The sequence below is a fragment of the Eumetopias jubatus genome, unplaced genomic scaffold (genome assembly GCF_037043125.1).
Source record: "Eumetopias jubatus isolate StellerSeaLion01/CBP00866 unplaced genomic scaffold, mEumJub1_p1.0 scaffold_6, whole genome shotgun sequence".
Classification (NCBI taxonomy): domain Eukaryota; kingdom Metazoa; phylum Chordata; class Mammalia; order Carnivora; family Otariidae; genus Eumetopias; species Eumetopias jubatus.
In genome coordinates, this window is record NW_028274812.1 from 28,088,348 (window position 1) to 28,210,243 (window position 121,896).

At 39.9% G+C, this 121,896-nt stretch overlaps 2 protein-coding genes across 2 annotated transcripts; both read right to left on the bottom strand.

Annotated features, from left to right (window-relative positions):
* Positions 1-27,948: 27,948 nt before the first annotated feature.
* Positions 27,949-30,635, bottom strand: SLC35D3 (solute carrier family 35 member D3). Its single transcript, XM_028121453.2, has 2 exons — positions 30,197-30,635; positions 27,949-29,187 (listed from the first exon to the last, which is right to left on the bottom strand). Exons 1-2 carry the CDS (start codon positions 30,633-30,635, stop codon positions 28,373-28,375), a joined length of 1,254 nt encoding a protein of 417 aa, XP_027977254.2. The 3' UTR covers positions 27,949-28,372.
* Positions 30,636-38,443: 7,808 nt separating this feature from the next.
* On the bottom strand, positions 38,444-121,672 carry PEX7 (peroxisomal biogenesis factor 7). Its single transcript, XM_028121461.2, has 10 exons — positions 121,447-121,672; positions 119,877-119,934; positions 118,326-118,476; positions 104,459-104,536; positions 103,767-103,875; positions 90,606-90,712; positions 89,049-89,162; positions 87,251-87,306; positions 61,048-61,147; positions 38,444-38,930 (listed from the first exon to the last, which is right to left on the bottom strand). The coding sequence occupies exons 1-10, from the start codon at positions 121,574-121,576 to the stop codon at positions 38,862-38,864; spliced, it is 972 nt and encodes a 323-aa protein (XP_027977262.1). The 5' UTR covers positions 121,577-121,672; the 3' UTR covers positions 38,444-38,861.
* Between the last annotated feature and the right edge of the window lie 224 nt (positions 121,673-121,896).

The window sequence follows — 121,896 nt, forward strand, 5'->3', positions numbered from 1 at the left end:
GACTGAGCCACCCAGGCGCCCCTGTTTTCCTCAGTTTTAAAGAACTTATATTTTCACTTATATTTTCTTTTGGTCTTTTCAGGAAGAGGATTTTAAAAATTAAGATTTTCATGCAACAATTTAGGTGTGGCTAAGAAGAGCTGATACCGATTAAGGAAAGAAGGCATTCCTTAACCAAACCAGATAAAAATACTAAGTTGAAGGCCCAGAATGTTTTTTTTTTTTTTAAGATTTATTTATTTATTTCAGAGAGAGAGAGCACCAGCAGGGGTAGGAACAGAGGGAGAGGGAGAGAAATCCTCAAGCAGACTCCCTGCTCAGCCAGGAGCTGGAGCTGGGGTTCCACCCCAGGACCCTGAGATCATGACCTGAGCAGAAAGCAAGAGTCAGATGCTCAACTGACTGAGTCACCCAGGTGCCCCCAAAGACCCACTTTTTTGTGTGTTTTTGTTTTGTTTTGTTTTAAGATTCTATTTATTTGACAGAGACAACACAAGCAGGGGGAGTGGGAGAGGGAGAAGCAGGCCTCCCGCGGAGCCTGGGAGCCGATGTGGGCTCGATCCCAGGATCCTGGGATCATGACCCCAGCCGAAGGCAGACGCTTAACGACCGAGCCACCCAGGTGCCCCAAGACCCATGTTTTATAATAATTTTTAAGGTAGGGAGAAAGCAAAAATCAGCTTGATAGAGGAACAATTTCCCCAGACAAGGCACTGGAGGCTCAGAGTAACTAAGTGACCTGGCTAGAGTAACAGTATAATTAGTTGAGGAAACCAAACGGAACCGGGACCACCTGGCTTCAGAGTCTAAGCTCTACATCGCCCAACTTCTCTGAAAAACCAAGGCCACGTCTTCGGTCCCCGCACCTCCATGGTGCTTGTCCTCACTGTTTGCCGCTTTGGCTAAGATCTAGACGATTTCCTCATTGCCTCTCACGCTGGCTACGGAAACCGAATTCACCCGTAGAGGCCGGCCTCCTGGCAGTGTTTTGGTTGCTGGTTAGGTTATTTTACTTTGGGCTTTGCGAGGAGCAGTCGGCTGTGAGGTTGTCTCCATGCCCTGGCTCAGGGCCAGCCGTCTAAGTTTCGGGACCCAGTGCAAAATGAAAATGCGGGCCCCTTACTGAAGAAGGGGGTGAAAACCACAGGGGAAAAAGAAAGGCTTTTTCCCTTTTCCTCACAGGTTCTCTGGTGCCCCTTCGTGGTATTTTGTTTTGTTTTTTAAGTTTCTATTTAATGCCCCCCTCCCAGAGCACAGGGATACTCGCGGGGCGACTGAAGACTCGGGGACCCTGCGGTGGACTCCACACACGCACGGAGCATGCGCGCGCCCCCGCCTTCGCGGCTCCCAGGCCCGGCGCCGCGGGCCAGGGGGGCGCCCGGACTGGGGGCGCCGGGCCCAGGCAGCTGGCAGGCGGCAGCTCCGGAGGAGGCCGGGAGGAGGCGAGAGTCTCCCCGGGCTCCCAGGCTATGACCCACTGTCCCATTGGAGTGCCCTTAAAAGACACAAATTCAAAGATAAATCAGAATTGCACGAACGGCCCAGCTCGTCGTTCTGTAGGAGCGCCTCCTTCCTCCCTGAGCACGGGTCTGCGTGCACTGTGCCACATTTATCTTTTTTCCTCCTCCCCTCAGCGCCCCAGCCCGTTACCACCAAGCTGCTAGAGATAAGCCCAGGCAGCCCCAAGGAAAGACATGCCTTTTGTGTGAGGTCGGCGAGAGGGCCGCAAGTGCATTCCACTTAATTACCAGGAGAAATTCTCTAGAACTGCTTTTCATACTATTCCTAGAACCGATTAGCCAGAACCTTTCATTTAGATGCAACTTAAAGACGCAAAAAACAAATGACTACGGTACTGTATTTTAGCCGCTTAAAGGGCTCCATTTGTTAAGCTTAAGCAGATGAATAGCTTGCCAGAAATACACCGAACAGCACTTGGGCCTGGTGAATGCATAACAATGACAGCTGCAAAGTCACAAAGGAAGTACCATTTAGGTGGCATTTGCTAATGAGTTGTATTTGGGGAGAGAAAGAAAAAAGTTGTTAAAGTAATGACAGCCAAAGCCAAAATAGAAACCTTCTCCCCATCTACTTTATGAATTAACAGCTGGATTATCGGTTTGGAATCTGATGTAGGTGGTCGTAGAAACCATATACACAGGATGCTTTTACAATTGCCTGACGGTAACATTTGCTTTTCCTCTCGTAAAGACGTGTTAACGAGGTAAATACATATACTTACGAGAAAACAGAATTTCTGCAGATAAGCAGATGAGTTTCACAATTCCAGTGACCACAGTTTAAAGCAGTGCTAGAAAATATGATACTAATTTTAAAATGTTTTCTCCAGTTTTAAAGTTATGTGTCCGGGCACCTGGGTGGCTCAGATGAAGCTAATTTTTTAAAAACCATGTTTGAGGGCGCCTGGGTGGCTCAGTTGGTTAAGCGTCTGCCTTCAGCTCAGGTCATGATCCCAGGGTCCTGGGATCGAGCCCCGCATCAGGTTCCCTGCTTGGCAGGAAGCCTGCTTCTCCCTCTCCCACTCTCCCTGCTTGTGTTCCTCCTCTTGCTGTGTCTCTCTGTGTCAAATAAATAAAATCTTAAAAAATAATAATAATAAAGTTATGTGTCAGAATATGTTAACGAAAGAGTTTCACGAACTTTGAATTCAAGCAAAGATTTTAAAAATTAATTTTGTCATTTCTTCCTTTTCATCTGTTCATTCAAAGATGGTTTTTATTTTTTTTAAAGATTTTATTTATTTATTTGACAATGAGAGAGAGCACAGCAGGGGGAGTGGCAGGCAGAGGGAGAAGGAGAAGCAGACTCTCCGCTGAGCAGGGAGCCCGATGTGGGACTCTATCCCAGGACCCCGGGGATCATGACCTGAGCCAAAGGCAGTTGCTTAACCAACTGAGCCACCCAGGCGCCCTCAAAGATGGTTTTTAAAAAATTAGCTTCATTGGGGGCACCTGGGTGGCTCAGCATCTGACTCTTAATCTCAGCTCAGGTCTTGAACTCAATGTCAAGTGGTCAAGCCTAGTGTGGATTCGACTTTTAAAAAAATAAATAAAATAAAATTAGCTTAATTGCTTTTCAAACTAAAGAGCCTAATCTTAACATAGGTGATTTTGAATTGCATTGATAATAACATAAGCTCCATAGCAAACATGTCCCTGAATTCATACAGTCCTGTCAATTTGCCAATGAATAGACTGATCAGAGAAGTGGCCTGTTGCTGAATGACACTTGAAATGTTCCTGTGTGTTATACACAAAATAAAGACACTTAGCCGTTTTTGAAAAGTGTCGAGACATTGTATGCTCTGGTTGAAAGATAACTGAACTGTGTTATTCCAGCTCTAGGGACATTTTAATTTAATTTGAGACGAGTAAGCAACATCTGCTGCGGAAAGCAGGGCAAACAGAAACGAGGGACACAGAAGCAACCTGTCCAGTCTTTATCTTCAGTCCTTTCTCCTTCTTCCAAATTGTAGCCTTTCTATCTTCTAATCTTGACCAATTTTGTAAACCTCTCACTCTAATCTTAATCTTCATTCCTTTCTTGATTGAAACCCTGAATAAATCAACCTGTCCAACACACACAAGACAAAAACACTAGGTTCTAAAAGTTGTGTGGGTGAGGGTGAGTCAATGCCCAATGTATAATACAGTGGGGCTGGCTACTCTCAAAATGTGGATTAATTCTTTTGTGCCCTGTCAGTTCTCCCCTATTCTCCCACTTGACTGGTGCTGCCTTCCTCCCTCCACCCCCGCTGTCCTCCCTACATCCTACTTGAACATCCTACACCCACCCTTGCTCATTTCATCCTTCCAAAGCTTTCTTATGTTCATCATGCCCCATGCCAGTGGTTCTCAAAATGAGCACAGGTAGTATTGTTTGGGAATCAGTTCCCAGCTCTTCAGCATCCATATGGGCTTTTTATTAAAACCTTTCTACTGCAAAAAGAGCCTGTGGTTCACGTGTCCTTCTGGTTCTCTGTTCTCATCTGCCTTTTACAGGTGCCCTTCTCTCACCTAAAAGAATGAAGTCACACCTCTCTTCTGTCGGGACTCAATACAGTTGTGGGCTTAACACTCTCTGAGGCAAGAAAGACAAAATCAATTTGAAATGGTAGTGTTGCTGTTGAGACTCTAATGGCCGGCTAACATCCTTTTTGCAAGTCAAGTGACTTCTGATTCTTTAAAAAAAAGAAAGAAAGAAAGAAAGCTGATAAATCATTAAAAATCATTTTCTCAACAGATCATTCTGTGATTTTGTTAGAATACATCTTTGAGAAGCGAGTTACTTTCCTGCAACAAAACTCTTTCCATTACCGTCTACTTATTCCGTGACCAAAATTTCTCAGCACATCTATAAAAATAATAAATACGATGAGAATTGGAGTTGAACCCTATCTTTGTCTACCATAAGTGATATTCATCTATGAACATGTGAAATAACTTTATAAGCACCCCACCTATCTCATTGAGCTACAGTTCTAATAGCATCTTATCATTATATTTAGTAACTACTAATATAATGTAATTTGTAATATAATGATGTTGAGGACCTATTGAGTACTACTAATAATTACAATAACTCAACTGCAGAAGAAAATCTTTACACTTAGGGTCCTGTGGTCAAAAAATTAATTTCAATTTACATACATATTTTTGTTTCAAAAATATATTTAAAACTTTAAAGCATAGAAATCATTAGGATAAAATTTCTATCAGGGAATAGAATAGAAATATGATTTCATAAGGATTAAGGAAAAAAAAGGACGATATAAAATTTCCCTCACATATGCCCATGTCTTTCTTATCACCATGGAATTTGGGCTCAGCTAAGTACATTGAAAATTACATATCAAGTTTATTTCCAATACAATAAAAGTGGAAATTACCTTCTTTGCAACTATGTAAGCTTAAGTTGAAAGTTTTTAGAGATCAACTTACACGGGTGCAAAGAACACATAGCTTTCGGAAAATTCTCTTTGGGGATATAGAAGCAAAAAGTCCGAAGACCACTGGACTGCCCTATTCCAGTCTATGAATGTTACCATCCAGAATGTTCTGCTTCCAGCTATGGTGCAGTGGTCAAGAGCACACGTTCAGCAGTCAGGAAGACGTAAGCGTAAGTCCTGGGACACCCAGGGTGCAACTCTTGAGATACTCACTCCCAGGTTCAAGTGGGTCAACCTGCACTTGCGCAGACCCGAGAGTTTGCCTCCTTCAATTCTGCTCCCTGTGTGCCTCATCGCCTCACCTTAGTCCTTCCCACTTATTACTGAGTAATCGCAGTAAATTATTTTGTTTCTCTGAGCCTCGGTGTTCCCAGTGACAAACAGTGAAAATAATGCTGTTTTACAGAGGTGCGCAGGGGTCTTAAAGTAGAGAATATGCAGAGTACTTGGCAAAGTGGTCACCGGTTGGATCTCCGGGGCTGTTTGCTGACACAGAGGCGGGCCTCTGAGAAGCCAATCCATAGTAAGGCCATAGTCACCAAAAGGCTTTAAGGATTCTCAGTCCCAGAGGTTTGATGTCAGAAGGCCCTTGGGGAGGTGGTGTTTTCACACACATGCACGCCGTCCAGCATGCGTGCACACACACGAACACACGTGTGCAGGTGCACACAGCTGCGGGGGAGGCTTCACCCCTGTGCTCCCGTCTTCCTCTTGCCCCTGCTTACACTGAGCTGTGCCCTTTCGGTGCTCAGGAATGTCCCTATTTTTCAAAACCAATCTGAAAAGGGAGGGGAGCTTGCCTTCTCATTGCAATGAGCATAGATATAAGCACTCAGTCCACGTAATTCTTCACACATAGTACCATACAACCTAGCAGCATGTTCTCTACAAAGGCATCGTTCATGAAAATATTAAAAGGTACCGGAAGGCTGGCTTCCCCATGAGTGCGATGGATAATTCTATGAGAAACCTAGTGAGGGTTTGCTAAATCTCCTTTCCCTCCCTTGCCTGTCAGTCCACTGAGGCTGCTACAGCAAAAATACCACAGACTGGGGGGCTTAAAAACAATAGAAATGTATTTCTCACAGTTCGGGAGGCTGGGAAGTCCCAGATCAAGGTACCAGTAGGTTTGGTGTCTGCTGAGGACATGCTTCCTGGTTCGTCGATGGCTGTCTTCTTGCTGTCAACTCACACGGTGAAAGGAGACAAGAAAGCAGAAAACTCTCTGTGGTCTCTTTTATGAGATCATTAATCTCGCTCATAAGGGCTCTATCTACCCTTATGACCCAAACACCTCCCCAACCCTCCACCTCCTAATACCACCGCACTGGGCATTAGGTTTCAACATACAAATTTTGGGGGACATAGACATTCAGATCAGAGCACTGCCCCCTGGTCGGACCTGCCTGCAAGATTTGCTTCCACCCCTCAAGCACCCGGCTACTGACACTGAGTGTGGATTACACAGGGCACGATTCTGTACAAGACGCAGACCTGAGTAAGCACAATGCTCACCTTCGGTTAGCTTAAAATTAAGAGAATATAGTTGATTTCTTTTCTTTGCTGCTTATTTTCTCTAGTCTCACAACACCAAAACAGGGATTTTTCACAATAATGTCCTGAGTCATGCCCAGAGTCACAGAGAGGCTAAGTGCTCAGTCAAGCCCGCTATATAAGAGAATTTTATTCACTTAAATATTCATCATTAACAAATGTTTCGGAGTACCTCTCATATGCCAGGCAACTATGTATGTGTAGAGGATAAAGGAGAAGCCAAATAGGAAAAAAAGTCCCTGCTCTCATGATTTTTTTTTTTGATAGGGTGGGGGTGGAGGAGGTATCTTTCTTAATAAAATTAAAACTCAAACCCTCAAAGCTTAGGCAGCCAGGGAGATCCCAGCCTGTCTCATAAGCTCTTGGGTCTGTTACTTCAAGCACCATTTATCCTGACCTCAGGGATCTGGCATACCCCCTTTATCTATCTACAGCATCATAAGGCCAGTGAACAGAAGCCAGCCTGCTGCCTATTTCTGTAAATAAAGTTTTATTGGAACCCAGCCACACTCATTCACTCACGTGTTGTCTGTGGTCGCTTTTGCACTAAAATAGCAGACTTGAGTAGTTGTGACAGAGAACATTTTTTTGACAGAACCACAAACCCTAAAATATTTACTATCTGATCCTTAGGAGAAAAGACCAACTTCTAGCTTAGAGGAGTAGCCCATGCCTGCACCTGCCCTTAGCTCCCCCTGGCATATATGAAAAAGGCTCAGACTTTCAAAAAGATTTTACTAAATATTTTCAGAAAACAAAACGGAAATGAATACAGAGAATAGAATAATCATACAAATATTCTGACCCTGGACTTTGGTATCTGACCCTGTCATAGTTGACTTAACAGAGCATGTTCCTCATTTCCTTAGTCTCTATAGTCTGACTGAGCCCCAGAGGCAAACCCAGAGCTACAAACTCATGATTTCCCCTCCTCCCAGCCTGGTTCTATGTGGACACCACGATCTTGCAATCCAACATTTGGGAGCTACTTCCTGGACATCTGCCGGTCAAAACCCCAACAAACTCCCATTCCACAGTTTTTCTGGGAGTATTTTCTCTCCACTTTCCATAAGCATTCACATGCTGCAGGTTTTCCTCTAATGACTGACCCAGTCAACGATCCCAATCCCTCAGAAACGGTGTTGTCTAGACTTCAAAACCAATAGTATAAAAACTCAGGATAAATAAAATATCCCAATGCAAGGGCCATTTAAACTGGTAGAGAATGATGGTCAATCGAAGGATGATTTTATCCATTTCTCAACTCCCAACTTAAGAAACCCAATCCCCCAAAGAATATACAAATTACGTGAGTAAGTCAAATCTATAGATGGGCAATAATCTGAGAACTCCATGAATAAAGTCCATAAGTAAGTGGAAGTATAAATGAAGTTGCTGAGAGCGTAGCACTAAAGCATGGTCAGGGGAATTGGAGGGAGAGGTGAAGAATGCTTCTTTGAAGGATTGGAACTCGGGCAAATGCAAAAGAACCGACAGGGAAGATCTGTTATTACCCATCCCCAATTCTCCTCTACATTATCTCCTCCCTGCTAAATTCTCTCCACAGCAACAGCCACAGCGGCAGGTGACAGAGGGCCTGGTCACAGCAGCTGAGGCATTAATGGCCGTGTTTTACTGCAAACGAAAGAGAGAATTTGAAGAGATCTTAACTCTCTAGAGAAAAGTGGTCTTTTAGCAATCTGCAGTAAAACACATCTTGCTCAAATAATCACCCTCTCATTCCCTTTTTATTAGTAAAACATTCACTAAAAACGGAGGAATTCTGGAACTCAGTAGTAACTCCCAGAGGCCTTCTCTCATCTGGGGAAAATGAATTTTATACTGGTAAGGAAGCTGCTTACAGATACCGACTGCCACAAAAGGCACAGAATCTCCTCAGCCCTGCATGCTCCTCCTCCGTTAGCTGTGTTTTCATTCAGTGAGTTCCTTTAGCACTGGCTCATGAGAAAAAAATCATTTCCCTTGTAACTTAAATTGATCTAGACTTTGATGTAAAACAACAATAAATAGACATGAATAAAGATAAGATTAAGTTTAGTCATTTGCCTTTGGATTTTTATCTTCCATTCTATTTAGTATTTTGAAGGCAAAACAGATAAGGTCAACAATATATTAAAACTAGTATTCAGTTTACTTCAAAGGAACAAAACTCTGTTTCTATGGGATTGTTGGGTCCCTGTTCAGCATCATTTTGTTCTAATGGACGCTGTCTTCTGTTTTACAATTTACATTTAAATTCCAAATATTTTACTTTGATGCATTTCCAAAGGAAGATTCAGACGAGTTGTCTGTTTTATCTTTTAAGAGTAATATTAAATTCTTATTCTATGTCACTCCTTGAGGTGCCTCATTAAAATTTTTTTAAAAAGTCATCACCTTTGTTCTATCCGTGGAGGTTTATTGAGGAGAGGGAGGTTGGAACAAGATGAAGGGGATGTTTTCACCAGAGGAGAATTGTTCCAGGATGAAAGAGCTCGCAGGAATATATAACATGTTTCAGAAAAAATCTAGGAGGAAAAAGCAAAGGTAGGAGGAATCTGATCCTGTGGGTGTCAGACCCACCAGAGAGACTGCTCACACATGACATGTTTCAGATCATTTGACACGGTCATGCAAGCAACAGAAAGTTATATGGTTTTTAGTCTTCAGGTAGCAGGGAAATGATAATGTGGGTGGATAAGGGGAAAAAATGAACTTCTCATTTTTTATTTAAATTACTTTTGAGCTAGTTCTAGACTGCAGAGGAGTTGATAAGCCACCCAGTTCACACACGCTCACACCTCCCTACTTCTCCACGGCTACACCGAAGTTTTCCACAGACTTGCTGGAACCGCTCATCACTCACTCAGACTGCAATTCGAGGAGGGGTGGGTCTGTGTGGGCGTCATGCTATATGCCCTGGGAAAACAGATGAAAGAACACATTTCCTGCCTCAGATGAAAAATTCAGACATGTAGACAGACAATCACAACACAGGGCAGAATGCCTACAGATGCTATGAGCCGGGCACCCATCCCACCTGGGGCTGGGGCGTGGAGGGGGAAGGAGACCTCCCCAGAGGAGGGGACAGCGTTGTACAGGAAAGGGGAAGGACACTTCTGGCAATCCCAGCTGTCCTACCTCAGGACGGAAGACACGGAACGGAAAAGGTAAGTTCGGAAATGAAAACGGTCTTGGAGGCTATACTAAGAGTTTGAATTTCATTCTGAAGGAGATGGGAATCGAATACTAGGATAGTTAAGAAGGGAATAATCATCAGATTTGCACTCACGGCATCAGTGTTTTGCATAGGCTGCCACCTCCTCTCTAAATGACTCGAATCAGGAAAGCCAACTAGGATAAAAGGTACAGCTAGAGTGGTGAGTGTGAGAACAGAGAAACAGGTAGGATTCAAAAGTATTTATAAGAAAGGAGGATACCAAACATTTTGATGGATTGGATCCTGGAAGCAAGGGAGAGCTAAGGCAGGAGCAGAGATGCTGGTGCAACTCAGGGCTTAAGAGTGGGGGGCTTCCTGGAGGAGGAGGAGGAGGGAGTGGAAGGAGCCACAATGGCGGGCACAGGTGAAATGTGGTGAGCTTAATCAGAGGAAACGTCCCATGGGCAACCGATCTAGAGCTAGAGCTCAAGAGACAGGGCAAGGTAGAAAGACACATTTGGCTGCCATTCAGCAGGTAGGAAAAATCAGGCGGAGGGGAGATGGTTGGGGAGAGAAAGGGAGCCCCAGAGAACACCTTCCTGAGGAGGAGACTGAGAAGAAGTGGGCAGATGGGCGGAAGGGAAACCAGGAGAGCCATATAAAAGCCAAGGGAAGGAGAATGTTTTAGAGAGAGAGTGACCAATAGGAACAAAAGGAGGGACTTGGCTTTTGTAAGCCTGCCATCTCTGAGGATCCTGGCAGAGCAGTCTCAGCGGAATGGTCTGGGTAGAACCTGGATCTCAACGACTGAACACTCAGTGGGGGAAGGGAAAGCAGAAACTGCAGTGCAGACTTGAATCTCAAGAGGCTTGACACCGAAACCATGTAGGAGGGAGGGACAGAAAATAGAAGGAGAGTTCAAAGGAGGAGTGTGTGTGTGTGTGTGTGTGTGTGAGAGAGAGAGAGAGAGAGAGAGAAGAGACTTGAACTTTCCTTCAAGAATGTGCCATCTCCTACTTCCTGCCTGATGAGAACTCTGGGAATAACCTAATCCAATTCTCAGGTTTTAAATAAAAAGAATGGTGTGTGTGGTATAGGAATTTATGGAATGCTTACTACACGTCAGAAATTTTGTGTTTTTTCTTGTATCACCTCAGAAGTTCCACAACATGGACACTAGTATATTTTCTCCCTTAGAACAACTGAGGAAACTGAGGCAAAAAGTTCACTGGTTTGCCCACAACACACAGTACATAAATGGTAGAGCTGGAATTTGGTTCCAGGTCTATCTGATCTGAAGCACCAAGCCTCTGGGAGTGAGAGAGTCAGCAACTCTCCAGTAATTTCACTTCTGGAGCCTGTTTCCTTCTCAGCAAAATGAAGGCTTTGGTTTGGGAGGTCACAGTGATGGCTTGCTTATTTTCTCTGGAGCGCCATGCAGTCAGGACCCAATGGTTCCATTGAAGAAGCAAACCACTTGGTAAATAAGCCATATTAAAATCCAGCTATTTATCTTCCTGCCACTTTAACTCTCATCTACACACCTAAGCACACAATTCTATTATTTTCAAACTCTAATTTAGGGATAGGAGGAATTGAGTTAGTTTTAGTACCTTTAGTGGCTGGCTCAGCATGCCGAAGGCCCATTACACAAACGCCCTTCCTGGGTGGTTTCAGAAGAGCTAGTCTGGTAAGGAGATTTTTCTTCATTGCCTTTATACCAGGTTTCTTCATATATTTTTTTAATTTTAACTTTATTGATATGCAACCATACATTCACAATAGTGCATACACCTTAAATATTTAGCTTGGTGAATTTCATAAGATGAACCCATCCATAAAACCGGCACCTAAATGGTTGACTCCTTTTGAAAATTATTTGTTCTTTGTTTCCACAGTTAATAAAGCTTACTTGGAAATTCAACTCTCTACCTCACAGTGAATATAGAAAGGCTAGCTAATTATAGCTTTAACTGTAAAACACTTTGACAAACTTGAAGTAGTTAAAGAGCTACTTAAATTGATTATAATGTGACATGGTTTCTACTTAAATTATTTCACCTGAGAGAATGTCAGATCACGAAAGAGATGTGTTTGAAATTCAATTTAACGGAGACTTCTGAATTTTAAAACTGTTGGTGGCTTGTAACCTGAAATATTCCTGTTTAAGTTCTCTGAGTCAGCCTCATTCTCTTCCCTAAACTCTTTCTGCATTTCTTTTCCTGTAACAATGGGAAATTTTGTGTTTGAAAGTCATGGTGGTCCCCCAAAACTCCACGTGTTATATGTTGGTCATATGGTAGGCTACCACTGGACCTCAGCCTCAGTTCTTGGTTTTCAGACATCCTTAATGATGTTTTATACAAAGCCACATTCAGATCCTAACTTTTTCCAGGCCTAGACCCACTTTCAGAGAGTGATCTTGTTCTAGGTCATCTCTAATCTGAAGGGGCATGGTTTAAAACAGCTCAGGTGATCTCATCTTAGGGTGGGAATGAGTGGGAAAGCAACTGGCCTCTTTTGAGGGCTATGAGTCTACCTCCTCAAGAGGAATAGGGGAGGGAGAACACCATGTGACTAGGACTAGGTGAAATCTAGAGAATCTCTGCATGAACAGTAAGAAGAAAGTCTGACTAAACTGTGCAAGATTTCGGTCCCAGAATGTCTATAGCACATCAGCCATTGTGGTTATTCCACAACGAGATGAACCAATAATAATGTTTCTGGAAGCATGTGGAAAGGGGTCTCATTTATATTATTTATATTGACTCACACTTTGTAGCCAATCATTCCAGCATGACTGGGAATTGCTGCAATGGTTTGTTCTCTTTCCAAGAGTTATTTTGATAAATCTGGTCATTATAAGTAATCTCTGGGAAATTAGTTTTTCTTCTACTTGCTACCTGCCTAAAAGATCTGGCTCAGAATCTAGATTTGTACTATCTGTAGACAGATAGTTCTCATTCCCAAATTATATGCCTCCAATCTTTTGAACTTAGAGACTTACTGAGGGAGTGAAATTAGCCCAGCTTTGGTAGTTACTAACTTTATCCTGCCTTGGAGCAAACATCCGTAGTTAGCAAATTAAGGGTCTGTACTGTTTTGTTTTGCTTTTGCTACTGGCTTATGTACCATTTTGGATTGTTAGTTCACTTGCCATGTACAGATGTCTTACCTTCCCAAGGAGGATGTTAGCTCCTTGAGAGCAGGAGCTAAGTCTTACACTTCTTTATATGTCTGAAGCATCTTAACACAACATACTGCAGAAGAAATATTTATTAGTTGAAAGTTTGGTCCAAGAAACGGGAAAAGCCTAGTAGACTATATTAATATTTTTTAAATTTAGGAATGTACTACTTAATGTTGATCTGTCACAGTAGTTATATGAATCCAAAGAGACTTTTTTTTATCTTGTATATCGCTTAACAAATCACTGTATTTTCACCTATTTTTACTACTTTTGTATTTTAACCTTTATATTAGCTTTGTAAGTGATTAACTCACCACCTTTACAACAGTAGATCATTCTGAATTTTACTATACATGTACCTAAATTTAAATCGTCTTTTGTGAATATAAACCACTATTGTGGACAATGAATGAATCAACCATTCAGTAGGGTTGAATTTCTCAGAGAGATCAACACCTTTCCCCTAATAATTCTACTAATAGCTTCAGATGAGGACCAGTCATAATCCATCTTTGAAAAGGTAAGACTTTTCCTCTTTGGGCAGCTAACAAAACCATCACAAACAAGCTAAATGCTTCTCTACAAAATATTTTAGATTATATTCTAATTCTCAGCTTTACCAACTTGTAATGTCTCAGAAAGACATCATTTTATATGACAATGAAAATCATTCTCTCAGCAAAGTGCAACACCCCTCTCAAGCAAACCCATAAGCATGACATGAATAGAAGTAATAAGAAATGTACTTTGGGTTGCATGCAAATGAACAATGTAGGGATTTCATTGACCTTCTCAGAGAAGAAAGTCTTTCTACATCTTGAATAGTGGTATTATTAGGCATTTCAGATGCAAAATATGGATATATCCGTTTTGCTAATTAAGGTGTCTGTTCAACACAAGTATTGGCAACTCATTTAAATAATTATCTGGTAGGGGATACTGCAATTCCATGTTGTATATTCAGAGTGTTCAATCAGGAGAAATTCTAGCCTGCTTAGGAATGTTTGTTAATTAAAAGATTTGGAGATTTAAGTGGAGTACCTCCAGCTTTGGGAAAATCTTCAAAATTAAGCTAATAAAAATTACAGCTCTTATTGTTCATCCAGAACTAATAGCATGCTTTGGCAGGCATCTGAATGCATCCTTAGCCACATAGAAGTAGTTCCATCAAATAGGCCGTTTTTAGAAAGCCACCTTTACTATCCTTCCATAGCTGGATTATCGGTACTTGTCCAGCTTGGCTAGTCTCCCCAAGGATCTTTTTCCATTACTGAACCTAAAAACAAAAGAAAGTTTTTTGTCCCTAAATGTCCAGCTTACATAACAGTGACTTGCCCAGGTATGAGGACAACATAACTTGTGAATACATAAATGGCCAACTTGGGATGTCTGTGGTATAATTTGGCTTTGATATTTTGACAACAATATAATAGCAGGAAGTTCAGGAAGGATTTTCAGTGCATTACCTTTTTCAAGGCCTGCTATTAAAGGGTCTGTGAATTTCTTCATTACAGGTATTTCTCTGATTTTCATGATAAATGTGTTGTTGAAATTTAGTTTGGTTTAAACAAATAGTTGCAGGGCGCCTGGGTGGCTCAGTTGGTTATGCGTCTGCCTTTGGTTCAGGTCATGATCCCAGAGTCCTGGTATTAAGCCCCCGCATCAGGTTCCTTGCTCAGTGGAGAGCCTGTTTCTCCCTCTCCCTCTGCAGCTCCCCCTGCTTTTTATCTCTCTCTCTCTCTCTCTCTGATAAATAAATAAAATCTTTTCATTGCACCAGAGGGGATTCATGCATTAAGCAAGCACTTACTAAATGCCCACTAGGTACTAGAAGTCATAGTCCCTAGAAATACAAAGACAGACAAACCCAAGCCTTGCTCTATGGCAGCTCAGTGTAGTGGGGACACAAACATAGATAAAAATACAACAAAGGGTGAAAGTCCCATAACAGGTGTGGAAGTAGACCCTTCTAGGACAGGTTTGAGGCAGTTGGACAGGCTTTTCAGATAGGGTAACTTTCTACCTAAAGAGACCATGTTCAGAACACTCCTATAAAACAAATCATTTATTTGTTTTGTTAGTCACATTTTCATATATTAAGCTTTAAAAATTAACAGGGGTGTACTGATTATTCTTAAAACAAACAAAACAACCTTATTCTGAAGCTCTTTGGGCATCCCACTTTTCAAAGAGGAAACTGAGGCCAACTTGGGTAATAACATGAACCTGCTGCAGGTATAGGCTCATGGTTTGCAGTTCTTCACACAACTCCTTAAATTCCTGCTAACACAACTGGAGGACTTGGTAACTAGATCTGGTTCCTATTTTAGCAATTAGTCAACTGTCTTCTAAAGGAAAAGATCTCCTTAATTTTTCTTATTGAAACATTAAACTTAAGAATCCTCCTGCACCGGGGCGACTGGGTGGCTCAGTTAGTTAAGTATCTGCCTTTGGCTCGGGTCATGATCCCAGCGTCCTGGGATCGAGCCCCACGTTGGGCTCCCTGCTCAGTGGAGAGCCTGCTTCTCCCTCTCTCTCTGCAACTCACCCTGCTTGTGCTCTCTCTCTCTCTCTCTGATAAACAAATAAAATCTTTTAAAAAATAAAATAAAAATAAACAAATAGTTTCAATAAGCCGGAACATATTTTCACTGCACCAGAAGGGATTCATGCATTAAGCAAGCACTTACTAAATGCCCACTAGGTGCTAGAAGTCATAGTCCCTAGAAATACAAAGACAAACAAACTCAAACCTTGCTCTATGGCAGCTCAGTCTAGTCAGGACACAAACATAGATAAAAATACAACAAAGGGTGAAAGTCCCATAACAGGTGTGGAAGTAGACCCTTCTAGGATAGGCTTGAGGCAGTTGGACAGGTTTTTCAGAAACAGTAACTTTCTACCTAAAGAAACCATGTTAAGAACACTCCTATAAAGCAAATTATTTATTTGTTTTGTTAGTCATGTTTTCATACATTAAGCTTTAAAAAAATTAACAGGAGTGTACTCATTATTCTTAAAACACACAAAACAACCTTATTCTGAAGCTCTTTGGTCATCCCAATTTTCAAAAAGGAAACTGAGGCCAACTCTCCCTACACTCCCCCCATCTCATGCTCTCTCTCTCTCAAATAAACAAAATCTTAAAAAAAAAAAAAAGAATCTTCCTGCACCCAGAACTTCTAATGGATTCTTAAATAACATCCTTAGCCATATGCACCTTTTCCCCTTGCATTTGAGTTAGTGACTACATATTTTTCTCTTTGTCATTGTATTTCAATCAGAGGTTCACTTGGGTGTGACTTAGATTGTGTTAGCTCTGGAGACATGCCACATAACACTGATACTCCTACTATGTATGTATCTTAGACATCTCTGGGGGTCCCTGGTTCACTCCCAACCCAACAAAGTCTTCTTTGGTCCTTAAAAAAAAAAGTCCTCCTTCTCAACAATAAGAAAACAACCCCATTAAAAAATAGACTAAAGACCTTGACAGACATCAAAGAAGATATGCAGATGGAAAATAAGCATATGAAAAGATACTCCTCAAAATATGTCATCAGGGAAATGCATATTAAAATGAGATGCCACTACACACCTATTAGAATGGCCAAAATCTAGGATGCTGACAACACCAAATGCTGGCAAGGATGTGGAGGACAGAAACACTCAAACATTGCTAGCGGAAATCCAAAATGCTACAGCCCCTTTGGAAGGTAATTCAGCAGTTTCTTATAAAAATAAACATACTCTTACCACACAGTCCAGCAATTGCACTGCTTGGTATTTACCCAAAGAAGTTGAAAACCTGTGTCCACACAAAAACCTACGCAAAGATGTTTATAACTGCTTTATTCATACTGCCAAAATTTAGAAACAACCAAGATGTCCTTCAGTAGGTGATGGATAAACTGGTACATCCAGACAATGGAATATTATTCAGCACTAAAAAGAAATGAGCTATCAAGCCATGAAAAGACATGGAAACTTAAATGTGTATTACTAAGTGAAAGAAGCCAATCTGCAGGGACTACGTACTGTATGATCCCGATAATATGACATTCTGGAAAAGGTAAAACTAGGAGACAATTAAAAAGATCAGTGGTTGCCAGAGATTGTGGGTTGGGAGGGAGAGGGATGGATAGTGAGAGCACAGAGGATTTTTAGGGCCATGAAAATACTCTGTATGATACCGTAATTATGGACACCTGTCATTATACATTTGTACAAACCCACAGAATGTAGAACGACTAAGAGTGAACCCCAATGTAAACTATGGACTTTGGGTGATAATGACATGTCAGTGTAGGTTCATCAATTGTAACATCTGGTGGGGGTGTTGATAATGGGGAAGGCTGTGCCTGTGGGGGTTCCAGGGGGTACTTAAGAAATCTCCATAACTTCCTCTTGCTTTCACTGTGAACCTAAAACTGTTCTAAAAAATAGTCTGAAAAGCGTTTTCTGCTCATTCACCCTCTTCTATGGCTCCTTCTTCCTTGATTCACTTGGTTCACTTTCTTGCTGTCTCTTTTCCTTAGTGTTACCCTCATTTGTTGCCTAGTTTCACTAAGAGAACTCAGTGCTAACTTAGTAGCTGATAACTGTTCTATTAAGACCCACATTTCTCCAAACTCAGCGTGACTAATATCCCAGGGTGTTTTCTATTATAAGACCCCATCAGGGAGACGGCTGGCCTCCAGTGGGCTTCATCTAGTCATTTGCTATTTATTAGTTATATTGATCACCACCCCCAGAGGGATGACAGAAATCCTGGCACAGATATTAACTCCACAATACAGAACAAATTTGTTCATCTGCCAAGAGCTCTTTCAAACACTGTTCAAAGGATTAAAGAAAGGGCAGGACAACTTCACCCTCCATTTTTTGTCTGACCTATTTCTACTTTCCCTGTCTGAATTGTTAACAATGTTCTATATTATTTTTCAAGGCAAGCATCCTAGCGAAAAAAAAAAAAAACCCACACAGAAGAAAGTTTCTTTATGAACATTTTTATTGGATTGAGCAGAGCAAGTCTCCTAAAACCTGACTGCATGAGCCCCAGGGGCACCAAGAGTGCCGTGTAAGAGCTCTTGTCCTAGGCCAGTAGACTTCCGAACAGTCTGCACCCAGCCATCCGGCCTCTCTGCCTTTTATTCCTTATCTGGCAGATTCAATTTGCAGCATTTTATTTTCCAAGAAGGGCACTATAGGGAAATGAGGCTTACCTATCAGGCCATCTTAAAAGGAGCTTATAATCCACTGTAGTTTCCAATTGAATGAGAAAACTGAAGTTATACTTTGATTTCATGACTGATTTCTTCTGTCAGTCAGTCAAAAAGTACTTACTGAGTGCTAGTCCATGTTGCAGGCACCATGTTGGGCAGAGGGAAGGAGGAGGACAGATAAAGCAGCAGAATGCCTGCCTTTGTGCAGTGAGCCATCTGGTCTACCGTCTCCCTTTTGGCAATCATCTCTCCCTATGGCTATGGAATTGAAGGGGATGGTACTTGCCCACAAAGTCAATTCAGCCAGTGAAAGAGGTGGTGCCATCCTATGATTAAAGCAGCATTCAGGAAGGCTTAGGTAATATTAGGCAATGTGAATTTCCCTTTATATCATTGCAGTGACAGTAAATGCCTATGGAAATGGCCACTCACCAAGTTGGTAATAACACTTATAAAAGATATTACAGATTTTGGAAGATAGCCACTAGGTGAATTGCAAAATATAAAACTTTTCCCTATTTGCCTACCCAATTCATTTGAAAATTGAATGTTATTCCTTGAAGAAAAATAGGGAACCAGCAATTTGAATTGGGTTGCATATTATGGGCTGTTTAAGGGTAACTGGACCCAGAAATTATTGGTGAGAGAGAATGGTAGCCCTCCAGAGAACTGGGCAGTCAGTCTGAAAGCACGCTACAGACACCCAGGACTTCTGACTTGCAGTATGAACTCCCACTAACCCAAGACAGGGGTGCTATACAGCAGAGATTTATAACTGGTGACATCTTATTATATCACACGATAGATTAGCACTCTAGACTCATCATCATTGCATGGAAAGCCAGCCCCAAAACCAATAGTGCCTCTTATTCATTAAGAGATCTTTGATACAAGAAAACTCTCTCTCTCTCTCTGTATATATATATATATATATATATATATATATATATATATGTATACATATATATATATACACATATACATATATATACACATATATATACAAAGCCAAGTAGCCAAACAAAAAGAAAAAAAAATGGTCCACTGTCCAGATAACTCTAATTAGGTGCTCTACATCAAGCACAGAAACATCAAGATGATTGGGTTTTTCAATTTTTTAACTGGGTGCCTTGGCATCAAATGATTAAAGTCAAGCTTTCTCTCTCCTATCATACCAAAGAGAAGGTTGATCCAGGGGCAGGAATGGATCAAACACATTTGGAATTATATCATGTGGTGGGACAAAATCAACCACGTGCCCTTTGCTAGTAAGTAATTATTCTTTCTGTTGCATCAAGTTTATTTCATGAACTATTTCCAGAACATATCACTAAGGTTAATCCGTTGTTAAATTTTGCAAGCCTCAAAGATCTACTGAATTAGTTTACTATATAAAGGAGGGATTTCATGAAAATGATGGCTTCTTTCCTTTTCCTTTCATGTTCTAAAATCTTTTCTCTAGTGCAATAAAAGAAACAAATGACAAATAGGCATTCCTCAGATAGCTAGGGAAAAATTGTTTTTGCCCTTTTGAACATAGCTGATATTATAAATTGACTGTTGGCATAAACCACAAACAAGCCATTTTTATTTGAGATCTACTATAGAATATTGTCCTCATGGAAATGCTCTCAGCTCTTAATGAAATCAATTAAAAAAAGAACTGAGTAGTGTAGTTTATTCTTATATACACTACTGTGCCTCCAGCAGTTCTGTAAACTAAAGCGAAGTTACACAGCAGGTATAGGACAAGTGGAATCCTGGGGCATCACTGGTTATAAGCTGAGTGTCGGTCAGGACGAGGGAGGAAGAAGTGGAAGAAAGAGAGTGGGAAGACGCCTTCAATCCTTGTCCCTTGTTTTTCAAAATCATTGTCTTTCTCCACGTGTGAAGTGAGGGGGCAATGTTTTGGTCAGAATACTGGCTAAGCTGCTAAACTACAAAGAACTCCGAGTACAAAGCTCAACAAACAAGGGTAGTCTCTTGCACTTATTCTGAAAGTAAGGGTAGGGCTGTGGTGGCAGAAAGCCTCACTCACAGTACGAGTCAGCGCCCTCGTTCTCGTCTGCATGTGTTCTGACACCCCTCAGTTTTGCCAGAGCTGGGTTTAGTGCCACATCCACAGTGGAGTCGTGAGGTTGGAACGAGAGGAAGGAAAGGACAAACAGGTTTCTTTTTACTTTTTTAAAACAGGTTTTTACGGTATAATTCACATTCCATAAAATTCACCCATTTAGTGCGCATTTCAATGGATTTTGGTAGAATTCATTATTCATTATTAATGTTCAAAATCATGATAAAATATATTGCTATGAACTGAAATTGTCTTCCCAGAATTTGTATGTTGAGATCTTAATCCCCGATGTAGTAATGTTTGGAGGGGGGATTTTTGGGAGGTGACTGGATTTGTCATGGGTGGATCCGTACAAGGGGGATCAGTACCCATATACGGGGATGAAGAGCCCCTCTCTCCCTCGGCCTTGTAAGGACACAGTGAGAAGGTGACTGTCTACAAGCCAGCAAGTGGGTTTCATCTTGCTGGCACCCTGATCTGGGACTTGCAGCCTCCAAGACTAAGAAATAGAGGCTTGCCATTTAAGCCACTGCTATGGTATTTTGTTACAGCAGCCTGAGCAGACTAAGACATGTATATACAACATAAAATTTGCCATTTTAACAATTTTTAAGTAAAGTTCAATGGCACTAATCGCATTCACAATTTTGTGCAACCATCACTACAATCTACTCCAAAACTTTTTCATCAACAAACAAGTTTCTTGTGACCGAGTGATATGAGCATTGTCCACATCCGTTCCCTTTACTTTCCATTGGCTGCAGCTGACTGCAGAGAGATAGGAGAGTAGTCCAAGGTCAGCAACAGGTGTGCAGCTAAAGCACAGGGCACTCCAGTACTGAGAGGAAGACGGGAGAAGGGATGCCTGGGGAAAACTGCAGTTCCCACTGAAGATATTTATCTAAAACTTCGTCTTCGTCTGCTTGGGCTATCATAATGAAATACCACAGATTGGGTTGCTTACAAACAACAGAAAACTTTCACAATTCTGGAGGCTGGAAGTCCAAGATCAAGGTCGGTTGGCAGATCCAATTGCTGGCATGAGCTCGATTCCTGGTTTGCAAACGGCCATCACATTTTTGTATCCTCACACCGCAGTGAGCAGAGAGAGGAGGCTAGCTCACTTGCCTCTTCTTAGAAAGGCACGAATCCCACTTATGAGGGCCTCACCCTCATGACCTAATTATTTCCCAAAAGTCCCTATTTCCCAACAACATCACATTGGGGTTTAGGATTTCATATAAAGAGGGGCAGCGGGGACCCATACACATTTAGTCCATAGCAAGTGCTCTGTTTACTACAGAGGTCATAGCGACATGCGCATTCATGAGCCACCTGACAATGTGTCAGTTTCCCTACACCCTCATGACAACTGTATTTCCATTGCTGTTTAGTTTGTTTTTCTCCTATTTAAATGAAATTCAGGATCTTCTCATGCATATAAGAGCCATTTGATCTCCTTTGCTAAAAACTTTCTTTTGATATCTTTTAACCATTTGTATGGGGTTTCTGGTTCATTTTTAAATTTTGGTGACTATGGGAAGCAATGCCCGGTTTGGTCTATCAGGTAAACTTCAGAAGATAATCTTTAGGGTTTGTACTGCCCTTCCAAGGAATGTTCGATGAGTCTTTATCACCAAACGAGCCCTTTTGGATGTAATTCTTCATGTATATAAAACCACTAATTATATTTATTATACAGAAATATTAAAAAGAGGAAATAGACTGTGGAGAGCTTGGTGTGTAATATATCCTTAACACGTGTTTGTTGAGTCAATGCACAGATAATGGATAGATGAAGGGATGAAAATGGGAACAAAGAAGTCTATTTTCTTTTTGAAGAAAATTATTATCAAATTGATATTATATCAGTTGGGAAGCTTTTGTTTGAAAGAAAAAGAATGTCTGACTAAAAGTGACTTTAAAATAGGAATTTTTTCTCTCCTGTAACAAGAAGTGTGGACATGAGCAGTTCCAGTGTTGTTAATTCAGCAGTAAAATGAAGGCATCAGTGAACGGGCTCTTTCCTCATTCTTTTTTTTTTTTCCCTTAAGATTTATTTATTTATTTTGGAGAGAGAGAGAGCACGTGGAGGAGTTAGGGATAGAAGGAGAGAATCTTCAAGCAGACTCCCCATTGAGTGTGGAGCCCAACGCAGGACTTGATCCCAGGACTCTGAGATCATGACCTGAGCAGAAATCGAGAGTCGGGCGCTTAACCAACTGAGCCACCCAAGTGCCCTTCTTTCCCTCATCTTGTTGGTTCCTCAGCATATTGCCCTTCATCCTTAAGATTGTGTCCACTCTGGTTGCAAAATGACTACCTTTCAGACATCACATCTTCACCAACTGCATGAAAGGCAGGATAAAGGGAGTTTCATCTTACGGAGAACTTGCCCAGAACCCTTCGCTAGCACACTTACTTATTCATCTCATTCGCTAGCTGGGTCACAGGCCCACCCCTGAACCAGTGATTGGCAGAGATGTGAATCCACCATGATAGCTTTAAAAAAATGATGATTAATCTGCTAGGGGGCTGGCCCACCTTCCCTGAGCACACTGCTGCTTTCATCTGAACAAATTTAGAGTTCTCTGTGAAGGAAGAATGGGGGAAGGCAGGCAACCAACTTTGCATTAGTTATAAAATTTTCCAGAATAACTTTCTCCCTCTCCCTCTCTCCCTGGAGTAGAACAAGAGAGGGAGGATGTTCTAATAACTGGCTTTTCTACGTTCTAGGAAGTAGTGAAGAATCATATGGGAGAGTAATTGCTTTTTTATTTTATAGAACAGTGTTATTGTGCTTCCAGTTACTCCCTGAGAAAAATATTGGGTAAACAAGGAACTGGGGGACTTAAGTCTTTTCTTCTGGGAAAAAGGGCTGTTCTGAGAGGGGAGGGCCCTGCCACAGCACAGCAGGTAGTAGCCCCAGGAGAGAGGAATGCTCAGAGACTCGAAGAGCAGGGACCTCTGATGGTGACTTTCAAATGTTTCTTTTTATACTGAAATGCCCGTATGATAAGTAGCGTCAAGCATTCAGTAAATCTTGTCAACTGAATCTCAATGTCAACTTCATATTAGCCATATCTTGTGTAAAAACAGGAGCATGGGAGCTGGTGAGGAAAAGCAGTCTGAAGAAACACTCTCAGGCTAGCAAGAAGCATCCGTCCAGAACAGGCAAATCCACAGAGGCTGCAAGTAGATTTGGCATTGTCAGGGGCTGGGGGGTACCGGGGAGGAATGGCTAGTGACTTCTAATGGGTACAGGATTTCTTTTTGGAATGATGAAAATATTCTAATGATAACAGTTGTACTATTCTAGAAACATACTAAAGACTATTGTGCACTTAAAATGAGCAAATTTTATGGTATGTAAATTATATTTCAATAAAATTGTTTGCTTGGATTTTTTTAAAGTGATCCACACAGCAGCTGGGAGCAAGAAGTAATCAGCTATACTGAGCATGTTCAACGAATCCTCAGAAACACTATTGAAGGTCTGTACTTCCCACAGTTGTACATAAGGGGAGGAATAAGTGATTTTATTTGAATATTAAGACAGAAATTGATCCAAAAGGCTGGGTAGCCTGGGGATTCTTTGTTATAATAGCAATTGGGGCCCCTTTCTTTACTCTGCTTTTCAGTGGCTCTCTGGGTCCCTTAGTACTCACAAACAGAAAATGATTTATACATACACATATAGGTTGTTCTAGAAATAAAGTTGTATCTTTTTCCTTTGGGGGGACAGCAGGAAAGAATTAGGGATAGAGTCAGGATCCCCACTGAGCTGCAGGGTCAACAAACAATGTAGCTGCTCACCACCAATCCCAGCATGTCCAGCCTCGTGATGTCAGACTGAGCACTTCTCACTGGGGAGAGCATGGCATGAAACTTATGGGCACTGGACCAGACTGCCTGGGTTCACATGTGAACCCAGATCTACAAGTTACCAGCTCTGAGATCAGGGCAAGTTACTCAGTATCTCCACGACTCAGTTCACCCCTTTGTATGATTGGGATAATATTAATGCCAACCTCTAAGCGTATTGTGCAAATTAAATGAATCAGTACTTGTAAACACTTAGAGCCTCACCTAGCAAATAGTAAGTGCTAGAATAAAGGCATCAAGTAGTAGTTTTTATAACAATATGCAGTACACAAATTCTTCCAATATCCAGTGAATTTGTGAAGCATGAATATGGGAATCAACAGAATTGTAAACTGAAGAGAAAGACGGGATCTAACTAAGCATGGGTGGTTTAAGACCACGGGGGATACGAGCATGCTAGAGGATCATTTGCAAGAGATCGGGGAGACATTTCTAATCCTTAGTGGAGTGCAGGGCATCATGGATTGTGTGGTGAAAAATCAAAAACAAAAACAAAACCAATCAACCAGAAACCTCTCTTGGTCCTTACTCTCTCTGTTGGCTGAGAACCGTTAATTTATGTTTGTGTCACTTGGGACTCTTTAGGTTGCAAGTGGCAAAAATCCCAACTTGAAATGACATAAGCAAATAATGACAACAACAAAAGGCTTTATTGCATGGAATTGACGATCTGAGGAATAGTGCTAACCTAAGTGAAAGCTTAATTTCAGGGCCACATGGGGTCACCAAAACTTTCTCTCTATCTCTTTCTACCTCTCCGGTCCACTTGGACTCTCTGTATTGTTTCGTTTCCATTGTATCTTTTCCTTGTGGTGAGATGGTAACGGCCCATCTGGCCCCATTCCACTCCATACTCCTAGGTTCAAGTCCAGTAAGAAAAAAACATACTTAAGTCTTGCCAAAAGTATTCTTGCACTTCATCAACTCTGACCAGGTCCCACGACCATCCTGAACTAATTGTGCTTCCAAGTGGAGGAAATGCTTTGGTTGGATTGGCTGGAGTCACACACTGAGGGTAGAAGGATGGGGTCAACACTATCTGAATTACATGAACCAGAAGTCGGGAGGGGATGGTTCCCCATGGGAGATTTGGGGGTTCATTTTACTAGCTGTGCATCCTGCTATTCTACGTTCTCCTCTGTTCTGCTCACCGGCTTTCTTCCAAACACTGCTATTTTCTCTCGGAAACAGGAGAGAACAGATTCGGAGAGGAATATACCCAGAATCAGAAGTACTTGTTATGTGTGTAAAGGGTGGTGAGGGGTGTGTGGCCAGGGAGAAGGTACCAGATGCTATAATGAAGTCTAGCCTGGCAGACCGACGGTGGTATCTAGCGACGGAGGTAACAAATGAGTCAGGTCAGCAATTATCCCTTGGAGGTTAACATGAACGTTATGGGTTTCATAGTAGGAACACGGGAGAATAAAACCCAGAAGTGGAAGAAATTTCTATTATGCAGAAGTGAAGAACACTAAGATTGTAGAACACTTTCCGTCCCCTACCATTTACCAGCACACCAACAAGTCTCCAGTATAATAAGGGTGAATTACAGCCGAAAGCTCTGAGATGCATCAGACCCTATCTTAGGAGGAAGCCCAAAGACAACAAGAAGATAAAAGCAAGGACACTGGAAGAATTTGAAGCCTCTGACACCCACGGTTTCAGCAAACATTAAACAGAGCCCCTTGTAGACATATGAACATGAAATCTCACACTAGACGCTGATTTACCTCAGGCCTTCTCATCCCATACATCCTCCAGCTTTCAAAAAAAAAAATTATAAGGCAAGTTAAACAGCCAAGGACAAAACATGTCTCACTAGACAAAGCAAGCATCAGAACCAGACTCAGATACGACACAGGCTTTGGAATGATTAGACAGGGAACTTAAAATAACTATGATTAATGTGCTAATGGAGCTAATGGTAAAAGTAGACAACATGTGAGAGTAGATGGGTGAGTTAAGCAGGGAGATGGAAACTCTTAGAATCAAAAGGAAATCCTAGGAGTTTCAAAAAACCAAACACTGACAGAAATGAAGAATGAGGGGCACTTGGGTGGCTCAGGGGGTTAAGCGTCTGCCTTCGGCTCAGGTCATGATCCCAGGGTCCTGGGATCGAGCCCAGCATCACAATAGTTACCATCCGTAGATTTTGAATAAAGGAGAAAACCCTCCAGAATGTGAGTGAGCCTTGTCTAATCAGTGGAAGGCCTTCAGCGCAAAGACTGAGGTTTGCAGAAGCGGCAATTCTGCCTCGAGACTGCAACATAAAAACCCTGAGTTTCCCACCTGCCAACCTGCCCTACAGATTTTAGACTTGCCAACCCCCACAATTGCCAACTCCCTAATCTCTCTCTGAGACAGATGATAGACAGATTTGATAGATATCCACACATCTTTTTGGTCCTGTTTCTCTGGAGAACTCGAACTGATACAGTGTCTACAGAGACAGGAAAGAGTTCATCTTTTTGCAGTAAATGTAAACCCACAGTTTTGGTCCAAAGGGAATTTTTTCAGTGAAAAACAACCATGCTGTCCATTTCTCAGACAATGGCATTAACAAAAATATATAACCTTTATTCACCTTTGCTGCTTTTCATTCTCTGCTTCACAGAGGTACAACAGGATGTGGTCTCCTCACATGTTGACATCAAAATTAATTCTTATTTTTAAGGAAGTCATTCTAACCCTAGCCAACCATTTTTAACTGCAGACACACAAGGGCTCCTACATCTCCAATGGCTTGGAGAGGTACTTGTGGAAACGATGGACTGCCTGTGACCACCAGGAAACCAGCACCAATCCCAAACCACCCCATCGACCCTTGCTCACCAGCCTGTAGAGCCAACCTGATGAAGCTGAAACTTCCATTTTTGACTCTGCTTTTTGTTTTGTTTCGCTTTTTGAAAAATAAGGAAAAATACAGGATACTACCATCTGAGAGTCTCAGGAACATGCTGGCAATAATAATAAAATAATAAAAATAATAAAAGTGCCTTCTCTCAAATTACCTCTCTGGAGGGGGCCGAAAGAAAGACAGCCCTCTGCGTGCACTCTCCTATTACATCTCAGGCTCCATGTTAACTGACGTCAGTGGTGGATGGCTTTCATAGTGCAGCGTGAGGCAGCATTTTATTTTACCTTATAACGGTTTCCTTGACTGGAAAATGGGAATGTTTTTGTGGTTGTTATTGTTGTTGTTTTAAAGTAAACTGCCCTGCTAATTTAAGAACTTCTCTATGGGGTGGCCCCTACATAGCAGATACTCAACATCACACATTGAAGACTAAGGCAAGCTACCCAGCAACAATAGAACACAAATGTGCCTGAAACAAATTTATAACACTGTATCTTTTAGCAGACAGACTCATAACTTTATTTTGACAAATGTAAGATAGAAAAATATCATAGAGTGAATATTGCAGTTACTGTTTTTGTAACAGGGTTTGGGATGTGCAGGGTGACTCGAAAGAGCAAGCTTAACTGGATGGACTCACTTCTGTTTGGGCTTCAGTTAATACCGAATTATTGTTCAGCCTTTGCATTTGCTTGAAAGAATATTGGACACAGTAAAACTGGCTTTTCAAAAGGTTATGGCATTCAGTAATAAATATTATGAGGCAATGAACCCAAACAACCTTTAAAATAGTTTTATAATTACTAAAAGCCAACTTTAAACTTCAGGCTTAAAGCTAAGAACTCATATATTCAAAATAGCTTTAACATTTTCTACCAATATATAACAGAATAATAGAGTACTTATTTTTTTAAAAAGTGAAGAAAGATTAGAGTAAACATGATATTTCAGATGACTATAAACGGTAAACATCAATTCAGGATATATATATATGTATATATATTATTTCAATAATACACTCTCGCTCAGTTGGCTAAAACCTGTAGTTCTAGCTATCACTGAAGACGTGTCCGGGTGTGTCCTCTTTGAGCTCATTCAGTGTGGGCATCCCGTCTATACTCCATCTTTGGAGGGGGTGGGTTGAGGAACTCTAAGTACATGCAGATATTTGGTATGGTTATAAAGACATAAAATTCATGTGCCAGGAGTCTGCAGTCAGAACCGCTGCGTTCCTTCCTTAAGCTTCACGCTCGTTTGTCTCTGTGATGCCTCAGGTAAACTCACACTAAATAATTCACACGGGTGCTCACGCTGTTGCTGTCAGTCCGTTTCAGCTTCCTTCTTTGCTTCCCTTCCCCACTCCTCAAAGGATAAAATTGTGCGGCCCCTCATTAAAATATGGTATCTCTAACATACAAAATAAGTGTATGTACATATATACACACATGCATTTCCTTCTCAAGGACTGGGTAACTCCTCGTTTTCTATCAAATAATCCTTCTTCATATACTTGGTTCCCCTAACTAACCTCCACACTTCCAGGTAAGCATCCTTCAATGACCTCTTGCTCACTTCCGCGGGGCCATCTGTGTTCTGCGAACTCCTAGCCACCTGCGGGTCTCCTCTGGGGCTGCCCCTCGCCTCTTGCCCACTCCTCTGAGTGGGGCCACCTGCTGACCCGCCATTTCCGTCCTCCGCGGGTAGCTCCTCCATGACGAACGGCAGCTGATCTCCACTTGGCTGTGCTTCCTCGCCCCCGGGCTGCGTCTCTAGGTCTTCGTAGTTGCTTTGCTTTCTGGTCTCCACGAATTTGGCCACACAGTAAATGAGGGAGCCCAGAGTGTTCACCACCACGCCGGCAATGAACAGAGAGGTGGGTTCCACATCGCTGAAGGCCACCATGCCCACTGTGATGGTGGCGATGCTCTTCACCACGCCTACGAAGCTGGTGGTCACCGCCGAGTTGATGTAGGTGCAGTGCAGCGTGGTGAAGTTCATGGCGCAGCCGATCAAGATGCAGGCCGCGAAGATGCAGACCATGGCCGGGTCCTTCCAGCCAGGGAAGGTCCAGGCGTGGATAGAGTCGGTGCTGGCGAAGGAGCAGACGACCAGCAGTGGGGTGGCGGACACCGCGATGACGTACTGCGCGGTGAGCGGCCCGTGCTCCGTGTCGGCGCTGGCCTTCTGGATGAGCACCAGGTAGGCGGCGTGCACCAGGACTGCCAGCACGCCCGTTACGTACCCGATGGGGTCGCCGGTCAGGTCGCCGGCTCCTGGAGCGCCCCAGGAGAACCGCGGAGCCAGGGCAAGAAGGAAAAAGAGAAGACACCGGGTTGGCGAGGGTGGGTATTCACTGGGGCAACGCGTAGGGTTGGTGAGTAAACAGGATTCGCGTCCCAGCTCTGCCCAGGGGTATAAAGCGCAAGAGCCAAGTTCAGCCAATTCCCAGTTCGAGGCATAATCGGAGGCGCCTTCCCTGCCATATCCCCGGGGCACCCTGGATAGTTCTGTCCAAGACCAAGGCCCGGGAGAGCGCAGATGCCCTCGGGGTAGGCACGGAGGTCACCCAGGCGCGTTGTACCCTTGCCCTCTCCGTGGGGCTCCGGAAGAAAGAGGGATCCCCAGCTAGTGTCCTCTACCCCGGGCGGGCTGGTCGCCGAGCGAACGCCTCTCTCTCCCGACCCGTTTCCCGTTCCCGTCGGCTCCGTTCGGGCTTAGTCCTTTAAGCTCGGCCCTCACGTGGGGCTCAATCCGGCCCCCTCTGCCTCTCTCCCTCAGCACCTCGCGCGGCGCCAGAGACCCCAAACTAGCCTCCGCGGCTCAAGCTTGGTTTCCATTGTCCCCCGACCCCCACCACTCCAGCCCCGCGTGACCCAGGGAAGTTCAACGCCCCCCTCCTTCCGACTCAGCCTGGGGGCTCCAGTTCCCAGGCTCAGGCGGCTCCCCCACCCCTCCTGGAGGAAGGAAGCGAGGCAGGGCGGAGGAGAGGGGAGGCGGGGGGAGGGGGGGAAGGGAAGGTGGAGAGGGCGATACCGGTTTAGGCAGGGGCGGGGGTCGGAAGCCGGGACTGGGGGGAGGGGTGCGCTCTAAAGGAGGAGGTCGGAGCGCTGGGAAAGGCTCGGCGTGGTCTCAGAAGTCCCGTTTGCGAACCGAGCACCCACATTCAAGCCTCCCTCTGCCTCAGTCTCCCCATCTGGAAGTGAGGGCCTTGCACTAGGTGATCCCCGCAGTCTCTGTCCGGTGGGGTAGGGTGGGCCGGGGGTGGGCGCGGGTCCCGCTCACCTGCCAGGGCGGCGCCGCAGGTGGTGATGAGTACGGCCGCGAGCACCCCGGGCGAGGGCGCGCCGTTCTTGAGCACCAGAACGCCGATGAGCATGGTGACCAGGGGCAGGCAGCGCTTGAAGACCACGTACATGGGCAGGCTGAGGCCGCGCAGGGACCAGAGCGTGAGGCTGGACTGCAGCGTGGAGAGCACTGCGACCCCCGCGAAGGAGCGCGCCAGGCTCAGGCCGAAGGGGGGCACGGCGATGAGCCCCAGGCGCCGCAGCAGCTCCAGGCTCAGCGCCGCGGTGGAGCTGGTCAGGCACTGCACCAGGGTCAGGAAGGAGAACTGGTAGCGGCTGATGAGGAACTTGAGCAGGATGTTGAGGGAGCCAGAGAAGACCCCATGCGCGATAGCCACCGAGATGCCCAGCACGCGGCCCCGGCACAGCTGCCGCATCGCGCCGGCCGCGCCGCACCCGGTGGTGGCGGAGCTCCGGGACCTGCAGAAGGAGAGCCGGGAAGAGAGCCGCGAGCAGCGGAGCGAGGGCGGCGGGGGTGCCCGCCCAACGCCGCGCGGAAGGGCAGGGGGCGCCGGCTCGCTGCAGAGGGCAGCTCCAGCCAGGCGTCCTCGAGGCTCCGCCGCTTCGCGTCCGACTGCCCCGCAGCTCCCGGGAGGCAGTGACGAGGGCGGGGGACTCCGAAAAGTGGCAGGGGTGGGGGGCTGGTCTGAGAGGAGTGGCGGGAAACCTAGCGACAGCGATCTGTAAGTATGTGACGAGCTGCGATGGGTTGTGTCCCGCGCGGTTTCCCAGCCAGGGCGGACGCTCTGCTCCTGGAAGCCCGGGCAGCTGCCGCTAGCGGGACCCGACTCGCACCTCTCCGGCAGCCCAGCGCCCATCCGGGCGGGCTCTCCCGGCGCCGCCCCCTCTCCTCCCGCCAGGCCAGCTACTCCCGCTGGCCTCTTCTTTCCAGCGCCGAGCCCAGGAGCGCGGGTTGCGGGATCCCGGGCACAGCTAAAGATGGTAGAAACAACAGCGCCCCAGGGTCGAGCTTACTAGCCGCAACAAGTGACAGCACCCTCAGCCCCAACCCTTCCCTTCCCTCCCCCGAGCTTCAAGTGGCTTTTCTACCCGCCGTCCCTACAGGCGCAGCCGCGGGACCTTGTCCAGCTGCCGGCCAGGAAAGGGGAAAAAGTCGGTGCCAGCCGGCTGCGGGGCTCCCTGATGCTCCCGCGCCGGCACCCCCACATTGAAGAAACCCACGGCCCCAGGACACCGCCCCAGCGTGCTTTAGGGCGCCAAGCCTGGCCTCTTCCCGTGGCCGGCAGCGCGCTCTCCAGTCTGTGCGCCTTCCAGAGAGGGACTTGGGATGACTCGCGTGGCTCTGGGGGAGTTTGGGGGGGGGCGCTCCTTGGCCTCGCCGGACTGCGGAGCCTGGGGGCGGAGGCAGGGCACACGTTCCAAGTGGGGCAAAGATGTGAAATAAGCATAAAAGCAGAAGCTAAGTCTCTGGAGGGAGAACCCTCCACCGATCTGGGGCATCACAGGGGCGACGGTGCCCCAGGGGTGGGCGGGCAGCGACTGGCTGGGAGATGCGCGCGGGGGGGGGGGGGCGGTCGTTGGCAGGGGAGGGAGGGCGTAGCGGGGGCAGGAACCCGGGGCCAAGACCGCGCCAAGACTAGGTGTAGCTTTCTCTGGAACCTGGGGAACCGACCGCAGCCTGCCGGGCTGTCGTTGGCGGCTTTGGGGAGCGGGACAACCCCTACCTCTTACCTCCCGGGGGGCCCTGCAGGACTTGAGAACTGTTTACTTTCTATCTGGCTAAGAAAAGTAGGAAATTATTTTCTGCGGGCACAAGGCTTCTGTGACCCTTCGATCTGAATTTCGTTCCCTGGAAAGTAACACCCGGACACGGAAACCCAGCAGCAGCAAAGGGGTTCGCTCGGCCGAGGTAACAGCTAAAAGCCAGACAGTTCAGTTTTCGCGCTACTTTAAAATTACGGACTTGGCCAGGGTTTGGGAGCGAGGAAGAGAGCCTGAAATTGCTGCGCACCACCTCTCCCTTTCCTTCACTTTTCCTAGCCACCCATTGCCATCGGGATCCCAACCTCCGAACCCTTAACTGCTGCACAAACTAGTATACACGAACCGTTTCTTTAGTGATTCTTTTGTTTTCTCCTCCATACTTCCCCCTCTGTGCTGAACGCGGCGCTTCCAGCCCGGATATTGAAGCCGCGATTATTTTTACCAGAGCAGAAAAATAATTTCCACCAGGGACTGGCAGCATCACTGCAGTCCTTATTCTGGGCCAGCTTTGCATGTGCTGGGAGCTCACATTGGTGGGAGAGATCTAGGTTTCAACCAGTCCTGCCCAGGGCCTAGTAGGGCCACCTCCCTGCCCCCCTCAGGTCGACACTCAAGAAAATGTTTGCAAATGGCTCAGTGTGTCAACTTTCCAGGAATAACACTGAAAAGCAATTTACTGAAACCCGTGCTTCTGGTTCCCTGGGAAATTCTTTGTTTTTGTTGCTAACGGCTATGGTTACACAATATTGGCCATTTCATGGACTGTTTTTCAAGTGATGTTCTTTCTTTAGGAAAAGGGGTCTGAAGCAGCAGGTCACATTATGTATATGTGTGTAGTAGAAGCATATAAACAAAGTATACTCAGATTAAAAAAAACCCTTGAAGATTAACTTTTTAAAGAAATCAGCAAATAACAGATCTCTGCTTCTGGGGACCATTCCAATAAAAGCCATCTTAAGTGAACACAATAAAGAACTGTCTACATAGACCCAGTTTTGGAATGATTCATTTCTGCCAGCAATTATAATTGCTTCCATTTGTGATACTAACATTAGGTAAAAGATTTGGGGCTGATTCAGCTATCTTACCCTTCTCATTTAGGCAAGAAAATTTAGCTTAATACTTGAAACCTGCATTGGCATGAAACAGTTCATTTTCTCTACTTTATTGCATATAATTCTTTTCCATTAGGACTTTCATTTTAAAAAAATTAATACCATCTCCCACACCAATTACTAGATGAGCTCCTAAAGAAAAATGGGAAAAACAAGAATACTATGTTTAGCAAGGTTAATTGAAGAAGAATGTAGATCTGAAGGTCAAAAAGCTATTGGACCTACTGATATCAAGCTCCATTATCTTTGGAGCTACTTAATACATATTGATGGCATTAAATAAATCCTTTAGGTCATTCGTTTGGCAAACATATATAGAAAGAGAGCGAGTATTTGGGGCCAGGCAGTTGGTTAGCCACAGAGAATTCAAAGATGAGCACTCATCTGAGCTCTTCGGGATTCACAGGTGCAGGTGAGACAACACAATGAGGCTTATGCAACAGTGGGGCCCGTGGCAGAAGCGAGAGCAATAAAGAGGACAATAAAATCAGCTTTCTCCAGAGGTATCAGAAAAGACATCCTGGAGAAGGAAATATGGTCTTATTTCATTATTTTTAATTGTAAAAGTAACCCATTCCCATTATAGTATGTACAAGGAAAGCAGACTTTAGAACAATAATTGAACATGCTATCTTCAATATTCCCCACCCCAACCCCAGACCAACCCCACTACACAGAGCTGGCTACTAGTGCAAACCTTTACGGTTTTCTTACGTATCTATTTATACGTACATAATCCCCTTTTAAAAAAAATGATAAAACTAGGACATCGACCTATTTGTGTGTAATTTACTATTTTAAAAAGTGTATGGTGGGCAGGTTAGCCCCCAAGATCCCTGCTTCCTCGTAGTCACACCTTTGGTCAATCCCTCCTACATTGTACTGGGGCTGGTCTGTGTGACCAGTAAGACACAGAAGTGATGGTGTCACTTGCTGAGATTAGGTTATAAAAGACTGAAGCTTCCATCTTGAACTTTCTTTCTGTCACTCCGCAGGGAGGAAGCCAGATGCTATGTTATGGAGACACTCAGGCAACCTGTGGAGGGGCCTGCATGGTGGGTGCCTGCTAACAACCACGTGAGTGACTTTGGAAGCTGATTCTTGAGCCCCAGTGGAGCTTTCAGATACCTGCAGCCCCAGGTGACAGCTTACCTGCACTGTCATGCCAAAACCTGAGCCAAAACCACTCAGCCAAGCCACCCTTGGATTCCTGACCTATGGAAACTCTAAAATAAATGTCTGTTGTTTTAAGCTGCTAGGTTTTGGGGCGCCTGTTATACAGAAATAGGTAACTAATACACCGATCGATAGCAAGGTATTTTTCATGTCAGGACACATAGTTCTACCTTATTCTTTCTGATGATTGTTCCATAGTATAACCTTTCTTCTGTAGACAGGCATCTAGACGTTACCAAACAATGATATAATGAATACCCTTGGACATTTGTTCTTATATACTCTGTATGTATTTGGGGTGGAGACATACAGACAGGGAATTCTAGAACTGGAACTGCTGAGTCAACCAGTAATTTAAAATCTTTACTGCCAAACTGCCTTCCAAACAGGTGTATAACAGTGCTCTCACTTTTTTTTTTTTTTAAGATTTATTTATTTTAGAGAGAGCAAAAGAGAGCATGAGCATGCGGGGCGGGGGGTGTGAGCAGAGTTGTAGAGAAGGGGCAGAGGGAGAGGGAGAGAGAATCTCAAGCAGACTCCCCTCTAAGTGCAGAGCCTGCCCTGGGGATTCACCCCACCACCCTGAGATCATGACCTGAGCCGAAATCAAGAGTTGGACCCTCAACCGAGCCAGCCAGGCGCCCCAACAGTGCTCTCACTTTAACTTAATATTATCAGTATTTTAGTGTTTGCCAAAATGCTAAGCCAAAAAAAAAAAAACCCAAAAAACAAAAAAAACGGAATCCCATTTTAATTTGCATTTCTTTGTGGTCAATAAAACAAAGTCTGGGCACCGTTTTTGAAGTGCATTAAACATTTGCACTTTTACATCTGTTAATTATCTATTGATATCCTTTGTCCACTTTTATGTTTGGTTGTCTCAGTGATTTTTGAGAGCTCTTTATAAATTATGGCTATTAAACAATTCGTTACATATGTTGCAAATATACCTTCCAATATATCTTATCTTTGCTAATGGTGTGTTTTGCTCCTTTTTGTATATTGTCAGTCTTTTTCTTTAGTCATTTCTCATAACTTTCGAATGAGGGGGAAAGAATTTGTCAAACCAACGCATACCTGAAACTAACGTAACGTTATGTGTCAAACTATACTTCAATCAAAAAGAAGAATTCACTGAGCCAAGAGCAGGGCAAACCAGGCATGTGGACTACGTTGGACAAAAACAGAAATGAAAACCTGCATTATTTATACAGGGAGTCTGTGAGCACACCCGTGTTTGGAGCACAAAGCGGGTGACCACGTGCAGGGAAGCAATGCTGCAGAGAGAGGCAGGGGCTGGTCCCAAAGGACAGCGGCTGTCTGATTCGTGAGCTGGAACTTTTTCCTGTAGGCAATCCTATATGCAGAGAAAGGTTTTACACTCAAATTGATGTAATCAGATCGCATTTTTAGATCTGTCTCCAGCAGCTGTGTTGGGGAGGATGGCTCCGAGGGCACAAAACTAGAAACAGACCCCTCACTTAGGGAGGGATCGTCTGCTCGGACTGTCCAGAAAAAACTTAACAATGGCTTGAACCAGGGCAGTGGTGGTTGGATTGAAGGGAGGAGACAGAATGGAGAAGTATTTAGGGGTTCGGGGAGAGGACTTCTGTGATTTGACTTGGAGTAGAGAGGTGGGCAAAGGGAAGGGACAAGAATGGCATTTAACTCTTCAGCGTGAGCGCCTGGGTGGACAGTACCGGCAACAAATGGGAAAGCACGTGCCAGAGGAGCCCATTAGGGAGCAAGACCAGTGTGGTTAGAAGAAAAGGAGCATAAAGGCTATGGGGGACCTGGATGGGGGAGGCAGGGGCTACAGATTTGGAAGTTTTCAGTAAATACATGGAAGTAAAAAATATTGGAAGTGGATTATCTCACTCAAGAAGAGGCCTGCGAAGGAACTAATGAGTTCCTTTTTGGAAGAGCCACAAGACAGCCAAGTTGGTCAGTTAAAAAGTGCCAGAGGTGGAAGAGACAGTGGGCTCTCAGCCTGGATCTTTCTGGGGGTGACATACCTTGATAGGGTCACTCCAGACCCAGGGTCAGCTTCTTAGCAACTTAGACTTCAGATCTAGCCACAGCAGAGTTCACATTCCAACTCTATACTTGTTGGCTCCTAGACTCCTGAGAGAGCTTCATTTCTTCATTTCTTTGTCTGGAAAACTGGGAGGGCTTCCTTGCAGGGACGTTAGGTCAATCAAAAGGACTAATATGCAGAAATCCTCTCATATTGTGCCCAGATCACAGGAGAAGTTGGAGAGGCAGGCAGGATGACAGCTAAGAGCTCAGGGGCCTAGAGACCAATGCTGTCCAGAGGCTGCTTGGCTTGTGAACCACCAAGAACTTAAAGCTCTTGGAAATTCTCTTCCAGGAGAGAATCCAGCACCTTTCCTTCTAGTTTTCCAATCCTAGCTCCAGGGAACCCACTGGATAAACATTCACCCACACTTGGGGCGCCCGGGTGGCTCAGTCGGTTAGGTGACTGCCTTCGGCTCAGGTCATGATCCCATGATCCTGGGATCACGCCCCCGCATTGGGCTCCCTGCTCAGTGGGGAGGCTGCTTCTCCCTCTCCCTCTGCCTGATGTTCCCCCTTCTTGTGCTCTGTCAAATAAATAGAATCTTAAAAAAAACTAAAATAAAAAAATTAACATTCACCCACACTCTTTCATATTGAGGGACTCCAAGCACCGGAGTTAAGTATTAAGGAGTTATTGTTCCAGACGTCTCTCACATCCTTAAAATCGGGGGGGGGATAATCAAGAGAGATGTTCATTTTTAAATCACAAGTACGTGTTTCAAAAGATACATGATCCACTATTTTAATAAAATCTCTTGCATTCTCAAAGGAAAATAAGTAGGTAATTTTGCTTCATTGTAAATGGGAGCTGGGTGAGGTCTTCTTTAAAGGTCTATGGTAAATCCAGCTGATAGAGACCCCCACTGTGAACCTGCTTTTACTGAACTGTGCTTAGTGTGATGCCTCTCGTTCTGGAAGGAACTGAGAAACAGCTCCATGAGCTTTATCATCATGACAGCCCTAAGGATGTGTCTGACCGCCTGATCCTCACATTATACTCTTGTTATAAAAGTAGTGTCCTCTCTATGGGGCCTCCCAAAAACAGTATGTACTGATTGGTCTAAGAACTAAAAAGAGTTGTACTTTTCCCTGAGTACATTCATTCATGTAACAAATATTTCGTGAGCACCTTCTGTGCACCAGGTATGGTACTAGGGCCACGCCTGCGACAGGACAAAGTCCTTGCCATTAGGTCTTGGGCACTGAATTGTGTACTCAACCAGGCTTCCCAGTTATGCTGCTGGGAGCAACCTTCTAGGACTTTGAGGCATAGATGTTCAAGTTCCACTCACGGCTTCACTTTATGTCCCTTTTGACAAGTCTCTTATGTGGTCTTGTTTTTTTATGTGGTAAGCTGTCAAATTTTTTTTTTCTGGGACAAGTAAACAAATATGTAATGTAAATATATATATTAGACTATATATATATAGTCTAGTTTTTGTTGTGTTACTACAAATATATTTTGCTCTTTAAAATTTTCAAAAACTTGTTAAAAATTTAATGACAATTTTTGCCATTTTTATTTTAATATTATATAAAAATATAAATATTATGCAAAGTTGTTTGTTTTACCAATGTTTCCCTTTCCACTTTTTTTTTTTTTTTTTTTTTTACAGGTCATCTGCACTTAGGGATTTTTCAAGGAGATTTAGGGAGGTACTGACTGAGGAGGGTTTATGGCATTACTTAGGGATAGTTTCAAGGGTAACTGCTTGAAACTTAGTAGGACCTAAGACTTTTTGCCCAGTGGCCAGTTTTGGGTTTTTTTTTTTTTAATTGATAGTAGAGAAGTAGGAAGAGAGAAATATAGGGCTAAGGTTATAACATCTAAAAAGATTTGAATAAATGTAAAAAACATGTAAGCTTTTAACTCACAGCATTCCAGGTTCTTAAAACATGCCACCAGTCCTTGAGACAAATTCATTCAGTCTGTGTGTCAAGAACATAGTAGATGCTCAATAAATGCTGCTGAATAAATCAAATCTATATTAGAGCCCTGTTACTGAACCACAGATATCTCTACACTATATATAGTATTGTATTCATATATATATATATACTGTATTAGAAAAAGCAACCTTGCTAGGATGTCATAAAATCATAAGTACTCAAGAGATGTAGTTTATTTTAATTTTTACCAACAGCAGTGATTATATTTTACATCAAAAATGACAAATTAAAAATGAAATATATCACTATCAATATAATCTACAGATCTCCCATATTTTAACCCATTTTACAATACAGAGATTACATTTCAATAGACACTACAAGAGGTACCATAACTTCAATTATTCCTTGGATCTTAAGAAATATGGCTTATGTACCAGGCTTAAATAGTGAGCCAAAGTCTTTATCAGCTGCCGCAAAATTATTCCAGGGTAAATTAAAATTTGAAATTTTGAATAGCACATAAAAGCACTAGCTAGTACTATAGCGATAGTTAATTTATTTCCTGCTAAGTAGCTCTCAGCCAGTCTCCTTTGCTTCTGACTGGGGGAGTACATCTCAGGCTGGCATAGTGAGGCAAACAGGATCATATATCTTTATTGTTTCGTCCCAAGCACAATCAGCCACCTAGAAAACAAAAAGGAAGTAAAAAGAAACGTAATCTACAAACATTCAAGGTCAGCAGCAAAAGCCGAAGTCACTGAGAATGGAAGCAGATGGCCCGCTGGTAAACATTGTTTTCAATAGGAAGAAGGCCTAATTTCCCTCTTTGGGCTACACCTCCGGGATTGTTCCCAACTGACAGAAATTGCCTATAAGGATCTCCTGCCTCCCCGCAACCTCACCTCGGCCCCACCTCACCCAAGAACTACATCATCCCCTATACATCCCAAGAGAAATGTTGAAAAAACCCACTCCTAAATCGGGAACCAAGGCACCATGCTAGGTATCGTGGGGACAGAAAGGAGATAATGTACAGCTCTTGCCTTTGCAGAACGGTTCATTAAAGACCTGCGTAGTGAGAAGTGCTCAAACAGACTCTCAGAGGAGGGACTATCTGCATCCAAGTGGGGTGGTGTCGGAAGACTTCACAAATGCTGTGGCATTCACCCTGGCCCTCTTTAGCGGCAGACACGGATGCCAAAGACATCCAAGTCTAAGAAGTCATACAAACATGAAGGGGGCAAAGGCCATGGTGCTCAGGAACCGGGTGTTGGTGCTCAGGAACCGGGTGTTAAAAGGCTTGTGAGTATAGCAATGTCTCAGAGTCTAAGATTGATATGTAAAATCGATGTAGGGGCGCCTGGGTGGCTCAGTTGGTCAAGCATCTGCCTTCGGCTCAGATCGTGACCCCGGAGTCCTGGGATCGAGCCTGCTTCTCCCTCTCTCATTCCCCCTGCTTGTGCTCTCTTTCTCTCCCTCTCTGTCAAATAAATAAAATCTTTAAAAAAAATAAAAAATAAAATCAATTGTATCAAATAACAAAGTACTTAGTAACACATTTAATAAAAGACGTGAAAAACAGCCACACTAAAAACAAAAACACTGCTGAGAGAAATTGAAGAGGCCTAAATAAATGAGGAAATATGTTCATGGGTTCAATGTTGTTCCGAATTTAATGCTCCCCCAAATAATTTATAAATAATTCATGATCTCAGCAGGCTTTTTAATGAAAATGGACAAGGTGACTTTTAAAGTTTATGTGGAAATACAGAGGACCTAGAATAGCTGAAAGAATCCTGAAAAAGAAGAGCAAAAATGTACTTCCTATACTACCTGACTCAAGACTTACCATAAAATTATAGTAATCAAAACAGTGTAATATTGGTATAAGGATATACAAGCAGGTCAAGGAACAGAACAGAGTTCAGGAATAGATCCCAACTTGGACAAGAGCTTTTCATCCAATGTACCAAAACAATTCAACAGGGGAAGGGAAGTCTTTACAACTAATGGTGCTAGAAATGGACATCTATATGGAAAAAAAAAATGAACCTCAGCCCCAACTACACACCATAAACAAAGATTAATTTCAGGGGGGATGGGCCATGAACCTAAATATAAAAGCTAAAGGTATAAAGCTTTGAGAAGGAAACATAGAATATATTCTCAATCTGAAGATTAGTAAAGATTTTGTAGACAGGACACAGAAAGCAAGACACAAAAATTTGTTAGGTGCAATTGAAAATAAAATTTTGCTCATCAAAACACACTGTTAAGAAAATAAATAGGTAAGGGCGCCTGGGTGGCTCAGTTGGTTAAGCGACTGCCTTCGGCTCAGGTCATGATCCTGGAGTCCCGGGATCGAGTCCCGCATCGGGCTCCCTGCTCAGCAGGGAGTCTGCTTCTCCCTCTGACCCTCTTCCCTCTCATGCTATCTCTCATTCTCTCTCTCTCTCAAATACATAAATAAAATCTTAAAAAAAAAAAAAAGAAAATAAATAGGTAAGACATAGAGTGAAAGAAAGTGCTCCCAAAACTAATGCATCTGACAATATGTATCCAGAATATATGTAAAGAACTACTATAACTCAATCATGAAAAGACAACCCAATTAAAAACGGGCAAAAGACCTTACTAACAGACAAAAAAAGATATATGACCAATAAACAGATGAAAAATAAAATGTTCACCATCATCAGGCATCAGAGAAATGCAAATAAAAACCACAATGCGATACCACCACAGACTCACGAGAATGGCTAAAATCAAAGGCAGACAATATCAAATGTCAGCAGGGATGCAGTGCAGCTGAAACTTGGACACACGGCTGCTACAACCACTTTGGGAAACTGGCTGTTTCTGATGAAGTTAAACATATACCTATCTTTAAACTCAGTAATTCCACTTCTAGAGGTTTATCCTAGACAAATGAAAATGGCTTTACGAAACAATGCAGAGCAAGAATGTTCACAGCAACGTCATTCACAATAGCACAGAGCCGGAAACAACCAAAATATCCCTGATAAGAGAAGATAATAAATTGTAGTAAATACCTACAATGACGTGCTGCTGAGCAACCCAACGGAGGGAGCTATTGATAGGCTCAACAACCTGGATAAATCTCACAAACATTAAGTTGAGTGAAAGAAGCCAAAAACAAGAGTAACTTACAGGACATTGCATCATATATGTTCTAAAACAGGCAAAACTTTATCTAAGATAAAAAAAAATAGGGCAATGTTTGGTTTTGTTTTTTCAGCTGGGGGTAGAGGGGGGATGGGGGAGACTGGAAAGAGATAGAAGAGAATTTTGGAGGAAGATGCAAATGTTCTATATTGTGATGGGATGTAGATTACATAGTGTACCTGTCTGTCAAAACATAAACCTAAGACTTGTACATTTGGATATATGTAACTGATACCTAGTTATAGTAAGAATAATAATGACAATAATAATAATAACTGAACGGGGGTGGGACATGAGTAGAGGAATAAATAAAACAAGAATGTTGATAATCGTTGAAGGTGAGTAAGGGAAGGAAGTTCATGATCCTATTCCATTAACTTTTTATATGTCTGTATAACTTTTTATATTTTTCACAATAAAAAAAAACAAAAATGTAGACAATGACATGAAGGATGAAGTGGCATAAGAGAGATTTTGACTAAAGGTATTTGCACTCTATTCCCCACTTTTAATGGTCACCAAGGCTCCAAGTTTCATAAAGGAACTCACAGTCTTAGTGGACAGTTGAATTAGCTGGCGGTCACGGAGTACAAGAACCACTCAGATTGATCGGAACATATTAACTCCTTATCACTCCCTAACAGTATTTGGATCACAGTCCAAGCTAGAGAGCAGTAGAGATGTAAGCATTAAACACCAGACTCTTCAAGATCTGGTTGCCACCTACTTGTTCGTTTCTTACTGCACCAGGCCCACACACTCAATCCCGGCCTCTTGTTCATGCCTCTGTGCTCTTGACCTTCCACTGATCCCCTCCCCTGAGTGACCTCTCTATTCCCTCCCTGCCCCTCTCCCCCTCGCCTTGTCCTGCCTGGAGGGAATACCTCTCTTTTGAAGACTTGGGTTAAGTCTCACTCCCTCTATGAAGTCATTCACAGCACCCATGCTATTCGGCTGTACTTACTTACAGACATGTGTGGCTTCAGCTCTTTGAGGGCACAGACAGTGTCTTGCTATAACACGGTAACTACTCAATAAATATTAGCTCAAAAAGTGTATTTTGCAGAGGAAGACTACAGACAATAACGTTTTCTTGTGTTCGTACGGAAGAAGCAGAGCTGGAACCAGAACCAAAATCTGTTGAGTCTGTCCACCAGAAATAAGTACCTCATAAAAGGCAAACTGACACTCGTTATCTGCCTAATGTTTTTATATCATGGGACACAAAGATCATTATATTAATTTACCCCCGTCTCATCTATGTATATTTTTTTCAAGTGCTAGACCTTTCCATACGTTATTTTCTCAGGACTTATTTGCTCAGAACTTCGATAACTAACAAATATCAAGGCCAATGAATCAGCAAATGTTCACAAATCTATAAATTAATCAGTAAAATCAAAAAGACCTCAAACCGCAAATGATATGGAATTATGAATAGTTGATTCAAATTAATGCAAATAATATTTCTCCATTAACTAACTAAACTCCAGCTAGTGCCACAAGTTTAAAAAAGCTTACAATAGAGGCGCCTGGGTGGCTCAGTCGTTAAGCGACTGCCTTCGGCTCAGGTCATGATCCTAGGGTTCTGGGATCGAGCCCCGCATCAGGGTCCCTGCTCAGTGGGAAGCCTGCTTCTCCCTCTCCCACTCCCCCTGCTTTGTGTTCCCTCTCTCGCTGTGTCTCTCTGTCAAATAAATAAAGTCTTTAAAAAATAAAAATAAAAAATAAAAAAAATAAAGCTTACAATAAAAAAAAATAATAAGGCAAGAAGAAAAGCGCTTTACTAAACTAACAAGGAGGTGCCTGACTCTCCGAGGTACAGTGGGCTTCCTGGTAAGGAGAGAGGTGATGTGGTCCCTGGCGGAGGTGGGCGGGGCTCTCACCGATGACCACCACCACCTCATGGCCTCTGGAGGCTCTGCTTCCCACTTAAGAATGGGAGTAAACACAAGGCTCTCTCTTAATGTTCCCTACTACCCATCTGAGACCAGGCTGAAAGACATTAAAAAAAAAAAAAAAGACTTTAAAAATAAGCGTTAACAAAAAGACCGAAAGATAAGTAAAGCGAATGGCATGAAAATAAACAATCTGCTTTACAGGATGAGACTGACTCATTCTTCAGCTGGTCAAACAAAGAGAGGAATCTTCCCTAGCTCCTCTCCTACTTCTTCATGACAAAAGCCATCTTTCCATCCCATCTCCAGGAATACACTCCTGGCTACGAAGATTCCTTCAAGGCCAGACTCGGGATCAAGAACGAGAAGAGATAATAGGTGTCTCCTTTCTCATCTACCGAAGATCCTCTTTCTCAGTTTCAGTCTCCTATACGGGGACTCACTTCTTTGCCCATTACCTTGCTGTCAGGAAAAACTGAAAGACTGCAATCAGCAAAAGGACTGCTGGGTGTTGATTCAGCGAAATGCCAGCATTGTCCAAGGGCCTCACAGGGTTACCTCATTCTGTAGGGGTCTGTGCCTTTCCCTGTCTTTGACTGGGTTATTTTACAACTCCGAAAGTTATAGAAAACTGATAGTAATCAAATGATTCTCATCCATTAAAGTTGCAAATGAATGTCGCCTGTGGAGATGCAACTGATGCCTCCCCTTGTCCCCCAGAAATCATTCCAAACATTACACTTTTTTGCCCTGTGGATATTGACCAGTTCTGCACCTATTAGGTAAATTCATTTCAGCCTTCAGTGATTGCCTGTTTATGTCTGTTCTTTGGTTCCTCTGAGCTAGTTGTAAAATCTTTCATGAGGTACATAAATCTTCAATACATGTTCATGATATATCTGTGTGAGAGTCATGATCGCTATTTTGAAAATCATCCTCTAACATGGTCACATACCGGGAGATAGCTTATTGGCCTCAACAGGGAAATCATTGTTTCTGTGCAACATAATAACCCTTGTTTTCTCATAGGAGATGAGACAGTAACCCAAAAGCCATTTCATTAAAAAAACAAACATGAAATGGAGAGAATGGGCAGATAATTATACTAGGAAAAAAAGCTAAGAATAATTGTTAAAATTAGGCATGAAATTGTCTACATCTCTTGGCAGCAAAGGTAAAAAAGAAAAGCAAACAATAATGCAAGAAACGCAAAAATCAGGATCAATTTACCAGTTCATCAGAAGAAATCAAGTTTTTCCTAGCACTTGCGTGGCTATAAGAGAAATATATAATATGCTTCCATTATAAAAGTCATTCAGTGCCAAAAGAGGGGTTTTACAAGAGATACAAAGTCATTCTTCACATGGCTGTTTTTAAAATAAACATCTCAACCCTCAAATAAGCCAAAAGTATACTATTCAACTGTAGTTTACTGAAGGCATTTCTATAGGGTAGTGGTTCTCAAGAGTTAGTGCACATTAGAATCATCTGGAGGACGTGTGAAAACACAGAGGCCTGTTCCCCATCCTCAAAGTATTCCTTCTCAAAGTGCGGTCCTGAGATCAGCTTCACTGATATCTCCTAGGGCTGATGTACACCCTGGGATCTTCAAATCAAGTCCACAGAAGGGATTCAGAGAGTCTACAGATGCAACATTTTGTGTGTATATACATCTGTGGGGGAGGGGAGAGAGGCTCAATCATTTTCTTCAGTTTCTCAACCCCTGACCCCAAAAGTTTAATCCAGAGCATTCCCCAGCAGAGCATCATAATCACCTAGGGAACATTCTAAAATGCAGCCAAAACTGAGAACCTCTGATACAGAACCTCTGATGTAGATCAATTTTCTTAACTGGGCTTTTGTCATGTGCACGAACCTGGAGTTCTTTGGTAGTATCTTATGTACGGGAATTTTTTTGCTGTTGACTAAACATTAATAAAATAAATGAATGAATAAATGAATGAACAAACTAACGAAACCAAAATTTAGTGGGGATTCAAATATTCTTGAGGGAGAATTTTCTTCCTTTCTTGAGGAGAAAGAAGAGGTTCATTTGCAACTAATATGGAAAACATCTTATGCCATATTTTCACATTTATTTGAAACTGAAGTTTCAAATCTGGCAGGCTGATATGTGGTGGGAAGATGGTGAACTGGGAGGAGGACCAAGGAAAAAAAACATGACTGAAGCCCCACCTGAAGCATCCCTACCCCCAGAGTTGATGTAGCTTCTTGATCCTGTTCTACATGAGGCAGTATCCAGAATTTCTACTTAAAACACAGAAGAAAATTTTATTAATCACGTAAGCTATGGTTAAAACCAATAGGTTGATTTATTTTTTTATTTGATATTTGCACCCTGCTGAGTTCTAAATGGGCTTAAGTGGTTTATAGATTAATGCACAGGGCCAAATAAAATAAATACAGATTCAGGGGAAAATGTCTGTTCTAAAGGGAACAAATGGAGCCAAAGCTTTCAGGCATCAGGGCTGAGCACATTACAACACTTGTAGAATAAATCAGGCTCTGTGCTTCGTGGTAACGCGGGAGAAAATGAGAGCATGCTGGGTAATACGGTTTCTGTTCTCTAACAACACGCACATATGGGTGCAAACATCTTTGTATAATTAAAGCCGAATAGGATTTTCAGCAATTATACATCTTGGTCAAATCTGTATTCCTGTGTTTTGTAGAGTAGACCTTTAGTAAATACTGTTGAATGAATGAATGAATGAAATAGTGAGTGAATCCATGCAGTGGTTTTCCTCCTCCAGAGATTTTCTGGAGTAGAGCCTCACCCATGGTAAGGAGCACCTGGTCAGGTGTGAGGTCAGAGATCTGGGTGAAGGCAATACGTTATATGGGAATGGGGAGTATATGGGATTGTTGAGCGTCATGAATATGATTTGAAGAGATTTCACAGGGAGCCTTCTTTTATGTCCCAGGAGCTCTTAGTCCAATATTCCTCTGCACTACAAGGCTATCTAAAACATAATTCCTATATGTGTGTGTGTGTGTGTGTGTGTGTGTGTGTGTGTGTGTGTACACGCACATTTACATTCATCCATTCATTTAACAAATATTTATCGGGTATGTCCTCTGTCAGATGCATGCTGAGGACACTACAGTAAACAAGATGGTCCTGGTCTCTGACCCCACAGATCTGAAGTCCGGCAAAGAGATGGATAAATAGACATCTACATCTACAATGCAGAGCCATATGGACAACAGACGAATCATAGGATCCAGCAGAGGTAGGGGTCACGATAACCAAATGTGAGGGAAGTGGATGTATTCAGGGAGAAATGTCATCTAAGCTGTGGCTTAAAAGAGAAGGATGCCTCGGCCAGACAGCATTTGGTGTTGCAATTGTTTGCTGGAGATGGGGGACACACTAGAGAGAAGGAAAGTGTTCTAGGCAGTGGAATAAATAAGAATAAATGAAGACCTAAAAGTTCTAGCTTTAAAACAACTAAATTGCACTGTAACTCCTCAGATGAAACTCTTAATCTTTGGAGCCAGGTTTTTTTCCTGACTCCCGTCTGACTCCCGTCTAGGGTTTCTTGAGGGCTGGCTGCCAAGGCCTATCTTGTCTGACCCTCTCCCCCGACAGTGAGTGTGCATGTGGGCACCACAGAGTAGGAGCCTCCAGACTCTACCTCTTCTGCCCATGGGTATTCAAGTGGAAAGTGTACTCCTTAACCTGCACGCCTCCACTGTAGTACATGTCATCCCGATGCTCTCTGAATTTCCTTTAATCTCACATCAAAATGCAAATCTTTTCATTAAAACTCAGAATTAAAGTTACCAACATTATAGGAAAAATGGTTTGTCAAAATGTTATATTTCTTCACTTAATGTAAAACTTGAAGACAAAATCTTCATTATTATTTTAAAAATCTTCTATCTTCTAGGTAGTGAACAATAACTAATAGGATAAAATTCCATATAAGTTCGATTTTTCGTTGTTTTATTTTCAGTTTTAATAGCAAAACAAATATTCCTAAGTTTTAAGAAAAAGCACACTAATTAGAAATATGAATTTCTCACTATGTCAATTCTTTAAAACATAATGAAGGCTTCTTGAAAAACGGAATAGAAATTTCTTATTACTCTCAATTTTGTGGACAATGGCTTTTTGCCCTTGGGAAACGTGTTCAATTTCCTGTAATTATCTGTTCAATTTCCTGTAAATATCCTTTTTAGTAAAAATGAACAAGAGGAACAGGCAGAAGGATGAAGACAGAATGCAAGAAATCCCTAGCAGTCAACTCTAAATTTGGAAAAAGCAGCCCAGTTATTGTGTCACAGTGTATTGAATTATGGGCTAAAGAAGGAACATGTTTTACCTATTCAACCAACTTACAGGAGGAAGTGACTACAGAGAACATGGTTTATTATGTTAATGATTATGGAGTTTAAGTAAAAGTAAGAAAGAGCTGACCTGATATACTAAAAGTCCTTTTCATTCATTCATTCATTCATTTATTCAATATTTATTTAGTACATATCTATCATGTAGTTTGCATTCATCTACTCTGTATTTCCTGGCACCGAGCTGGCACTCAAATATTTACTGAAGCAAAAAACAAAAAGGAGAGAAGGAAGAGAAGAACTTGTACCTGACTCTGAAAGGCAGAAGTGGGGAAGAGTGAGGGGAACAGTGGCAGACACATGGAGATGACAAATTACAAAATATAATTGGTATGTAAAAGAGGGATTATATGGGATGGTGCGAAACAATTAGAAAGCAATACAGATTATAGTGAATCTTAAAAGCAACATTAAAAATTCAGACTCGGGGCACCTAGGTAGCTCAGTTAAGCAACTGACTCTTGATTTCGGCTCAGGTCGTGATCTTGGGGTCCTGGGCTTGAGTCCCACCTCAGGCTCCCTGCCCAGCGGGGAGTCTGCTTGGGAGTCTCTCCTTCTCCCTCTGCCCCTCCTGCTTGTTCTCTCTCTCTCTCAAATAAATTAATTTAAAAAAGTAAAAGTCCCTTATTAAAGATACATAATTTCTTTATTTAGAATCCTGCATATTAAAAATTATTTTTCCTGTGTATCACACACAAATGCACACACAGTGGCTGCCATGCAAATGTAATTTTTTCCATTGTATTTTCTATCTTGATTACTGACATCTACATGGTATTCATTTTTGCACATTTATTTTTACTGATCTTACTGAACTCAAAATTTTTAACAGGCTTAAAGTTGATGTTCTGGATTATAACATTGACAATCATATGGTGTTGATATGAATACCTTTGTCAATATTTCTACCTTTTAAAGACATTATATCCCATTTTGTTTTCTTCTATTACTAATTGGCTATGCCTCTTAGAACCATGTTGATTATCCTAGTGAAGATGGTAATTCTCATCTTGTTCCTACCTTTAATGAAGCCACTGATAGATTTCAGGTCAAGGACTAACAAAATCAGACTTGCATTATGGAAAGCTCTCCCCAGAAGCAGCGCTGAGAATTAGGGGAATGATGAAAAGAGCTCAGAGACCAGTGAGGAGATTACTGCAGCAACCATGGCAGAGATACTAATAAATGCTTATCTAAGGCAATGGAGCTAGAAGGGAATGGTCCAGATTTCAGAGATATTGGTGAGGAGAAATTTATAAACTTGATGCCCACTTGAATTTAGGGTGACCAGCAAACTAGGATGACTTCTCAGGTCTGCCCCATCATGCAATCAATTGAGCAATTAGGAATACCAGAGTAAAAGGAAGACATCTATTGCAAGCACACAGTAAATGCAATTGGATAAATTGGGACAAGCATCACTAGCATCTCATTAAATGAACTGATAGTGAAGGATGTCTATGTCTGTAAGGATGGTAAGAAGAAACTGGAGATGAAGACATTTGGCAAGGTGGTAAAGAAGATGAGGCTAGTACGATTTGCATTAAAGCAAAAGGATGAGAAGATTTTTTCTTTAAACAAATCTAAATCATATAGCTAAAGAAGAAGGAAACTTGGGAAAAGGCTAACTTGGTTTTCGGGGGTTTCCTGGTGACTTCTTGGGCTTAACATCAATTGAATGATGAAAGGGAGGCAGATGCAGGGGCGTAAAAAGAGAATGTTGATTTTGAGAGAGTAAAAGCAGCAGGTAAACCTACTAATTCTTGATGTCTAATAATGGAAGAAAAGCCAAATTTACTGGTAGGGAGACAGGACAATGAAGTCAAGTGAGTTTTGAAAATAGAGAACAGAACTGGCTGAAGATCTAAAAGCACGGTGTACATCTGAGGAAGCAAAGACCTGGATGAGGAAGTCAGTGAGAAAATCAGGAACCCACTGGAAAAGGGAGAAACAGAGACAGAACACAAATATTGTGAGGTGATAGAGAGGGAAGAAGATATTTATTCTTGCTTATTTTTACAATTAAGTAGCAAGTAAGGTCACGTGTCCAGAGTGTTAATGATACTGTGGGAGGCTGAGAAAAGATATTGTGGAGAATGAATGGGCTAGAAAATCAAAATGACTTCTAACGTTAGTTGAGTGGGACCAAGAGCCCAGATGAAATTTTTGTGAAAATGTAGTTTGTGGTGTGCCAAGTCAGCATTTTTGCTTGGTTTCTTAGAAGCGATGACAATGAGCAAGAAAGTGGGTGATTCAGGATTGGGAGCCGAGGCAGCAGGGACTAAGGTGTCAATAATTCTGCAAACTGTCACTGCAAGGGTTGTCCTTGAAGCCCAGCAAGCAGTAGACACAGGTTAACACATCCACCTTAAGGATACACCAAGGTCCTATACCAAGCTGAGCCTCGGAATGTTTTACAGCTGGGGGAAAACAGGCCCTTGTTATATAATTTTCAGCTACAAATCACACAATTATGAAAGCATCAAAAAAGAAACAACAGAGACTAATAATGCCTGAGGACACTGGATGCTTCTGGCACATGTTCTTTTAGGCTCTAAAGCTAGTCTGTGACAGATGCAGCAAATATCACCTCCGATAAAAGGTGAAAAGAATTTAGTTATCTTAACTACCAATAATGCTGGTGGTCTTTTACAACTGAATTTTCCAACTTCATACTGAGAATTGCAAAATATTTTTATCTACTGTCAACTCATAAAGGTGGCATCTGAGACTGTGGGTACAGAGATTTGAATCAAAACATGAGCTGAATTTTTAAATGATGCCTAATTTTTAAAAATTTCTTTATAAATTTGTTCTTTTTAAAAAAAGTTACATAAGTTTTAGGTGTACAACATAATGTTTCAATATACGTATATAGTGCTAAATTTTTTTTTACTAAAATGTCAACAAAGATACTTTTAAAAACACATCTATAGAACTGGTTTAAATCAGAGCCAAAGCATCTTCCACTGAAACAAAATGAAAATACACAAAATTTCTTTTGCCCTAAAAATAATCTTTATAAAGTGCATACATGTTCCTATCATGGATAGTCTAGGATATTCACTCATTAAAGATTATATTTACCAAGAATTTTAGGAGTCCCAGAAGATAGATTTACATATGTAATATAACCACAGCTATGAAAAATATGCATACATATGGAAAACGACTGGAAGAGTAGTTACTTTTGGGAAGGATGGGGGCAAGATGTGGAAGGAAGCATGAGAGAACTTTTTGAGATTCTGGTAGGGTTCTGTATCTTGGCCTGAATGGTGGTTACACAGGTGTGGTCATTTCTTGATAACTTACTGAGCTGCTCAATTAAAATATATGTATTTTCCAACAAGGAGGTTACACTTCAAATAAAAATTTCTTAAAGAAAAGACTGAAAAGAAACATACTAATATGGTATTACAGAGATTCTTTCTAACATGGTAGGACCATGGGTAATCATTTCTCTTTTCTTTTTTTTTAATATTTTTATTTATTTATTTGACAGAGAAAGAAAGAGCAAGAGAGGAACACAGGCAGGGGGAGTGGCAGAAGGAGATGCAGGCTTCCCGCCCAGCAGGGAGCGCGATGCGGGGCGGGGCTTGATCCCAGGACCCTGACCTGAGCTGAAGGCAGACACTTAACGACTGAGTCACCCAGGCGCCCCAATCTTTTCTCTTTCTTCTGAATGTAATTTCCCAATTTCATCACGAGAAAAAAGATCAACTTTATTAAACGTATAAAGATTCTATTTTGGAATGAACTAATAAAGTCTACTTTAAAAGAGATTAAAAAGAGAAATAACTGTCTCCCAAAAGGCATGTGTAACAATATGTAAACCTATACCCAGATTATAAATACTAAACTAAATATCAATTTCAAAGGAGCAGAGTTGATACTACAGAGCACAAAGTCAGGAATTCTAAAAATATATTAATACAGAAAATCCCAATTATACAAACGGGTATATTACAGGTCCAGAATTATACGCCTAAAAACAGAAAACGGGTATCCGATTTAGAAATAATAAGGATAAGAGAGAAAAGAGAAAATGCCAGGGCTGTACAAATCATGATCAGAGGGGAAAAAAAAAAAATCAAAGAAAAACTTTCTGAACTGAAAGGTAACTTCAGCCTGGTTAACAAGAGAGGGGATAGAGCATTTCTCAGCAATTATCCTCAAAGAATGACCCTAGATACTTATTTGTCAAGTTTTAAACCTTTAAAGACAAGATCTTACATCTGTCAAGAAGAAAGGAGGTATAAGAATGCTTTTGGATCTCATTTTTCAGATCTCTAAGAAAGAAGCTAAAAAGAAAAAGGAATTATAAATATAAGAACTCAGATAAATCTCTTTTAAGATAAAGGATATATTAAGATACAAGGACCTAAAGTAAGGTCAGCAAAATCCAACAGCTGTTAAGATCACAAGAGACAACAAGTTTTTGAAAACGGGTGGAAAGGTACTTTCTTAAAGGTGAGAGGAAGATACTTTCTAAGAGAATAAAATATGAACAAAGGGTGAAATTAATATGCAATTAGTAAACTTAACCACATATTGTGAGAATAAAGGATAAATATGTCAAAAATAACTTAAAGTACCAACTATACCAACAAAAGGTTAATGTTACAGGTTTTAAATGGTTACAGATTCTTCGCAGCTTGTCCTATCAAGAAGTGGAGTCTATTTTTCTTACTCTTTGAATCTGAGCTGGCCTTATGACTTGCTTTGCAACAGATGGACTGCTGCATGAACTTCTAAGTCTAGTCCTGGAGATGCCTGGCAGCTTTTACTCTTGCCCTGTTGGAAACCTACAGCTGCTAAGTAAAGAAGCCTGGGCTCATCTGAAAGACACGTGACTCAAGACGACAACCAGCGATGCACCCTAGACACGTGAGTGAGGCCTTCTTAGAACACCCAGCTCTAGTTAAGTCACCAGATGACTGGAGTCACATGAAGGACCCCAGGTGAGACCAACAGAACTGCTTGGCTGAGTCCAGCCCAAATTGCTGACTCACAGAATTGTAAGCAAAGAAAATTGATGTTTAAGCCCTTAAGTTGTGGGAGAGTTTGTTTGCAATAAATAACGGAGATAAAATAAGTGAGAGAAAAATAGGGACATGCATCAAGAACTTGATCTCTTGTATCTCCCTACAAGGGAGTTTAATGCTACTTGGCAAAAACAGAAATACTTCAAACAATACAAATGTTTGTGTGAAAATGTGTTCATGCTAGATATGCAAAGAAAGATACTGGTTGAGGCATCATCTTAGTTTGAGAAAAAGAAGAGGGACGCCTGGGTGGTTTAGTCGGTTAAGCATCTGCCTTCAGCTCAGGTCACGATCCCAGGGTCCTGGGATCAAGCCCTGCATCAGGCTCCCTGCTCAGTGGGGAGCCTGCTTCTCACTTGCCCTCTGCCCCTCCTCCCTGCTTGTGTTCTCTCACTCTCTCCCTCTCTCTCAAATAAATAAAATTTTTTTTAAAAAGGGAAAAAGAAAATTTTAAAGATAAATTTATAGGCAGAAGACTAGACAAACTTGTCACTGAAAATATTATACGGAAAGTAACAAGATCCTAGATCTTGGGAGTTAGAAAAGCCTCTTCTTCGAAACCCAAATCCAAGAGGTTACAAAGTCTGGACCTAGCAAGTTTCTCAAAGTCTCTCACATATCTACCACATTTAATCTGTCTTTTAATTTGGATGTTTAGACCATTTACATTTTTCCTTTCCTTTCCCTTTCATTTCTTTTTTTTTCTTTCTCTTCTCTTCTCTCCTTTTCTTTTCTTTAGCAAGTTCTACACCCAACATGGGGCTTGAATTCATGACCCTAAGACCAAGAGTCACATGCTCTACCGACTGAGCCAGCCAGGCACTCCTAGACCATTTATATTTAATATAGTTGTTGAAATAGTTTGATTTAAAGGCTACTACATATAAGATCATGTCCTTGGCAAAGAGAGATTAACTTTACTTCTTCTTTTCCAATTTAGATGCCTTTCATTTCTTTTTCTTGACTGACTGATCTAACTAAAACTTCCAATACTGTATGTTTAATAAAAATGGTGAAAGGAAGCACCTTGTCTTATTCCTGATCTTGGAGGAAAAGCTTTCAGTTTTTCACCATTGAGTATGATGTAGGCTGTAGGTTTTTCTATATATGGGTTTTATTATGTTGAGGTAGTTATTTTTTATAATTATCTTCATGATTGGCTTAATAGTTATAGCTCTTTTTCTAAAACTTATTAGATGTTAACTTGGGTTTACAATAGACATCTTGACTTTATCACAATCTACCTTCAAAAACTGTATCACTTCACATATAGTAATAACTTCATAGTGTACTTCCAATTCTTCCCTCATTTTATTATTGTCATACATTTTACTTTTGTACATACTATGAGCTCTACAATATACTGTATGCAAATATATCGCATACAATACTATTTTTGCTTTAGGCAAAAATTTTCAGTGATAAAATTAAGTTAAAAAGTGTCTTGTATATTTACTTCATTTTTGCCATTTCTAGTTACTTTATTTTTTTCTTCTTTCCTTCCTTCCCTCCCTTCCTTCCTCCCTTCCCTTACTTTTCCTTCCTTCTTTCCTTCCTTTCTTCCCTACCTCCCTTCCTCCCTCTGTCTGCCTCTTTCTTTTCATTTGGTCTGGGTATATTTCTTCTGACATTTCTTGTAGCACAGATGTGCTCTGAGTTTTTGTCTGAAGTTTCCTTATTTCCCCTTCTTTTTTTTAAATGATTTTATTTATTTGAGAGAAAGAGAGCAGAGCATGTGAGAGACAGCACAAGCAGTGGGAGGGGCAGAGGAAGCAGGAGAAGCAGGCTCCCCACTAAGCAGGGAGCCTGACAGGGGGCTGGGTCCCAGGACCCTGGGATCATGACCTGAGCCAAAGGCAGACGCTTAACCACCTGAGCCATGAAGGAGCCCCCTTTATTTACTCTTTATATTCAAAAGATTCCTCTTTATATTCTTCATTTAGTATTTTAAAAAAGACATTCCTCTGTCTTGTGGCTTGCATAGTTTCTGGTAAGCAGTCTTCTGTAATCTGTAATCTTTATCTAGATGCTTCTGGGTATAATGTTTCTTTTTTCTGTCCGCCTTTAATATTTTCTCTTTATCTTTGGTTTTTAGCAGTTTGAATATGGGTAGGCCTTGATGTGTTGTTTTGTTTGTTTAAATCCTGCTTAGGGCTCTCTAGGATTCTCAAGCCTGTGATTTGACTTTCATTATTTTTGGAAAATTCTCTTTAAATAGTTCATCTTCCCTATTTGCTCTCTCTTCTTTAGGACTCCAATTACATATATGCAAGAACATCTGATATTATCCCACAGATGCTAGATGCTCTGTTCTCTTTTATTTCCCTCATTCTTGTTTTCTCCTGTTCTTTCAGCTTGGGTAGTTTCTAGTGACCTATCCCTAAATTCGCTGATGAGTCTTCTGATGGACATATTGAAGGACTGCATCTCTGACACTGTACTTTTAAAAAAATTACTATTTTCATTTGACGATTTTTATCTCTCAGCTGAAACCCCTCCTCTGTTCGCACATGTTGTCCACCTTTTCCGCTCGACCGCATTTGTAGAGCAGCTGTGTTTTCTGCCCATGCTCTGCCAAAAGTAAAACAGTACTGGGGTCCCGTCTCTCCTTGGAAGGAGGCCTCTTGTCTTCCTTGGATTTGGGGCTACTTGTTTGCCCTGCTGTCTCAGCTTTCTGATGGACTCACAGAAAGTCTGATTTTGTGTTTATTTGAACTTCTCTTATTTTTATAGTGGAAATAATGCTTTTTTCATCTCTTTACATCTTAGGGAAAATTAGAATGTCCATTCCTTTTTTAAAAAACATCTTCACTGAGATGTAATTTAAATACCGTAAAATTCACCCATTTTAAGTGTACAATTCAATGATTTTTCGGCTCTTTACAGGGCTGTCCAGCTATCACCGTAACCCAGTTTTAGGACATCCCCACCACTCCCAGAAGAGATTCTGGATCCCAGAAGATCCTCTGTGTCCATCTGCAAACCGCCCCCACTCTCATCCCCTACCCCAGATAACCACTAATCTCCTTTCTGTCCCTACAGACTTGCCTCTTCTGGACATTTTATATAAATGAAATTATACATTATACAGTCTTTGCATCTAGTTTCTTTCATTAGCATAATGCTCTGGAGCTTCATCCATGTTGTAGCGTGTATCAAACTGTTCCCTTTTATTCCTGAATAGTATTCCATGGTATCGAGATACCACATTTTGCTTATCCACTCAGCAGCTGACTGACGTTTGGATTGCTCCTACTTTCTGGCTATGAACGTTCATGTGCAAGTCCTTGTGTAGATCTATATTTTCATTTCTTTTGGTTAGATATCTAAGAGCGTAAGTGCTGAGCTGTATGGTAAATTTACATTTACCTTTTTAAGAAACTGTCAAACTTTTCCAAAATGACTGCAACATTTTACATTTTTTCCACCAGCAATACATGGGAATGTCCTCTTTCTTGAACTAAGTTCTTCTTTGAACTTCAAAGATACTACACTTTTGTAGTTCTTCTTTTACCTTGCTAACCATTCCTTCTCAATCCACTTTGCTGGATTCTCTTCTTTCAGACTTCTAGAGTCTCTTCTGAGCCTCTTCTTCACTTATATACTCTCTAGATAATTTTAATCTGCCCCCACACTTTTAAATCGTTTTTATGCCAAAAACCTCCAAATCTTGTATCTGTTACCCTAAACTCTTCCCTGAGGTGGACAAGCCTAAGTCTGTTTACCTAGCAGCTCCATTTGAATGTCTAACAGGAGACCTCTCCAACATAACTCTTGACTGTTCCCGATCCCAAATCATCTCCTCTTCCCCTATCTCAGTAAATTAAACCATTGCCCACCCTGTTTTCTAGGTCCAAATCTTAGGCGTAATCATTGAGTTTTCTGTTTCTCTCATAGCCCATTTCTAACCCATCAGCAAATCCTACTATCTCCAAAGTAAACCATGTGAAATTTTCGGTAATTTTATATGGTTCAATCTACTACATTATGAATCTTTTCATCTCAACATCTCTTAGATTTTAAGTCACCATTATCTCTTTTTTTTTAAGATTTTATTTATTTATTTGAGAGAGAGCGAGCACAAGCAGAGGGAGTTGCAGAGGGAGAGGGAGAAGCAGGCTCCCCACTGAGTAGGGAGCTTAATCCCAGGGACCCTGGGATCATGACGTGAGCCAAAGGCAGACGCTTAACCAACTGAGCCACCCAGGTGCCCCTTAAGTCACCATTATCTTTTGCCTGGATTACGTCAAGAGACTCTAAGCTGCCCTCCCGGCTTTCAATCTTACCTGTCCTCTATTCTGCCACAACAGACAGAATGATTTTTTTTTTTCTTTTTAAGGAGGCTCCATGTCCAGCGTGGAGCCCAATGCAGGGCTTGAACTCATAACACTGATATCAAGACCTAAGCAAGAGTTGGATGCTTAACCAACTGAGTTGGTTAACCTACTGAGCCACCCAGATGCCCCCAGAATGATCTTTTAAAAGCACAAATCACTGGGCAGCCTCATGTAAAAGAATGAAACTGGATCACTATCTTATCCCATATACAAAAATTAACTCAACATGGATTAAAGACTTCAATCTAAGACTTGAAACCATAACACTTCAAGAAGAAAACACAGGTCGTAAGCTCCTTGACAAGAGTCTTGGCAACGAGTTTTTGGATCTGACTCCAAAAGCAAAGACAAGGGGAACTATATCAAACTAAAAAGCTTCTGTACAGTAAAGGAAATAATCAACAAAATGAAAAGGCTGAATGGGAGAAAATATTTGCAAATCATACATGATAAGGGGCTAATATCCAAAATATAGAATGAACTCATACAACTCAATAGCAAAAACACACACAATCCAATTAAAAAAGAGGCAGAAGCTCTGAATAGATATTTTTCCGAAGAAGAAATACAGATGGCCAACATGAAAAATGCTCAACATTACTAATCATCAGGGAAATGCAAATCAAAACCACAGTTAGGTATCACCCCACATCTGTTAGAATATGGCAATCATCAAAAAGACAAGAAATAATAAGTGTTGGCAATTATGTAGAGAAAAGGGAACTGTTGTAAACTATTGGTGGGAATGTACCTTGGGGTAGCTGCTACAGAAAACAGTAAGAAGGTTCCTTTAAACATTAAAAATAGAACTACCATATAATCCAGCAATTTTACTTCTTGGTATGTATCCAAAGAAAATGAAAATACTAATTTCAAAAGATATATGTACCCCTATGTTCACTGCAGCATTATTTACAACAGCCACAATATGAAAACAACTAAGTGTCCATCAGTGAATGAATGGATAAAGAAAACATGGTAGGGATAGATAGATAGATAGATAGGTAGGTACACATATACAGACACATACATATATACATGTGATAAAAGTAAGCTATAAAAAAAGAATGAAATCTTGCCGTTTGTGATAATATTAAGAGAAATCAGACAGAGAAAGAAATACTTTGATTTCACTTACCTATGGAATCTTAAAAGACCCCAAAACCAAAAAACAAAGCAACCAAGCTCAAAGATAAAGAGAACAGATTGGTGGTTACCAGAGGCGAGGGTAAGAAGTGGAAGAAACAGATGAAAGGGGTCAAAAGGTACTAACTTCCAGTTATAAAATAAATAAGTCCTGGGGATTATAAAATGGTACAGCATGGTGACTAGAGTTAGTAATACTGTATTACATATTTGAAAGTTTCTATGAGAGATCCTAAAAGTCCTCATCACAAGAAAAACATTTTTTTATAACTTTGTGTGATGAGAGATGTTAACTAGATTTGTTGTGGTGATTATTTTGCAATATATACAAATGTCAGATCATTATGTTATATGCCTGAAGTATCAATTATACCTCAATAAAGAAAATCCACAAATCAATTTCTATCATTCTTCTGCTTTTCAATCTGCAAAGGCAATTACAAAGAAAATCAAACACAGTATGGTCTAAAGGTCCCTCCACAATTTGGCCCCTGCCTAGTTCCCATCAACTTTCCCCCCTCATTCAGTAGGCTCCAGCCACACTGGCCTTCTTTCTGTCCCTTAATAATAACAAACCCTTTCCCATATCAAGGACTTGACTGTTGTTGCCTCTGTGAAAAACACTCTTCCCTTAGACTTTTGGATGGCTGGCTTCATTTCATTATTCAACTATCAGCTCACATTCCACTTTTCTTAGAGTCTTCCCCAGACCATTTAAGCAAAAGTACCCCATCATTCTCTATCAAATTGCTCCAATTCTGAATAGCATTTATTACTATATGAAATCATCTTTTGGTTTATTTGATTTCTCCCATGTATGTAAGGCTCCATGACAGCAGGAACCAAGTCTGCTTTGTTTGCTGGTTTATTCTTAGTGCCTAGAACAATGCCTAGCCTTCAATAGGCACCTGACTGAATCCCCAGTACCTAGTACAAGTCCGACATATGAAAATATCTGTGGAAAGAGTAAATGAATGAGAGGGAATGGTCTTACTTTTAAGGTCCCTCCTAATCCCAAGATTCTGTCCCACTATGAGTTAATTCAGTGGAGATTTCTAGTACAATTGAACTGTGTATTATGCCATTGAATTTGATGCTTCTTTGGAGCTCAAAGACCCCTGCTTCTCCATTCCTATTTGCTCCCAACAGCAACTATTTCCTTAGTACAAATGGAATTTGGTTTTTCAACCGGAAGAGATGATTGGCAGTCACCAGATTATAAAATACAAATACAAACACACACACACACACACACACACACACACACACACACACACACGGCCATGTGATAAAATCTCTTATTACTTAAGAGATTTTAAAATATGACTAATACAAAATGATTAATAAATATGATTAATAAATCCTGTGAAAACAAAGTTCCTTTTAATAGGGTGGTCTATGTGCGGAGGATTTAGAAAACACTTGACACTCTGGGCGAGGAACTGCCATGACCATGTACATTGAGGAGGCCACAGTCTGGGACGCATAAAGTGCAGGTTAACAGAAATATTTGAAAAGGAAAATATTAGGGTCCTTTGTTTGGTAGTGCCACATTTCAATAGGTACACTGCAACTTTTTTTAACTAGGACAGCAAAGAGGTGTGATTATTTTATTAAAAACCACCTATAATAAATGTATTTCTCAGAAAAGGAACTAGTTCATTTGAAACACATTATATTTACATTAAAGATAATGCTATTTTTTCTCCTATCACTATTTCAGTTTCTTCTCAGATGTCATTAAATCATTTAAAAACAATTAATCTAATGTTAATGTGAATATTCTAATGGCTAATAAGAATATTTATGTATTTATTTTTTGAGAATATTTTATAATGAGAATTGTCTTAAGTTCCTAAAATTAAAAAAAAAAAACAAAAAACAAGTATTCATTTAAATTTAAGAATACAGTAATGAGAAACGGGATTTGCTTTTGGTCCAACTTCTAAAATTCATCATAAAAACATAATTTCTTAGTCATACTTTAGAATTTCCACATATTATTTTGTTTCATGATTATGCTGGTGTTTTCACATAGCCTGTGTTATAAAGTGTCTAATCACTCAACATACCATAGTGCTTCTGACTGAGTTTATAATCTCCAAAACTGAAACCGCATTAAAAAAAAAAAAAAAACTCTGAAGAATATTTAAAGTCCAAAATATTGACTCTCAAGTCCTCAAGAGAACAAAAGGGGGAAAATAAGAAGTTTATTAATTTTTTTAAGATTTATTTATTTTACAGAGAGCAAGTGCTTGCATGAATGCGGGGAGGGGCAGAGGGAGAGGGAGAGAAGTGGACTCCCCGCTGAGTGCAGAGCCTCACGCAGGCTCGATCCCACGACCCTGAGATTAAGACCTGAGATGAAATCAAGAGTCCATGCTTAACCGACTGAGCCACCCAGGGCGCCCCTTAAGTTTAAGTAAAACAGTAGCCATTCTACTCTTTCTGGTTGCCCATTGGAAGCTTCTTTTCTGACACGTGGTGTAGAGAGGATGATGATAGTCCTGAGAGGAAAATGACCTACCCATCATCTCAACGGCTCAGCGAGGCAACTGAATCTAGAACCACACTCCTGACTCTCACAAACCTCTGAGGACAAGCCATCCCCATTCTTCTCTTGTCACCCTTTCTATTGGGAGAGGTCTGCTCAAATGCTCAAGTTTATGTAACAAAAGAGATCAAGTTAATTATGTAAATATACTTTGTCCTGCCCTAAAGGCAAAAGTGTCTTCCTGACAACAGCACACGCCTTGCGTAAAGCTAGTTGCAAACTGCATGGGTAAGAAAAACCTCAGGAGATCGCACCCATTACCTGAGTAGGACTCTGAAGACTTAAATCTAAACCACAAGTAAACTCCGTGTGATGCTCCACTGTTTCAAGAAGAGGGTCAGGCTTTGAAAAGTTCCAGAATCTGTGAATATAAACAGAAAGAAATAATTTAAGTGCTAAAACTACCCAAAAATGGATCTAAGAAAAAACAGATATTTACCATAGCAGAGTCTTTATCAAGACAGCTTCAACCGATTCTTAAATACAGAGCCCCACTATTGGTCTACATAAAAAAATCTAATAAAAAATGTACCCCATTCTATTATATAAAAAAAAGAAATTATTAATCAATCTACCCTTGTAGATTATTCCCATTAGTATACCTTGTAGGATAGAAGCTTAACAAGTTTTAGTTAAAAAAATTTTTTTATATTGCACAAGGACATTTAAGATGAGATATACTATGCATCTGCAGCAATTTCTAAAAGCATTCATGACTGTAAAATAAAGATATTGGATTACACGAACTCTAACATTTTGTGATTTTTAAATACTTCATTTCTCAACAACTGATATGAAAAGATCTTAGGCTTAATTTACATTTCAACAGCAATTCAGATTCTTTAAAAAGAATCTGTTCTCTTATAAAAATCTCGGTAATTCTGAAAAAAAATTTTTTTTTGAGGCACAGACTTTCTTATGGATTCTACATCAATGTAATTTCTAGAGTCAAGAAACTGAAATGTGTTTTCCTGGGCCAATATTAAGTATTCCATTTATTCTCTATAGACTGGGAGTGGTACTATTTACCATAATATGTCCCTGATTTCTACCGTACAGATAGGAACTTGGCCCTATTTTCAATATACAAAATAGTACTTTATTTCTAAAGCTTTATTTGCTCATCATCTTTCTTATTTGACTCTAAACACTCCATAAAAATGGCACATTCAGGATCATAGAGTCATACCAATTCAGCCTCCCTAATGATCTGCAACATGGAACACACTGAAGGTTTAGCAGATCTCTCTGAAAGAGAGTAAATACACAAAACCAACAGTCATCGTTTGTTTAACCTGGTGGTATTATTTCCCTAATAAATACAGGGTTGGTCTTATTAAGTTTGAAAAGGATTGTTGCTATGGATAAACCACTGTGTGGGTACCAGAGAGACAATGAATAAATAGCTCATTTATCAGATTACTGAAATCTACAAAATATTTAAGGAGAGTGATTTTACTTTTAAAAATTTCCTGTTCAAACAAATGAGGGAACAGGCTGCAGTCCTCAGAAATCATAAAAGTGGCCTCCACTGTCTTTGCATATTTGTTCCTTTGGGTCTAGAGACAGATACTGTACTGAAATCTAATTTTCTAGATTTTGATAATGTTTGTATAAGCAAAAGTAAATAAGTCATCATGTAATTTCATTTCTAGAACATGGTTATTCACTGATTTGCATTATTTGAAACAGTAATCAAATGATTTTGTATATACCCACTACGTTCCAAAAAATATTCAAGATGGTTTTAAAAATGAGTATTTAATATGGCCCAAAAAAATGAGTCAAAGGAAAAGGACAGGAAAGTAAATCTGAACCTGCAATGAGATCGATAAACAAAAACAAAGAGCATCTTCAACATCTCTGAAGGAAACACAGAGATGTTGCTTCATAGGCTGCTACTCATGAGTCAATGGTATCACCCCAAAGGACAGGGTAGTAGAATCATTCTATAAGAAGGTCAACTTAATCTAGGTATTCAGCTTTCTGATTTCATTTGGGATTTAGATTCTATTATAATAGAATGGATGAGCATTTGTCTTCAGACCAACCACAGAAACTGGCTTGTGAATTTCAGAAGAACTTTTTAAGGATAATAAAAGCAAAAGGATTCATTTGTACCCTCCTGACAAGTTCCTGGAATGCAGTTTTTGTTATTATTTTGCTTTTTTTTGAGCTAGTTAAGGAAAAGGTGGCACTGAGGACAAAACAGGTGGGCCTTATCAAAATTAGGATGCCCAATAAGAACGCATGTGTGAAAACATCCAACATTAGCTTTAAAATATGATGAGGGAAGTCACGCATGCAGGAGGGCAGGCGGAAATTCTACTCAAAAAGTCAAGCTGCAGGCGCCTGGTTGGCTCAGTCCGGAAAGCAAGTGACTCTTGATCTCTGGGTCGTGAGTTCCAGCCCCACGCTGGGTATAGAGATTACGCCAATAAATAAAACTTAAAAAAAAAAAAAAGTAAAGCAGAATTTGCTCTAATACACAGCTTAACAGGCAGTCAAGGTGCCATACAGCTCCAGAGTCACACCCATCCTAACTTTAACCTGATAAAAACTATCAGGTATTTACTTGCAATCTACAAAACACTCGTCAAACAAGATGCACGCTACAACTCTAAGGATACTATTTGGGGAAGGGAGGGTTAGTCTAGCGAATGTCATAAAAGTGCTACCGGCTTAATTACATCAGTTCACAGCTCTGATGGAAATTATGTAATACACAAATTATGCCTATTATGCATATGATAGTACAAAAATTATGAGAGGTTCACTTCCAGCAGAATGGCTGACTAGGTGTCTAGAACATTCTTACTGAAAAAAAAAAATCCTAGATAATAACATAAAACAACCACCACCACAAAAACTTCATAAGAGCATCAGTGAGGACTCAGGTCAAAAATAAGACTGAAGCTCAGAGCAGTACATTGACCACGAGCCAGGTTTTGCCTTGAGAGGGTCTGCTGAACAGGAAGACCGGAGTTTCAATTTTTTTTTCTTTTTTGTTGGAGCTTCAATTTTCTAAACTTCGAGGGGATCAGGAGCCAGAAAAACCAGCAAGATTAATGTTAATATTTATAACTTAAGAAAACTTTCAGTAAACTAAAATATCTTAACAAAAATATCAAGTTAAAGACAGTAAATGGCACAAGCTACATAAGTTGAGAAAACCAAAAGCTAAGCAATGCCTCTATACACTATAATTCATTTTTTCATCACTAAAGGCTTTTTTTAATAACAAAAGAAATATACGTATTTTTTTCCTCATTCCCTCTCCAATGGCAACCACTGTCAACAGTTCGATGTGGACACTTCCAGAACTGTTCCATGTTCCTCCATTCTAATTCCGCCACAAAGGGGCGAGCAGTAAGGAGGGGGTGGGCATTTCTCCACATTTTCTCATGTTTGCAAGTAAGGGGGTGGGCAAGGTCTCTCCTTGCAATCTTCTGAAATCAAAGGTTCCATAAGTTCTATATATCTGAGGGCCTTCATGTGCCTATCACCCAAGTAAAATAGGCTCCTTTTATTGGGAGAAGTCAGGCTCCATATATCACTAAGCGGTCATGTTATTATTATAGGCATGTTATTATTAAGTGCAATGTTTGTTTTGGTCCAGCACATATACGACTTGGTGCCTTTTTGTCTCTTTGCTGATGAAATCACTGACTATTTAAGCTCTCTCATGGGAAGTAAATATACTGGACAGGGTTCCAATTATTAAAAATATTACAGAACCATAGGAACATTTTTCATTTAAATTGGAGATGGAGAGAGAGAGAAAAATTCATCACAGTACCAAGTCTTTTTTGAGTTCCTTTTTTTACCTTCTGATTCCACACTTCTTTAACAAAGCAAGTATGGAGCACTATGTTAAATAATACAGCCAAACTATTTCAAAAATTAAGCTGAAATCATTTTTCACTTTACTAAAATATAATTTGAAATCCCTCTACTAACACTTCTGAAATTTAGCCAACTTATGAGTTCAGAACATTTATATTTTTCAAAATTCTTCTTTTTCCTTTCCTGTTCTCAACTTACGAGTTGGTCCATAATTCTCTGTGAGTCTTTCCTAACTACAATAAAAAAAGATGGGAAAAAACATTGGCTCCCTTTTCATGTCTTAGAAGTTCATTAATTTTAGCCAAGCTGAATTTTAATTAATTTTAGTCACATTAATTTTAGTTGTGTTTTTAAAATTCTAAGCAAATTGCACAATTATAATTCCCTGTTTGCAATGCTTCGGGCTAGTGTTCTCTAGAGTGAAGAGTAAAAAATGTCACAACAGCTGTTTTCTCATCGCTTAATTACTTGTTCATTCAACAATTTGTGAGTCCTCAGATATGCCAGGTACTGTGATGGGCATCAGAAGGAAGAGAGATGTGGCAGGATAGACTGACATTCTTTAAAAAGGCCACAGAAACATAAATGTCACTGCAACTGACAAGTAACCCCAAAGACAATGTGGGATGGTATAAGAATGACATCCTGGGGTGCTTGGGTGGCTCAGTTGGTTGGGTGTCTTGGTTTCAGCTCAGGTCATGATCTCAGGATCCTGAGATCGAGCCCCATGTTGGGCTTTGTGTTCAGTGCAGAGTCTGCTTGAGATTTTCCCTCTGTCCCACTTGCGCTCTCTGTCTCTCTCAAATAAATAAGTAAATCTTTAAAAAAAAAGAAGAAGAAGAATGAAATCCTGAGGAATTGACACTGAACGGAAATCTGAAGGTTGAGGAGTTAGCCGGGTAGAGACCAGTTGGCCCCTTGTCAGCAGGGAACAGAGAGGGTCCGATCACACAGGTCTTTTAGCCCATGTGAGGAATTTGGGATTTTCTCTTAAGTATAAAAAACAAAAGAAAAGGAAAGAAATAAAAAAAAAAAAAAACTGAAGGAGAGAGGTGCCTGGGTGGCTTGGTTGGTTAAGCGTCTGCCTTTGGCTCAGGTCATGATCCTAGAGTCCTGGGATCAAGCTCCATTTTGGGCTCCCTGCTCAGTGAAGAGCCTGCTTCTCCCTCTCCCTCTGCCGTTCCCCCTGCTGTGCTCTCTCTCTCTCTCCCCCTGTGTCAAATAAATAAATAAAATCTTAAAAAAAAAAAACTGAAGGAGATTTATATACTCGGCTTTACATTCTTTGAAAATATTTTCTTAGTAAACTTTTAAATGTTATAATAGTTTTAAATCTGCAGCGAACTTCTGAACAAAGTAGAGTTCCCGTGTAGTATGACCCTATGCAGTACGGGTCCAAAAAGAGAAAATACCAGCCTGGATTTAGGATGGTGACAGTGATGATGAAGAAAGGTTAATGGACTGGAGATATATGCAGGCAGAAGAATTAATAGAACAGAAGAAACAAAATGATTAATGGAATAAGAAAAAAATAAAGAATGATTCCTATGTTTCTGGCTTCTATCATAGTACTTATGATACTTCCATGTATTTAGTTATTTATAGATCTTTTTTCTTCTAAAAGGCACTAAACTCCTTGAATTCAGGGACAGTGTCCTATTCTTCTTTGTATGTCTGGCATATATAAAAGTATCGGACACACGGACACCCAAAGAACGTTTCTTAAATGAATGAAAAAAAAATAAATGTGAATATTAAGGGCAAGATAAATAACAAAGGCTAACCTCACAAATAAAGTAACTTTAAATCACCTACAGACATGGTTCCCAAATGATGGACCAGAGACTCATTCCTCTGCTTTGCTGAGGAATTTTTTCTGAAAATTCCAATTGAGTAGATCTGTATGGAATCCAAAGATCCCTTCCCAGGACATGGTGCTGCTCAACCAGCTAGGTCTGGAAGTTACCAATCTAAGGTAGCACTTCAACAAATAGATGTGATAAATTCCCATCAGAAACAACAGTGATTCTAGGCATCAGGCAGAAGGGGAGGCAAGGAAAAAAGCCAGTGGGGGAGTGGGGGTGGTTCTCAACCTTGACTAAATGCGATCAACTGAGAAACTTTAAAAAAACTGATGTGGGAATGCTATCCCTAGAAATTCTGATTTAATTGGCCTGGGGTGTGTCATGGGCATTGGGAGGTTCAAACATTCTCCAGGTGATTGTAATGTATAGCCAAGGTTGAGCTTCTTGAGGGGGTGGGGGTGGGGTGGCAGATATTATCCATTAATTGAGAATCACTGATCTAGACCAACAGTTCTCAAACTTAACTTTGCATCAGAATCACCTGGAGTGCTTATGAAAAACAGACGTAGAAGGTATGGAGTGAGGCTCAAGAATTTGCTTTAGAGATTAAGCAATCTATCGTGACGCAGTTAATAAATGGCAGCCCCAATGTACAGACTCTACTGGCACCATGTCCAGTACTTCTTCTACTGAAAGATGCTGCCATTCGCTTTTTCTCTGGGTCACGCCAAGGGACCTGGAATATAGGTGGCCTGGGGCTCTTCAGGTAGTTCTGATTAACACCCTGAAAGTTCAAATGGCCCTGGACCAAGTCAGGCTTCCCCTATACTCCTCAAACTACATAGAAAATACCATTAGCCGGGGCGCCTGGGTGGCTCAGTCGTTAAGCGTCTGCCTTCAGCTCAGGTCGTGATCCCGGGGTCCTGGGATCGAGCCCCACATCGGGCTCCCTGCTCCGCGGGAAGCCTGCTTCTCCCTCTCCCACTCCCCCTGCTTGTGTTCCCTCTCTCGCTGTGTGTCTCTCTGTCAAAATAAATAAAATCTTAAAAAAAAAAAAAAAAGAAAATTCCATTAGCCAAAGCCCATGCCAACAGTCCATTAGTCGGCCAGCTTACATTCAAAACCAATACCCTAAGAAAAGTACAAGCTAGAATAAATCTGAACTCCTCTCGGAAGGAGTTCAGAAATTTTCCTTTCTTCTAATATTTTTTACAAGCACTTGCTGGATCTCCCATCTATCTTGCTATCCCTTCCTGACTTTTGCATCATTCAATTGATCAGCTCTTTCTGTAACCTCACAGATCCCCATCTTTTTGAAGTGAGTCCTCCCTGAGCAGAACACATGGAATCATGGGCTTATTATTTTATTGTCTGTATTGCTTTTGGAGGGGATTAAAACATAGAAATTATAGACTAGCAAAACAATCTTGTTAAAGAGCTAAACTTTCATTCATTAAAGAATATTCACTGAATGCTAAGGCTCATTTGTTTGCATGACTAGATTGGAGAGTTGTTTATTTTTGTAACTGGTAATGACAAAAATAAAGCTTACAACTGAAAAATACTGTCTGCTAAGTGAAAAAATATGATTAATTTCAAAGAATTACTGAACAATTTTCAAAGAACTTCCAGAACGACTCATTCACAAAAATCCAGGAACCATATTTACAAACTTTCAAGGTTAAATACAAAATTCTAGAATTAAGATTCTCTACCAAAATAAACGATTTTTAATATTTCAGTTAAAACTTTAATTAGATCAGTATTTTAGAGGGACTTACTCCACTTCATCACAATAAACATTAAGCCGAGGAGCCACATACCACAAAGCCTAGCGTACTTTGACAAATTAAAGAAAACCATTAGCTGATGAAAGGCTTTCTCTGAGAGTATTCATGCTTGCAATCCACAGGGATACAGGATGATTTTCTGAAGAATGCCACATCTCAGCAAGAGGAGACATAAGAAGAAAAAAGTAAAGACTCTTAGAGGCTTTGTTTACTGCTCACTGGTACAAACTGGAGAACCATGAAATAATTTTGTAATCAAGTTTCAAACAACATCTTAAAAAAGAAACAAACTGGGAAGAACTCTATCTGGCATGACGTGAAATAGTATCAGTATCTCAGGGATGAGAATAATCTATGTTCAACTGAACTGTCCCCGGCACCAAAATGTGGCTACGGAGGTTAACTACCTACCAAATGTGTCAAAAGGTTATTTCACAGAAGTACAGACCACAGTGGGATCAGATGAGGCTGCAGGAGAACTTGGCCCCTAAGTGCTGAAGAACTAAACTGGTAGCAAATGTTCACCCGCTCCAGTCCCTTATCAGCTATATCCCTCTGACTCCTAAAGTCCTCATCTCCGCAGCTAAGCATTTGTGAATAAACCCACTCAGGCTGTGGGATGTCTACACAGCTTACAAGGATCTCCTGTACTGAACAACTCTCTTGTCAGTGGAGGGCGGATACAGTGATGGGGAGAGAAGCCGACATCGATACATGTGGGAGAAAGAAAAACACACGGAGCAGACCAAATAATTCTGCTTCTTTTCTGGTTGACTGGGCAGGAAAGCTTAAGGAGAAAAAAAAAAAAGAAAGAAAGAAAAAAGAAAAGAAAAAAAAATCAGCGCAGAAAGAGGAGAAATGAGAGCAGGCACTTGAGTCAAGCAGTTTCAGTACCTTCCCTGGCCCCTGGGGCACTCCTGCCCTGGCGCTCGGAGGGGTCCCAGATCCTGAGCAATGTCTCTCCTTTTCTATATAAGCCAGCTCGAGATGGGTTCTGTTTTACACACGAGTCTGCACACAATGCACACACATGCAGACACACACATGCCCTTCACATGCTGAATTGGATTGCTCATTATTGGTGTTTATTCTCTGTATGGTTCACTCTATTAGGTCAAATCTCTAAGATTCAGTGTTAGAATAAGTTAGTGTTGCCACATTCCAGACTGGAGCTTCAGGGCAGACTTCCAGGGTGAATTTTTTTTTTTTAAAGATTTTATTTATTTGGGGGGCGGATAGCACAGAGGGAACATGAGAGGGAGAAGCAGACTCCCTGCTGAGCAGAGATCCTGACGCGCGGCTCCATCCCAGGACCCTGAGATCATGACCTGAGCTGAAGGCAGACGCTTAACCGACTGAGCCACCCAGGCGCCCCTCAAGGGTGATTTATCCTTGAGTTCTTAGGGGACAGAACAAAGTACTGACAGCTGGTGGGTAGTACCTAGTTGATCTAAATAAACAGGCTCACTATGTGTGCAAACAAAGGGGTGGGGACACTGAGGTTTTCTGCTCAATTACCTTTTTCTTAAAAACGGTAACTGCACAGATTAGTGTCCACTAATTCTACAGGGCTTATAACAAAAAACAGAAGCTGCCTGCACAGACCCCTCCCCCCTTCACCTCAGAGGCCATGGCTTTCCATTCTTTTAACTGTTCCTTCTGATACTCTGTACTTAACTTCCACTATATTTCCAAATAATATGCTCATAGAATTCATTGATTATTTTCACTTTCACATATCTTTTGGCTTCCTACCGTGGAAGATGAGGCAAAGCATTATCTCCATTAGAAAATATACATATACGCAACAAAAGCCACTCAGCTGCCTATTCAAACTGCACAACAGAAGTTCTTAAAAATTATAATGCAAATTAACTAACAAACTCCAGAAATTTTCTGCTAATCAACACAATTCAAAGTTCAAAGCAGTGACTGACACTGCACTAAGCTAAGGCTTAACATTCCTCACTGCTTTTAGATCTATGTATTTCTTCATGTGCTTGCATTAGGTTATGAATTATACACAGATTTGGTTTGGTTCTTAATGAAAACTGTCAGCACTAAATAGTTCTGAAAATGTTCTGCAGTTACAAATCAAGGAATTTAAAATCAAAAGTCTTCCACATTCCTTCCTAATTAATGTACATTGTTTCATTTTATAGGAAATTCCTTTCATTTTTCACCTGGCATTTAACTTGCAAAATTATGCTTCACTTCATCAAAAGCTCTTTCCGATATGACAATAATTAACACAAGACTTTTCTAATTTAAACAAGTCTAATGGAAAAACTCTTTGGGACATATAAAAACATCAATCTATAAACAAACTTGGGATTTATTGCTTCATACATACAAATACCTTAACTATTAGTTATATGAAGCTCAAGGAGATTTATTAGTAAATTGCACATGACGATTGTAAGGAAAAAAAAATCTATCTGTAAATTTAGTTGACTATCAGGATACCAATACGATGGTTCCAAATTTGTTAAAGAGCAAAATTTCGTGATCTAGTCAGTCCTGACTTCAATGCAATACAACAGCAAGTTTTTACCCTGGAAAAATATCACTCTCTTAACCCAACAGGACTTTCCACTTTAAATTCACAGTTTGATTAATGACTACCTCCAACATAAAGGGAAAGCCATATTAAAAATACAATTGTTATAGGTTTTTACACTCAAGAGTGAGCCAAGCGTAATACAACTTTACATGTAATTTAAATTCACTTACATCTAAAACATTTATTTAGAATATACACGTACCAGGTACTAGGGACAAAACAATGAAACAGACACCCATAGCCTGTAATCAGGTCATGTACTTTATTAACATAAAATATATTCAGTATTAAAATATCCTTATCAGAGTTAAGCAAATATGTGAATGTGAATATTCTCATTCTTAAAAAGTAAACCGAAGAAAACTACATTAAGATGCTTTCCTAATATCAGTGGTGAAGTTTAGTGCACCTTTGCCACAAAGCAAATCCTGTGATAGAGTTACAAAGACACATCTGAGATATCTGAGCGGCACACAATATTAAACAACTCTTTTTTTTTTAAAGATTTTATTTATTTATTTGAGAGAGAGATAATGAGAGATAGAGAGCACGAGAGAGGGAAGAGGGTCAGAGGGAGAAGCAGACTCCCCGCTGAGGGGGGAGCCCGATGCGGGACTCGATCCCGGGACTCCAGGATCATGACCTGAGCCGAAGGCAGTTGCTTAACCAACTGAGCCACCCAGGCGCCCTTAAACAACTCTTTGATCATTTTCAGGATTCAATCACAGTTACTCAAATGTTAACGGCTAGTGTCATATCATAGCCACATAATTTTTCTTGTGGTTTGATGAACAAATGCAGAGGAATTAAGAACAACTGTCTGAAAAGATGGGGTAAAATCATCATTTGAAACTGCATCTGAGCTCACATTCAGCCACATTTCTTACCTATTTACTTTGACTGACCTTTTTTGTGGGTAAGGGGCACTAGGTAAAGTTGAAAGGAAAGGTTTGCGAGACAGAATACATATTCAGCTATACTATCTGTTTACTTTGGCTGACCTTTTTTTATGGGGAAGGGGAAGAAAGAGAAGTATCTGCCTGTGGAAATCTCTGTGCTAATAAACATAAGGATCAAAAAAGCCCATCAACCACACCAAAGTTAAGACACTTACTATATAAAGGAAAATCCCCTGAGAGTAAATGCGACAAAGATAAAAGGTATTTCTGTGTCTGCTGCTTTGTTAAGATTCTAAGTTTACTACAATACGATTAAAGACCATTTTCCTGCTTATGCAACACAATCAAGCTATTTATCTTATTTTACAATTAAACAGTATCACTAAATATCGTATTTATGAGAAGGTATTAGTAAGAAACGTTTTCAGTGTCTTATTTTACATGGGCAAATACAGCTTACTTTTTTCTCAAATGTTATTTTTAAAATCACCAACCCAAAGAAAAATTCTGAGATTATAATGAACACTCATATATTCTTTGTCTAGGTTCACCAATTGTTAAAATTTTACATTTGCTTTATTTTCCTCTACAAACACATATATAAAGTAATATTTTTGCTGAACGATTTAAAAACAAATTGCAGGAGTCATCAGTGAGTGTCTTTTTGTGATTCTGCTTCTTTTTTAACAATTTTGATCAGAAATATAAGAGCATACATTTATAGTGACACAGTACTAAGTACAAAGTTTGAGGAATGTATGTGGATGAAAAAGAGAAGAAACTAAAATTTGCTGAGTGCTTGATATGGGCTAGGCTCTATGAGGACAGCTTTGCACACATTGATATTTAAATCTCATAATAATATATTTTATGACTGAGGAAACAATGGCTCAGGGAGGTCAAGTGACTTTATAAGAGATTAAAAATAACAATACCTAGTGATGGCAAATTCAGGATTTTAAACTGTATCTCTTTTTCTATTACATCATGCTGCCTTCCTAAGCAGTAATTTTAAAACAAATATATAGATAATATATAGTAATTTAGAGAAAAATATAGGTTGAATTGAAGTAGTAGTGGTCATGTGGCCATGGCTTTGAAGAAAATGATTCACGTATATTCACCTTTGTCTATGTGTACAAATATGCTCTGTTCTGGGTCATGCTGCACCAAATTCACAAGGTATGCCTCCCCACCCCATCCTGACAATGCAACAAGAATTCCCATTCACAAAGCTCCTCCACAGTTTAAGCACCATAATTATCTTATTAAAGTAATGCTAGGGAAGGCATGAATGATGAATACCTGAACTCTCCCTACAGTACTTACATTTTAAAATAGAAAACTTATTATAACTATTCTCATTGAAAATATCTGCTATTTCTTGGAGCACTTATTATGTGCCAAAGGTGTTTACAGTTTCATTTAATCTTCTGAATATCCCTGCAAAGTATCATTTCCTATATTTCACAGCTAGTAAATGGAGGAAATGGCCTTTCACCAAGTCTAATGGACTCAAAAGAGCATATGCTTACCCCACCACATAGAGGATTTTGAACCCATAGAACGTTCCAATATGTCTCCAGAGACCAAATGGAGAAGGACAGTACTGCTTCTATACAACCTCCTAGCCCCCCGCTTAGTACTTCTCACCTACTTACTTTATTAAATTATAATTTATGAGTAGATATTTAGAAAAGTTAGCAATTCTATATTCTTTCTGAATGAAATAGGTATGAAGTCTTGGTCTTAGATTGTCTAATCGCTCCCGGTAAAACCTTAAAATTATATAAGTTGAAGTTAAACTACATTGTCGAGTCAGGAATGTATCCAATTTGTAACTTGGGACTTAAACATATTTCAATAACATATAGTTATTGAATATAGTTCACTTAATGACAGACCATCTGCTATGTATTTACCATAGTAACATTGCACTCATTTAGGAATCTGACTTTTGAGAAGAACAACATCTCAAAACAGAACACTAAAAAAATAAAATCCAGAAAAGTTAGTGTATGTGAAAAATGGCTATTTTTAAGCTTGTGAATGGTATTAAGTGAGCAGGTTAAAAATAGTACATACAAAAGCAGAACAACATGTCACCTGGAAGTGAAGGAGAGGAGAAAAACATACAAAGAGCATAAGAAAAGAAACTAGAAAGTAAAACTTTCTGGGGCCACAGCTTCTCAGGACAGTTCTACATTACACAGACAGTTCAATAACTTATGCACTGTCAACCTTGGCCAGAGAAAGTTAGACTTTTTTAAAGAAAGATTTAAGATTATATACATACCTAAGTTATACGCCAATTAAAGAAGTTAAAAAAATTTGTATTAAGATACCTGAAATCCCAGCCGTCGGTAATCTCCTTTAAATTCTAGTTATATCTTTCCAAACACTTTTCAATAAAAATGTGTATACATACATGTATGTTTGTGTGTATATACACTTATATGTGTATCTATATACACTTACAGGTGTATTTATATACACATATATTATAATACTGAAAGGCTTTTAAATCCGTAATTGTTAAAAGTATGGCACATGGCACATAACCTTTTACGCGTCCATCTTTGTCAAGACCCACTTTTGTAGACTACTTCAATCCCGAAATGATTATAGATATTATAGGCAGTACTGTATTTTGGCAATTTAATCCCTAGGGCGATAATGTTTAACATAACAGGGGAAAATTATACTGTTTGGAAATACATAAAGGCCTGGGCTTACTAGAAGTGTTCAGGTATTGAGTAATATGAAAAGTACCAGCTTTGAAAATAAAAGATCTAGGTTCAAGTTTGGCTCCATAACTTGCCAGTTGTATGATAATGGCCTACTCTTCCACCTCCCAGAGTCAACTGCCTTCTGGATAAAATGAGTACACGCCCAAGGTAGTGTTGTGTGAATGCTTTATAAACTAGATATGGCTAATCAAAAATAAGAAGCTGTATCATTTTAAACACTGGGTGTTATGTGTAAGTGGTGAATCACTAAACTCTACTCCTGAAAACAATACTATGCTATATGTTAACTAACTAGAATTTAAAGAAAAATTTGAAAAAAAATAAGAAGTTAAATATAAGAACAGATATCGATGTGAAAAAATTTGAGGCATAATGAAGACTCTTTATTTGGACCTCTCCTGCTCAATATTCCTACTGCCTGAAATCCAGGTGCTACTGATCCCGGAGGAAGAGGAGCCAACTGCTAACTGCAGGGTCTTGTCCTGCCCACGCCAGGACCCTCTGCCCAGTCCCTGCCCACTAAATGCCAGAGGTGTCTGCCGGCACCGCCACAAAACCAAATGTGCCCCCACTAAGAATTACTGCAGGTTTAATTTAAAGTCTAACTATCACCAAGGAAACATACACAGTAAACCTCAGGTCCTCCTTGCCTCCAGATAAATAAATAAGTAAAAATGTTCTTCAAAGGGAGTAAAAGCCGCTGAAAGGAGAGGAGGTAAAGAATGCTTACGTAAAGTTTATCTGGCTTATAACTTTCCAGATATTTTCCAATGGAAATGCACACATATACACATATTACAATTACAGAAGCTTTTTAAAATCAGTAATTATTAAGATCACAATCACCTAGGTCTAGGCCAGCCCCAGTGCAGTGCTGGAGCCAGCTCGTTCTGGTTTGCAAGAGCTGGCTGCGCATAACTTCCCAACCCACGTGACGCTGGAAGCCTGGTATCAGCTGTGATGGAAGGATTTATACCACTGAACTCTTTTTTTTTTCTAAGATTTTATTTATTTATTTGACAGAGAGAGAGAGAGAGAGCACAAGTAGGCAGAGCGGCAGGCAGAGGGAGAGGGAGAAGCAGACTCTCCGCTGAGCAGGGAGCCTGACGTGGGGCTCAATCCCAGGACCCCAGGATCATGACCTGAGCCGAAGGCAGCCGCTTAACCAACTAAGCCACCAGGCGCCCCTATACCACTGAACTCTTATTTCAAACACTATGAATCAGGTTACCCCCACCTGCCTAGAGAGCCAGTTGTTAAACATTTTTCAGACCACTGGTCAGCCCTTATTGAATTCTGTTGAATAATAAACTGTTAGTAAACTAAAATGGGGTCATTATCTGGTCTTATAAACAATAAAAGCACTGATAAAAATACTAGAATCAAAACCACAATGAGATACCACCTTACACCAGTTAGAATGGCTAAAATTAACAAGATAGGAAACAACAAATTGTTGGTGAGGATGTGGAGAAAGGGGAACCCTCTTACACTGTTGGTGGGAACGCAAGCTGGTGCAGCCACTCTGGAAAACAGTATGGAGGTTCCTCAAGATGTTAAAAATAGAGCTACTCTATGACCCAACAACTGCACTACTGGGTATTTATACCAAAGATACAGATGTAGTGAAACAAAGGGGCACCTTCACCCCAATGTTCATAGCAGCCATGTCCCCAAGAGCCAAACTGTGGAAGGAGCCAAGATGCCCTTCAACAGATGAATGGATAAAGAAGATGTGGTCCATATATACAATGGGATATTACTCAGCCACCAGAAAGGAGGCATACCTACCATTTACACTGACACGGATGGAACTAGAGGGTATTATGCTAAGTGAAACAAGTCAATCAGAGAAAGACAATTATCATATGGTTTCACTCATATATGGACCATAAAGAATAGCATGGAGGACCACAGGGGAAGGGAGGGAAAACTGAAGGGGAAGAAATCAGAGAGGGAGACAAATCATGAGAGACTCCTGACTCTGGGAAAGAACCTGAAGGTTTCGGGAGGGGAGGTGGGTGGGGGGATGGGGTAACTGGGTGACGGGCATTAACGAGGGCACATGATGTGATGAGCACTGGGTGTTATATGCAACTGATGAATCACTGAACACTGCATCTGAAACTAATGATCTACTATATGTTGGCTAATTGAATTTATTTATTTATTTTTTCAAAGATTTTATTTATTTGACCTGGCTAATTGAATTTAAATTAAAAAATACTATACTTTTATAGTAAAAATTGAATTTAAATTAAAGAAACACATACTTTTGGAGCTCTGAACTGAAACTAAATTTAAAAGTTATGTACTAGAGAACATGTTGATAAAAAGTTGCACACTGTCACCAAGAAAATGAACTCCCAGGGGGCAGAGGACCACAAAAGGCCAGGTTGAGGCTGCCTGCTTTTGTGGCCATAAAATACAAATTGTTATCTCACCCTTAAGATGAGAGCTGAAATGGGCCTTGTTCAACCCCCAAGAGATGGTCTTCTGTCACCATCCATCCTGGCGGTGTAATAAATGGCAAACACTTATATAGCACTTGCTATACGCAGCATTTGTGGCTATTACTCCTCCTGTCCTCACAGCAAGCCAGTGTGATGGGTACTATCACCCTCTCTCCATTTTACAGAAGAGGACACCGAGCATACTGTTTTAAAATAGCATGTTCACATTTATACAGATAGTAAAAGGAGGCCTGGATCCATAGTCTGTGGTCCTAACTCCTGTGTTACCCAGGAATATGTCACCCCACAATTAGTCCATTCAACTTGTATTTCCCACAACCCCAGATCTGTATTTGTGACTACATGTCTCTCTGCTACACCCACTAATCCCAACACAAATGACAGCCTCGGGACTCCCTGAAGTGTGTTTCTATTTTTCTCCAGGCCTTTACTTTTATCATTTTGTCAGCAAGACATTCAGGACTGTCTATTACAAGGGTTGTCAGATAACAGGCATTCTATAAAAATGCCTGAATTTTAAAGCAGAGTATAGCCCTACCATTTTGCAACCAAAGTAGCTTAACAGTGGAGTTGGAAACATTAACATTGCTGGTATAGGCAGAGTGAGTTTCACATCACACAAGCTTGGATGAGCACAGTTTGAAAACACTGGAATTAAAACTCCCTATTTTTCTTGCCAAAAATTTTATAAGTCAAAAAAAAAAACCACTGCTGTTTGGTATATTACTACCAAAAACCATTGACAAAGAATGTTTGGAAGGTTAGGCTATTTATAAAAGGATCATGAAGCTGAAGAGTATTACTCTTTAAATTTATCATATTAGTTTTATAAAATTTTTTTATAAAAAACTTTTACAAATTTTATGAAAGTGAGATCTTTAAGTATCTAAGAAGTATTTGCTACACCTGGAAGAGACAAAATGTTGATTTTTCTAATAAAAACATAATTTTAATTTAACAGCTTTTACTTTTGTTTGGCTGCCATACATACTGGATCTGCTGATTTCCAACTGTGTTTACAAAACAATCCACTTAGTATGAAACCAAAAACAAGCACTCAGAACTCAAATCATGCTCCTGCATGGTTGGCGTAGCAAACACGCCTCGGCAGAAAAAGAAGTTACTAACGAAGAGTACATCAGAAGAAGATGATGTGCTAACATCTATGGTGATAACATTCACAGAAGAATGGAAATAATTCACTATGAAATATTTCAGATTTAGTACTATCTTGAGTGAAGTTTAGAAAGAACCGATATGCTATCTTCTTCTTCTTTTTTTTTTTTAAACATATAATGTATTATTTGTTTCAAAAGTACAGGTCTGTGATTCTACAGTGTTACATAATTCCCAGTGCTCACCATAGCACATACCCTCCCCAAGACAGCAGGAAGGGAAGAAGGAAGGGGGAAAAATCGGAGGGGGAGACAAACCATGAGAGACTATGGACTCTGAGAAACAAACTGAGGGTTCTAGAGGGGAGGGGGGTGGGGGGATGGGTTAGCCTGGTGATGGGTATTAAAGAGGGCACGTTCTGCATGGAGCACTGGGTGTTATATGCAAACAATGAATCATGGAACACTACATCAAAAACTAATGATGTAATGTATGGTGATTAACATAATAAAATAAATAAATAGATAAAAAAAAGAAAGAACCGATATGTATTTTTTTAAAAGATTTTATTTATTTGACAGAGAGAGAGAGAGAGAGAGTGCACGCACAAGCAGGGGGAGTGGCAGGCAGAGGGAGAAGCAGGCTTCCCGCTGAGCAGGGAGCCCGATGTAGGACTCGATCTCAGGACCCTGGGATCATGACCTGAGCCAAAGGCAGATGCTCAACTGACTGAGTCACCTAGGCACCCCAGAACTGATGTGTATTTTTTTAAATATTTTATTTATTTATTTGACAGAGAAAGAGATAGCAAGAGCAGGAATATACAAGGAAATACAAGGAAATTACAAGCAGGGGCAGGGGGAGAGGGAGAAGCAGGCTTCCCACCGAGCAGGGAGCCCAATGCGGGGCTCGACCCCAGGACCCTGGGATCATGACCTGAGCCCAAGGCAGACGCTTAATGACTGAGCCACCCAGGTGCCCCCTGATGTGTATTTTTATAGAGTATATTGCCCATCTGCTAAAGGGAGTTCTGATATTTTTCATAAGGTTGGAGCTTTTATTTAATCTAAACACACTAATTTCAAATGCTATGCTACATATTAATTTTTAGATTTTTATTATTTATTCAGTGAAACATAATGAGCTACTATACAGGTAAAGGACTTAAAGCTTTTTCTATTAGATATGATTATATATCCACATAAAACAAAAATATGAAACTCGTATTTTATAATACTAAAATATCCATCACATCATCAGTTTTGATATAATGCACATAATATGAACTATTTTAAAATGAAATTTTAAAGGCTTAAAAAACTAGACAAAATATAAAAATGGACAAGTAAATGAAAACTTATATTTGAAGAGCTTATGTTATAAAAACTAGCCATCCAAATCTACAGGTAATATCTGTATAATTATCAGTGCTGAAAATTAAACAGGTTATTGCTGGTCTTCCGTCTTAAATCTTTTTCTTTTTATCAAAATGAGTTTTCTGGCACTAAAAATATCATCAATCCAATGAGATTTAAAATTCCTCAGGGGATAAATTTAACTCATATCACATGGGTTAAAAAATCTACCAAAAACATATCTTTTCTGACCTTTCCAATGCGTGGTCACCACACACAAATAATGAGAACTAAACTCACACAAGACATTGCTACAGTTAAAGTCGTATTCTCAGCATGTTTTGAAAATTACAAAATTACAGTACATATATTAAAAAATGAAATTTTAAAAAACGATTTTTTCTTTTTCTACTTTCCTTCTCATAAGAAAGTCTTTGGTAGTGATATATATATATATATATATATATATATATATATATTGAAATACACAATTATTAACCTCCAGTTACATTTAGTATGAAGGTAGTACAGTAAAATAGCCATAATGTATGTTAAAATGAAAATTCTATTTCTGGAAAAAAGAGGAGGCTGCATCTACATACTGCCTGTGATGGAATTTGGCTTAAGTTTTTTACTCCATATTGAGAAAATGATTACCAATTTTGCAGGGAAAAAAAAAAGAATTCTAGGCTTCAGGCTTGACTAGGGATAGTATTCCCATGGAAACCTTAAAATGGCCCTGGTGAACGGAAGCTTAGGGGACACTAAAAGCTTGGCTGGGAAGGAAAGAGAAATGTAAGAGAGAACTTAAAAGAAGATACAGGATAAAGGAATAAGTTACAGGCTAAGGGGGAGGTCAGTAGGGAATTGGAGAACAATAATAACGGAGGGAGAAGGGGTGATTTCACGGAGTCCTGAAAACAACAAGAGCGTATGGGGTTAAGAGCACTCATGTCCAATGGTAGCAGAGAAATGGATAGGTACAGATTTAGATCAATCCGCAGGCTTGCAGTGGAAAACGAGATAATTTGTGCTTGAGCCCTACAGTTATTATTTTTTAAAGAGATATAAAAGGCCTTTCAGTGAATAAGGTTGGTGAGGTGTCTTAAGAAGAAAAGCAAACGTTGGGACAGTGGAAAAACTAACACAGTATTTTCAAGCATGTCCTCTTCTGTAATTCTTATAATCAATTTGTGAGGAGAGATATTATTAATTCCATTTTACATATGAAGAAACTTGGACTCTAAGTTATATAGGAAAACTGTGCATTAAATGTCCTTTTCAGTTATATGTTAAGGATCTCCTATTATTATCATTTCACTTTTTCCAAATGCTTACAAATACAGCTATGACACCTGTGACCTTGCAGCATGTCACTGAAGCCATTCCTCTCCCCAGAAGCACTAAACATCTATCCCCCAATCTCCAGTCTTGCTCAGGCTTCAGGAAAGAGGCAAAACCTAATTCTTAGAAATAGAGAGGAAAGTAAGACTGTGAGCCTCAAATTGTGATGATTTTTGAGCAGGTTTAGCTATCTACAAGATTCTGGAGTAGTACAGTTGACATTCAAAAGTCCAGTCTTAACAAATATTTCTGAGACAAATTTACATCTACAAAAATAAGGCATTTCCCAACTGGGCCCTCAAGGATACTTAAGTATATAGATAAAACAGGGCATGGCCAGTAGGGTTAAGATCATGACAGTTCTGAAAGGAAGGTATAGGTAAGTGACTACGTTTTCCCCTTTAATTAGAAACAGGACAGAAATGGATTTAATATGCCCCTTAATAATTCCTAGAAACCAGAAAGACCCAATTAAAATTGTTAGAGACACTAAAAATGAGATCAAAAGATTAATGCCCAATCTCCTTTGGTCAAGTCTCCAGTGATCAGTTTCAAACACCCGAAAGGTCTTTGAAATCCAAGGACTAGATTCTATATCCAGAAATCCCTTTTGAGCCCACAAGTGACACCATGTAAAGAGAGAAAACTGAAAGTTCAACTCTTAATCTCAGCCCATCCAAAGGACCTCACATCACTGGCCATTCACATCTGGTTGAAATCCTCTCCCGAAGATTCTGTGGCATACTGCATACTCTCCTGTTTTAAGTGGGCTGGTCCCTTCTTTTTTCCAATATTAATTGTCTCCTGCATTTTGCTCTTCTTTTTCTAAACTTACTCATTCTTGTGGATTGACCTGTCAGTAAGTTAATGGTCTTCAAGTCCATATTTACAGCCCAAACCTCCAGCCAAAAATCTAGCTCCACAATTCCAGTTTGGAAAAAGTTTGGGGTGGATGGCAACCAACTGCCAAGTTTTCTTCCTGTCTGTCATGTTGCCATTCTTTGGCTCCCGTGCCAGAAGTTCTAAAATCACTCCTTACTATCTTATACAGACTACTAAAAACAAAACAAAAACAAAACAAAACAAAAAACTGGTTATGGCATCCTTTTAATTGATAGCTGGAAGCCTTAGTGTGATAATGTTTTCCAATTTACCTGCATGCTTGTATTGGGTAAGTAAAACAAAATCAAAAACAAAAACAAAAACAAAAAAAACAAGTTAGGGCATGTAATTTCTCTCAAGGCATTGTTGTAAATTATTCTATTCCGAAGTACATTCCACAGAAACAAAGTTATATAGCTTCTACCATATCAACCACTGACTCAGAAGTAAAGGAGAGAGGAATTCTGGTTAGTTGAGGCTGTGAGGCCACGCAAATCCAAAACTCTTAGTGCATCTTCACAAAAAACTAATACAGAATAAGAAGAACAAATAAAGCAACACAAAACTTGGGGCACCTGGGTGGCCCAGTCAGTTAAACATCGAACTCTTCATTTCAGCTCAGGTCATGATCTCAGGGTTATGAGATCAAGCCCCACAACAGGCTCCATGCTGGGCGTGAGCATGGAGCCTGCTTGAAACTCTCTCTCTTCCTCTCCCTCTACCCCAGCTCATGTGTGCAAGCTCACTCTCTCCCCATCTCTCAAAAAAAAAAAAAAAACTACATAAAACTCAGGCTTCCAACACACCTGAAATTCTAATTACAGGTAAAAAAGAAAAATAAAAACAGAACCACAATGAGCTATCTCCCATGTTCCAGCTGCAAGCCTAACTGGACACTTTAATCTGTAGCAGGGAAAACTGAACTGCAACAATCAGGGGCGCCAGGAAAAAATATCAAGTAACTTACGAGGACAAAAGAATTAGACTGGCATTGGAATTTCCAAAAACAAGACAGAAGGTGAGGCAAAAATGAGGTAGCATTTTCAAAAAACTCCAGAAATGTAAATCAAAGAGTTTCTATTCAGATAAGCTACACTTTAAGAACAAGGCTATAGAGAAACAGTTTTAAACATGCAAGAGCTCCTGAGAATTCTGAACCCATCAGCTCTTCTTAAGGAATTTACCAGAAGATAAACTTCATCAAAGTAAGACATGATGGGGAAATTTCAGCAAAAAGATTGATGATGAATATTTAATATATTTAGTCATATATCTAAGACTAAAATAAAGGTGAAAACAAGAGTGGAAAAATAATTCATGTTAAATGTTGTAAGGTCTGACAAAGTATAAATAAAATAGCTCAAAATTGATGGAGAAGAGAAAGGGGGTAAAAAGAAAAGTAGAGTAAGTTCACTGCTTGTTGTATATGCAATAAATAGGTGTTAAAATACCATTAAAAACTTACAAGTCAGATAATGGTTACATTTTTTAAAACGGGAATAAAGGCATTAAGAAATTTAAATAAAAGAAGAAAATGAACCTTCAAAACACAACAAAAAATACACCATATACAGAAACAGCAAATGTAATATACATAATAGTCACCACATAAAATGATATGACAGATTTGATACCAAACATGTTTTTATCAAGAAATATGGATAGGTTAAACTTGACTATTACAATAAAAAGACTTTTTATTTAGTTCACCTAGCAAGACCCAAATATATGCTCTATACAAAAGACATATCAAAAACAAAATGTATCAAAAAAGCTAAAAATGAAGGTATGGCAAAAGATGTACCTGGAAAGTGGAAACAATCTGAAAGCAGGGGCAGTGACACAGGTAACAGACAAAGCACAACTAAAGCTTAAAAGGATCAACTGTGACAAAGAAGTATTCTCTTTGATGCTAAAAGTCTCAATTCACTATATGGCTGTTATAAATACCTATGCGCCAAATAACACCACACCATCTACTTTTATGAAATCAAAACTACAAGAGGTGCAGGGAGAGAGACAGAAACCCACTGATAAGACTTTTAACATCCCACTCTCAGGACAAAACAAATTAAGTGAACAAAAAATAAAATAGGATACAGAAGCTCTAAACAACAATCAGTAGAGCTTATGTCACATATTGAACTTTACAGCATGATAGTACGGAATAAAGCTTCTTCTTAATTGCTTATGAAACATTCACAAAAATTGATCGTTTATTAGGTACCCCCCAAAATCAATGTGTTCTATAAGACAGAATGACTAAAAATTGTATTATCTAATCACAATGCAATTAAACTAGAAATTTTTAACAAATTTTTAAAAATTAAAAAGCCCTTTCATTTGGAAATTAAGTAACTTCCTATTAAACAACTCTTGGAAGAAAGGGGAAATAGAAACAGAAGTTACAAATCTTTTAAAAATGATAATGAAAACATTATGTATCAGAATGTATGGGCTAGAATTGAAAACAGTAACTAGAAGAAAATTCATAGCCTTAAACACTTTATTAACAAAATAAAAGAATAAATATAAATTCCTGGCTCAAAAGTTGAAAAAAGAACAAGATAAGCCAGAAGAAAGTAACAAGAAGGAAATAATAAAGATAAAAGTAGAAATTAATGAGGTGATGAATAGAAAAACAATAGTTCTAATTAATAAGCCAAAATCTTGTTTGCTGAAGAGAAATAACAAAATATATATACCATTAAATAACTTAAAGAAGAAATCACAAACATACAAAATCAGAAATTAGAGTGAAAATAACCATTGAAACAGGAGAAATTAAAAAGTCATGACACTACTTTATAGACATTTGTAAGAAATAAATTTGAAAATCTCTAAGTTAAGGACAGTTTCCAAAACTGATCCCATTAGAGATGAAAAGTTATCACCTTTGAATACTAATGCCTAGCTCTAGATAAAATATTAGCAGATCAAATTCAACACCACATAAGAAAATAATACACAAAGATCAAGAGGGATTTAATCCAGGAAGGCAAGACTTGTTCAATCCATTACTATGATTCCTTAATAGCTCTAAGAAGAAAAATCACGATCATGTCCACAGATGCTGAAAAAGCCTTTGACAAAACTTAAGATCCATTCCTGACTTTAAAAAAGACTCAAGAAAACAAGAGTTGATACACACTTTCTTAGCATACAAACAAACATTTATATAGCTGACCCTTGAACAGCCACAAGTTTGAACTGTGTGGGTCCACTTAACATGCGATTTTTTTTTCAATAATCTATACATACAGTACTGTAAGTGTATTTTGTCTTCCTTATGATTTTCTCTTTTTTTGAAAATGTTTATTCATTTGTAATTTTATTCATTTATTTTTAAAGATTTTATTTATTTATTTGACAGAGAGAAAGAGAGAAAGCACGAGCAGGGGTTGAGGCATGAGGGAGGGAGAAGCAGGGTCCCTGAAGAGCAGGGAACCCGACGCAGGGCTCCATCCCAGGACCCTGGGATCATGAACTGAGCCAAAGGCAGACGCTTAACTGACTGAGCCACCCAGGTACCCCTTCCTTATGATTTTCTTAATAATATTTTTTTTCTCTAGCTTCCTTTATAGTAAGAATACAGTATATGATACATATAACATGCAAAATATGTGTTAATCAACTGTTTACATTATAGGCGAGGTTTCTGGTCAATAGCAGGCTATTTTGGGGAACTCAAAAGTTATGCAGGGGTCAGCACCCCTAACCCCAGGTGTTCGAGGGTCAACTGTACTTTCACTTAAAGCCAACACCTTACTTTTAACAGGGAAGTGTTAAAGGCACTTTCATGAATATAGAATTAGACATTATAACACTATTTAGCACTTTAATAGAGGTATCTGCCAATACAATTAGAGAAATCAATCAGAGGCGTCAGAATTGGAATTGAAGATACATAACCATCTTTCTTTGCAGATGCTTTGATCATGTACTTGGAAAATCATAAAGAATCAATGATCTTTAGATGGTAGAGAAACAGGCATTCGCAAACACTGCTGCTTGGAATAGAAATTGGTATATTCCTTTTGGTGGGAATTTGGTGATTATCTAACAAAACTACATGTATGCTTACATTTTAATTCAGCAATATCACTTCTAGGAATATACTCTGAAGTTAATTCTCTAATAATGTGCACATACATACATACAAGGTTATTATTCGGTACGCATTGTTTATTTATAAAATATCTGAGGACAAGCCAAATTCCCATACATTGGAGAGTAGTTGAGTAAACTACAGTACATCCACATGATGGAGTATTATGAGAATGAGAAGGATCTCTATGAACTGACATAGAGTTATTTCCTGCATATATTTTATATGAAAAAAAGCAAAATTGAAGAGAGTATCCAGAACACTCCATTTTTGTGTAAGAAAGGGGGAAATAAGAAAATAGACATTGTCTATCTGAGCAATATTGATCATTACAGGGTGTGTGACCCTACAGAATGGGTTGGAAAGAATAGAGGAAATAGATCTTGCTGAATATACCTTTACATACATCTTGACTTTGGAACCACGTTACTGTTTTGTCTGCTCAGAAAAATAGACAAAATCAGTAAGGATGGCAGGAAACGCTAAAATCGAATACAAACAGAAGCAAATGAATCAAACTGTGTTTCCAGTGAATGACACAGCCACACTGATGATGGAGGGGAGCAGAATTAATCCAAATAACCTTTAAACATAGTATTTGGACTAGGGGGAAAAAAGCCCTAAACAATGTGAACCCTAATTAGTACAATTCTGTTTCAGAGAGGCACGGCTCTGCAATTCTGAAACTACTTTCTGAGCATTCTAGGGTTTACAAATGACTCAATATATTGTGGACAATGGGAATTAGGAGTTACAAGTCTGGAAAAGGAGAAAAAACAGAACAAACCTTGGGCAGTGTGGGACTGGAACTGGGATGTGTGGGTAGAGACACACATACACATACACACATGTTCATACAGAGATGTGGATGTGCACACACATACATACACACTCATCCGTATACAGTCACAAACATAATAACACTCTTGCTGGCTTTTTTGAACTGTAACAATCTCAGCCTTAAGATTCATACGATTAGGGCGCCTGGGTGGCTCGGTTGGTTAAGCGACTGCCTTCGGCTCAGGTCATGATCCTGGAGTCCCAGGATCGAGTCCCTCATCGGACTCCCTGCTCAGCAGGGAGTCTGCTTCTCCCTCTGACCTTCCTCCCTCTCATGTACTCTCTCTCTCTCATTCTCTCTCTCAAATAACTAAACAAAATCTTTAAAAAAAAAAAAAAAGATTCATACGATTAGACCCGGAGAAATGGAATTTCACAATTTTTAAAATCTAAATTTAAAAAAAAGACTGGCTATGCAGCCTATTGTGTGGAAAGGTGTCACTATACGAATAGCTATAAGCAAAAAAGGCTTTTAAACAGAACAGCCAGGCTATCTTCAAATAGCAAAGAATGTACGTATGTGGCCAGATCAGAAAAACAGAAAAAATATAATATTAATCCCAGTGGCACATATTCAAATGCACCCAGCTCAGATTATTTTCAGATGAGTACAGTAAATACATTATTTTTCATAAAAGTTGGAAAGATGCTACTTGGTATTTCCCAGTGAAGCTGCTCAAAGACGACCGTACCTTACAGTGAAATCATAGGAGCAAGTGGCCAGAACGGAGGCATGAGACGGTGAAAACTACAAAACAAAACAAAACTCTTTCAAGTTAGCTGCAATTATAACACGCTGCTTCCTAAGGTCATTCCCGTGAGCGCTACAATAAAGTTTAATCAAGACTGTCACTTAAAATTACGCTTCCCCAAACCTTATATGCTTTAATTCAAGGCAAAAATCTTCTGGCCTTTTAAGCGTCACCTGCAGGAAATACATTTCCTTTTACATTCTCTGAAGAAAAGTCATTCCTCAAGCTTTTTGGCACTTTAATTTAGAGTGAAATATTCCCAACGGGTTGCCATTCTGGAAAAATTAAATGCAATTTCATAATGGCTATCCAAAAATGACTCCTACAAATATAAGGGATTTAAGTATACGATTGTACAATATGCAATTATATAATTTACCAATTTTATGAACACATACTATGATTACTATATGCACAAGTATCAGGTCATCATTTAATTGTTAAATAAAAACATCTTTAAACGAATTTTTGTTATTTGTGTATCACAACTACTGCAAAGGATAGCAAGAACAAAAACTGCAAATTTAGGGCGCCTGGGTGGCTCAGTTGGTTAAGCGACTGCCTTCAGCTCAGGTCATGATCCTGGAGTCCCGGGATCGAGTCCCGCATTGGACTTCCTGCTCAGCAGGGAGTCTGCTTCTCCCTCTGACCCTCTTCCCTCTCATGCTTTCTATCTCTCATTCTCTCTCTCTCTCAAATAAATAAATAAAATCTTTAAAAAAAAAAAACTGCAAATTTAAAGACAAATATCTTTTAGATAAGTTATCAACATACTTTAATAGGCTGCCCTTTGTAATTATATTTCTTTAGTTTTTCTTCCCAGTACTTTAATGGTTATATATACATAAATATAACTACATTTGAATATGCTTTATAGTTTGCAAAATACTTTCAGTAAATTACCCAACTTCATTCTCAAAAGCACTGTGAAATAAACACTGAAAATATTTTTCATCTACTACAACCTGTGTGCCATTAAAACAACAACGTGGTGCCGGATCTCATATGCTGAGTTGCAACCAGCAAAACTTAAAATATTAATTTAACTGAACATTCAGAATTTCTGAAATAGGAATAACCCAGTATCTTATTCAAAAGATAAATAAAGTACTTCTTTGCCCTTAGTATAACAAAACAAAGAATGAAATTAGGAGATGTCACTTAATAATATGTTTTCCACAGTGACTTAGCAAAACCCACCAATAAAAGCTGGGAAGCTAATATAAGTCACTTTAGAACCAGGCACATTTCTTGGGAGTGGCAGAAAAAAGTCATCTTTATCTCATCCTCTGGTGTTGGCAGAGTGGAAAATTTTCTATACCCCAAATGTTTGTGAACATTCATATTTATTACAATGTTAGAGAAAAGAAACCTCTCTGCAGTTTCAACCAAGAAACCTTCCCACTGAATGGGAAACTATGAAGAATACCAAAAGCAAATTACCATAGTTAAAAACACATAAAAAGGAATAGTAGTAGAATGGAAAGGACAGAATGAAAAAACATTTCTATTTAACCTTAAGCACTGATCGGCTATATTGTCCCAATTCATTCAATAATTATTCAAATATTTTACCTAATTTTAGCTTTCACTGTTCATCATCACCAGTTAAGACTGGCTAACAGAAATATGCATAAAAAGCATCCATAACCCCAACCCCTAAACATGTTTTCTATATACTTCATTGGTAATGTTTATATTTATACTCTACATATAAAAAGAAAAGATAAACACTTACTTTCACTCTCCTAACAGCATAGGTGTGACCAAGAAGTTCGAACACTGGCTGCCGTACATTCCTCAGGTCCCAGCCTCTCAAACTACAATCCACTGCCCCCGTCACCAGCAAATTCTGCAAAACCGATTCGGAGAAAAGTGAGCAGTGCACATATCAGAATAAGGCACAGTCTCAAATGACATTGTGGGTTCTCCAATCTACCTTCAGTAGTATCAGTAAGTACATAAGGGGTTAAAAATTATGCCTGACGAATGAGCGCACCTTTCTCTTCAGTGTACTGTGAGGCTTTACCAGGTGTTAAGAGGCAAGAGGCCTGTTAACTTAGGAATATGGGGGGAAAGGAAAGGGTACAAATTTGATTTTTATGTTTTTCCAAATCTAAGTCAATCATTGTTCCCTGCTCTCATGCGCCATGTCTTAATACAATATCTAATCCTTTCTGAGAACCTCTGTAAGTAGTGGTGAGTCTCTCCTATCTGGTCAGGTTTTATAAATCCCTTTATCTAGAGCAGTCGGTGAACCCACACTTCCTGGCTGAACAAGCCAAAGTGCTGGGTCCACAGTCAGGCCCATCCCATGTCAACCAGAGTAGTAATTCATTGTATGAATGTGCTGGGTTTCAGTGTAAGCTCATTTGAGGAAAAATTTCAATAATTTAAAACAAAAACAATTTTAACAACTCTCAACTATGTATCAGCACCTTTTTTAGAATTCCCAGAAGTGTAACATATAGTCCACAATTCATTTTCTATATGGAAAATTCATTTATGATGACAGAGATTTGAACTGCAGTTATCAGCACTGAAATTGTTCTTTAGATCAAGTATTATTATTGAATATGGACTCTATTTTCTTTTAATCTATTTTATTTCTTTTCGAAGAACTCTGCCAATACAATGCTCTCTTAACTTCTACTAGTTAATTGAAAACCGAGAAGAAATAAGGCATATGTTTTACCTGTCTGTCCCAGTCAACAGACCACTTCAGGTACATAAATAGTATATCAACACATGTTTAATCCATTTCTATTCTGAATTCATATGCTCATGTGGTTAACTGAAGCTTTGCAAAGAGGTACAAACACACTGTTATCTACAGAAGCATGAAGTCTGGTTAGGCTTATATGGGAAGATGACACAAAATTTTAAAAACTGGTAGACTGTCAAACTAAAAGTCAAATTACAAACAGTTCAGCAGCCTACCCAGCAAAGTAAATGAGAAATGAAAGCAGACGATACAAATTGGTGGGGTTAAGAGCAATAAAGAAAAAAAATTACATAAATTATAAAGCAGCTTTCCCAAATAAGCAAGTAAGGCTGCCCTGTTGAACTTTGAGAATTTTTATTTCTTACTCTGCCTGTTTTATGGGCACTTAAATCCAATTAATGCTAATGCAGGTCACTCGCAATCGTGAATTAGAATTGAAAGGGACTGAATTTAACTTAATGGTCCAGAAACACTACCAAAGTCCACATAAACGAAGAGAAAATAAAATCCCCAACATTTCAACAATAGGAAGGGCTCAGCAGCAAGGGACAGATCCAGACAGGAGGGTACCTCATTGTATTTACACCAGTCACAGCTCAAAATTTCTGCCTGATGTGCAGGAACCACAATTCTGACCCCTGTTGACTTCACATCCCAGATTCTCAGAGTCTGATCACCTGGTGAGAGATGAAGACTTGATCACTTTCCATCACACCACCTGGATGCTCAGTGACATTGTACCCATGATGATAAATTGAGGGAAAATACTGTTTTACTGTTAGCTTCCTACCATCTATATATCATATGCATACATATATTGGTGTTTTTTTTTTTTTAAGATTTAGAGAAAGAGAGAAAGCACACGAGAGGGAGGGGCAGAGAGAGAGGGAGAGAGAATCTCAAGCAGACTCCACAGTGAGGCTGGAGCCCAATGTGGGGCTCGATCTCACGACCCTGAGATCAGAACCTGAGTCGAAACCAAAAATCGGACGCTTAACCGACTGTGCCACTCAGGCGCCCCCACATGTAGTGTGTTTAACTATAATAATGCATAGGAACTACTAAAAGTGATGAAATACAAAAAGTAATGTGTCACAACAATGTTTTTAAATCTACTCAAAGCAGGAAAATCTGAATTTCACACTGAAACAAGTACAGTGGTGACTACATACACACACAGCGCATTTCTCTTCATGATAGGAAAAGGCCCTGAAAATCCTCGGTTTCTAGTCTATAAGAAACCAAATGCTAAAAATTTTCCCGTTAAATGTTGTCAGTCTCCCAAGACAAAATAGAGAATTTTTAATCTTCGTGTTTATGTTTACTACATTTTAATAGGCCAGCCAGAGATCTAGTTTTCTCCATGGAAAAAAACAAGTTGAAAAATTCAGGGATTATATCTTGCATTATTACAAAAATGGTTTGCATTGCTTAGTTTCACAAAGTTACCCCTGATTAAATGTTTTATATGCCGTTTGCCTTAGATTTTTATAAAGTATAAGGAAATAACAAAATGACCAGATGAATAAAACTCAGGATATATATAGGTATCAACATCACCAGTAAATTAGAACCAGTCAGTGATGCTGAGAGAAAGCTGGTACAGCTTGATGAAAGAACGTGGTCTATGGCGCGATGGCAGTCAGGGTGTGGAATTCTGTTTAGTAGCTGTGTGGCCCTGCACAAGTTATATAATACCTCTGAGACTCAGTCCTCATTTCTAAAAAAGAAACAGAATGCCTGCATGCAGGATTGTACAAGAATTGAGTGTAATAGAGTTTCTGGCACTTAGTATGGTCTCTGGCACAAAGAAGATACTTTAATATATGGTATACAATAACGCCAGAATTTTAAATTATCCTTTGCTTTACTTACCTATATTTTCCTGGATTCCCAATTCTAAATCATATTGTCATGTAGCTACATTCAGCAATTTTAGATAATTTTTTTTTCTGATTTCTTTGGAAGTTGTTTAAGAAAGATAAGCATTAAATTGGTGGTAATGAAACGCAGAGGTTAAGAATGGGGGCTCCGGAGTTCCGGGGCTTAGTACTAATCCAGCTCAATCATTTGGTCCCTGTTGATGTTTCATCAAATTAATTAACTTCCCTGATTCTCAGTTTCCTTACCTGTGATAAAATATTTACCTTACGAGTTTAAATCAGATAATGTATTAAAAAAAAAATAAGAAAGCATACCCATGATTAGAAGTCATTCCCATCCCTATTACTAATACCATGAATGATGGCCAACATTTATTGAGTGCTTACTTTATGCTAGATGGTAGTCTAAACATTTTGTATGTATTAACTTTTTAAAAACATAACAAGTGAGACAGAAATTTTGCTAATATAAGAAGCAATTTTTGTAGTAATTTACAAATGGGGAAACTGAAGCTTGTGGAGATGAAATAATGCCCTCGGGATTGCAAGGCATGGAGTCAGGATCTGGGACAAGAGCCCAGGCAGACTGGCTCCCCAGCTGGCCTGCTCCATAACGACACTGTGCTCACCTCCTCATGTGGCTGGAGGAGAACTGCCAGACAGCCAATGTTGGCTGACTCTTGAGGAATTCTTTTATTTACACGTTTTTTCAGTAAATTGAGAGGAAAAAGACCTCACATACACACGCATGCACACACATGACGTTCTGTCATATTTGCCTCACAATTATCTTAGAAATAAAAATAATAAAACAAATAAACTTGAAACGTCTGTTGTATTTCCGGTCCCATTCCCCACCTTCCTTCCCCAGAGGCCACCACAACAGTGAGTTTGGCATCCCTTTAGTCTGTGTTTTTGTAACACTTTCATTCCATTTTTATGGATCCATATATAGGTACTATCGCTTTATGTGTGGGACTTGTAATTTTTATTGTTTAAAAATACCATCTTCCTACTTTTTTTTAAATTTGAGTACAGTTGACACAAATTGTTACCTTCGTTTCAGGCGTACAACGTCTCTATACCTTATGCTCTGCTCCCCACAAGCGTAGCCGCCGTCTGTCACCACACAACACCATTACAGTACTATTGACGATACTCCCTGTGCTGTGCCCTTCATTCCAGTGACTCATTCATTCCCTAACTGGAAGACGGCTTGTCCCACTCTCCTTCACCCATTGTGCCCATCTCCCAACCCTCTTCCCATCTTCCCACTTTTAAAAAAGTTGAAAACCACTCTGACAGAAGACAGTAACTAACACTTTTGGATCCAGCTAAATATGGTAGGAATGGGAGGGAATGAGGAGTCTGAAAGTACCAAATGGAAACTGTTCAGAATTAGTATAGACTAGAGCTTCAAATAACTCCAGGGGCCCTAATTACAGTCAATGTCGAGCCACGAGTCAGAATTTGTTTCAAAATTTAAAATAGCTTTGATAAAATGATTCAGGTCTTTAGGTTTTTCTCTAGCCTTCAGAGTATAAAGCAGGGTGATGTGGATGGCTAGTGTTTGGTCTGCTCAACAGTACACTTCTTATAGGAAAAGCAGCCTTTTCTCACCATGTGACTCTAGAAGGATCTACGGCTCAACACAGCTGACCACAGGGACAGGTCCAAGCAAGGCCAGTCATAGTATCTTATTCCCTGTCCTGATCACAGGTTAAAGGTAGGTACCTGGGATTTTTTTTTTTTTAACTATAACTGAAAAAATAATATCAGTCCCTCTCTTAGGATTAACAGGCTATAACATGAAGGAGCCGCTGGTGGCCACGTCTCACTGTTTGGGGAAAGCAGCTTGCAGAGTGAAGTCAACAAGCAGAGAAAAGTCCAGATTCAAGATAGAAAATGTGTCCTGGGGCTGTTCAGGCATCCCTTCCCTTTCTGGGGCTGTTTTTCAATAAATTCCTCAAAGACCTAAGAGAGTTCAAAGTCTATCACCTGTAGGTAAAGGAGACCCCTTTCCATCATGGAGGGAATGAATGGAATTCCCCTAAAACTTCAGTCTGTAAGAAGCCTAGCCCCAGAGGAAAACATTTGATTCAGCACAAGGCTTCCACTAAAACACAACAAATACCTAAATGATGTATACTAGCTTTCAAAAATTTATATTTATTATCAGGTCTGAAACTATAAAGTCTGCTATAGTGGCAACTAAAGCACTGTTTAAAGTTGAATGTGCTGTGTTCATCCTAGTAATTATATCTTATGAGTATGTGAATGATTTAGAGTATCAAAACATTACAAGGAATATGGACTGGGCCTTGAAGAAGTAACTGTTTTCTAGCAACATTACTGGAGTCTCACAAACATAATGAACAAAAGAAACCTGACACAGAAGTATAAAACGGGCAAATTAATCTATGCAATTAGAAGGCAGGACAGTGGTCACCCTGGAGTGGGGTAGGGGAGCCTCTCAGAATGTTCTGTTTCTTGATCTGGGTGCTACACACACATCTGTATGTGCTCACTGTGAAAATTCTTTGCATTGTACACTTAAGATTATGCACTGTTCCATATGTGTATTATACTTCACTAAAAGATTAAGCAATTGCACTACTAGGTATTTATCGAAAGGATACAAACATAGTGATTCAAAGGGGCACATGCACCCCAGTATTTATAGCAGCAACATCCACAATAGCCAAACTATGGAAAGAGCCCAGATGTCTACCAACAGATGAATGGATAAAGAAGATGTGGTGTGTATATGTATCTGTAGATATATATATATACACACACACACATATATTACTCAGCCATCAAAAAGAATGAAATCTTACCATTTGCAATGACACAGATGAAACTAGAGGGTGTTATGCTAAGTGAAGTAAGTCAGAGAAAGACAAATACCATATGATTTCACTCATAGGTGAAATTTAAGAAACAAACCAGATGAACACAGGGGAAGGGAAGGAAAAATAAAATAAGATGAAAACAGAGAGGAAGGCAAACCATAAGAGACTCTCAGCTCTAGGAAACAGTGTTGTTGGAGGGGAGGGGGATGGGAGATGGGGTAACTGGGTGATGGACATTAAGGAGGGCAGTTGATGTAATAATCCCTGGGTGTTATATGCAACTGATGAATCACGAAATTCTACTTCTGAAACTAATAATACACTCTATGTTAACTAAATTGAATTTAAATAAAAAATATATATGTCTATATATATTTATTTTATATGACATATATATTTATATAAGAAAAAAAGATTAAGCAAAACACCACCAGCAAAGACTGGGTGGGTGGCCACTCCACATTTCTCTGGGACAATATTCTGGTCCTTCACCATCCCATCATATTCAAGCAGCAGTCACACACACAGAAAAGCCATGGCCTAGGTTGTCCCTTCTTGCAGTTAACTTAAAAGACACAAAGAGGAGGGAACTGCTCTGAAGGAGCTAAGAATTCCATTGACTTGACAGTCACTTCTGTTGCACACATTTGGCACTTCATCCTCCTCACTTTGTTTTCCAGGTGGAAGAGACAGCTTCTGGCCCAATGGTACCATGACTCACTCAACTCTTAGGCACCGGGATATCTGCATTTATGTTGGTTTTTTATAATTGCATTTTCCAGACAACTGGCCTTTCATTGTCAGCCAGACGTTGACCAGGGCCCCGTGACAGTGCCACCATCTTTTCTTATCAGTGGCAGGCCTGCCACGGCGGCACAACCAGTGAGTCTCAGCGCACAGCACGGAACAGGAAATGCTGGATGCTGTGACGTCTCCCCTCAAACTACAGTGGGTAAGGCGAAGGGAAGAGGAAGTGAGTGTCGATGTTGGGTCTGACCCTGCAAAGAACTGAGCAGCAAAAGGATGCATATCGGGCCCAATAATTGAACTGAATTGAAATGCCAGATGCTTATCAAATGTAATATGACTTTTTCCTTAGAGTAGAATGAAGATTTTTTTTTTTTTAACTACCAGACCCATTCATTCAGGCATGGCTATGACTTATGCAATTATATGGAGTCTGTAATAGCAGTAACTTAGTTTTCATGGTTCAAAAGAAAGTTTATTTCTTATTAACGTTCTTTATGTAATGAGCTTAAGTATTCTTCCCTTCTATCTCATGCAATTTGGAAATATGAATTCTGTCCTACTAACAACTTTCATGAACTAGACAAAATGCAATGTCCTCAGAGAACCTTTGAACGCTTTGGAAGGTAAATCTAAATCTCTAAACACTCCTCCCCTTTTTGGCCTGTCCTAATTTAGCCAATGATAACAAATTTAGTTCTAGATTTGCAAATACCATCTAACTTTGAAGGTGACTCAATTCTTAGAATGACTTCAATACTATATTCTCATGTATTATCTTAAAATATAAACTGCTATAAGCAGTTGAGTGGCATAATTAACCATATGTGCACCACCGGACTAGACACAAAAGTACATCTTGGCTGCCTATCACGTAAGCTTCCGCCATTTGTAATATTTGTAAAAACAAATATTTTATAACTTTGGGTTCCACAACCATGAAATTTACAGTTGAGTTTTCTTATGCGAAGATTATAGTATGTTTTGTAACAAGCTTCTCTCTGTAAGCAAGAAGACAAAGTAAGAAAATTGATGAAGACCATAATATAACTCAAACAAAACTGAGGAAAAAAAAAACAACTAAGGCATTCTCAAACTACAGAAACCACTTCCTCTCCAAATTCAGCACTGAAACCATTCTGTGGGTTTTTAAAAAAGAGATGAATATTAAGCATGAAATTCCCATCATACCAACAGAAATAAACTATTAGTTTGGCATCTCAAACAAAGCTATGCCATAGACTAGAACAGTGCTTTCCAAATGAGGCTGATCACTAGGTTCAGCTGGGGTGATTAAAAAATGTGCCTCCCAGAGATACTTGATTCAGCAGGACTAAAATGGAGCCCAGAATTCTGTTGTTCTTTTAAAGCTCCCCCAACAATTCTGACAGCCAGCCAGGTTTCAGGATCACTGGCCTCGTATGCTATTACACAGCCATGCATTCCAGATTCTACCCGGAGCAAGTTCCTCAGATGAGCACTGGTAATCCTTACAACACAAACGTATGCCACGGTCATTCAGATGCTCCTCAAATATGCTCTGTTCTCGCACCTCCCATTCCTTCGCTTTCCAGCTCTCATCTCTTAACTCTTAGTTGTTTGTAGGTAACAGCTTGAACGACTATTTCCTCAGAATGGAGGACCAGCTTCCCTGACCAGCCAACTTTGACAAGATCAGGAATCCTTAGCTGTGTTTTCACAGAATTCTGAGCACACATGTTAATCACAGAAGGCAACATTTATAGAGCCCTAACTCTGTGCCAGGTACTGTTCTTAGCCTTTTGCACATATTAACTCACTTAATCCTCCTCAAAACTCCATGATGTAAGTATTACCATCACCCCTGTTTTCCAAGTAAGGAATGAAGAGACGGAGGTTAAGCAGCATGACCTGAAGTCAGCTAATAGCGGTGAAGGAAGAATTTTGTCTCAGACAGTCCAGCTCCAGGCCATGTTCCTAACCACTATACTTACTATGTTACCTCTCCAGAGAACTCTGCACTCCTTACCACCCATTGTTGGTTTGTTTTTCCTTATGATCTCTCTTTTCCACTGGATTGCAGCTCTAAGAAGACAGAACCCTGTCTGTTTTCTTCCTCAATGTATCTTCAGTGCCTTTCAATGTATCTTTCAAACAACAGTGGCCATTCACTTAATATCTAACTGACTCACTGCCAATGTCCCTCTCAACAACCAAAATTAACCTTAGATAGGTTTTTAAAATTCTAATAAGATGGTTACTTCCCATATCTTATATAATAGTAATTAAAAATATATTAGAGTTTGCTTGTATAAGGCACTCAGCTATATAAGAGAATACACCTGTCCAATAGGAAATACATGAAAACAAGAGTAAGAAAATATGCAAAGAAGTTCATTTGCCTCCTAATACACTGTACATAGCTTGGTAAGCAAATTTTCTCATCTCACTTGAAATGACAAAGGCACAGTGAAAGCTTCAGAGCGGGCCCCATCCTTTACTGTACTACAAACCCTCCTCTCGCAGAGTGGAAGAAAAAACTTCAAATCTTTTCAACTTTATTAAGGAGGCTACTATTTGAAAACCATTAGGAAGGAATATTTCAGGAAAATGGCAAATGCTTAATAAATAAACCTTCCAATGAGTTTCTAAAAGCATAAAAGCTGGCAGAAAAATGGCATTCCTTTATCCAATTTTTTAAAAAGAAACATTTTATAGCTCACAGGTCCAGTGCTTGGTTTTCGTGAAATCCCTTTAAGTGCTGGATGTGCATACAGTCTAGTGAATATTGGCCCCATAGAACGTATCCAGCCACTTCCACCTAATCACTATTCACTCTTTCCGTTCTTGATGTATGAGTTGGACTACCACCCTCTTTCTCATTTCCCATTCCCGACTGCAGGAGTAAGCTGGGCCCACACCAATCAATTACATCCCCCTCTCCGAGGCACAGTGCTCAGTTTAGAACATTCACGTGGACCATCAGACGAGAGAAAATGAAACTTTCCTAGATGTCTGAGAAGGAGTCTCACACGTTTCCTACTGGACGGAAACCAGAAAGGATAGAGGGGTTGGAGCTGCTGCCATCTTACTTTCACATGGTGCCTGATACAAAACCAACTTAAAAGAATACAGAAGAGATGGCAAGAACATCCTCTAAGCCCTACATCCAGCCATGTGTATAAAGCCAGATGTAATTTTGGACATTTCAACAATGCGAACAAATAAATTATCTTCTTACTTAAAGTGGTTTGGTTCAGAATTTCCTTGACTTTCAACCAAAGAAATCCTGGCTGCTGTGACCACTATTTATATTTATTTCTAATAGAACACAGGAAGGTGATGTCATTAAGCAGATAATCTTTTTTTTCTATTAAACCAAACGGACATTGTGATGATAAAAAGACGGTTTAAATATTACCGATTTGCAATGGGCAGATAGTTAAGTTTTGTGATTATATTGCTGACTCTCCACACAATAAGTCTTTTCCTGCTATTCAGTCTCATACACTGAATGTTCTGTGTGCAACACGCAGACTCAGTATTATGTAGACCTGCTACACAAAACGCCACTGGAAAAGGAAGAGGAGTGTGTGGCTCAGCCCAAATCAAAGGCTGGTACACACAATGCTGCCTGACATTTAAATAAATGCCGGTGTATTCGTTCAAGATTTTGTCACCATTAGATTTTATATTTGGTCATGGTCATAAAAAGAACAAGGAAAATGAAGATAATTTTAGAACCTTAAATAGTAATATACATCAACAAAATTACATACAATAGTAAGGTAAAGGAATTTTTTTAAAAATCTGTCAGTAGTTCAAGGAGTTTTACTTATTAATACTTTTCCAAATATGTAAAATTATACTCATTATCAATTCCAGCTTATTATGAATGCTGCCAATTAGAGCTCCCACCAGACACGTCTTCACTGCTTCACCAGAAGGGAAGTATATTTCAGTTCATTTTGAAGACATCTATTTTATACCACTAATTCATCCAGGGTTTGAAATGACTCCTTTGAAACTGTAGGACATAAGGCCAAAGGGCATCCCTACTCGAAGAAAATGATGCTAACTAGTGTCAATCTAATTCACATCCTTAAAAGAATTTTAATTGAACTTGTACTAATACTCTCTGTATTAGGGCTTTTCACCTATGGTAAATTATAACCATTATGCTGCACTGTGGTCATCTTACAGATCTGATTCACAATAAGCATGAAACTCATTAGCATTTACACTAAATTAAAAGCATAAAGATGACTAACCAAGTTATATAGGCAGGCTAAAGGGTTAGTTAATTCGAATAGCATATCAATACTGCTATCACTTACTTAATACCCACCCAGCCTTATAATTAGCTGTGCCACAGAAAAATTTAAAAAATCAAAGAAGAAATTCAGGCTTTGAAAAGGAAATGTGCCAAGAAAAAATATATTTACTGGTCCCATCCCAAAGATTTGATATCTCGGGAAAGATTTAACTCAGATTACGAACAAAACACTATGACTCAAGACAACTTAGAAATTTTGAAAATAATAGTAATAATTTTATAAGTATACTGTTCATTCTAGAAAACCATGCTGTTAATTTTAACCATTGAACATTTTTTTGACTTAACTGAACCTCTATACACAGAATTTACTATTATTTGCTATTATCTTAGAATCTAAGAAATTGCTTAATCTAAAGGACATGTTTGTCTGTACAACATTTACCTGAAGATTTCCAGTTCTGAGTGTCTTCAACCTAATAATACTTTAGAATTGAGGGACATTTGGTCATTTAAAATTTTTAGAATAAAAAAATAATAAAATAAACGAAAGGAAAGGATTTCTGTGATGTTATATTTACTATGGAAGGCACTCAACATAATTCAACAACTCAGGGCATTGACAGAGTTTAGTAGCAAGTAAGGAGCAACTATCTTACTGACTGCCTATTTGGGGGTGCTGGGTAATTAAATGAGGAGACAACAGTAGGCACACTCTACCTCCTCTCCTAGCTATTTTCTTCTCTCCTTCTCTAAACAACCAAACTGCATGGAAGAGCTTCCACTGCTTTATCTCCCCTCAAGACACTTTATACAAAGTGTCAGCAAACATCTCCTGTGAAGGACCCAACAGTAAGTATTTCTGGCTTCAAGGGCCATTGGCCTCTGCCACAGCTACTCACCTCTGCCATTATGGCACAAAAGCAGCTACAGACAATCTGTAAAAGGATGGGCATGGCTGTGTTCCACTAAATCTTTGTTCACAAAACCTGTCAGTGAGTCATTTTGATCTGAGGGCAGTAGTTTGTCAACCTATACTCTAGTCTAAGGTCTCTTCCCTTTAGTCCTTCCTGGGGGCTCTGATTTACTACAATGGCTCTACTTACCATTTCTGAGCCAATGACACAATTTATTCATGAGGCTAGATGTCTCAGCTCCAAACTCAACCTACTCATCCACAGCCCCCTGTGTGCCATGAGCTCAGTGTGCTCTAAAACAAAACTCCAGATCTTCTCCTTCAAACATATTTCTTACCTCTGTTATGACATTAACCACCCACCAACTTACCCTTGGCAGGAATATAGGAGTTATTCTTTACTCATCCTTGTACATCTTATACAATCATCTCCAAATACCACTCGAGTCAGCCTAATTTCTGCCAGCTCTTCTGCCACCATCCTTATCTAGGCCTTCAGCTCTCGGTTAATCTTCCTGCATTCGCTCCTGCTCACCTCCCAGCTATTCTCTACACACAGCCAGAAGGAATTTTTTTAAATGCAAGCCTAATTATACCACTCCCTTGCTTAAACCTCTTCAGTGCCTTGCCCGTGTCCATAGGATAAAATCCAAAATCTTGAATCCAGTCCATAAGGTGTCCATCTGGGTGACTCTCTACTGCCCAACCTCATTTTCACTACCTTTTCCTTTTAAGCAGTGGTCTCCCTGGCCTTCTTTCAGTTAACTCAAATGCACCAAATTCTTACTTTTGGTCTATTCTCTCTGCCTAGAATGGTCTCTCTTTCTGTGCCATGCAAGGTCTCCCACTTTTCACTGAGCCAATTCCTTATTCATCCTAAATGAAAGCCAGAAAACTATTAAGCAAAAAATTGATAGTCTTGGCTACCAAAAAACTCAAATGCATATACAGTAAAAAAAAAAAATATACAACATAAAACAGTTAAAAGACAAACAAAAATGGGAAAATATACGTAAGATACAGAAGACTAATTCCTAAATATAAAAAGAGTTCATACATCAATACAGAAAAACAACAACAAACAGCTCACAGTAGAAAAATGGGCCAAAAACATGAACGTGAGACTCACAAAGGAAAAACTGTAGTAGTCAATGGACATATAAAAAATATTTACTATCCCTCATAATCAAATATGCAAATCAAAACAAAAATTAGGTATCATTTTTCACTCATCAAATGGGAAACCATTTAAAAGATTAAGGAGGTGCATTTATTCATCATTTCAAGGTCCAAATCTTAAAACAACTATTACCTTAACATTACTAGATTCTCACTATCAGAATTAACTGACATCATCTAGACTGGAAAGGTTGTTGTTACTGTTTTGATTAATCTATAAGGTGTTGCTGCTCTATAATAAACACTTTTGAAAGTCATTAGTGTCATATAGATTGTATTTATGTATATATTCCCCAGATGATGTCATTTAATAAGTCCTCACATTGGAATACTCGGAGACATTGGTTTACCCTTCCCACTACTTGTTCACAGAGGCAGCCTAGTGACTCAAGGAGGCAGCCTAGCACAGCAACCCTGCCCTGCCTATGCCAATTAGTTGTTCACCTTTGTTTCATTCCTACACTTTTTACAGCTTTACTGGCACTCCGTACATTACACAAATTATCTAAAAGAAAAATGAAGCAATGTATATTAAAGTGTCAGAGATTTTAGGAAGGAAATAGTATTCAGAAAATTCTTTAGCCAAATGTTTACTGGTGGTAGATCAAATAAAAGGAACACGGTATACCTCTCTTTCTACCTTAAATTTGTTTTAATTCCATAAGCTTAAGTATATAACATAAATTCATATATAAAATTCATAAAATATAACTGGTGAATGTTCTTTTCCATCAAGTTTATTTAAAACTAGAGTCTAATAACTCCTTCTGAATGGTGGTATGATACTCTCACTTCAACTATAACAGGACTAAGGCTACTAAGAAATTTCCATGATCAAAAGCTGTTTTATAATAACAGTGTTTGCAGTGGGGAAAATGAATTTGGGATGGGAGATTTTCTGATTCACAATTATAAAATTATTTTTCTGTATAATTTCAACAACAAAAGCCTTATAGCTATAAGCGTATAAAACCTAACATCAACTAAGCAAATTCAGCCCTTAAAGACATCTGACTTTTTCCTCAGGAATATTCCCCATAAACATTTTTCACTTTTTTTTCATATTTTTTATTTTTTTTAGAGAGAGAGCAAGCACAAGCAGGGGGAGCAGCAGGCAGAGGGAGAGGGAGAAGCAGGCTTCCCGCTCGGCAGGGAGCCTGATGCGAGGCTCGATCCCAGGACCCTGAGATCATGACCTGAGCTGAAGCTAGATGCTTAACGGACTGAGCCACCTAGGCGCCCCAAACATTTTTCATTTTTGTACTCCATATTCTGGAAAGCGAATAAGAATTTTTATGGAGGAATATAAGAAAAAGCTAACGTGGTTCTACGGAGGGGAGGGATGAGGACTTACGTTTTGTTTGGCATGTTTCTGTGCTGTTTGAATTTCCTCACTATGGGATTATGTAGGATACCATTTTTTTCTTTATAAATTATTTTTTTTGAAAGTTACAAAAGAAGCAAAGAATAGTGATCATTTTACTTTGTCAATCATCACAAATATCTGTCATTAATTAGCACGTTACACATTCTCCTGTTACTCAGACTTAGCCACCTTTATTCTGATAAACAAACCAAGGATAATGCCATCTAAAGGAAGGAGCTCAGGGGCTAATAAAAAGAACTAGAACGGTTCCCAATTTTGGAAGATTTATAACCAGTTATGATATGCCTAAGACAAACCATATTTGTTCATTAATAGTTGAAAAGTAGTCCACGCCTGGCTGATTCTTATCTAGAGGTTGATGAAGAATGAAACCATCTACAGAGCACAAAGAATAGTACTGTGGGCCCTTTTCCCCTCCAAATCGCAAGTACACAGCACCATCTGCTGGGGAAAGCAAAGCCACCACTCACTACAAGTAAGGCTTTTTTGGTAAATACCGAATTATTTACCTGAGGCTGATGCAAAACAACCAGGGATGTGGGGAGACCAGATTGTGCTATAAATGACACTTTCATGGCCTCTAAAGGTGCACAGAGACTTTCCAACAGTTGGATCCCACTACAAACAAATGAATAGATCAATTACTTAGAGGTAAATTCAAATTTGTTTATATATATAATACATATAATACACTATCTATGTATTTATATATACACACGTAATAAACAGACATATCTCAAAGATTCTTTAAAGTCTATTTCCATATGAAGCAAAATGGTAGTTAAGGGGCCAAAATTATCAATGCTGAGTTAATTATTTACAGCCAAAAGGTTAAAAATGTTTAAATTCTAATAAATGCCTTAATACAGTTTTTTGAAAAGAAAATTAACTGTGTAATTGAAAAGATACAGAAGTACGTTCTAGAAAAGAAAAAAAATTCAATGGCAGCTTTGCGGAAGAGAACATTTGGTGTTTTGTTGTTTTTTTTTTTAAGATTTTATTTATTTATTCATGAGAGACAAAGAGAGAGAGAAGCAGAGGGAGAAGCAGGCTCCCCGCTGAGCAGGGAGCCCGATGCGGGACTCGATCCCAGGACCCTGGGATCATGACCCGAGCCGAAGGCAGACAGACGCTCAACCATCTAAGCCACCCAGGCGCCCCCCGAGAACATTTGGTTTTAAACACAGTAATGCTGACATACCAGTTTGACCGTTTGATCCCATGAGCCAGACACCACAAGCTGTTCACCTCTTGTTTGGCTCCAGTCAACACTGTAGACCTAAAAACATTTTAATGTATCATTTGGAAAGCAAAAGAGCATCAAGTTCAATATTATATTTTATCTCTTTATAACAGTGATAGCCAGTTAGAACAACTAATTCACTTCATTGAAACATCAAATAAAGTCCTACAAATCTCAACATGGTGCCTGAGAAATGGAAAGGTCATTTTGTCCATTCCCCCAGACATATTCCTTACAGATAAGATTCCATTCTATGTTAACAGAATGCTACAGATGATTTCCAAACCTCCTTCACTAAAACAAATCATATATATTTTTAACCTACCAACAAACACTGTTTGCAGCACCCTGTAGAAATGTCAAAGCAGATTAGAAAGTTAGTCGTCTAAAAAAGCTTGCCAGGTCAGTGTTTATCAGAAAGCATTAAAATTCAATTAATATCCTTATCTGTCCTTTCTTAGAAAAAGCTTATAGGAACCAGGTAATCCTTTCAGATCTCTTGGTAAACAGCTTTAGTTATCCAATGCTGCTATTCTAATCTATGCTTTACTGCTTTCAGTGAACCATTTTAAATGAACCATTTGAAAACTTACGGAAATATTTTTTATTCTGTCATTTTATACAACAGATTATATACAGATCACGACTGTAAGCAAACTTCCACAAAATCCATGCATAATTATTCTTTATTAAATTAAAGTAGTCCTGACATGGACCTGAGTATATATCACTAAATGTGACCAGCCAGCAGATTCTTCTGAATCTTAAAAATTCTAGCTACCATGTTTATGTAGGAAGCAGGGGTGTCTGCAGTTTGCTGTGGCTTAAGTATGGGTTACCTGTTCTCTGCTGTCTTCTACTGTGAACTATGGCTAGCCATGATGGAGTCTCAGTTTAAAAAATATCAGTAATACTGAGTCTGTCTTTGTTTAAAACTTTAGTATTTTTCTCATCACAGATTTTTTTGAATTGGGATTTTTAAAAATACTGCAGTAAGACATTATTTGACTACTGAATTTTGGGGGTCCTCCTTAATTGTGTAACTAAGGTGAGTGACTCACCCACCCTACCCTAGTCCTGGCCCTGCTGCTGTCCATATTCATGTAGAAGAGAGAAGATCAGTTGGAACACTGAAAAAACCACAATCCAGCAACGGAGAGCACCTCTTAAAGAAAGGGCAGCAAAACCCCAAGAGCTGCTGTGGCCATCTGCTAGTTATGGATGGAAAAAGACAGCCTTGAAGTAGTCATTGAAGATCCTGAAAGCTAAAGAGTTTGATTTTATCCTCTAGGCCAGGGCATGGCAAATTTCTTCTGTAAAGAGCAATAATTTGGGATTTTATGGGCCATGTGGTTTCTGTATGTCGGTCTGGGAGAGCAAAAGTAGCCAAAGGTGATACTTGATGAGTTGGCATAGCTGTGTTCCAATAAAACTTTGTTTACAAATCAGAGAGCACGCTAGGTTGCCGACTCCTGCTCTAGGCAGATGTGAACAGTCAAAAATAAGCACAATAGCAAACCTTTATTGAGCACCTACGGCATACCAGATACTGTCATAAGCATTTTACATATTTTATCTCATTAATAGATACTGTGCTAAGACCCACAAAGTTTAAATTGTCCAAATTCCTAAAGCTAGTAAGTTGCAAAGCTGAATTCTGAACCTCAGTAGCCTAACTGCAGAGTCCACCCTTAGTAACTACACTAGGCTGTCTCTACATCATGCTACCTGAGGGCACTGTTGAAGTGGAATGAGCTTGGGCTGCAATATTAAGGAAATAAAAGCCTGCCCTTCATTGGCGATTCACAGGTATCACCCTCCATTAGAGCCCAGATTGATTCCATTCTTGTTTCCATGAATTATCCATATCCAAGAACTTAAAGTCCCTGTCAACTGAGTGAACTCCCATTCATCTGTCAAGACTTGGTCCCATTACATCCTCTATGGAACAAGTCTCCCCTCGACAAAACCCTCGATGCTTCCTTCCATGCATCCCAACAGCATCTTGTACCTACTTATAATTTAACATTTACCATATTTTACTACAATTTGTGTTAAATACCTGCTAGATTCTGGGAGATCCACCATGTGAGCAAAACCATCTTGTATGTCTATGCTCACTGCAATACAATAAGCACTCAACAAATGGGAGTTAAAATAATTTCTCCAATTAAATTTATCTTCACAATCTGCATCACTAAGTAGTTATAAAGAGCTACTATTTTCATTTCAGAGGATAACTGAACAAATATAACTAAAAACTAAGATCAACATCTCAGATTCCACTGCCTCTACACATGTCCAGCATGATGTTAAGATCTGACACCTTATGACTTCTCGCCATTCAAAACTGCAAGGGCCCCTACAGGCTCAGGGAGAACCCAGCCCTAGTGAGAACAAAAGACAGGAGGGAAGATAGCTCTGCTGACGGCAGTGTTGCTGCCAGCTCTATTATCAGTCCCGCAACGACGCGCAAAACTAAGGACAGAACGCACACGGTGAGGTTAAAAACGGGACAACAGGGAAGGAAATAAAGGCAACCCAATAAATATTTTATGGTGTTTGACTGTGTTTACAATTTAGGGTACGGGTAAGTAATTAACAGTACAAGCCAGGATGTTGTTTAAAAAGAAAAAAACTATAGACATAAGTACAAAACGGGCACTGGGATGGAAAATTCAGCTTGATGCCCAGAAGAGAGGATCTAAGCGGGGCCTTGAGGCCTGGCTAAAATGTCAACAGCAGAAAGCAGAAATGAAAACAGTGATCAGAAACTCCCCCAAAGGCATACACGGGCATAGATAGTACCCAAGGGATTAGGACTAGAGAACACTACAGGATAACACCAAGGTTTTGTGCCCAGGGACTGCTGGTGGTGGTGGCATTAACAAAATGGGAAGACTGGAGGAAAGAAGATAATGTGTAATTTTAGACCTACTGACTTTGAAGTGACAGCAAGATAGTCAAGTGGAAATGTCTAGTGGGAACGGGGTTTGGCCATTGACCTCAGGCTCTGAAAAAAAGTTTATAGCAGACAGAATGTTTGGGAGACAGTCAAAAAAGGATGAGTAGATTCCATTATCCCAACTTCAAGTTACCGCACTAGTCTATTCAACAAGTATTTATTAAGCACCTACTGTGTTAGACGAGACAGATAAAGTCCCCGCCCTCAAGGATCATAGACAGGCTCTAAATAAAAAATTTCAGATTGTGATTTTAAAGAAAAGCTACAGAGCAAAACAAACCAAGGGGAGGAGACTGGGAAACAACGACAGGGGGAAGGAGTCATTTCTTGATAGAGCGGACAGGGAAGACCCCGCTGAGCAGAGACCTGCATGTAGCAAAGACAGAACTCTACAGGGTTGAGAGGAAAGGCTTTGTCAGAAGAACAGGAAAAGACCCAGAAGCAGGAAACAGGCTTGTCACGGTTAAAGAACAGAAAGGTCTAGCAGGAGGGACAAGAACCCAAAGGAACATGGTTACAAGTTTGTATATAATTCTCTCTCTTTTTTTTAAAGATTTTATTTATTTGAGAGAGCGAGAATGAGAGATGGAGAGAGAGCACATGAGAGGGGGGAGGGTCAGAGGGAGAAGCAGACTCCCTCCTGAGCAGGGAGCCTGATGCAGGACTGGATCCCAGGACTCCAGGATCATGACCTGAGCTGAAGGCAGTCGCTTAACCAACTGAGCCACCCAGGCGCCCCATGTACATAATTCTCTTAAGAGGCTACAGCCATCGAGCCTACGCTGGCTACCACCTAGACTGCAGGGAGCATCCTTCCACTGCTCTCCCCATCCATCCTTGCTCACGTCCAATCCATGATCTGCACTACATAAACACACACGTCATTCCCCTGTAGGAAGCCCTTTGACGGTTTCATACTATGGGTCTCCTACAACTTACCATCTTCACTCAACAGTGAGATTTATCCTTGCTGCTGCTTATTACCCAAAGGTCAAAGTCATGCAAAACCGTGAATGGTTTAGGGATGCATACATATGCTGTAAAATTAAAAAAAAAAAAGAAAGAAAACAGAAATAGAAATTCAGCATTAGTGGTTACTCCTGGGAAGAAGGGCGTAAAGACAAAAGGAGGGAGAATGACAGACTCAGAAAAAAAAAAGTAGATAGAAGAAAAATAGCATCTGTAAAGCAGGAGCTCCAACGGCATAAGGAATGTTTTATTTCTTAAGTCAGATGATGAATATGCAAGCATTCATTATACATTTTTACAGCTTACATATATTTCATACGTAAGAAATATATCATGGCAAATTTTTAAAAATCTTCAACACCTTTCCACTGATTTTAGCTTAACAGCCAAGATGCTAATTCTTCCAGGCATGCAGGCTCAATCCCTCCCCTTCAAGCGTGCACTTTTCCTTTGCCTCTAACCCTATTCCTCTGGCCTCTCCATCTGAATAGTTAATTCCTACTCTCCCTGCAAATGTAAGGATGCCTTCTGGTCCCTTCCCCAGACAAGATCCTTTCCTCCTGTAGCACTCCATACATTCCAGCACTGATCACATTATCAAGGAGATAACCTGCAAGCTCCAGCCCCCCTCCCTAGAGAGGGACGAGGACTCCAGCAGGGCAAGGACACCATGCCTGACTTGTTCATCTTCCCGGCTAGGCCTCACACCATCCCTTGTACACAGTTGGGTTAATCAAAGTTTCTGGAATGGATGAAGGGGCGGAGAAACAAATCTGAATGAAGAGCACATCTCACATCAGTCTAGTCTGCCCCCCTTTCCCTATTCCCAATTCCTCCCCCACTCCCATTCAAACAGTGGACATGGCTTAATGGTCAGTTTAAGGATAAAAAAGAAGAGGGGTATGCAGTTATGCTTTAAAAGCAGGGTCCTCTAAAGGCCTATCTTATGTAATTACTCTTGGCAGTGGTGAAGAAAATTAATTGAGAAACTGCAAAAAGAAAAAAAAATAACCCTGAACAATATTTTGTGCTGCTTTATGAAATGTGAACCTTATCAAAACCACCATTTGAGAGGACAAATTTTATTACTGAAACCAATTCCCAAAGAGCTCATTTTTAATCTACTATAGAGCATTGCCCTTTTTAAGTTGGTCTATTTAATTAAAAATCATCAAATAAAAACTGTCCAGAATGCTCATACTTGTCTGTATCAATACAAAGGAAAGGGACCCTGACTTTTAATTACTGAGCGATTAGAAAAGGCTACATATTTCTTGTAATGTGAAACAAGTTTTTTTTTAATTTATCATTATAGAAACTTTAAAATGCACATAAAAGAAGAAATACCATAATAAATCCCCAGGTATCCATCACCTACTTTTCATAATTATCAACATTTTGCCACCTTGTTTCATCTGTCCGGTTACCAACTGACTGACTGCTGGATATTTTAACATCCGACCACTTCTGGGGCGCCCGGGTGGCTCAGTCGTTAAGTGTCTGCCTTCGGCTCGGGTCATGGTCCCAGGGTCCTGGGATCAAGCCCTGCATCGGGCTCTCCCTGCTCCGCGGGAAGCCTGCTTCTCCCTCTGCCCACTCCCCCTGCTTGTGTTCCCTCTCTCAGTGTGTCTCTCTCTGTCAAATAAATAAAATTAAAAACAAAAACAAAAACAAAAAAAATCAGACCAATTCACTCATAATTAATTAAGCAGATAAGGATGTTTTCCTTTCTTAGAGAAGCACAAGGCTATAGTCACCTAACAAGATGAATATCATCCAAAACTCAGTCCACATTCTTATTTTCCTGAGTGTCTCAAAAATGTCTTTTTACAGTTGGTTTATTTGAACCAGAAACCAAACAAAACCCACATTTTACATTTAGTTGTTGTCTCTTAGATCTAATCTAGGAAAGTCCTCCTCTCCCACCTTGCTCTTCCCACCCACCCTTCCCATGATATTTGTACTTGTTGAAGACACAGAGTTAATGGTTCTGTAGAATCTCCTATACTCTGGATTTGGCTGTTTCCTCGTGGTGTTACCATTTTCCTCTACCCTTCCCATTCCTTTAAGTTGGAAGTTAGGTCTAGAGGCTTGATTACATTCAGTTCAATCTTTTTTTTTTAGCTTCCTATTGTATTAGGTGTATAATTGCTGGTTGACCCACTTTCAGTGATCCTAAAACTATTCAGAAGATGTATCAATGTTAAATTAATGTTTTAGCATCCATGGAAAACCTTTGCCTACAGTTGTTACTTCATTTGGGGATACTCAATGGTGACTTTCTAATTATGCTATTCCTTCTGCATTTATTAGCCAGAATTCTGTTAAGGAGAAATTTTTCACATCAAGCATCTGATTATTCCACAATAAAATTCATACAAGAAAGGCAGGATAAGTGCCTTGATTCTTTATCTTACCAATTTTCAGAATGAGTCCACTGTCCTAGTAATCTTTAGTGGTGACCAGTTGTTGTTTCTTAATGATTACAATTCACGGAATGGGTGGAAATATACATATAAGTGTATGGTCTCTCTACACATTGTCTCTTCTAAACTTTTGATGTGATCCCAGTGGCCTTTCATAGTTTTCTGACACAAGAAGATGTCTTGGATTCATCTTGTATGTTTCCTCTCAGTCCTGGAATCAACTATCTCTCCAAAGATCCCAGTTCCTTCTAGTGGGAAATGGTATTTAGAGACAGTAATCTGGGCACTAGGGATATTTACTGTGACTGAGTTGTCAATTGCTTTTTGGTCTTTATAGTCCAAAGAACCAGGACATATGTACTTTTTTAAACAGAGAAAAATAAATCATGAGTCTGTACAGATGTTTCTTTGTTGTCGTTGTTGTTTGTTTTTTGTTTTTTTTAATGTACAGATATTTCTCATTCAACTTTAAAATTAAATGTCTCTTTTTAATTTCTTTATTCTCATCACTTTTCTCTTAGATAAAAATTTTTGGTTTCTGATAACATAATTACTGCTCTGCTTTAACCTACAATATGAGAGTTTTCTTTTATTTAAATTCAATTAGCCAACATAGAGTACATCATTAGTTTCAGATGTAGAGTTCTATAATTCATCAGTTGCATATAACACCCAGTGCTCATCATATCACGTCATGCCCTTCTTAACACTCATCACCCAATTACCCCATCCCCCAAACAACTCCCCTCCAGCAACCCTCAGTTTGTTTCCTAGAGTCAAGAGTCTTTCATGGTTTGTCCCTCTCTGATTACTTCCCATTCAGTTTTCCCTCCCTTCCCCTATGATCCTCTACGCTGTTTCTTATAGTCCACATATGAGTGAAAGAACATGATAACTGTCTTTCTATAATATAAGAGTTTCAAAATAACAATACTGATCTTTCTGAATGCAGTTTAAAACTTCTTTGCAATTCTTTTTGTTTGTCAGGCATATCTCATTAGGTTATGGACAATCACGATACTGTATTTTTAAAGTCACTAGAAATAATTATTTTCAATACCTGGTTATGATGCCAATTTTATATAGTACTAGATTGATTCATTTGTTTTCAATTTTTAGCAATTGCTTTTTTTCTTTTTTAATTAAATGGTGGTTTTTAATTTTGTAAAATATTTCCATTGTTCCAAGGTCAAAAGTGTAATACAAGTTATATTGGAGAAATTGTCCATCCTTGGCCCCTCTCCCCTGATTTCTTCCCTTTAAAGGTAACCACTTTTATTAGCTTTTGGATTATCTTTCCACTGGTCCTTGTGAAATATATACAGAGATAACTATATATATACATACAAATATATATACACATATACATGTGCATATAAAATATATATAAAATTGCTCCCTGTCTCACATAAAACATAAATTCGAAATATATTTAAATAGCTCTGCCAATAATTCCATAGGATAACTTCATTGGATATCAGATTGTAACTAAACTAAAAAGAATTTCTAGTTTCACATTATTTAAAATTATCAAATAAGGCTGTATCATTCTCCTACATATGTTTCTTACTAGATCTAAAGTAGGAGCCATGGCGTTCTAATTTCTAGACACGATTCACTTACCAACCTGCTCTGGAGACAAGCACAGTGTTTGAGACCCACAATGAGTATATGACAGAGAGACTACAGATATAGTGGCAGTAGTCATGCATGAAAGTCATTCTTGACCCAAAAATAGGACTATCATTTTCTCTTCCTTTAAAAAAAAAAGTTTTAAAGCTTTGAGTTTACCCCTTTGCAAGGCAAATCAGGTCACGCTTTTTATTAAATATTTGTTAAAATCTACATTTTGAATCTACAACCCTCGAGATATTAGACAATATACGTATTAAGGTCATTAGAACAGAATGCCTATTAAGTTAAAGCAGTGTGCATCGCTGCACAGTGAAATCATCTGGGAATCTACATAATGCTCGGCTCCAACCCCCAGACATTGTGACCTGGGTATGAAAATTTTTGAAAGGTCCTTAGGTGATTCCAGTATGTTAGAATCCAACACACACACCCTAGGTTCCAGTCACACCAGAGGACCCATGAGCGCCTGGACATGTCATGCTCTTTCACAGATCTGCACCTGTGCAGATGCTTTTCTCTACCAGAAATGTCCTCCTCCCTCTGGGCTGCCAGTGAATTCCTACTAATTGTCCAAGACTCAGCTCAAATGGCATCTCTTTTGTGCCCTCTCTGTACCTTCTAGATACTTCTTTTCAATATAATCACACTGTATTAAATGGTTTGCTAGCATGTCCCAGAACTACTACCAGAAATCAGCACCTGAGTCTTATTCATATTTGCATCTTCAATGACTAGCATATGCCTGGCACATAACACATGTACCAGTATGGACAGATCTATCTTCTTTTTTTTTTGAGAAAGAGAGAATGTGAGTGTGGGAGGGGGAGAATCTTTTTTTAAGAGAGAGAGCATGAGTGGCAGGGAGGGGGAGAGGGGGAGAGAGAATCTTAAGCAGGCTCCACCTCCAGTGTGGAGCCCCACGCAGGGCTTAATCTCACAACCCTGAGATCATGACCTGAGCCAAAACCAAGAGTCAGACACTCAACTGACTGAGCCACCCAGGTGCCCCCAGATCTAGCTTTTTAAATACAAGTTAAAACTTTAAAATACTAAACAAAATAAAAAATAAAAAAAAAGTGAATGCTTTAAAAACATAAGGATTGAAAAGTGGTGAAGGATATCACATCCTGTTCATAGTAAAATCCAGAAAGACTCAATTGACACATAATTTGAAAATATTTTTCTCCATAATTACAATTTTAGGGGGAGGAAGATTTACACTTATTTTGAATTGTAATAAAAATCTTACTGCAGTAACCTACTCCAGAATTTAGGTGACTAAATACCCACAAGGAAATATATCAAGTTCAACTGTAACCTGGAAAAAAGGAAGAGAGGAGGAAGAGAGTAAGGGAAAAAGAAAAGAGATAGATCTCTTTAGCTGAGAAGTCTGTTGTGCAGTTAAACATAAATGCAATTTCTAAAGGGAACAAACTGGTGTTAAATGCATGACTCACTATCATTCTGCATTCATATTTTTATGGGCATCCATCACTATAAACTTTCCAGCTTCTATCACTATCATAGGAGTAAATAATTGATTTTTTTAAAGTAAGCAAGGTCTTAACCATATGGCACATGTTTACTACAAAATGTATAGTTAAATACATTCTCTCCACAATAAGATACTATAGTTGTATACTTACTTCAAAGATAAGTTTTCATAACCAAAAACTTCAAGTGGATCAAATCTTTTAAAAAAAAGTTCATCAAATTGATAAGGTTACTATTTGACAATGAAGACAAACGTTAACTATTTAAAAAAAAAAACTGTAATCAGCACACGGGAAACTAGATACTGATGTAAACATTAAATTGAGTCACTGTCACCTTGAAAGTCATTCCTAACCAACTCTCAGTAGCACCATGTTGTAAGGCATGACGTACAGAAACAAAATTCTCAGTTCACCCTCTCTTCTCCTTCTTGCTGGATCTTTTTAAAATTTTCCTATTTTTCCACTCCTAGTATATATTCAGCAGCAGGCTAAGCCACCGGCATTTAATGGGCTCAAAAGACATAATGGCCTCTGCAGGCACCAGGTAAACAAAGGAGAGAAGAATCAGATTCTTGCTTTGAGGCTAAGTTTAGAAGCTATGCACACGGATAATGTTCATGTTTTTCTTCCTTTCCATTTCACCAAGCCCTTCATTCCCCAGGCCTAAAATATATCTAGGTCTTGGATTTCTCCTTTTCACTTCAGCACCTACCCATCTGATTATCTGAAAACTGATTGTTGGACATTTTCTCAGTTACCAAGTGATGAAATGGGTAAGTGCAGGATTCCTAACTTGTTCTGTACCTTTTTAACCCTAGTATAATAAGATATAATAATAAGAGCTCTTAATTATTTAGTGTTGGCTCTGTTCTAAGTACTTACAACAACCCTAGGACATAGGCTACTATTATCCTCCTCAGTTTGCAAATGAAGAAACTAATTTTCAGGAGAAACAAGTAACTTCGCCCAGGGTCCCACAGCAGCTAAGTTACAGAGCCAGGATTCAATCCAAAGTTGATTGAAACCAAGCTACTCATCCTTATTCTATACTATTATCCATGGGAAAAAACAACCCATTGTTTGCTATTCTTGAACATGCTGGTGGGAAAAAAAATAAAAGGAAATCAGCTATGCTCGTTCACTTACTAATTTATTTAACAAATATTTATTAGCTCCTCAAAACTCTCACTTGCTCTTAAATCCTTTTCAGTGTTTCTAGTATTTGATATAAGAGACATGCTTCGAATATATGCTGTATTTCTCTCCAATGACAAAATGCCAAATATTTGGTATTTTAATACTGAGCCTTAAGTTAATCACCAGAAATTCATTCCCTTCACAATCTCACAGCAGATGGCTTTTGCGAGTACCCTACATTCTCTATTCACCACCCTGCTTGGCATACTTTGATTTTTACTAAGGACTGTGAGAAAGACAAGTATGTTGTAGCAGAGCCAATCTCCCTTTCTTCCTTGCTCACAAAACCCTAATTCTGTCCTTCAGGGAAAAAGCTCCGTCCCTTCCTCATCCCAGGGCTGAATCTTGTTTAGGTGAAGGCAGGAATGGTGGCTTGTTTCCCTCATAAGTGATACGGTTAGGATTGGGGATATGATGCTCTTCTAGCCATGGAGATGTGAAGAGGGGTCTGCTGTAGAGCTTTGAGGAAGCCTTTCCTCAAAAGGAGTCCCAAGACAGGGACGTTCACTTTTTTTGCCCTTTGCCCTTCAAAGGGGATAAGATGATACTGGGACCTATAAGCAGCATATGGAGAAAACCATGCCCACTGAGGATAAAAGAGTGGAAAGGCAAGGACCGCCTGTGTATCTGATGGCACTGCCAAGCCCTGAGTAACCAAGCAGCACCCATTCCTTCTCCATACCCTTGGTTATGTGAGATAATAAACTCCGTTGAATCTACTTTTCGTTGTATTCTCTATTACATGAACAGCCACGGCATCCTAACTGACACAAGCACTTATCAAAAATTGCGTTGGAAAAGAAATTAAGGGGAAATAGCCTGAAAGAAAAAAACCCACAAAGATGTCTTCAGCTCAAAAAAACCCAGTTACGTAACTATAGAATGATATAAACCTGGCTTCAGAGCAGTTCAAAGAACAAGAGATAGAGGCGCCTTACCAGTGGATTCAAAGTAAGCCAACACTACGACATGGCCAAGGAAAATGTACAGCCAGCCATGTTATGTAATATTATTAGAACCAGAGGCTCAAGATTATGGTGGCAAAGTTTTAAAAAGCTCAGGGGCACCTGGGTGGCTCAGTCGTTAAGTGTCTGCCTTCAGCCCGGGTCATGATCCCAGGGTCCCGGGATCGAGTCCCACATCGGGCTCCCTGCTCAGCGGGAAGCCTCCTTCTCCCTCTCCCACCCCCCTGCTTGTGATCCCTCTCTCGCTATGTCTCTCTGTCAAATAAATAAATAAAATCTTAAAAAAAAAAAAAAGTTTTAAAAAGCTCAGCACTGATCATCACATTTCTAGAATAAATAATGTATGCAATGCCAGAAATGACCATGAAAAAGGGGAGTATGCAAAGGAATTTACCAAGAGGGTAAAAGATAGAGAGACCATGTAATCTGAAGATAGGCTGAAAGAATTACAGATGCATAGTCTGGAAGAGGAAAGACTAAAAGGGGTCATGGTGGCTATTTTCAAGGGTTCCCTGGAAAAGGGGTGCTGGACTCATTCTCATCACTTCAGAGAAAAGGCATTAGAAACAACAGTTGGTTGACAGGAGGTAGATTTGGACTTAAGAGAGCAATTTTCTAACCATTAGAGCAATCTAAAGTCGAATAAGTTATCTCATGAGATAGTGAGATCTACTTTCACTGAGATGAAGTAAAGGCTGAGTGACTATCATCAGGAACATTCTGGAGCAGTATTTCCCAGAGAGTAGTACACATACCACTGGTTGTACAAGAGATGATTTTAACTGGCACATACGTTTTATTTCATTCATTACATATTTAAACATACATTGCAAACGAATAAATGTACATTCTAAGTTAGCCATCAATTCCATGGCTTCCTAAATATAACTGTTTTAGGATAAGTGAAATAACAATGTAAAGATCATTTAAAAAATATATTAGCTCAATATATCCCAATTTAACATAACTAGATATATTATTTTATGACCTGTTGGTTATAGTCCTAGAATTTATAAGACAATACAAAGCACTAAAGATTTTAAAAAAAATAAAAAAAACTTTTGAGAGGAAAAATCTTAAAGCAAAAAAAAAAAACTAAGTTAATTATAAGTAGTATTAGAAAAAAGCAAAAATCGTGAAGGTACCACAAAAATGTCCAAATTTTGGACATGCCGCTTTGTGGGGATTCTTGCATTGAACATCCTGAAACTAAAGTTTCTCCTTTACCAGAGTTGTCTTCAGTGATTCTATGAAAACATCATCATTTGTAAGTATAGTACTCAGAGAGAGGCTTCACCATAAAACAGAGGAACTAAGATTTTCCATTATTTTCAGTCACAATCTTAGAGATAGTCATTTTTAATAGCTTTGGCTATACAATGATTTCTTGAATCCTCACATGAGTAATCTTTTTATCACAAAAGACTAACATTCTTGCATCTGATAAAGCATTCACTGGAGGCCTTCTACGGTCCAGACACTGTGGCAGACACAAGTCTTAACGTAAATGTGCAAGTTTTCACTTGAAGGATCTACTGCTACCTTGAGGAAAATTTTTAAACATTTAAGGTAAAACACCAAAAGGCATTGTTCTTACCATCACGTTCATTAAAAATATATATGGTAGTTCTATATGATTGAAAACCAAACTATTTTCTATGCTACCCATATATATACACACAGAACCTACACACATGAACTGGCTTAAGATTTCAAATCTTTTCAGTAAGCGCTCATAATCAGTATTTGATGCTCTTGCTCCAGTATATTCTGAAAATCCTTAGGAATCTTACTGAAGCCCTAGAGGCAATCTTGTGAAGTCTTTGTGAAAAGGCCGCCTACTCCTATCTTCAGTCTGTCGGGGGGGGGGGGGGGGGGGGGGGGGGGCATATCCTCCAGCGGGAAGAAAGTGACGGGCCTCTCCGGAGGAAATGGTGCCACAGCATACTTATACTACTGGAGGCGTCCTCGCAGACTAATGAGAAGCCTGACCTTTTCTTCTTTCCTAGCCCCTCAGGCCAAGATGTACGTTATGTTTCAATAATCCTATAATAAATGGCATCTAACATGCATGAGAAATACCAAAGCTTAAACTTCTTGTCCCCATGTATCCATCCCCAAGTGGATTTCATCCAAAGAAAAACAATGGGCCCAGGAAGACTGCCTTCATACCTCCTGAGTGTGTTCCTTGTAGACTTGCAGGGGCCCGGCAGCCTTGGCGGTGTCCCAGAGCTGCAGTGAGCCATCGCCACTACAAGTGACCAGGACGTGTTCGTTGTTCTCACTCCAGGTCACGTCAAACAAACCATCGTTCCAGTCAAAGCTACACCAGGGAAAGTGAAACAGAACATCTGGTTACCCAGGCAGCCGAACATAAAATAACAATCATAATTTTATAGCTTTTCTTCAAGTTTATCACATACTTTAACACACCTTATGTCACAGAGTCTTCACGACTATGGAAGGTAAGTAGAGCAAGCACTTGACAGATGCAGAAATGCATTCACAGAGGTGAAAAGAACAGCCCAGGGCGCCTGGGTGGTTCAGTCGGTTAAGTGTCTGCCTTTGGCTCATGTCATGATCCCAGGGTCCTGGGATGGAGTCCCACATCAGGCTCCCTGGTCAGTGGGGAGTCTGCTTCTCCCTCTGTCCCACCCCCCCACTTATGCTCACTCTCTCTTTCTCTCTCACTCTCTCTCTAGCAAAAATAAATAAAATCTTTAAAAAACATATTAATAGGGACGCCTGGGTAGCCCAGTCAGTTCGACGCCTGCCTTCCACTCAGGTCATGATCCCAGGGTCCTGGGATCGAGTCCCACATCGGGTTCCCTGCTCCACGGGGAGCCTGCTTCTCCTTCTGCCTCTGCACCTCTCTCTCTCTGTCTCTCATGAATGGATAAATAAAATCTTAAATAAAATAAAATTAAATTAAATTAAATTAAAATAAAATAAAAAATAAAATAAAATAAAATAAAAAATAAAATAAATAAAATAAAATAAAATAAAAAACATATTAATAAAAAAGAGAAAAGAACAGCCCAGGTCATACATATGCCAGAAAACTGCAGAGCTAGATTAAAATTAGGTCTCCCATCTAGAAATTTGGCACGATTTATGTGAGGGAGTGCTGCCATACCTGGGTGCTCCCTGGTTTTTGTGGTCCACAGGAGGGAGCAGCAAGCACTTCACAATACTAATTTAGACCAATGATTTCAACTTTCCACATAAAACTTTCACCTGAGCTGTGAGCAGGTAGTTATCTTCTGACAGGATTTCCTTTCCTTTCTCCGACATTGACTAACCCTGATGGAGGTGTTACTAAGTCCAACAGTCAAGACAGTCATAGAAAGGAGAAAGGGCAAGAAGTGCTAGGTAACTGACAAAATGGATAATCAGCTCCTGAATGAGTAAAACTATGTGAAGAAGACAGCAAAGTTAGAAACGTCCCACAGTACACTAACCAGTTTACATTTTTTTTTATGTTTAAGCTTTATAGTGTATAACTGGATACTAAGAGACAAAGACTTCAGAAGAAAACTGATATAATCACAACTTACTGGCAAAAATATGTTCTCTACCATGCAAATGCTGAAGTTTCTTTTCTATTGCAAATTTAAAAAGTAAAAATTCTTCTACTCATCGAAAAGATTCAAAATCTAATTATATTAAGGCTTTAATAGCAACAGAGAATACATGTAAGTTTAATCATTAGAGCCACCTTACCTTCTAAAAAGTCTAAGCCCAGATTCATTTTGATCCAATATTAGAAGGGTCCCACAGCCTAAGGAAAAAAAAATTCAAGGTCATGCTGTTGAACTTGCCAGGGGAGCATCTAAGGTCAAAGGGGATTGAGCACTGAGTACCTAATTTTACTACCACAAATTCCTCCCTAAAGTTATTGAGACCTTGTATACAAAATGATCAGGATTGTGCTCTCACAATTTCTCTTTCTATATTGCACCTCAACCATGAAATATTAAACTTATCTCACCTACATTTGGGATCCAGACACAGCTCTAACAGAAGGGAGAGGTATTTGAATTTGTATTCTGTGGCCAGGCAGGGTGCCCAGGCACATAAACCTCCCATGTATGTGTCATCATCCCTATTTACACGTAAGAAACCTTTGGCCTCCAGACCCCAGAAACTCTGCTCCTTCTACTCCATTAAACTGCCTCACCAATAAACCTAAAATATATTCAAAATAGGATCTTAAAACAAAATACCTGGTACCACATACTAGGAGGTAAAGTGCTGAATACAATATATCAGTTATCTACCAAAAATGAATTATTTTACTAAGGGACAAGCATATTTTAAAAGTTGTACTTGTTATATGGACTAAGGGAGGAAAAACGCTCTATTTAAACGAGTGATTTTTTTAAAAAAAATACCAACTCTTTGTAAGTTTTTACAAAAGATTTAATTTAAAATATCAAACTCATGAGTCTCAACCTAACTAATGGGCAAGTATTGTAAATCTGAATGTGCAAATGCAAGCAATAAGAGCTAAGTGGTGAGAACATAAGTAAATATTTCTCGCCCTCTGAGGTTTAGAAACCACATCATTTTTTTTTTTCGGCTATAGGACCAAAAAAAAAAAACCTACTATCAAAATCCGATATTATGCAGTGACGTATTTCACAGAGCTTCAGTGCGTAAATAATAGGATACAAATTAAAAGTTAAAAGTTTATGACTGGAACCCCGCCTTTCAATCTAGTCCTTGAAAAGAGACAGTGACCTTGAACCTCCAGCAACTACTTGCAAAAGTGTGTATTCTTCCAGAGACAACAGAAGTAGGGGCGGAACTTGGATCAATTGTCGGGAGACTCCAAGCGTCCGCTGAGGGCCATCCTTCTTACGGACAGAGAGCCTGGATGCAGACTGTGGGGGTGGGGGACCCATTAGCTGGTACTGGGGGGTGACCCTGCAGACCGCCGCCTTCCAAGTACTGGCAGGAGGGGTCACAGCCGCTAAGCCGAGGTGGCGTGTGCCTGGAGGTGGGGGTAGGGGGTCCGGTGGCGGTGGGGAGTCGGTGCACTAAGGAATAAGGACACGAGCCAGTAGGCACCTCCTACGTGCTACTTCCACACTGTAACTGGAAAAAACCACTGACTCGGTCTCCAGTCCCACTCCGGACAAAGAAGGAAGCGGCAACTGGCTCGTTCCTAGGCTCCCCCTGGTGTTCATTTGTGGCACTGCCTACTGTCGGAAGTGCTTTCCGACCGCACGGTGAAGCTGGGGCTCGACGGGAACCCGCCCCCGCCCCCGCCCAGGCGGCGCGGCCTCACCCGCAATGCCGTAGTGCTGGGCTGCGGCGCAGGCCAGCCGGCCCGGCAGGTACGGGGAGAACTCGGCCGCGTAGCCGTGGCGGCCCGGCACCCGCAGCGTCCGCACCGCTCCGCCGCGCGCCCCGCTCATCCCGCCCGCCGCGTCCGGGCCTCGCTGCCCTGGCGCCGCCACAGCCGCTCCGAGTCGGAAGCGCACCGTCCCGACTCGCCAAGTTAGAGACCCCGAAATACGAGGCGGAAGTGAGGACACCAGGAGCCCGGAATGCTAGATTTCGATTGGTCCGCAAAGGAAAGGACTTTGACTCCGACGGAGTCCATTTTTGTTTGGGGCAAAACAAAGAGATTTGCGCCACCTATCCTGAACTAGGCATGGCGAGGCCGTGATTCTAGGGTTAGGTGATGATTCTGACAACTTCTGTTTTTGCGCATCAGCCTTCACTGCGGAGTTTT

What these genes read in the sequence shown, in the direction of transcription:
- SLC35D3 (XM_028121453.2), bottom strand. Translation starts at nt 30,635, where the DNA reads ATGCGGCAGCTGTGCCGGGGCCGCGTGCTGGGCATCTCGGTGGCTATC. An exon ending in CTGCGGCGCCGCCCTGGCAG is followed by an intron (nt 29,188 to 30,196) that starts GTGAGCGGGACC and finishes GGGGCGCTCCAG; the next exon opens with GAGCCGGCGACCTGACCGGC.
- PEX7 (XM_028121461.2), bottom strand. Translation starts at nt 121,576, where the DNA reads ATGAGCGGGGCGCGCGGCGGAGCGGTGCGGACGCTGCGGGTGCCGGGC. An exon ending in GGGATCAAACGGTCAAACTG is followed by an intron (nt 103,876 to 104,458) that starts GTATGTCAGCAT and finishes ATTTGTTTGTAG; the next exon opens with TGGGATCCAACTGTTGGAAA. An exon ending in ATGCTGTTAGGAGAGTGAAA is followed by an intron (nt 87,307 to 89,048) that starts GTAAGTGTTTAT and finishes TTTGTTTTGTAG; the next exon opens with TTTTCACCGTCTCATGCCTC.